Source organism: Oryctolagus cuniculus, chromosome 10 (assembly GCF_051225735.1).
Source record: "Oryctolagus cuniculus isolate XC-2025 breed Fujian yellow rabbit chromosome 10, ASM5122573v1, whole genome shotgun sequence".
NCBI classification, from domain to species: Eukaryota; Metazoa; Chordata; class Mammalia; order Lagomorpha; family Leporidae; genus Oryctolagus; species Oryctolagus cuniculus.
Window position 1 is genome coordinate 117,447,251 of NC_142876.1, and position 101,502 is coordinate 117,548,752.

The window sequence follows — 101,502 nt, forward strand, 5'->3', positions numbered from 1 at the left end:
CAATCCAGCTCCCTGAAAATGACCTGGGAATAGCAGTGGAAGATGCCCAGGTGTTTGGACCCCTGCACCCACTTGTGAGACCTGGATAAAGCTCCTGGTTTTTCCCACCCAGCTGTAGCCATATGGGAGAGTGAAACAAGGGATGAAAAATTGATCTCTCTCTCTCTGACTTTCAAATAAATAAATCTTTGCACACACACACACACACACAAACAAATGCTATGAGAAACAACAAATATCAAGGGACACAAAAGCAGTCACTGAAAGGCCACCACAAAACACACCAAACACCGGAGTTAAAGGAAAGATGTTATTGGCGGGGGTGGGGGTGAGGACCCAACAGCCTGGAGAGAGAGGGCGAGGGAGAGCCTGTGCAGAAAAACAGGTCGTGTTACAGCCTTGCAGAGGTAAGGAAGCGGAAGCAGTGACTCCCATTAGCGTAGCGGTGGAGCTGACCCTTGTGGTTGGGCCATTTGGTCAACTGACTTCTAGTAAGGCCGGCTGGACTTAGGAACTGAAACCTCTTCTGGAGATGGCGACTGGGCCACAGTCTAAAGCCTAAAATGGCACCCGAGGTTTAAGATGACACCTCAGATAAGACAGCACTGGCTTCACTGCCACTATTTTAGGTTGTTTTCCTGTAATGATGACTAAGCACATTGTATTAGCTGATGTATCCGACTTACTGTGTACCGTGCACTAAAGCAGATCCGAGTTCGGCTTCTTCTTGGAAAGATGAGAGGTTTCCCCGACTGTAGAAGGGGAGTTGCTGGGAGGCACGCGGTACCCTAGACCATGCAGCCGGGTGGGCAACAAGCCGTCTTGGGGGACAGATAGGCCTGACCTCTTAGGACTTCGCTGGCTGTTCTTGAAGGAAATCCTCATTCCTTATCAGCAAGAGTGGACAGCAGAGGCCTCAAAACAGAGGCTGAAAAGTCACAAGCACTGACTCTACCCCAGTGCCCCGGCAGCAGGTGGGGGTGGCGTTCACGCGGGGAGGAGCTGCTCGGCACAGCGCCTTACCTGTGTTGGTCAAGGTACTTCCACAATTTCCATTTTCCAGGTAAGCAAACTGGGGCGTGCAGAAAGGGTTAGGAATCTGCCTTCATTAGCAGGAAACAGTCAAATGGGAATCTTATGAAACCAATTCAAGAGCTCCGATTTCACAAGAACTTTTAAAAAAGCAGGTGATGGAACAATCAGTCTTATGGGAAATAACATGACAGATGTCTTTCATTTTCTCCTTTCTGTTTTTTTTTTAATTTCCCAAATATCCCTATATGAACATGCATTGCTTTTTAATCAGAAAGAAATGATATTTTTTGAAAGCCAACTTGTAATATTATAATCCCATGTTAGTAAAATAAATCTGTAAAACACATAATTATGTATACATGCATATGTATTCTACATAACTGTATTAGATATAGCAAGAGTTGTTTACTCACAAGAGGAAGACCAGAAGGCTTAGCATCAAAATGCTAGTCATGATTATCTATGCATGGTAGGACTCTAAATAATGGTGCTTTTCTCCTGTTTGCTCTTCAGTGTTCTTATGTAACAGACAAGGATTACTTTTGTAAACAGAAAAAGAATTTAACTTGTTTGACTCCGATAGCAGGATTCCTTTATAGCAAATTATCAATGCTTTTTTTTTTTTTTTTTTTTTTTGCCTTAAGCCCTTTTTTCTACTTTTTCCAGTAAGTCAGCCTCGTTTCTCTGTGATACGTGTGGCCAAGCAAAACACCCAAGAAAGAATCAGCCTTCCAACAAGGGGCTTTCTCTGAAGCTGCCAGACAATATCTCTGGTTTAGATTTTGCTGCAATTATGTTGTTCTAAATAAAGACTAGAAACACAGTGTGCCTTTTGCTAGACAATAGCTGAGCTGTCACTGATTATGACATGCTTCTCTCGGAATTGCTTTCTATATGCACGTGAGAGGCGGAGTTCCCACCCCCTTCTTCAAAGATGATGGTGTCACACAGACCTGGTTTCAAACTCTGACTGCTTCCTTTTCTTGCTAACTCTACTGACCCCAGGCTGAGTCCTTTATTCCTCTGAGCTTTGGTTTCATCCTTTCGAGAATTAGAAAGGCACAGCAGTCAACCTGCTTCTTGGGGGACCAGTGCTGTAGCACAGTGGGTTAAGCTATGGCCTGCAGCTCTGGCATCCCATATGGCCGCAGGTTAGAGTCCCAGCTGCTCCGCTTCTGATCCAGCTCCCTGCTAATGTGCCTGGGAAAGCAGCGAAAGATGGCCCAAGTCCCTGGGCCCCTGAACCCATGTGAGAGACCTGGAAAAACTCCTGGCTCCTGGCTTCGGCCATGTAGGGAGTGAACCAGCTGTTGGAAGATCTTTCTGTCTCTCCTCTGTGTGTGTGTGTGTGTGCACGTAATTCTACCCTTCAAATAAATAAATAAATTTTTAATGGGGGGAGGGGTGGCGCTGTGGCTTAGTAAGTTAAGCATCCACCTGTGGTGCCTGCATCCCTTATGGGCGCTGGTTCAAGTCCCAGCTGCTCTACTTCCAATCCACCTCCCTGTTGATGGCCTGAGAAAGCAGTAGAAGATGGCCCAAGTTCTTGGGCCCCTGCACCCACATGGGAGACCTGGAAGAAGCTCCTGGCTCCTGGCTTCAGATTGGCCCAGCTCCTGCTGTTGCAGCCGTTTGGGGAGTAAATCAGCAGATGGAAGACCTTTCTGTCTGTCTCTCCCCTCTCTGTCTGTAGCTCTGCCTCTCAAGTAAATAAATAAATTATTATTTTTTAAAAAATGCTGCCTGGAACCCATTTAGGAGTGACTGAGTTTGAGTCCTGGTCCCATCCCCCAATTCCTGCTTCCCACTAATAACGGCCCTGGGAGGCAGCAAGTGATGACTCAAGTACTTAAGTCCCTGCCACCCATGTAGGGGATCCAGATGGAGTTCCTGGCTCCTTACGTTGGCCTGACCAAACCTGGATGTTAAGGGCATTTGGGGAGTGAACTGGCAGATGGGAGATAACTCTGCCTTTCAAGCAAATAAAAATCAATTAACTAAAACTTAAATCAAACTATGGCGATTTCTCCATGTGCCTGGCACACAGTTGCTGTCACCATTAGCATCTTTCTTTCTAGAAGGTTCATGGTTTGAGTCTGCTGGCAGTTACGTAGACCTTGTTTGCTTCCTTTCACCTTCATGCTGATGTGGCAAACACAGAGGAGACCTGCCTGGGTGCCCCTTCCAAAGGGACTTGTCACTGCTGTCAGCTCCTAAAGGGTCTGTTTTGGGGCAGGCCCTCACCAAAGGCTGATGTCAGCAGGGCTCTAGGATCTGCCCCATTCAGCCTACCACAGTGCATCTCTGAATGTATCAGCAGAGGCCTTGTCGTGTCTGCATCACAGTTAGGCTTCCACCCCTGTGTCTTTTTCCCTTCTTCTTCCACAGCTATTGATCCCTGACTGATAATATCCTGCAGGCCAAACTCCATCTCAGCCGCTGCTGAGAAGCCTATCTGTGACAATTGGTGTCAGGACTCAGAAAACAGGGATCAGGCAAGTGTTTGGAGCTAGACTGCTTAGCAGTGAACTGCACAGCAGGTGGGGCAGACAGCCCTGGCAGGTGGTGATGACAGTCCAGCTATGACAGCATTCGCCTGCAGTGACCTGGGATGCTGGGAGGGCAGCGCGAACTGGTGGGATGCATCAGGCATCTGAGAAGTACAGGCAAGTAGCGGCTGTAGGGACCATGGCGTTGGATGGAGTACTTGTTTCCTAGGGCTGCTGTAACAAATTACCACACACTTGACCGCTGAAAACAAGAGAAACGGGGCAGGCATCCAGCCCAGCTTGGGAAACCTGCGTCCTGTGTGAGAGTGCATGGTTCAAGCTGCAGCTGCTCTGCTTCCGATTCCAGATTCCTGCTGATGCACAGCCTGGGAGGCAGCGAGTGATGCTCAAGTACGTAGGTCCGTGCCCCCGACGTGGGAGACCTGGATGGAGTTCCTGGCCCCTGGTCAGCCTGGCCCAGCCTTGGCTGTTCCAAGCATCTGGGGAGTGAACTGGCAGATGGGATATTTCTCTGTCTCTCTCTCTTTCTCTCTCCCCTTTTCAAATTAAATGAAAATGAAAGTAAATACATAAATTTCATAGAAAAGAACACAAAGTTCGATGTAGCAGAGCTTACTGACTGCTGAGCACACTCCCAAGATACAGGAATGGACACCCTGACAAAGAACACCAGGAGATGATGGACCTCTGCCTCAGGACGGTTCCTCCAGGAATGGGGGACGTGATGGCCCATACGAAGTGCAGCTGGTGACTGGCGTGGACAACTACGCATAAAGGGTTACAAAGCTCGAGGGAGTGGGACTGTATAGCTTCCCCGAGAGAACAGGACTGGCAGGATGTCCGTATGTAGTCTCTTGATTATAGGGAATCGGCTGATGTGATTACGGAGGCTCACCAGGCCTGCGATCTGCGGTCAGCAAGCTAGAGATGCCGGAGACCCCCGCAGAGCCAGCCCGACGGCCTGCGGCTCAGGAAGAGCAGATGTTTTGGGCTCCAAGGTGGGGGGCGGGGGGCACCAGAAGCTTATGCTCCACAAGAAGGCCCAGAGGAGCCACCATCACCCAAGGCCATAAGGATACATGTTTGTGTCCCTGGTGAGAAGGACGCAGGCCTCACTAAAACTTTGGTGCCAGTGCTGCTCTGCAGCCAGACTGACAGCAGGAGAGGCTGGTGAGGCTCGCGGACGGCAGTGGAGATGACTGGACCCCAAATCATAGGCCAGATGGCTGAACGCCATTGCCAGAGGCCAGGCAGACACGATTATCCTTCGAGCAGCAGGGTTAGAGTGACAGCCAAGGGGACCTGACCCACAGAGCCAGTTAATAGTGCGTAACGTTTGTCCTAAGCCAGTAAGCTCAGGGATGGGTTGCTTGCATTATCAGAGAAATTAAGGAGGGTTGATTGGGATTTGGAGGCGTGGGATGCTTGTCCCAGTGAAAAGCAGTGTCTGCTGTTGGATTCCAGACCCCAGCCAGTATTTGAACCTAGAATTTGATTGAAAAGGAGGCTGGGTCCCCAAGATGAAGGGCACTTGCAACACTGCGGCCAGCTTACACAATAATTCTCTTACAGGTGTCGCTCCCCGTCTTCGTGGAGGAGCGACACTGAACCCTGCCTAGGCTTCATATCCGAGTCACGGCACCATTATGTCGCTCCCCCTCTTCGTGGAGGAACGACACAGGACCCTGCGCTGTTCTTTCATCTGCTCGGCCCTCCCCGGGTTTGCTGCTGGTTCTTCCCGGGTTGGCTACCGTCCCTTCCACCTCCGTGGAAGGGCGGTTCCCCCTGCCACATTCCCCACTTCCGCGGGGGAGCGGCACACCGCCGCTGCACAGGTGTTCCTTCAGATAGATGTTCGGGGGCTGCACAGGTGTTCCTTCAGATAGATGTTCCTCTTAGATGTTCCTCGTGCATGTTGTCTCTCTCCTCCTTTATAGTCCTCTTCCACCAATCCCAACTCTGCTACCCACACGCCGAGTACGCTGCTCTCCTCCAATCAGGAGCAGGTCCTGCAGCTTGTCATGTTGGTGAAAGGCAGCTGTGTAGAAGCTGTTTCCCTTCTCAGCGCCATATTGTGGGAGAGCAGATGCATAGAATAAGTCTTAATTCCAGTAACTTAGTCTAGTCCGAGTTGCTCCCCACAAAAAGGAGGCTGGGTCCCCAAGATGAAGGGCACTTGCAACACTGCGGCCAGCTTACACAATAATTCTCTTAAAGGGATCTACAGCCATTAATTCTGATAACAGTTCTCTCGAGAGATGAATGCATGATTTTTTCTATTGCTGTTGCACACTGGGTTTGGGGCTAGTAATTGGAAGTCAGTATTTAGTGGGTAGAAATTGCAGTTTGAACAGATGAAACGTTCTGGAGGTGGTGCTGACTGGCGCACAACAGTGCAAAGGCATTTGTCAGCGCTCAGTTGTATACTTAAAGTGGGTAGATGGCAGCTCCCATCCGCTGCTGAACTACCCGGATGCCTGAATCAGCTGAGGTTGGGCCACGGCAGGAGCCAAGAGCCGGGAACACAATCCACATCTTCCACATGGTTCACAGAAACCAAATTACTTGAACTATCACTCTACCTCCCGTGGCCTGCACTAGCAGGAAGCTGGAGTCAGGGTCTAGGGGTAGACATGAAGCCCAGGCTCTCTGATGTAGGATGTAGGTGTCAACAATCAGCACAAATCCCTGCCCTGATGTGGTATGATCTATGTAGCATTTTGGTACTCTAATGAGTAAAACGATGTTCATAGTTGCCTAATCTTACCCTGTCATTTTAAAAAACTATTACATTGATCAATAAAGATACACAGGAAAGTATAAGGAAAGTCCCTCATACTAAATTAGAGGCCTACACACTTCCTTGCAGTCAAGAGCCTCGTGAGGGAGAGGGCAGTGAGACTGAATCAAGTCCTACTCCCAGTCTGCAGTCTCAGGAGCGCTATGGAATGGACACCAAACATATTTTTATTAAAAAAAAAAACCCTCTAATTAGTTTCAATATTTCCAAATGAAACCTAATAACATCATTCTCTTACCTCCCAGAGCAATCAAAACCATCAGGCTTATCTCCTGCAGACTGGAATTATAGGACATTAGGGAGGTTGCAAAGGTGATTAGCTATAATTTTTGTAGAGGAGGGAGCTTATGTAACAGCTGCCTCGGGTGGCCAGAGGTAGGGAAGTTATCTCAGAGGCAGCAAAGGGAAGGGTGCTTCGAGCATAGCCCGCAGCAGTGACAACTGGACACGAAGGAAATGGTGCCACATCTGAACAGGCATGTGTGACTGTGGGGGAAAAAAACAGCATCACAGCTGAAAACGGAGTGCCTTCAGGCTCTGCACCAACCACAGCTGGGCTCAGCAACTGGGAAGAGGAGGAACACGGCACTGCCCACACGCAACTGAGAAGACCACAGAGCTATTCCTGATGCTGCCCATCCCCGACAGTGGTTCTCAGACTTCAGGGTGTGTCCGAATCACGTGGAGGCCTGGGGAAGGCACTGAGTGGTGTTCCCATCCCAGAGAGTCTGGTCCAGTCGGCAGGGGATTCTATCCGACAAGAGAATTCTATCCGACAAGGTCCCAGGCAATGCCTGATGCTACTGGTTTGAGGACCACCTTTTGAAAACCAGTTGCTATACTGTACGGATCAGATAGACTGTGCTGTGCTACAGGAATAAACCCCAGATCTCAGTGGTTAACGCCACTTATCTTGTTCACATCTCTGTCCAATGCAGGTTGGAGAATCCTCTCCAAAGTGCACGATGCCAACTTAACTGTGGAAGAGCAAGAAAGCACTGGGAAGTACATGCGATGGTTTGAAAGGGCAATGCTTAGGCGGGTTTACACCAATTCTTCCAGCCTTCCACTGGCCAGATCTCAACCATAGGTCCCCAGCCTACCTGGGAAATGTAGTCTTCCTGAGTGCCCAGAAAGAAGGAAGCAGAACGGTAAACACACAGCATGAGCTCTGTCACACCAGCCCACTACCCATTCGCTTGTTTCTGTCCTAGGGACTTACAGACACAACAACAATAACAACACACACACACACACAGCCACACCCACACCCACACCCACACACACACACACACACACTCAGGCAGGGAGATGCTGACACCACCCTCAGCTCTGGGAGATTTCCTATTAGACTAAGACAGTTCACATGGCTCTGATTGGCTCAGGCACCCAGATTCAGGCCAATCAGAACACATTATTCTCTTGGCAGCCATTATTGGTCCAGGAGTGAACATGTGACCCAACCACGCTGGAGGCAAACAGGATGGTGAGAGGGTTTTGATCTGTCCTGCTGAACTGCAGTGAGGAAGCACGCTGCTTCAGTTGCCAGCAGCAACCATCTCTGGCCAAGCCAGAGGAGGGTAAAGCTAGAAAAGAACAGAGATGGAGCCAGCGCCCTATTCCCCAGGTGAAGCCTACTTTGTCTGAATTTATTTTAAGCTCCTTTGAGCCCAACTCTATCATACATAGCATAAAGTAGCCAAATGGATATGCCTCTCAAAGCATAAGACAGGGCTCTCCGCGGCTTCTATGGATAAGGAAACGAGGTCACATTTAATAGATGGAACCAGAGTTGTTCTAAGACTACAGCCACATAACATTTAAAGTGCTCAGAAAAAGAGCCATTCACCCAGAATTCTTTCAAAAATGCACCTCAGGAATGAAGATGAAACAGACATTGTCCACAAAACGAGCTCCGAGAGAAGTCATCACCGGCAGACTTCATCCGAAAGAACGGCTTAGCGCGTTTCTTCAGACACGAGAGAAGGCTACTTGAGACATCAGAAACAGGGAGAGACCACATAATCACATCAATTTATGCAGAAGAAGAATCTGACAAACTGCAGTGTTCACTCATGTCTATGTTTCTCCAACTTGATGAAGTCCATCTATAAAAAAGCCCACAGCTGGCCTCACTCTTAACAGTGAAAGACAGAACGCTTTCTCCCTAAGATCTGGAATAAAACAAGGAGGCCCACTCCCACTACTCCTACTCACCCTTGTACTGGAAGTCCTAGTCAGTGCAATAAGGCATTGAAAAGGTGGCGGTCAAATGGTCCCAAAACACAGATAACATGAATTTCTGTGCAGCAAAATCACAAGAAATTTACAAAATAAATGTTTTGCAAGATTACAGAAGATCAACATACAAAACCCAAATGTGCTTCTTCCTACTAGCAGTGACTATTAGAAAATGAAACTTATTTTTTTAAAATATTTACTTATTTTATTTGAAAGGCAGCGTTACAGAGAGACTGAGAGAGAGAGAGAGAGAGAGAGACGGAGAGAGAGAGGTCTTCCATCCACTGGTTTACTTCCCAATTGCCTGCAATCGTCGCAGCTGTGCTGATCTAAAGCCAGGAGCCAGGAGCTTCTTCTGGGTCTCCACACAAGTGCAGGGGCCCAAGGACTTGGGCCATCTTCTACTGCTTTCCCAGGCCGTAGCAGAGAGCTGGATCGGAAGTAGAGTAGCCGGGTCTCGAACCGACATCCATTTGGGAGGCCGTCACTGCAGGTGGTAGCTATGCCACAATGCTGGCCCCTGAAACTTTATTTTTTAAAAAGATTTATTTGTTTGAAAGGCAGAACGACAACATAGGGGGAGAGATTTATCTATAGATTCGCTTCTGAAAAGGCAGCAGTGGCGGGGGTTGGACCAAAGCCAGGATCCAGGAACTCCGTCTCAGTCTCCCACATGGGTGGCAGGGGTCCAGTACTTGGGCCATCTTCCACTGCCTTCCCAGGCACATTAGCAGGGAGATGCGTTGGAAGCAGGGCACTCTGACATGGAATGCCAGCATGTCAGACAGCAGCTTAACCAGCTGGCCCCAAAAAATGACATTTTGAAAGCAATACCAAGTAGAAGAACTCAGCAGCAGCAGCAACAGCAGCAACAAAACACTCTGGGGAATAAATCTAACCCAACACCTTCGGGGTCTGTATGCTGGAAACTGCAGACAAGAGCTCCAGCCATAGCTTCAGCCACAGCTTCAGTGTGTATACAGCCTGGAGGCACCACTCCTGTCTAGACAGCAAGAAAAAAGCAGTAGAAACTGAAATCAATGACTTTTCTTGAATTCATTAAAGAATTGAAGTCTCAAACTTCCCCTACTCCGGGAATCTGGCGAGAGAAATGAATACAGGGAGTCACACCTGAGATTCACGTAATTGAATAGAAATTGCTGGATACATGCAATTAAAGATTGCTTAAAGAGAATTTTAATGAATCGCTGAAGGTTGAGTGTGGACTAGCAAAGGAACCAGAAATTCCTGGGGCCCACAGTCTTGGAGCAGATTGTACCTCCTTGGACCCCATCCAGCTGAAGAACTGGGAAAGATCCCCTCCTGGCTTGGGAGGGAAGGGCAAGAGTGACCACTGACATAGCCCAGAGCTTTCTGTGCAACTAAGGGCTACTCTCCAGGGGTCTCCCACAACCGTATTCCACTCGGGGGAGGGTATTTCTGTGACTCCAGCCCCCCAGCCTTCTTGTGTCACTGAAAGTGGTAGAGAATCCATTGTGAAAGTCACAGCCCAGGGATTCAGGCCCAATAAAAGACTATAAAGTTAAAAGATTTAATCACAAGGTTATAGAATACATCCTTTCTTCACCCCTTAAGACAAACCAGTGGGGCTCCCATGTAATGACAGTGGATTACAGCTGCAAGGTGCATGCAGACTTGGTCTGATGCGGGATCTCTAGGGAAGTCCAGAGACAACGGGAAAGACAGAAGCAAGAACACACAAGAGTGTGAAGCCGCGGGTACTGCTCACTACAGTAAACAATGCGAAACTAATGCAAAATCCTGACTCCAAAAGCCTGTGTACCTCAGTTCCCGTTTCCAGATACATTGTTTCTGACTTTCAATAAAATATTACAAGACATGCTGAGAGGTAAGAGTTGAACTGGGGCCGGCGCTGTGGCGCAGCGGGTTAACGTCCTGGCCTGAAGTGCCGACATCCTATATGGGCGCTGGTTCAAGACCTGCCTGCTCCACTTACTATCCAGCTCTCTGCTGAGGTCTGGGAAAGCAGTAGAAGATGGCCCAAGTTCCTGGGACCCTGCACCCACATGGGAGACACGGAAGAGGCTCCTGCCTCCTGGCTTCAGATCAGCACAGCGGTGTGGCCAATTGGGGAGTGAACCATCGGATGGAAGACCTCTCTCTCTCTCTCTGCCTCTCCTCTCTTTGTGTAACTCTGCCTTTCAAATATATAATATTAAAAAAAAAGACATGCTGAAGGGCAAGGGGAGAAAAACAGTCTTAAGGACCAGAACCAAATATCAGAGATGTGGGAATTATCAAACAGGGAATTTAATAGGTTGGGAGCAGGTGTTTGGCACAGCAGTTAAGGCATCTGAAGGCTTCTCTTCCCATCCAGCTTCCTGCCAGTGCACACCCTGGGAGGCAGTAGATGGAGGCTCAAGTACTTGGGCCCAGCTACCTCCATGGGAAACCAGATGGATTTCTGAACTCCTGGCTTTGTCCTGGTCCGGCTCTGGCTGTTGTTCGCATTTGGGGAGTGAACCAACAGATAAAAGGGATCTCGCTCTATCTCCCTCCCTCTCTCCCTTTGTCCTACTGCCTTTCAAATAAAATGAAAAACAAAAGTCTTTGAAATGCAGACTGAATATCCATAATATGAAAATTCAAAATCCGAAATGTTCCAAAATCTGAAACTTTTGAAGCACCAAAATGGTGCCACAAGGGGAAAATTCCATGTCACGAAACTTTGTTTCCTGCACAAAGTTACTAACAATATTGGACAAAATTGCCAGAGCTATGCATATAAGGAGTCTATGAAACATAAGTGTTCAGACTTGAGTCCCATTTCTGAAACATCTTATTATGTGTATGCAAATAGTCCAAAATCCAAAAGAATCTGAATAGGAAGCAATTCTGGTCCAAAGCATTTCAAATAAGGAATAGTCAACAAAATTTGAAAAAAAATATTTCTATGGTGACCCAAGTTTGGGAAATTCTGGATTAAATAGAAACAAATTGGACGAGCACTTGGTACAGGGCTTAGGACATTGCTTGAAACACATTCATTCCCTGTCAGAGTGAATGGGTTTGAGTTCTGCCCCACTTCTGATTCCAGCTTCCTGCTGATGCACCCTGAGAGGCAGCAGTCATGGTTCAAGTGGTTGGGTTCTTGCTATCCATGTAGAAACCCTGGAGTGAGTTCCTGGCACCTAGCTCAGCCCTGGCGTCACTTGGACTGGTCTCAGCACCTGGGGAATGAAGGAGGAGGTGGGAGATCTCCCTCTCTCTGTCTGTCTCTGTTGCTCTCTGCCTTTGAAATAAGATAAAACAAAGTTTAAAATTTTTTCCTAAGAAAATGAAGACGTACAAATGGATTTTTCAGAGTACTAATCTATTAATAATCATTGTGAATGTCCAAAAAAAGAAAAAGAACATATAGCATTTTCAATTTCCCAGACTGGTTTCTCCATCGATCTTCCCTTTACGATCCACCCCTTTCACTCTTAACATCTGTGGTTACCGTTCCGCGGCATCATCTTAAGAGCTGTTGGCACCAAGCACTCCTGTGCTGTCACAGCATCATCTCAGTGTCCCAGACCGACCAGGACTAACTGGCATAGACCTCTTTCCTCTTCTGCCTGAAGGCACCAGACGGTCTAACAACCTAAGAAGATTTCGGAGCTTCCTGATACATGAGTTACCATTATAATTGGTGGCTGTAAAACCCCAAAGATTTCTCTTTTTTTCTTTTTGCTTTTATTATTTTTTCCCCAAAGATTTCTATGCTTTTGATTCTGAAGATGTTTTGTTCAGACCCAGAACTGACAAAATTCTAGGCAGAGTCTTCTTGTTTAGATCGACAGTGTCCTGGGGTGGGCATTTGGTATAGCAGTTAAGACCGTGCTTGGGCTGTCTGCGTCCCATGCCTGACTGCTCAAGCTCAAGTCCTGGCTGCGCTTCCAGTCCAGCCTCCTGCTGCTGGCACCTTGGGGAGCAGCAGATGATGGCTCAGGTACTTGGGTCCCTGACGTCCACATAGGAGACCCGGACGGGGTTCCAGGCTCTTGGCTTTGGCCTGGCGCAGCCCCAGCTGTTAGAAGCATTTGAAGAGTGAATTAGCAGATGGAAGGTCTCTCCCCACTCCCTTCTCCCTGCCTTTGAAACAGCAAGTGAAAATAAGTAACTTTTTAAAATGTCGATTCTGTAACCAATTAGAAAAATTAGAACGAGGCTCCCTAAGCAGCCAGGGTCTCAGAATGTGACGCTGTCAGCTGACATATGCCTCCTCTGGGGATCGTCTGGACCTCTTACGGTGGCATGATTGACAAGGACAACAGCTGGTGCACAAACACCGTGATGTATGATCAGAAATGTGTCCTTCATCCGGTTCCCGGCACAGAGCTCCTGAAGCCCTTGGGATCTCCTGCGTGATAGGAGGGACCACCCCTGAGTCGAAGCTAATGAGGTGACTTAGCTTGGAGTCCCTGGATAACCTCAGGATGAGACCGGTTTCCAGGAAGACCGAGTGATCCGAGGAGAGCTGGGAGCCGGCGACTAAGCTGCATCACAGCTCCTCAGGGAGCCTGATGGGCTTCCAGGCAGGTGCTGGGAGGGTCCTGGCCCAGAGAGGACGCGGCAGCTCGTGCTGTTCCCTCCTGCTTCTCCCCTCGGCCCTCTACATCTGGCAAGTCAGTCTGTTCTCTGTCACATCCTGTGTAACACACGGAGAGGCAGAAGGAAAGTGTTCCCCTGCGTTCTGCGAGTCATTGCCCAAACTGTTAAACCACGAGAGAGGGCTTGTTGGAGCACCCCCTCCCTGTACAGCCAAGTCAGGCAGAAGGGTGGGTGGGCTGGAGAGCCCCTCCCCGTGACCGCCAGGTGAAGAGAGCTCTCACTGACTCCACGTAGGCAGGAACTGAACCCATCGTGAGACATCCCTCTGGTATCGGGGAATTGGTAGCTGGTGTTGGCAAACACCCCAGACACCCCTGTTTTAGCAGCTTCCTTTATGAAACGCCAACATCCTGGGAGCAAAGTTCTACTCTGAAAGCTGGAGTTGCTGACCCACGAGAGACCCTGAACCTCGGAAACTGCGCAGGACGGCCGGCTGCTTCTCAGGATGAGGACAGAGAGCTGCAAGTGAAGCACTTAGGTAGAGAATGGAACAAGTTGGTATCTGAGTTGGGACTAAGGGAGGAGGAAGCTTTTAATGGGAGAATGAAGAAATAAATGAGTGGATGCCCTGGTGTAAGAAGAGGATCGGACTTGGGGACTGTACTGGCAGCAACTGTCTTTCGCTGTGTGGCTTCAGGCAAATGCCTTCATTTGTCTGAGCTCATTGTATGCATCTGTGAAACTGGAAAAAAGCCACTCACTTCCCAGCGTTTGTTTTAAGAAGTAAAACCCTGTCTGGAAAAGTGTTTCTGTTGGTGCCAAATGCAATGACGATTCTCGATGTCATGACGCTCCTTAATTCCGTCTGTGCATTGTCCCTTAAGAATTCAGATGGAGAACGTTGACTGAGGGCTCATTCACTGGCAGGCTCCATGTATGCATTTTCTAGAACTGCAGTTGGTGTCACCACAGTCCTATAAGGCAGGTATTATTATTCTTCCCACTTCACAAGTGAGAGACAAAATGAGGCAAAGAGGGGCCAGCCTTGTGTCACAGTGGTTTCAGTTGCTACCTGGGATAGGGGCTTCCCATACCAGCACAGGTTCAAGTCCCGGCTGCTCCACTTCCAATCCAGCTCCCTGTTAGTGCTCCTGGGAAAGCAGCAGAAGATGGCCCAAGTCCTTGGGCCCCCGGAACCCACGTGGGACACCCAGAGATTTCAGGCTCCTGACTTTGGCCTCGTTCAACCCTGGCTTTTGCAGCCATTTGGGGAATGAACCAGTGAATGGACGATGTCTCTTGCTGTCTTTCTCTTTCTATTTGTCACTCTGTTTTGAGAGTGTATTTATTGGGGTCAGCACTGTGGCTTAGTGGGTTAAGCTGCCGCCTGCAGTGCCAACATCCCATCTGGATGCTGGTTTGAATCCTGGCTACTCCACTTCTGATCCACCTCCATGCTAATGCACTTGGGAAAGCAGTAGAAGATGGCCCAAATGCTTAGGCCCCTGACATCCAGACCTGGCTCCTGGCTCCTGGCTTCAGCCGGCCCAGCCCTAGCTATTTCGGCCATTTGGAGAGTAAGCCAGCTGATGGAAGATTCTCTCTCTCTCTCTCTCTCCCTCCCTCCCTCTCTGTCTCTGCTTCTCTTTCTCTATAGCTCTGACTTTCAAATAAATAAATCAATCTTTTTATAAAAGAGTGCATGCATTTATTTTCAAATAAATAAAATAATCTTTTAAATGAGGAAAAGAAGGCACAGAGAGGTTAAGTTGTCCGAGGGAACACAGCTGTGAAATCCTGGCACCTGGTTTCAAACCCATCATTAAGGTGTTCTCGGGGCCAGTGCCATGGCCCACTTGGTTAATCCTCCACCTGCAGAGCCGGCATCTCATATGGGTGCCGGGTTCTAGTCCCAGTTGCCCCTCTTCCAGTCCAGCTCTCTGCTGTGGCCCGGGAAGGCAGTGGAGGATGGCCCAAGTGCTTGGCCCTGCACCCGCAAGGGAGACCAGGAAGAAGCACCTGGCTCCTGGCTTCGGATTGGCGTAGTTCTGGCCATAGTAGCCATTGTGGGGGGGGGGGGGTGAACCAACAAAAGGAAGACCTTTCTCTCTCTCTCTCACTATCTATAACTCTACCTGTCAAATAAATAAATTTTAAAAAATTAAAAAAAAAAGATGTTCTCAATCTGTGCCAGTTGTGACACGTCAATCATCGGAGGACAGACTTGCGTGACAGGGTGACCCTCCTCTAACAAGACGGAGATCAGAGCCCTTCTCCGTCAGCAGATACATCGAACCTAAGAAGCACAACAGCCGAACTGCTTCTCACTTCTCTGTTGTTATTTAAACACGGATGAGAAGAGGAGCCAGGGCCTCACAGTTACAGATCCTTCACGCAGGAGCTTGTCCCAAAACGGACGAGGGTGCACCTTCTGCTAGTGAAACCCGCCAGCAAGGTCATTGCTAACCCGAGATGACTGATAGAGAAGCCAGAAGAATGAGGCCCAACCCGCACACAGACCGGGTGCCGTTATCTGTATTTACAAGTGGTGTGCTGACATTTTGATTCCCTTGGTCTGAGCTTTCTAGCTGAACTCTCGGGCGAGCCTGTGGAACACTGGGGCTCTTTGATAGCTTCTGACTTAGTAGCTGCATACTGTCACAGAGAGCGGATGAATGGAGAGGGGCCTGGAGGGGTCTGCTGAGGAATGCAAATGCCTTCCCCACAGCACTGCTTCTGCCTCTCCCTGGGGACAGGCAGAACGCACACAGGAGCGCGATGGAGCCTCCCAGCTGCGGCTCTGCACTGTCAGAGGGAAATGCTGGCGAAAAAGAAAATTACTGATAATCAGCCATGAAAGCCAGAAGGGAGACAAACGGAGAAACGTCGCAGACTCCTCATTTATATCAAGGGCTCAGCCCGGTGAGTGGGTGTGTGGATGGCTACAATCTTTTGGAAGGGAATTTAGCAAAGTGCTGACACTTTGACACAAACATTCCACTCTACCAATCAGTCGGTTTTTGTTTTTTTTTTTTAAGATTTATTTTATTTATTTGAAGGGCAGAGTTACAGAGAGAGGGAGAGACCATCCATTGGTTCATTCCTGAAATGGCTGCAATGGCTAGGGCTGGGTCAGGTTGAAGCCTGCAGCCAGAAGCTTCATCCCAGTCTCCCACGTGAGTGCAGGAGCCTAAATACTTGGGCCATCTTCTTCTGCTCTCCCAGGCGTATTAGCAGGGAGCTGGATTGGAAGTGGAGCAGACGGGACTCGAACCGGTGCCCATGTGGGATGCTGACACTGCAGACAGAGGCTTAATCAGCTAAGCCCCAGCCCCAGCCTCTCTAGCAATCAATCTTACAGCAATACTTGCACGCGTGTGAAAAGGTATATGCACTCAGATGTTCTGTAGCCTGTCTGCACATGTGGAAAATAGAAAAATCCACACTTTCACAGATGAAAGCATTTAAACAAATTAGGACACATGCATATTTGGAATCGTTTGCTGTTTACAAATAGGATAAGACTGGGGATGGCACTGTGGCATAGCAGGACTATAGATTAAGGTAGATCTACCTACTGACACAGAACAATGTCAGCTCACCTAGACATTCTAATATGTCAAGTGGGGGAAAGGCAAGGAGCCAGACAGGAGCTATTACGTGGCTCCATTTCAAAATGTTTAATAGTCATAGAAAAATACCAGCAGGCAGATTCTGTCCCGGTTGCCCCTCTTCCAGTCCAGCTCTCTGCTGTGGCCAGGGAAGGCAGTGGAGGATGGCCCAAGTGCTTGGGCCCTGCACCCCATGGGAGACCAGGATAAGTACCTGGCTCCTGCCATCAGATCAGCGCGGTGCGCTGGCCGCGGCGGCCATTGGAGGGTGAACCAATGGCAAAGGAAGACCTTTCTCTCTGTCTCTCTCTCTCACTGTCCACTCTGCCTGTCAAAAAATAAAATAAAATAAATAAAAATTTAAAAAAAAGGTTCTTGTTAAAAAAAAGAAAGAAAGAAAAATACCAGCAGGAATAGGTATCAAAGGGTGCCAGTAGCTGTCTCTGCGGGGCGATATTACATTTTGAGAGCATGAGTTACTTTTACAAACAGGAAATAAAACCAGCAGAGTTGGATGACTTCCTCAAGGGAAGAAAGACGATAAAAAAGAAACGGCAGCAGATGGGGTTTATGCACGTTTTGGGGTGAAAGGCCGGAGTGGGTTCCATGGTGAGAGAACTCTGGGTTCCAGCCTTCTGAACCAGGGTGGCATTCCGTGAGCACGAACCCAAGCGGCCCACTCACACCGGCCGGCTGCGCCCCACGGTATCTGTCTTCTGCTCCCTCTCCAGTCATCTTTGGTATCCTTGGCTATCGCTTCCCTTAATCTTGGCTGGTGAGTCAGCTCCAGTCTATTCCCCATTTCCCTCTCTCACCTCTTAAACTTGGTGGCCATGACCTTGTTCTCTGGAGTCAGCCAGCCCTGAGTACAGTCCCGTTCCAACACTCTCCTAACCACGCGACTTCTGGCCAACTGCTTTTCCTCTTAAGGCCTCTGGTTCCTTGTGTGAAAAATGATGGTCCTCTTAGAGAAACTGCCTCACAGGGCCTTTGGGAGAGAGCTAAGTATAAAAGGTGTGTGGGCATTTAATAAACGACCCCACAAGGGAACTTCAAAAAGTTTGTGGAAATGGGATTAAAAGATAAACTTATTTTTGGTGCAAGATTTAAATTATTTATTCTAATTTTTTATTTGCAAGACACTAAGAGAAAGAGAGAGAGAGATCTTTCATCTGCTGGTTCTCCCCCTAAAGGCCTGCAACAGTCAAGGCTGGGCCTGGAGCCAGGGGCTCAGCCCGGGTCTCCCACGTGGGTACAAGGTTTCAGTAGCTTCATCCATCACTACCTGCCTCTCAACATGTGCATTAGCAAGAAGCCGGAGCCTGAACTGCAGCTGAATCTGAAACCCAGACACTGATGTGGGATGTGGGCATCCCAAGCAGCATGCTGCCCGCTGTGCCCAATGCCCACTCACTTGTCGAGGTACCTCATATGATTATTGTTGTCACTGAGTACCACCAGCTCGTTTTTGGAAGAATTTCTCCCATGCATCATCTGCCTGACAACTCGCTCCCACCTTCCAGGGATGGCTGAAATGGCCACCCTTGTGACTCCACTTCTGGTCTCTCCTCTGCACCCCCGGGACTGAGTAATGCTCTCTCCTGGAGGGGCCGGGTGCCCTGCTTCACCACTGCACCTTGTATTCTTATTTGCTTGCGTGTCTCAACCACAGACTGACTCCGCGCTTCTGCAAGGCAGCAAGCAACTCTGAGTTCCTTCACCTGAAAATTCTCGGCACCTACGTGAGTGCTGGACCCCGAGTGTGGATTCAAACAACACTTTCGCCAGCTGAATTGGTTTCACCCTTGCCTGGCTGTTTTCTGTTCACGGTGGAACAGTGTAGCTTCCTAAACGGTCTCCCAGCCTCTTTCCTCCCCACACCAATCCAAGTCCACTCTGACCCCAGCAGGTCCCTGCTCAGCACCCTCGAAGCACAGAGAGCTGTAGCAGGAACTCTAGAGGGGGGGCCAGACCTGGGTTTTAACTCCAGTCTTGCCACAGGCTGACGTGGCCTCCGCTGCTGCTTCTGCAGAATGGTAGCATGACCTCCTTGCACAGGGCCCAGCAGGGACTCCAGTGTCCACAGCGGTCCCTCGGTGCGGATTTCACTCCTCCTGTTGTTTTCACGAGGCTGAGCGCCTCCATCCTAGACGTCAGACTGCGCCGTGAGTGGCCTCGTGATCTCAAGCAAGATTCTCTAGCCACAGGTGAGCCGCAGCGTGCTTGGATTTTCCTCTATGCTCAGGTTCTGTTTCCTCCAATCCCACGGCAAAGGGACAAAGCCTCTTCCTCACCCTAAAAGCAGACACAAACAACTCCCGGGGGGGTGGGGGGTGCACTCTTTCTTTACCACTGAACAGGCACCTTGAAGTCCATCTCGGGATTTGAAAAGGGCTTTAATGGGGAAAAATGACAGCCAGTCTGACAGTGGTGATTCCAGAGGGAGGAGCTGAGAAGGCTGTTGGTTTTGTCTGTGTTGCTCTGAACTTTTTAAATCTTCTGCAGTTCCGAAACCAGATAGAGTCGATGAATGCACTAAATGCTGCTGAAATGTACACTTTATTAGGGTGGATTCTACGTGGTGTGAGCTGCACTTCGTTAATAAAAGTTTTACGCGGTACACACGCATGACATTATGGATTTTCTAAACTGATTTGAGGAGAAAATGACAAAGGATTCTCAAGGGGTAAAGGCAGTCCGGTTTGGGTGGACTCTCCCGTCCGTCCAGGGCGCCGTCCAGGGCGCCGTCCCGGGCTCAGCCGACAGCGCGCTCCTCCGACCACCAGGAGGCGCTGCAAAGCACTCGCGTCTCCGCGAGCCGGCGAGCGCCGTCTCTGGCGTCTTGGAGACGCGGGTGCGCACGAGGGGCGGGGCGAGGGGCGGAGGCTGCGCAGGCGGCGACCGTGCCGCTCACCGAGCCTGGCGCGCCTGCACCTGCTGGGCGGTGCTCCTGAAGCCTGCGCGGCCGTGTGGTCCCGGGCGGTCCCCTCCCCGGCGTCCCCCTGCTCAGCCTTGCTCCCACTCGGGCGTCCACTTCCCGGTGCCTCGCCCGCTGCCCCGGCCTCCGCCCTGCAGCCTTGGGCCTCCCGCCTGCGAGCCTGGCTCCCATGGCGCTGCAGGCGCTGCGGAGCTCGGGGGTGGCCTTCCGAAAGATCCTGTCTCACTTCCCCGACGAGCTGAGCCTGGCTTTTGCCTACGGCTCCGGGGTGTTCCGCCAGGCGGGGCCCAATTCAGACCAGAAGGTGAGCGCTGCGGGGAGAGCGGAGCCTCCCGGTGCAGCCCCGCCCGCTGCCCTGCGGCCCCTCGGAGCCCGCCTGGTGTCCGCTAGCTGCGTGCACACCGAGTGCAGGCGTGAGCTGCGGTGCGAGGGAGCGAGATCAGCGAGGCGGAGGGAAGCGCGAGAGAGCTGCGAGGTTCCAGTTCAGTGGCCCCGCACTGGAATTTGTGTGTGTGTGGCGGGGGGGGAGTGGGGTGGGGGTTGAGGCAATAGCGATGCGTGGATTGCAGTTCCGGAGGCTGATTTATGTCCTAGGCCTCAGGAATTGAAACAGCCTCCCCTGGCATTCTCGGGGGCAGCCCGCTTTGAGGACCACGTTTTAGCAGTAGGAGAAAACGCTAAAGGACCTTTGGACTTGAGGAAGCTGCTGGACTCGGGCTGGAGGTCACTAGCAGCAGAAGTGAGTGGGTGACCTGTAGGGTCCCCAGGCTCGCACTGCTAACAAGGGACTGCTTGGGCCGAGCCTGGTTACTGGGCACAGCAGCCTGAGGGTAAGGTCTCCCTTGTGGCGGCCGAGTTTCCTGTGCAGGTTGCGTAGGACAGCCCGGCTCTGCACACCTGGCTGTGATGGGCCTTCGTAAACGTGTGCTCACTTCCGGGTGAGGCTGCCTGTACTGTTGCATGGAATTCCTCCTTCCCATCCATACTGCTGTTCAGTACTTCCCTTTAAATTGTCAGGATATGCAAAATTACAAGTTACCGTTGACAAGATACATGAGAGGTGCTTATGACCAGTTTTTGCTAATATGCATTAACATAGTTACTGTTTTGTTTAAAGATTTATTTTATTTATTTTTAGAGGCAGAGTTACAGAGAGGAAGGGAGAGATCTTCCATCTGCTGGTTCACTACTCAAATGACTGCAATGGCAGAGGCTGGACCTAAGCACGTGGGCCATCCTCTGCTGCTTTCCCAGGCACATTAGCAAGGAGCTGGATCTGAAGTGGAGCAGCCAGGGCACGAACCGGCACCTGTACGGATTCCGAAACTGCAGGTGGCTGCCCCCATAGTCACACATTTTTAAAACATGTTTATCCATGCTCCCTGCACGGGTCACACTGTGGGACTCTCGTCGCAGGCTGGTAGCCACCTCTTTGTTTTTCCATGAAGGTTTTGCTTTGAGCAGACCTGGAATTCTCTCCAATAAAAGATCCTTTCTCCCCTCCCCATCTCTCTGACTTGCTCCATGAAAGTTAACAAGTCTTGTAGATTCTAACATCCACGTCTGTCTCAAAATCAACTAAAACCCTTTCCTTTCCTAACTGGAAGCTTGCAGAGGCTTCCTGTCGCGGTTTGCGCAGCCTCAGTGTCTCCTTCCACCCATCAGCACCTCACCTGCAGGAAGGCGTGCCAGCATGGCCCACAGCCTCCCTCTCTGGCCTCATCTCCCAGCACAGGAGCCGTGTTCTGTTCCCGCTGTGGGAAATGGCACGTCCTGGAACAGGCCGGGCTCTTCCACCCACCTCTGATGTGGTTCTCTCCTCCCTGCTGCCCCCGGTACTCCCAGCTCGCCTGCTTAGCTCTCACATGTTCTTTAAGATTCCTGTTGTGGGGCCTGGCGTTATGGCACAGCAGGTTAATGTCCTGGCCTGAAGCACTGGCATCCCGTATGGGCGCCGGTTCTAGTCCTGGCTGCTCCACTTCCGATCCAGCTCTCTGCAATGGCCTGGGAAAGCAGTAGAGGACGGTCCAAGTCCTTGGGCCCCTGCACCAGTGTGGGAGACCTGGAAGAAGCTCCTGGCTCCTGACTTTGGATCGGCCCAGCTCTGGCCATTACAGCCGTTTGGGGAGTGAACCAGTGGATGGAAAATTGATCTCTCTCCCTCCCTCTCTCTCTCTCTTTTTGTGTGTGTAACTGTGCCTCTCAAATAAATAAATAACCTTGTTAAAAAAAGATTCATGTTTGTCATCTCTAGGCTGATTTCTCCTGCTCACCCCACCATCTTGGATGAAGTTAGTCCATTCTGTGTTCCTCTGTCAAGTCCACTTAGCGACAGTTTATTCTCCCGGTAGCCTTTGAGCACTTTGCCTCCGTTCTGGGGGTGTCGGAGCTCATTAAGGGTCCGCGGTGAGTGGAGAGCGGATGGGAGAGTTCAAGGAACGTTTCGCTTTGTGTTGTGCTTGAGAGGGTTTTGTCCATAGGCTGCTAATCTGATCTGGAAGGAGAGTGGAGCACATTCAGCCATGGGACAGTGCAGCCGGTGCTTCGGCAGCCATACCGCCTAGTTCTGCTGCTCGCCGACTGCCCTTGGGCAGAGAGCTTGCCCTGGGCCCTGGATGCTTTCTGGTAAACTGGATGAAGTCATTCCTGTCTTGTGGGGTTGCTTTGAGGATCCAGCTGCTGGCTGTGCTACATGTAAAGTGTGTTCACAAGCCTGCTGGTACAGCAATGCCAGTTATTATTTGTGTTTATGATAACAGAGCTCGGATCCATGCCAGAGGCTTGCTTACGTTTCGGATGACAACCCCAGGCGTATTAATCACAGGGATACAGTGTTCCGGAACTTTCTGGCCGGTCCGACTTCCTTTGCAGGAGTCGGTACTGAAACCTTGCTCCTCTTCACCTCGCAGAACGCCATGCTGGACTTTGTGTTTACAGTGGATGACCCTGTGGCATGGCATTCGAAGAACCTGAAGAAAAACAGGAGCCACTACTCCTTCCTGAAGGTGCTGGGGCCCCGGATCATCTCCTCGATCCAGACTAACTACGGAGCTGGGGTTTACTACAACCCCCTCATCACGTGTGACGGTAGGGTACGTGACTGCAGGCCTGTGTCTTCGCTGGAGTGGTTGCCACCCTTTGTTCTTGGAGTACCGGTTCGCACTCGTGCCTGTGTCCTTGCAATCAGACAATGTCCTTGACTCTGATTGCAGGGTGAGAACGTGGTCAGATGTGACTGATATTTTTTTTTGCCTTTGGTCAGGTGGTTGCCTAGTTTTGCTGTGGCATTACGGTCCTGTTGGGGGTGCAGTTGCAGTTGTTCGGCATAGTGGTTGAGGTACCCCCTGGAACACTGACGCCCCAGACTCGAAATGCCTGGTTGAATCTCAGCTGCTCTCCCAGCTCCGACTCCCTGCTGCTATGCACCCTGGGAGGCAGCAGGTGGTAATGTGTGGGTGGTTGGATCCCTGCCACCCATGTGGGAGATGTGGATGGGAGATCTAGCTCCTGGCTTTGCAGGCATGTGGTGGAGGGAATGAAACGGCAGCTGAGAGTTATCCTCATCTCCAGAAATATGGTGCAGTGCAGGGGATTTGATGCTGAGTGATGGGGGAGGACCTCTGACTGCCAGTTGGCTGGGACTTGACGGGGAGGGATACTGGCGAGCAGCTGAGACACTCGGGTTTTCTTACAGCGGGAGCCCTGCCGAGCTGTCGTTCACAGGAAGCACCCCAGGCCCCAAGAGGGATGCCAAGAACGAGCCAGGGTCCCTGTGGGGACCACTGCCGGTGTCGATCAGATGCGTCCTGGGGATGAGCCCGGCCAGGGCTGACAGTGGGTTTCGTCTGCTGAGTGTTTAGGGCCGTCAGACTGACCAGCATACGGGTCACCTGGGGGTCTGGTGGGGCTGCAGATGGTGACTCAGCTGGCCCGAGATGGAACCTGAGGTTCTGCAGTTTTGAACAGGCTCCCTCTGCTGCCAGTCAGAGGGCCACACCTTGAAGGGCAGGAGTTTGGACTTCTGACCAGAGAGGGAGCTGAAGACCTGTCTGAACCTGGCTGGGCAGTGAGCGCTGTGGTGGGCGATGTCCACAGGCCCTTAGGGCCACGGATTTGCTTTTCGGCTTTGAGGCCCTTGCCTGCTGCCAGCTACGTTCTGCAAATGAGGAAACTGAAGTTGAGGGAGAGTAAAGGATTTCTCCAAGGTTGAGGCTGCTTGGTGCCGCTCCCCTCCGCTTCCAGGCCCGTGGGGTCTCCTTTCCCTCCCCGCAGCAGAAGAGCATTGTGCGGTGCTGAGGCCGGGGGCAGCTGCTGGGCACAGCAGTGCACTCCCTGTAGTCACGCAGGGCACCCCGCTGTGTTCTGCCTTCCTCCGTCATTCGTATTAGGCTGAGCCTATCTCTAATTAATAGTTTTCAGACAATATTACAAGCTCCAGTAACCAAATGTTTGGGCATAATTATATATCAAAGGGACTGTGCTTTTTCATGGAAATTCTTTGGCTGCTTTTTAGGTATTTGCAGCCTGGGAAGGTGTTTGGATCCTGGAGCTTGGCAGAGCGGGTCTGAAGAGATCTGTTGACACAGACGGGGCTTTGTAACCTGAGAGTCCTGCGCTCAGGGTTTACCCCCAATTCCATGTGGTTAGTGCTGATAAAGAGGTTTTGTTTTTGGATCTTGCTTTGTAGTTATAAAAGCTTTTGAAATGTCAGTAGCAGGAGAGACGTTTACTATAGAAAGGATGTCAGTAGGAACTTTTTTTTAAAAAAAGATTTATTTATTGTTTTGAGAGGTAGAGTTACAGGCAGAGAGAGGGAGAGACAGAGAGATGTTCCATCCGCTGGTTCACTCCCCAAATGGCCACAAGGGCCAGAGCTGGGCTGATCTGAAGCCGGGAGCCAGGAGCTTCTTCAGGGTCTCCAGCGTGGGTGCAGGGGCCCAAGCACTTGGGCCGTCTTCCACTGCTATCCCAAGCCATAAGCAGAGAGCTGGATCAGAAGAGGAGCAGCCAGGACACGAACCAGCACCCATGTGGGATGCCGGCACCATAGGAAGAGGCTTAACGTGCTGTGCCACAGCGCCGGCCCTCAGTAGGAACTTGTAATTCCGGAACATGTCTTGTCCTTGGTGATGAAACAGGCATCGGGAGAAGGACGGGAATTCTGGAACGTGGTTGTGATTCTTAGGGATTCTCTGTGGGCCTTGGGTCGCCTACTTCTCATACAAGGAGCGTGAGCTCAATTCTCACTTCTCAGGCTGGGATGGACCTGGTGTTTGGTTTCTGATCCATCAAAGACCAGACCTAGATGGTGTCTAAGGGCCATGCTGCCAGGACTGTTTCGTAGACCTCAGTCAGATTAGTCGTCAGCTCACGCACCGAAGGACGGGTGAGTCTTGGACACCGAACCTGAAAGGTTCTGGTGGAGATGCACATGCGGCAGGCGAACATTTTGGTCACGCATCTCCCCTGTTTCCTTGGGTTTCATCCTTGCGTAAGCTTCAGCCTGCTGTGTTGCTCTCTTTCATGCCGTTCCTTTCCTCTTCCAGCTTATCAAATACGGCGTTATCAGCACAAGCGTCCTGGTCGAGGACCTCCTCAACTGGAATAACTTGTACGTCGCTGGACGGCTCCAGAAACCTGTGAGTGCTGTTGGGGCTCCACAGTTAGGGATGCCTCGGGTCTCCGAGCCTTGGGCTTGCAATGAGATAGGACGCCCCCCCGACCTCACCCCCAGCAAGTGGAAATGACTCTCAGTTTCCTCTTACTCCCTGTGAAATTCATTGCCAAACAATATCGAGATATTCCCCTGCGGTGCTGTTACAGTAAGGAAGTTGTGTTTGCTGTTCATCCCTGCGTCCTGGCCCAGAGCTGCTGAAACCCCTGGGCATTTCCTAGCGAATGGGGTCATGAGTCCCTTTCAGCCTCCCCTGAGCTTGTGCTGTTGAGTGACATTTGATGAGCCCCTGTGTGGCTTCAGGACAGGTCAGAGCAGTAACCGAATGATGAGAGCCCTGGAGCTTCCGTCTTCAGCTGTCCCCACCCCACCTCCGGGTAGTGGGGAGAGGCTGGGGATTGAGTCTGATCGGTTGTGCCCAGGCAGTGCCACCATGAAAACCCTGAACAGCAGGGTTGGGAGAGCTGCCGTGACGACCACATGGAGGCGCCAGCGGGTTTGTCTCCCAGCTGAGGGCACCGAAGCTCCGTCCCTCCCCTTTGGTGCCTTGCCCTGTGTGTCTTTAATCCATCTCTCCCTGAGTCATATCCTTTATAATAAGCTGGTAATAGGCAACAAAGTGCCTTTATTCTAGCAAATTCTCAAACCAGAGGAGGGAGTGGTGGGAGACTCCGACATTCAGCTGTGTGGTCAAGTGGGGCAGTCCTGGGGCATCCGACTCTAGCACCCAGTGGACAGCGTCACAGGCAGATTGCATTGTAGGACTCCTGGCTGGTGTGTGCAGAGTCGGGATTTGGGCTGGGATGAAGGGATGAAGCCCCGCAGGTGTGGAGTCCACTGTGCTGCGAGTGGAAGAGCCGCCCTAGGGACGCCCACACTGCTGCTGCTGCTCGCTGAGGATGTGCCAGGTGCCGGCTTAGGATCCATCGTTGAGGACGAGAAGGGAGGCTCCCAGGGCTGCAGCGGAGCCTCTCGGCACTGCTGAGATCACCTGTGCTTTTTTTTTTTTTTTTTTTTTGGGAGGACAGACAGAGAGAAAGGTCTTCCTTTACCGTTGGTTCACCCTCCAATGGCGGCTGCGGCCGGCGCACCGCGCTGATCCGATGGCAGGAGCCAGGAGCCAGGTGCTTCTCCTGGTCTCCCATGGGGTGCAGGGCCCAAGCACTTGGGCCATCCTCCACTGCACTCCCTGGCCACAGCAGAGAGCTGGCCTGGAAGAGGGGCAACCGGGACAGAATCTGGTGCCCCGACCGGGACTAGAACCTGGGGTGCCAGCGCTGCAGGAGGAGGATTAGCCTAGTGAGCCACGGCGCCGGCCCACCTGAGTGCCATGGAGGCTGTGCTTGGCGAGGTGTAGCCCACAGGTGCCAGGGCAGTGCCTGGCACATCACATGCATTTGGGAACTGTGGGTTGAATTCCCTGGGGACGTGTTCTGATTGCTGCCACTGTCCTCCTCGGGCTCGGGGTGATGCCTTGTCCTTACTTCCTCCTCGCCTGGGACTGCCTCAGTCTGTCTGTGTTACTGTAACAAAGCATTCACAGGGAGAGGGAGATTTGTCCAGCTCCTGATTCTGGGGCCTGGGAAGTCCAGATGGTGCAGCATTGGCCCTCGCAAGGACTCCCTGTCTGCGTCACGACCTGGCGGGGGGAACCAAGGGAAGCAGGAGGGGCACTTGTGCAAGTGAGAACCCTCTTTTTCAGGGGACGAGGAGGGGCTCTTTTATGCCTTTAACCTCACGCACATCCCACAGTGAAGGAAGTTTTTGTTGTGCAGGCCGAGGGCCGAGGGCCCCCAAGGGAAGGCGTGGATTGACCGTGAGGGGCTCCTGGCACCGAGACGTGCCGCTGCTGCTCTAGACAGCTGTGGAGGAGGCGGAGCAAGGACTGCACAGTCGTGGCTCACTTGTGTCATGAAAACCTCTTTGGAGAAATATGTGATGTCAGGATTCCCCTGCCTTGTACCTGGGCTTCCTATTAATAGTGTAGCTTATTTATTTACTTATTTATTTATTGACAGGCAGAGTTAGGCAGTGAGGGAGACAGACAGACAGAGAGAGAGCAAGGTCTTCCTTTTTCCGTTGGTTCACCCCCCAAGTGGCCCCTACGGCCAGCGCATTGTGGCCGGTGCGCTGCGCTGATCCGAAGCCAGGAGCCAGGTGCTTCCTCCTGGTCTCCCATGTGGGTGCAGGGCCCAAGCACCTGTGCCATCCTCCACTGCCTTCCCGGGCCACAGCAGAGAGCTGGACTGGAAGAGGGGCAACCGGGACAGAATCCAGTGCCCAAACGGGACTAGAACCCAGGGTGCCGGCACCTCAGGCAAAGGATTAGCCTATTGAGCCATGGTGCCAGCCTATTTATTTTTAAAGGTGTATTTATTTGAAAGTCAGAGTTACACAGAGAGGAAAGGAGAGGCAGAGAGAGTGGTCTTCCATCTGCTGGTTCACTCCCCAAGTGTCCACAACAGCTGGAGCTGCGCTGATCTGAAACCAGGAGCCAGGAGCTTCTTCCAGGTCTCTCATGTGGGTTCAGGGGCCTAAGGACTTGGGCCATCTTCTACTGCTTTCCCAGGCCACAGCAGAGAGCTGGATAGGAAGAGGAGCAGCCAGGACTAGAACCAGCACCCATATGGGATGCCAGTGCTTCAGGCCAGGGCTTTAACCCACTGCGCCACAGCACCGGCCCCAGTCACTATTTAATAACAACATTAGAACTCAAGAGAACCTCTGGAAGACTGTTTTGCAGAAAGCCTTTTCATGCTGAAAGTGGGAAAGGTGAACCTAAAGATCAGAAGTGGAACAGCCAGGATGCGAACTAGCGCCCACCTAGTATGCCAGCACTGCAGGCAGTGGCTTTACCCACTACGCCACAGCTCCGGCCCCAAGTGTAGCTTATTAAAATGCCCATGGGGCCAGCACTATGGCGCAGTGGGTTAAAGCCCCGGCCTGAAGCGCCGGCATCCCAAATGGGCACCCGTTCAAGTCCTGGCTGCTCCGCTTCCAATTTAGCTCCCTGCTAATGCACCTGGGAAAGCAGCGGAAGATGGCCCAACTCCTTGGGCCCCTGCACCCATGTGGGAGACCTGGAAGATGCTCCTGGCTCCTGATTTTGGATCAGCTCAGCTCTGGCCATTGTAGCCATTTGGGGAGTGAACCAGCAGATGGAAGACCTCTCTCTCTCTCTCCCTCTCCCTCTCTTTCTCTCTCTACCTTTCTCTGTCTTTCAAATAAATAAATCTTTAAAAAAAAGTCCACAAACACTTGATCTGGGCAGTGGTTGTGTGGGTATATGCATATGCAAAAATGCATCAGGCTATGCCCTTAAGATGTGTGTACTTCACCACATGTAATCTTCACTTCAGAGAAAGCCTTTTTTTTTTTTTTGACAGGCAGAGTGGACAGTGAGAGAGAGAGACAGAGAGAGAAAGGTTTCCTTTGCGTTGGTTCACCCTCCAATGGCTGCTGCGGCTGGCGCGCTGCAGCCGGCGCACCGCGCTGATCCAAAGGCAGGAGTCAGGTGCTTCTCCTGGTCTCCCATGGGGTGCAGGGCCCAAGCACTTGGGCCATCCTCCACTGCCTTCCCGGCCCACAGCAGAGAGCTGGACTGGAAGAGGGGCAACCAGGACAGAATCCGGCGCCCCGACCGGGACTAGAACCCGGTGTGCTGGTGCCGCAAGGCGGAGGATTAGCCTAGTGAGCCACGGTGCCGGCCAGAAAAAGCCTTTTTTAAGCTCATGATTTCTTCTTCTTTTATTTATTTTCATTTTATTTGAAAGGCAAAGACAGAGAAAGCATCCTAATGACAGGATTCTTTTTCTCTTTATTGATTAATTGATTTTATTTATTTGAAAAGCAGAGAGAGAGAGGGCCTGCTTGCTTCCATCCACTGGTTTACTCCCCCAGTGCCTCAACAGCCAGGCCTGAGCAGGCCAAAGCCAGGCGTCTAGAACTCAGTCCAGGTTTTCCAAGTGAGTCGCAAGGACCCAAGGACCTCATCAGCAGGATGCACATCGCAGAAAGCTGGGCCTGGAGTGAGGGGGCCAGGACGTGAGCCAGGCGCTCCGGTCGGCGATGCAGAGATCCCAGGTGGCATCTGTACCGTGTGCCGGCCGCCTGCCCCAGGAGAAACATTTTTCCAAAAATTCATTCATTTGAAAAGCAGAGAGGCTGAGATCTTCCCTCTGCTGGTTCACTCCCCAAATGCCTGTCCGGACTGACGCCAGGAACCAGGAATGCCATCCATTTCTCCCACATGGATGGCAGGAGTCCACGTGCTTGGGCCATCGTCTGCTACCTCCCAGGTGCACTGGCAGGAAGCTGGATCAGAAGCAGCGTGTCACCAGGATTCACACCAGGCATTCTGATACGCGATGATGGTGTCCCAAGCCACAGCTTAACTGACTGCACCCCAGAACCTGTCTCAGGAAAAACGTGTTTTGCAAGTCCAGAAACAATAGACTTACTGAAATAATTTAGTATTGAATTACTAAGTTCTAAGCTAAACAGCTCCTGAGCAAATAAATGCAATTGAAATTGCAAATAGTCATTTTTTTCCAGGTTTTTTTTTTTTTTTAATTCAAAAACTAGATAGATTGATGGGAAGCAAAGTGAATGTGGAATTGCAAGCCTTGGACCATATTCATTTTGGCAGCTTAGTAGCTGTTTAACTTGGACAACTTGTTTTATCTTTCAGAACCTCACTCCATCTGTAGAATGGGGGTGACAGCACTTACCCTGCCTACCAGACAGGTGCTGGAAATTGGAAGGAGAATGGTGAGACTAGAAAAAAACACAGGTGTTCTTGAATCTGGCGGACCAGGGCTAGGGTCGCTGTGTGGCCCAGCACCACCAGCAGTCTCCCCAGTACTGAAATTGTCTGATCTGTGCTGGATCTGATGACACTGACCTTGGTTCTGAAGTGGCTGGCACTTCCCACACACTCAGAAGGGGGTCTTTCCCTTCTCTCTGGCCTTTTCTGTCTCTGTTGTTTTGAGACAAAATGAGATGGAATGTTAAAATGTAGTGTTATTCTCTGTACCACAGTCTTGAAATAGTTCAGGTTTTTTTTTTTTTTTTTTAAGATTTTATTTATTTATTTGACAGGTAGAGTTACAGATAGTGGGAGAGAGAGAGAGAGAAAGGTCTTCCTTCCGTTGGTTCACTCCCCAAATTGCCACAATAGCCGGAGCTGCGCTGATCCGAAGCCAGGAGTCAGGAGCTTCTTCCTGGTCTCCCATGCAGGTGCAGGGACCCAAGGACTTGGGCCATCTTCCACTGCTTTCCCAGGCCATAGCAGAGGGCTGGACTGGAAGGGGAGCATCCGGGATTAGAACTGGTGCCTATATGGGATGCTGGCGCCGCAGGCAGAGGATTAACCCAATGCACCACGTCGCCAGCCCCAAGTTTGTTGTTGTTGTTGTTGTTGTTGTTTTTTAATAAAGTTTCAGAAACTGGAAATGCCATGGAATCTCAGAATGTAAGCATTGGAAATGACCTCAGATTTGACCTAAGTGTCAGCTCTCGGAAGAACAGGTCAAGGCAAGGAGTAGCAGCCACACTCATACTGCACAAAAACTGCAATTCCCATCCTAATCAGAGACGAAGATGTTATTGTTAATGAGTGTCCCTCAGGCTTATTAAGCTTCCAGCACAAGAAAATTAAGCTATCTTAAAAATAATTATAAAGTGTTGACTATAGAAATGGTTAAAAGAAGAAAAATGAGCTAAATGAGCAAATTAACTCTCCCTCCCATTCTAACGCCCATAGCCTCAGCAAGCTTTACATAAACCACTTTTGCCTCTAGGTGGCAGCAAAGATCAAACTTGATGAACAAACCTGAAAAGAGCGTGTGGTAGCAATTCGGACAAGAAACGAGAGAGGAGTGGGTATTTGGCACGGCTGTCAAGTCCCCACTTGGGACTCCCACGCCCCACATGGGAGCACCTGAGTTTGAGTCCTGACTCTGCTCCCAGTTCCAGCTTCTTGCTAGTGCACATCCTGGGAGGCAGAGGTGGTAGATCAAGTCTTTGGATTCCAGGCACCATCCCCCGCCCACACACACACACACACAAGAGGGGGAGCAGATTCAATTCTGGGATCCTGGCTTCAGCAGGCACTTGGGGAGTGAACCACCAATGGGAGATCTCTCTGTCTCTGCCTTTCAAATAAAATGAAGAATAATAGAAATAGGAGTGAATGTCTTAACAAAGAATTTTAAGAATATGAGTAAGGCGTCTGTTTCTGTGTTTTTAAAAGATTTATTTTCTTTATTTGAAAGGCAGAGTTACACAGAGAGAGATCTTCCATCCACAGGTTCACTCCCCAAATGGCCACAATGGCCAGGGCTGGGCCAGGCCAAAGCCAGGAGTCAAGAGCTTCATCTGGGTCTTCCACATAGTTGCAGGGGCCCAAACACTTGGGCCATCTTCCCCTGCTTTCTCAGGCACATTAATAGGGAGGCAGATAGGAAGTCAGTAGGCGGAACTAGCACCAGTGCCTTTATGGGATGCTGGCATTGCAGGTGGTGGCTTTACCAGCTGTGCCGCACTTCTGGCCTCTCTGTTTTATGTGTTTTAAAGGGAGTTACATTGTCTTAAGTTTCATAATTATCTTAAAATTTTGCAAATTTTTTAAAAAATTTATTTATTTATTTGAAAGTCAGAGTTACAGAGAGAGAAAGACAGAGACAGAGAGATCTTCCAAGTACTGGTTCGCTCCCCAGATAGCCATAACAGCCAGTCCTGAACCAAATGGAAGCCAGGAGCCCGGAGTTTCTTCCAGTACTCAGTGCATGGCAGAGGCCCAAGCACACGGGCCATCCTCTGCTGCTTTTCCCAGGGTGTTAGCAGGGAGCTGGATTGGAAGCAGGGCAGCTGGGACTGGAACCAGCACTCATGTGGAATACTGGTTTCACAGGTGGCAGCTTAATGTGCTGTGCCACAACACCAGCCCCACTGTTTTCTTCTTAAAAACATTCTTTACTTTTTATAAGTTTTGTGCATGTGTGTTGGATCCTTCTGTCATGTTATTCTAAAGGTATGCAGAGTCTTTGAAAAGCTCGTGGAAATACATGTTATCAAAAAGGTGAATGGATTTCCAAAATGTTTGCACCAAAATAAACTTCTCTTTTAATTCAGTTTTCCACGAAACTTCTCTTTGGAAGATCCCTCACATTGATAATTTTGCTTGAATTTTTAAAGCGTTAACAGAGTTGGTATCTACCATCGTATTGAGAGGATTTTAATTTATTTGCATCTTTGAAGTACAATTCATACATCACAGCTCAGCCATTTGAAGTGCACAGTTCAGTGGCTTTGAGCGAATTCATGGGGTTGTACAGCCATCACCTTCCCATAGCTTCATTGACTGTGAATGGAAAAGTCCCTGAAGTGGGAATCGGAGAGCCAGTCTTGGCTGTGAGCCGCTGTGAGCAAGTGCTGGGGCCTTTGGCCTTTGAGATGAGAAGATTGAGTCATCCGTTTTGCCGTTCAGAGAACAGCCATCTCCTTCTCTGGTGTGCCGAAGGAATGGCAAAGTCCTAAGAGAGGCTAAACTGGGGGTCTCCCAGGCTAAATCGAGGGTCCTCTGGCTCTCAGGGGTCCCCCGGCTCTGATGTCCATTGTTTCTTCTTCGACCTCAAGCAGCGACTGTGAGAACAAGTCGCCGTCCTGGTGGTTGAGGATGAGAGCCGCTGGGTCGGGCTGCACTCCCCGCAGCTCGAGCAGTGTCCCTGTGACCACCTGTGACCCTCTGTACTCACAGATCTCCCCTGTGAACCTCCTCCCAGCCCCGCCTCCCTGCAGCACAGAGCTCGTCGCCTGTGGCCAGGGACTCTGTGCAGCGTTGCCGATGCAGTTCAGGTCAGGCCACTCCCGGTCACACACAAACGGCTGCTCCCAAGTCTGAGGACTCTCCTTTTCCCAGGCCTCTCTGGCAGTGCCCCAAGAGCTCTCTGGCTTCTCCCTCTGCACAACAAATAGTGGTGCCGCTGAGACCAGTTCCTGGTTCACCTATCACTGAAGACCCAGATCAGCACAGTGCCAGGACCTTCTGAATTGACATTTTTCCTTTCAGTAAGGATGCTTTTATGTTCACTCTCTTAACCTTAAACTGGCAAGCAGACGGCTTTCTTACAAAGCAACTAGGACAGCTTTCTCGGACAACGAGTGGTGTTTTGTTAACCAGGAAAATGTCCCCAAACTTAACCCTTTCCATCTCTGAGTTAGTAGCATCCCCAAATAGCTTGTCATTGCAGTGAGTTTCTATAAAACCACCCAAGAAACAAAGGGTGAAGAACCACTGAGAAGCAGATATGTGGGCGTCGCAGGGCTGTGGAGCCCTGGACAGATCAGGGACCTGGGTCCTGGGCCGGTGGGTGACCGCTTGTCTTGGGGAAATCTTTGTACGCCTCTGAGCCTCAGTAAATGACGAGGTCACCCTCTTAGATCCGTGGTTCGATATGGAATACAAGGTTTGGGAAAATTATTCAAGGAATAAACACAGGAATTACAGTACCTTAAAATCTGCTCTAATCATCTTTCAAGATAAATCAAACAGAATACATCCTTAGCTGAATGCATGAGAACAGTTTAAAACATTGAGAGCTTGATTGACAGAGTCTGAGGTGTTACCCTGATTCCTGCCATCAACTTGGGCATCCTTAGGAAACGCATCTCCCTGCACTGTCCCTTGGTTCTGCTCTCTGCGGATGATTGCAGTAACACTAAACTCACCCCAAGTGCTGAATGTTTTTTAAAGTTTTCATTTCTTTTTTTTCCTTTTTTTTTAAGATTTATTTATTTATTTTAGAGGTAGCGTTACAGGCAGAGAGAGGGAGAAACAGAAAAGGAGGTCTTCCATCTTCTGGTTTACTCCCCAAATGGCCACAATGGCCAGAACTGGGCTGATCCAAAACCAAGAGCCAGGAGCTGCCTCCAGGTCGCTCATGTGGGTGCAGGGGTCCAAGCAGTTGGGTCATCTACCACTGCTTTCCCAGACCATAGCAGAGAGCTGGATCAGAAGAGGAGCAGCCGGGACACAAACCAGCACTCATATGGGATGCTGGCACTGCAGGTGGAGGCTTAACCTCCTACACCAGGCTCCAGCCCTAAAGGTTTAGTTAAGGTCTGTGGAGTCCTCATCATCACACCTGCGGAGAAAATCCACACTTGATCAATCAAGTGACGTGAGGTTTGCCTGTTAGAAATATCCCCCTAAAAAAGTGTCAGAAAAAGTAAAAGGTAGAATTTAGATTCTTAAGCCTGATATATAAAATAGTTCTCAATTTTATAATCCTGTTTTCCATAGTTATTTAAAAAACAAGAGGGAGAAGAATAGCTGGGGAATACACATTGTTCTCTTTTCTAATCACGCTTGATTTTACAGTTTCTTGTAGAGTGTCTTTTATGTGCCTTCTTACTTTGTCATCAGTCATCCATGTTTGACAAATAAGCGAGTTTTGCCCTGTCTCCTACAGTAGAAGATTCACTGGCGGTGCCGTATAGTATAGATGGTGGACACATTTGTGAGACATGGGAAACCCTGCTAGTAGTCGGCACCCCTTTCCTGTGTATAGGGCAGTCAAAGCAACCCGATATTTTTTTTTAATTTATTATTTTATTTTATTTATTTTTTGACAGGCAGAGTTAGACAGTGAGAGAGAGAGAGACAGAGAGAAAGGTCTTCCTTTTTCCGTTGGTTCACCCCCCAAGTGGCCACTACAGCTGGCACACTGCGCCGATCCAAAGGCAGGAGCCAGGTGCCTCCTCCTGGTCTCCCATGCAGGTGCAGGGCCCAAGCACTTGGAAAGCAACCCGATATTTTAAACTATTATGGTGTGAGTGTACGGACAACGCCACTCTGAAGAGCAGCTTAGCACCCGTGCCTCCGCGCGTGCGTCTTACAGCAGTCACTCTCAGAAACAGTCCCTGGGCAGCAGAGTCAGCGACGTGGGCCGCTTGTTAGGTGTGCACACTCTGGGGCCTGGGCCAGTCCGTGTGAAGGTTAAGGTGAGAACCCCTGGCCCAGAGAAGCCCTGGCATGGTTTGTCCTCAGCATCGCCCCTCTTCTTTCCAGCTGCCTTGGGGGCTTGGTCCAGTTATTAACTCCATCTTAGAGATAAAGGATTGTGCCGCAGCCACGGAGCTCATAGGAGATGGAGCTGGGACTTGCGCTCTCCTAATTACAGTGTGGTCTTTAAGACAGAGAACCTCGGGGCACATCTTAATGGGGTTTTCGGAGAGTCCCAGCGGGAGCTTTTGCTGTGTGTTGAGGAGAAAGGTCCTTTTTTTTTTTTTTTTTCAGCGAGGTGGCCATAGGCACTTTACATTTATTACTGCATTCTATCTTTGTGACAGTTCTTTGATCCGAATTTATTATCCCATAGATAAGGACTCGAGTTCTGAGAAGTTACATAATTTGCCAAGACTCACACAGGCCATGGGTGAGCCCAGGCCTATCTCCAAGATACGTGCCTTTTCTGTTGTAGCTATTTTCCTTTGCTTTTTGCTTAGTCGAGTTTAAAACCTGTGTATCCAGGAATCATGAATTAGAACGTGAACTTCCTAGGTTATATATGAGCAAGAAGACAGGTGAGTACAGGAGTAAAACGCCTTAAGGTCCCCTAGAATATTACATGAAGGACAGTGAGATGATAAAATTTTAAAATAAGGGCTGACGCTGTGGTGTCGTGGGGTAAGCCTCTGCCTGCAGCATTGGCATCCCATACGGGCACCGGTTCGTGTCCCGACTGCTCCTCTTTCGATCCATCTCTGCTATGGCCTGGGAAAGCAGTGGAGGATGCCCAAGTGCTTGTCCCCTGGACCCATGTGGAAGACCCAGAGGAAGCTCCTGGCACCCAGCTTCTGATCAGCTCAGCTCTGGCCATTGTGGCTATCTGGGGAGTGAACCAGTGGATGGAAGACCTCTCTCTGTCTTTCCCTCTGTCTGTAATTCTACCTCTCATATAAATAAATAAAATATTTTTTTAAAAAAAGTAAGCCTCTTTTGTTTTTTCTTCCCTGATGTGTAACACGGTTTTTCAAACTGTGAAATATGACTGATTAGCGATCACAAAATCATTCTAACGAGTCACGACCGACTTTCTTAAAAAATAACACCAGGGGGCCGGCACTGTGGTGTAGTGGGCTAAGCCTCCTCCTGCAGAGCGTGCATCCCACATGAGCGCCAGTTCTAGTCCCAGCTGCTCCTCTTTCGATCCAGCTCTCTGCTGTGGCCTGGGGTTGAAGATGGCCCAAGTGCTTGGCCCCCATACCCGTGTCGGGGACCCAGAGGAAGCTCCTAGCTCATGGCTTCAGATCGGCCCATTTGGCCATTTGAGGAGTGAACCAGCAGATGGAAAACCTTTCTCTCTGTCTCTTCTTCTCTTTGTCTGTAACTCTGCCTTTCAAATAAAGAAATAAAATCTTTTAAAAAATTTTAAAAATATTAAATTTCCAAAAGGATATTTGTTCTTTCTCAATTAAAGAGGAACATTTGTTTTGCTTTCTTTGGCATTCTGAACGTTTCTGGCATCACAGTTTCTCTGGATTTGGCAAAGAACAGGAGATCCTGGGACTGCTTATTGGAACAATAATAATTTTGTGTCCTCTGGACTAATGCTGCAAGATCTCCAGTGGTAAGAGTTTAGGACGGTTCCAGTGCACACATGAAGCCATGGCTTGAGCAGTGACCCAATTCTGGAATCTTTGTAACGGAGCCTCTCGCTCTTTCAGGTGAAAATCGTGGCGATGAGCGAGAACGTCATCCTCAGATCAGCCCTCGATAAAAACCTGCGGAGTGCGGCGACGGCGGCCTTCCTCATGCTGCCCGAAAGCTTTTCCGAAGAAGACCTCTTCGTCGAGATCGCCGGGCTCTCCTACTCAGGTCAGTGCCGCCGACGGCCACCCCCTGCAGGAAGGAGACCGCCGCCCCCCACTGCCCGCTCTGCCTCGGAGTGGCAGCGAGGTCGGCTCCCAGGCCGGATCTGCCTTCGTGACCCGCCTCCTGCCTCCAGGCTCTCCCCTCCACATCACGCACTGTCTCCAGTCATTTCACTGTTGTTATTCCTCCTTTTTTATTTCAAAATAATTTCAAACCCAGAGAAGGGTTTCAGGAATCATATAGGAAATTTGCCAGACTGACCAGTTGTAACCTTTCACCTCGGTTGTTTTCTCACTCCCTTTACGTTGAGAGTCTTCACACCACCACCTGCATCTCAGTGACCCGGAGGGTTGGTTAAAACTTAGCCTGCTAGGCCCTGCGTCCAGACAGCCGGCTGAGTAGGTTAGGGAGAGGCCCAAAGCTCTGGATTTTTATGAGTTCCAGGGTGATGCGGGTACACCTCCAGGATCCTAATTTGAGAACTGCTGCTCTCTGTCCCTGTGAGCACACTGAATCTGCTCGTTTGTTTCTGAGAAGTGTGAGAGTGGGTCACCTGTGTCATGCGCCCTGTAAGCAAGCCACCTGCTTCAGCTGTGTCTCCCGAGAGGAACATTGTGTAACAGAATCGCAGTGCGGTCACCAAGTTCAGGGAGATGGACCTGACCCGGTGTGGGTACGGCACTGACAATCCGTAGGCCAAATGTCAGGCATCCCAATGATGTCCGTTACGGCATTGTTTCCCCTCAGGTACCTGACACAGTCAGGGATCGTATATTAGCTTTAGTTGCTATGTCTGTTGTCTATTTTCTGATTTTATTTTTTATTCGTTTGAGAGGCATAAAGACAGACAGAGAGCTTCTGTTTGCTGGTTCACTTTCCACATGCCTTCAAGAGCTGGGGCCGGAGCCAGGAATCAGCTACCCAGTCTCTTATTTTTTTTAATTTTTTTAAAAGGCAGAGTTGGGGCCGGCGCTGCAGCTCACTAGGCTAATCCTCCGCCTGTGGCGCCGGCACACCGGGTTCTAGTCCCGGTCGGGGCGCCGGATTCTGTCCCGGTTGCCCCTCTTCCAGTCCAGCTCTCTGCTGTGGCCAGGGAGTGCAGTGGAGGATGGCCCAGGTGCTTGGGCCCTGCACCCCATGGGAGACCAGGAAAAGCACCTGGCTCCTGGCTCCTGCCATCGGATCAGCGCGGTGCGCCGGCCACAGCGTGCCGGCCGCGGTGGCCATTGGAGGGTGAACCAACGGCAAAGGAAGACCTTTCTCTCTGTCTCTCTCTCTCTCACTGTCCACTCTGCCTGTCAAAAAAAAATTTAATTAAAAAAAAAAAAGATTTATTTATTTGAAAGAGAGAGAGAGAGAGAGATTGATTGATTGATCTTCCATGTGATGGTTCACTTCCCAAATGGCCACAATGGTCAGGGTTGGGCCAGGCAGAAGCCAGGGGCTTCTTCCAGGTCTCTCATGTGGATGGCAGGAGCCAGACACCTGGGTCATCTTCCACTGTTTCCCAGGCCATTAACAGTGAGCTGGATTAGAAGTGGAGCAGGCAGGACACAAGGCAGTGACCATGTGAGATGCCAGCATCACAGACAGTGGCTTTACCCACCACACCAAAACACCGGCCCCTACACCCTGTTTCATATCAGGCATGTGTTTATGTTGGCATGTATTGTTGATTCCCGCTCTAACCAGTCTTCACCACGATGGTTCCACAGTGATTTTCCAGCTCTACTTCTGTATTGAGAAACAGTTTTTCCTTCATCCCCATTCATTACCTCGTTTGTTTATTTGTCTGAATGTTCACGACCTCTCCCTTTCAACCAGAGATGTTCGGGGCTCCTTAAAGGGAGAGGCAGTGGCTGAGAGCATGAAGCCTGTGTCCCCCAACCCACGCTCTGACCAGAGAAGTCACATTTATCTCTTTACCATAGTGAAGTTCCCTGTAAGATTTCCTTTACCAAAAAAAAAAGCCAGTCCACTTGTTTTTATAAAGTTTGAAAACCTTTGTCTTAAGTACGTAACCTCTTTCCCAATTTCTAAGCATGAGTCAAAGAACCCTGTGCTGAAAACATTACAAAAGCAGTTAACAGATTCTCTGAATCCCAGGACAGACAAGGTTTCGTGGAAACTCAGTGCCGTAAGGGACCGAAGCAAGCTCCCTCCCAGTCTCCTTCCCAAAACGCGTGCAGCGCTGGAGAGGAAGAAGCAAATGCAGTAGCCTTTCCGACTTCCCTGGCTCTCCAAAGAGGGCGCGGGGCAAGGGGGCATTGCCACGTACTGGAACGGGTGGGCCCGTGCGCACTGGGGAGGGTGACTGCCTCCCCACTCCCCTGGACAGAGATGAATCTGAGGAAGCCTTGGGGGGGGTCTGGTGTCGGGTGGACCCTGAGCGTTTTCTGTAAGGTGCGAGCTCTGAAGCCGTGTCCAGTGGGGTGACACCACGGCTCTCCCCTCTCGGCGCGTTGGCGCAGAGCGTGCTGCCCGTCTTTAGCTGGTTTTGCAAGAAGTAAAGAATGGAGGATGGGAGGGCCTGGGCCCCGCAGGTCAATCCCCATCTCACACTGTCTGTCTGTCTCCTCTTCCTTCTCTCATCCGAGTCTTGCCCCAGGCCATGTGTCGAAAGGCAGGTTTTCTTCCTGCTTTCCTAGGCTTCTGAGAAACCCGTATCTTTGACTCGATCAGATTCCGTCCTTCCAGTAAGCCGCTCACGTGTCCCCAGCCCTCAGTTCTCCACAGTTGCAGTCACCTGCCAGTCTTCGCAGTTGACATTTTCTGTCCCTGTCCGCTGACGAGAGCCTCTGTGGTCCCTGACAAGGGAAGCTGGGCATTTCTCCCCGAGAGGAACAGGGGTGGGAACGTGCTGGGGAAGGAACTTGCTCGTGTTCCCCAGGCAGGTTCTGCCGTTGCTGCGGAGGGCAGGACTCAGGGTGTTCCCACAGTGCTAATAACCCCTTGCACCTAATATAGTTTTACGGGGTCGCTTTGACTGCCCTGGGGCCCGTGTGCATGGCCGCGTCATGGTCAATGAAGGGTGAGAAAGGAGTAGGTGGAGGGTGAGAGCCTGCAGAGCTGGGGAGGAGAAAGCTCTCTGATCCCTCAGTCGCTCTTAGAAGTCAGCATTTACATAAACTGGAAAGAAGCACCAGATGAATTTTTTAAGAGTCACCTTGAACTTTCTTGTTTAAGTACCAGCTATTAAAATGCCTAATTTTAGGTACCGATCCTGATTAAACATTGATCAGATGAGTCAGCAGCCCATACCCTCAGAACTGAAGAGAGAATCTGTTCTAAAGAACTCCCGTTAATAACCGTAAGTGGTCACGGTGAGTCAGTGGCAGACGTCAAGAAGCGACACGTGGGAAAAGGCCAGGGGGCGTGTCTGGTAAAGGAGCACTGGACGGGACGAGGCCCGTGGCTTCCTGGGTGTCCACAGCTACTCCCAGTACTTTTTTTTTTTTTTTTTGATGTATTTATTTTACTTGAAAATCAGAGTTATTGAGAGGCAGAGAGAGGGAAAGAGAGAGAGAAGGCTTCCACCCACTGGTTCACTCCCCAATTGGCTGCAACAGCCAGAGCCGGGCTGATCCGAAGCCAGGAGCCAGGAGCTTCTTCCAGGTCTCCCACGCAGCTGCTTTCCCAGGCCATAGCAGAGAGCTGGATTGGAAGTGGAGTAGCCGGGGCTAGAACTGGCACCCGTATGGAATGCTGGCCCTGCAAGCAGTGGCTTTACCCACCACGCCACGGTGCTGGCCCGCTCTCAGTACTTTTTGTGTGATAACCAGTTTAAGCCCCACGATACCTTTTTGGTTTGGGTGCTGTATTCTCCACTTCACAGATAAGAAAACTGATCGTGTTCAGAAAATGATTGCTGGTTTTTTGTTTTTAATGTTGTTGTTGTTGGTTTCATGGGATTTCCTCAGGTCAGCCCCTGAGGGATTTTCCTTGATCCTTCAGTGGTTGATGGGCACCTAGGTTGGCTCCATTTGGTCACTGTTTTTGGATGACTCCACTGTGAATCACTTTGTACAGATTATTTTGTTAGGGGAAGAGGGCAAAGGGGCACCAGCTTTCTTGGGTATGTTCTCCAAATTGGGTTTTCAGCTGTAAGAATCACAAAACAAGGGGCTGTGACACCAGCATTCCGTGGCGGAGCGCCGGTTCCAGTCCCAGCTGCGCTGCTTCCCCTCCAGCTCCCTGCTGGGAGACCTAGGACAGCAGGGGAGGACGGCCCTGCCACCCGCATGGGAGACCCAAATGGAGTTCCCGCCTCTCGGCTTTGGCCTGGCCCAGCCCTGGTGCTCCACTTCTACTCCAGCTCCCTGCTAATGCACCTGAGAAAGCAGCAGAGGATGGCCCAAAAGCTTGGGCTCCTGCGCCCATGTGGGAGACCCTGTTGAGGCTCCTGGCTTTGGTCTGGCCCAGCCCCAGCCATTGCAGCCATTTAGGAAGTGAGCTAATGGATGGAAGATTTCTTTCTCTGTCTTTCCTTCCCTGTAACTCTGCCTTTTAAATAAATAAAAATAAATCTTTTTTCAAAACAATACTTAATAAAACGTGGACAAATCATGCCTGTCAAAATTAGCAAAGTCCCAGGCCAGCACTGTGGCATAGCAGGTAGAGCCGCCTGCAGTGCCGGCATCCCATATGGATGCCAGTTGGAGTCCCGGCTACTACACTTCGCATCCAGCTCTCTGCTATGGCCTGGGAAAGCAGTGGAAGATGGCCCAAGTCCTTGGGCCCCTCCCTGCACCCGTGTGAGAGATCTGGAAGAAGTTCCTGGCTCCTGGCTTTGGATCGGGGCTGCTCCGGCTGTTGCAGTCTTCTGGGGGAGTGAACTGGCCGATGGAGGACCTCTCTTTCTCTCTCTCTCTCTCTCTCTCTGCCTCTGCCTCTGCCTCTCTGTAACTCTGCCTTTCAAATGAATAAATAAATATTTAAAAAAAAAAAATGAGCAGAGTCCCTGGCTCAGGTGGACTTAAACTTGACACCTCCAGTTCGCCTAGCCCTTTAAGGTCCTTATAGAGTGAGACACACCTTGGAGCAGTGTGGCATGAGAGAGAAAGGGCTGCATTCGGGGCCAAGCTGTCGGAGCACTGGCTCAGCTACTTCTAGGAATAAGACAAAGCAGGGAGGAAGTCGGCAGTCCAGTGATTCTTGGAGGAAAAAAAAAAAACCACGCAGGGGGTGCCAGCACTTTTAAAGTGTGAGTAAACATCCCCACGTCTGGATTCAAGTAGAACCAGCGCAGAAGCGTGTTCCGCAGAGCGAGCGGTGTGCAGAGCTGTGCAGTGGCTGGGCCCCCGCGGGCCGAATCGGGGCTGAGCTGCGGGGTAGGGCTGCCAGTGTCCGTGATCGGGAAGCCGCGTGCTCTACTTGGCCAGTCCACCCCTAGCTGGAGCCCGGGCCGGGACTCCGTGTACTCAGCAGTCACTTGCCCGTCTCTGAGAACGTCACACTCCCGAGGGGACGTTGATGGTTAACAGTACCTGCCATTCTTGGCTTGCCTGCTACGTGTTAACTCACTGAATGCCCAAAGCTTTCGGAGAAGCTCATCAGCGTGATGGTGCCCATTTGCTTTTTAGGGTCCTGAAGTCCAGAGAAGCCACAGTGGCCTGGTGTCGTGTAGTCCGTGATGCTGCAGTCCTGGAGCCCTTGATCTCAGCCTTTCCCTGTCCTCTGAGGGCCTGTGGTGCTGGCACCACCCCCTGTCGTCTTCACACTCGGGTGCTCCCCATTGCCGTCTGCAGTCCAGCATAGCGTGGCTTTGGTTTGTTCATGGCTCTGTCTCTGGTCTTTATTCGACCACTTGAATCAGGTAGGGGGAGTTTTTGTCTTGTTCTGCTCCCACACTCACCCGGTGCCCACGCATGCAGGGGGAGTGGATACCTGGCTGCAAAGTCCATTCCTTCGGGAACCACTGTGGTGCCCCCGATTCCACCCTGTGCCCCTCCACAATCGTCCACTGTGTGCTCTCTGCAGTGTAGGAGAGGAAAAATAAGGCGGAGCTTCCAATATTGCATGAAAAATGTGTATTACAAAAGAACTGTGTGTGGGTCTTACCGAAACAAACTTACCTTTTAGCTCCATTGCCCACACGCTTTCCGCAGTTCCGGCGGGGTTTGTGCCACCAGTTGTTTAGCCCCATGCTCGTCCAGGTGTGAGTTAGTGCACTTGAGTGTCTTCCGCAGCTGTGGAGACACTTCTGAGAGTACATTTTGAAGGGCACATTGTGTTGTCTCCTAGATATGCCGCCCTAGTCATTTTTATCAAAATAATTATTATTTTGTCCACTTGCAAAAGAATTAAGTTGGACCCCAACTCCCAGCATATGCAGAACTAACTCAGAATGGATCACAATGTAAGACTTAAATGTAAGAGCTACAGCTGTAAGACTCTTTAAAGACTGCCTTTGGGTTAGAGAATAGTTTCATAGGGGCCAGCACCTGCAATGCCAGCATCCCATATGAGTGCCAGTTTAAGTCCTGGCTGCTCCACTTCTAATCTTGCTCCTTGTGAATGGCCTGGGAGAAGTAGCAGAGGATGGCCCGCGTGCTTGGGCCCTTTTCATCCACGTGGGAGACCCAAATAAAGCTCTTGGCTTTGGTTTATCCACTCCGGACTGTTGCTGCCATCTGGGGAGTGAACCAGTAAATGGGAGAGCTCTCTCTCTGTCTCTCCCTATCTGTAACTTTGCCTTTCAAATAAATAAATGTAAAAAAAACAAAAATAGTTTCACAGATACACACCAAAAGCAAAAGCAACAGAAAAAGAATAGATAAATGGGACTGTATAAAAATTTAAAACTTGGGGCCGGCGCCGTGGTGCAGTAGGTTAATCTTCTGGCTGCGGCACCGGCATCCCATATGGGCACCGGTTCTAGTCCCGGCTGCTTCTCTTCCAATCCAGCTCTCTGCTGTGGCCTGGGGAAGCAGTAAAGGATGGCCCAAGTCTTTGGGCCCCTGCACCCACATGGGAGACCAGGAAGAAGCACCTGGCTCCTGGCTTTGGATCAGCACAGCTCCTGTGGTCATTGGAGTAGTGAACCAACGGACAGAGGACCTTTCTCTTTGTCTCTCCATCTCACTGTCTGTAACTCTACCTCGCAAATGAATAAAAATAAAATTTAAAAAAAAAATTTAAAACCTTTGTGCTACGAAGTATAACAGGTTAATTCTCTGCCTGTAACGCTGGCATCCCATATGGGCGCTGGTTCTAGTCCCATCTGGTCCTTTCCCAATCCAGCTCCCTGCTAATCACCTGGGAAAGCAGTAGAGGATAGCCTAAATACTTGGGCCCCTGCACCTACGTGGGAGACCTGGAAGATGCTACTGGCTCCTCGCTTTGGATCAGCCTAGCTCCGGCTGTTGCAGCCATTTGGGGAGTGAACCAACAGATGGAAGACTTTTCTCTCTGTCTTTCCCTCTCACTGTCTGTAATTCTACCTCTCAAATAAATAATAAATAAAATCTTTTTTTAAAAAAAAAAGTATACCATCAGCCGGCACCGTGGCTCACTTGGTTAATCCTCCGCCTGCAGCACAGGCATCCCATATGGGCACCAGGTTCTAGTCCCGGTTGCTCCTCTTCCAGTCCAGCTCTCTGCTGTGGCCTGGGAAGGCAATGGAGGATGGCCCAAGTACTTGGGCGCCTGCGCCCACGTGGGAGACCAGAAAGAAGCACCTGGCTCCTGGCTTCGGATTGGCATGGCTCCGGCCATAGTGGCCATTTGGGTGGTGAACTAACGGAAGGAACACCTTTCTCTCTGTCTCTCTTTCTCATTGTCTAACTCTATCTGTCAAATTAAAAAAAAAAAAAGAAGAAGAAGTATACCATCAAGAAAGTGAAAGAGTGGGTGTTCACTGGGTTAAGCAGCAGCTTGGCACGGCCACATCCCAGATTGGAATACCGGTTTGAGTCTCAGTTCTCGCTGCTTCACTCCTGACCCAGCTTTCTGTTAATGCTCTCTGGCTTCTGGCTTCCGCCTGACCCAGTCGTGGCTGTTGTCAGCATTCGGGGAGCGAACTAGCAGATGGAAGGTCTCTCCTTCCCTGTCACTCTGCCTTTCAGATAAATAAATCTTTTTTATTTATTTATTTATTTATTTATTTATTTATTTTATTTCTTTGACAGGCAGAGTGGACAGTGAGAGAGAGAGAGACAGAGAGAAAGGTCTTCCTTTGCCGTTGGTTCACCCTCCAATGGCCGCCGCGGCCGGTGCACTGCGGCCGGCGCACCGCGCTGATCCGATGGCAGGAGCCAGGAGCCAGGTGCTTTTCCTGGTCTCCCATGGGGTGCAGGGCCCAAGCACCTGGGCCATCCTCCACTGCACTCCCTGGCCACAGCAGAGAGCTGGCCTGGAAGAGGGGCAACCGGGACAGAATCCGGCGCCCCAACCGGGACTAGAACCCGGTGTGCCGGCGCCGCTAGGCGGAGGATTAGCCTAGTGAGCCGCGGCGCCAGCCGAATAAATCTTTTTTAAATTGGCACAGCGGATTAAAGTAAAAAGGCACTAACAAAATAAGATGAAATGTTCATGTTATATAACTGATAAGGGCCTAGTATCCACAATTTATAAAGAATTCTTAGGCTGGCGCCGCGGCTCAATAGGCTAATCCTCTGCCTGCGGCACCAGCACACCAGGTTCTAGTCCCAGTCGGGGCGCTGGATTCTGTCCTGGTTGCTCCTCTTCCAGTCCAGCTCTCTGCTGTGGCCCAGGAAGGCAGTGGAGGATGGCCCAAGTGCTTGGGCCCTGCACCGGCCTGGGAGACCAGGAGAAGTACCTGGCTCCTGGCTTCGGATCAGCACGGTGCACTGGCCACAGTGGCCATTTTAGGGGGTGAACCAATGGAAAAAGGAAGACCTTTCTCTATGTCTCTCTCACTGTCCACTCTGCCTGTCAAAAAAAAAAAAAAAAGAATTATTAGAATACAGCGAAAATACAGATAACCCAAGTTGAAAACATATGAAGGATTTGAAGAGGCATTTCTTCAAAGAAGGAATATGGGTGGACAATAAACCATGAAAAACGTCCAACATGGGCCGGCACTGTGGCATAGCAGGTTAAGCCAGTACCTGCAGCGCCAGCATCCTGTATGGGTGCCGGTTCAATCCTGGCTGCTCCACTTCCTGTCCAGCTCCCACTGATGCATCTGAAAGATAGCAGAAGATGGCTCGAGTGCTTGGGCCCCTGCACCCACATGGGAGACCCGGATGAAGCTCCTGGCTTCTGGCTTCAGCCTGGCTTAGCCCTGGCTCTTGTGGCCATTTGGGCAGTAAGCCAGTAGATGGAAGATCGATCTTTCTCTCTTTCTCTCTCTCTGTCTCTCTCTCTAACACAGCCTTTCAAATAAATTAATTAATTGTAAAAAAAAAAAAAAAAAGATGCTCAATATCTTTTGGAACCAATCAGAACCATAGACCCCTCGTTCTGCCCTCTTCAGTGGGTGTAATAAACATTCAGGAGAATGTGGAAAAACTGGACTCTTCATTCACTGGTAGTGAGAACATAAAATGGTCCAGGTATTTGGAAAACCAGCTGGTCAGTGTCTCCAAATATGAAACTGAGTTACCATGTGGCCAGCACTTCTGTTCTTAGTTACAGATCCCAGAGAACTGAAAACACGTCCACCCAAAAACTCACACGTGTCTGTTCACAGCAGCGTTATTTATAGTGAATCGTCAGGAGGTGGCCACAGCGCACAGGTGCATCGCCTGAGGAACAGGTAAATAAACGTGGGCCATCTACACCATGGAGTGTTCCTCGGCCATCAACAGGAAGTGCTGTGTGCTGTGTGCACCACGGTGAGCCTCGGAGATGTTTTGCTAAGGCCATGGAGGACCCCGTACTGTACGATACTATGCATGTAAAGTGTCCAGACGAGGAACACCTGTGAAGGTAGCGAGAGGCAGAGGGAGTGCTCACGGGTACTGCCTCCGCCAAGGGCGCACAGTGCAGATCGGAATCATCGCTGCACAGTTCTGTAAATGAAGTAAGACAAAAACAAAAATCATGGAATCGTACACTTTAAATGGGTGAATCAGACCTCAAGAAAAGCTATTGTGAAAGTTATAAAGTGCTTACCATATCAGCATCTTGTTTGGGCTGCTGTCCTTAACCGTGACCCCACAGGAGCCTGTACAGAACCGCTTTATCCATGTCACTCGCTGCCTGGGGCGGGCCTTGTCTCTGTGTCTCTGCTGTCTAGCGCAGCTCTCAGTACTCAGTCACTACCCAGACAGTCACTGAACTGAAAAGAAAGCAGTGCTGAGGGAGTTTATTCTCATCCAAGGCTTGGGGATTCCTGCCCCGTCTCCTCTGTGTACCTATCACAGCATCAGTCGTAACCGCTGTGCTGCTAACAAAGCTTAGCACTTCAGTCTGAAGGCACCATTTTCCAGAGAATGGAGATGGCCTCGGGAAGATGAGGTAGCTTTACTCAGATCACCCTGGGACGTTACCAGGCCTGAGAGCCAGGCCCCTGTGCTGGGGGAGCCCCTGCGTCCCCACGTTCACGGTCGGGTCCCTGACTGCTGGAGGCATGCCTGGACCCAGCCTCCGAGTTGGTCTCGTTTCAGAGTCAAAGAGAAATCCTCCTTCTGTGTGCCCGTCCGTCGTATTTCACTGGCAGCTCTCAGAGTAGAGCAGTCAAGGGTTAAAACCATCAGTAGAGGCATAAATCAAAGTCAGCAGTCAGTCTTTCCCAATCCCTGTGTTTTATGGCAAACACGTCTCTGAAGGCAAGAAAAACCGACTCTAGGGAACAGATGGCGGTTCGTGCTGTGCACACGGTTTTATTCCTCCGGTCCTGAAGAAACAGGCAATCAGCCCGGACGCTCACCCTCCCCGTGGCCAGGCGCCTTCCTCCACGTGGCAGCTGGAGAAATCCAGTTCAGCAGCCGATTGTTGCGTGCCTCCGTGAGCTCATCGGTGCCCAGGGAGCTGGGATACAGAGCGGGATTCGGCCACCCCAGCCCTCGTTCTCAGGGAGGCCCGAGTGTCCTCCAGGGCTGGGGTCACAGTGTGCAATTGTTCTTTTAGGGGGGCTCCGGATGTGTTTGCTTTCTCTGCTCTCAGAGAGTTGCTAAGACAGAACGTCTTTTTTGCAGAATGCTCCGAGAGAGAAGGACTAGCACAAATGTGCAGAACTCAGGTGATGCAGAGTGGTCTTTCGCTTCAGGATCGGCCCCATCAAAGGCGTTTCATCCCTTCAGAGATGGATAGGATCCATTCATAGGCCCTGAGTGAAGGCGTAAGGGCTGACACGACCGGGAGTTAACCCAGCCAACTTATAATTTACCATTTTGGAAATTTGAAAATGTCTGTTTAAAGATTTATTTTATTTATTTGAAAGGTAAAGTTACAGAGTGGGGGCAGGGAGAGACAGACATAGATCTTCCATCCACTGATTCACTCCCCAAGTGGCCTTAGCAGCTGGGGCTGGGCCAGGCCAGGCCACAGCCAGGAGCTTCATCTGGGTCTCCCAGGTGGGTGCAGGGGAACAAGCACTTGGGCCATCCTCTGCTGCCTTCCCAGGCGCATTAGCAGGGAGCCGGATTGGGAGTGGAACAGCCGGGACTGGAACCTGCACCCATATGGGATACCAGCATTGCAAGTGGTGGCTTAACCCACTACACCGCATCACCAGCTCCGCCATTTGTAGTTTTTAGGAAGTATTTTCTTTTTCTTTTTCTTTTTCTTTTTTTTTTTTTTTTTGAAATGCAAAGAGATAGAGACAGAGAACTTCATCTACTGGTTTACTCCTAAAAAGCCCACAGCAGCCAGACTGGGCTAGGCTGAGCCAGGAGCACATAACTCAATCTCAGTTTCCCAAGTACTTGAGCCATCACCTGCTGCCTCCCGGTGTGTGTATTAACAGGAAGCTGAGGGCTGGTGTTGTGGCACAGGGGGTGAAGCCACCACCTGGAGCACCAGCATCCCATGTGAGCTCCAGTTTGAGTCCTGGCTGCTTCTCTTCCCATCCAGTTCCCTGCTAATGCACCTGAGAAAACCACGGAGGATGACCCAAGTGCTGGGGCCCCTGCATCCACATGGGAGACCCAGATGAAGCTCCTGGCTTTGGCCTGGCCTAGCCCTGGCTGTTGCAGCCATTTGGGGAGTGAATTAGTGGACAGAAGATCGATCTCTGTCTCTTTCTGTCTTTCCTTCTCTTTCTGTCACTTTGCCTTTCAAATAAAAAACCTTAAAATAGCAATAAAGGAATAAACAAACAGGAAGCAGCCTGCAGTATGAGATGCAGGCCTCCCAAGTGGTGTCTGAACCACTGAGCCAAACACCCACCCCACTATGATTTTATTTTAAAATATGTCAGGGTTCTGCAAGAGGAGGAAACTTCCAAAGTAAAGTAAAATAGCCCTCCAAAGTGTCGTCACTCTGACGGGGAAGCCCTGCCCTTCAGTCTCCTCCGCTGGGAAACTGGAGCTAACAGCAGTCCTGCTGTGCAGGGCTCTGCCAGGGCTGAGTAAGCTTGCTCACGTGAAGCACGCCCACCGAAAATCTATAGTAAATGTGTATTTTATTAAACCAAAAATAGAGTCCTTTTTTTTTTCCAGGTTGTGTTTCACTGCTTTTGTATCCTTGTTTCTTGCTGCTCAGCACTGCCTGATTGTCTTCCATCCTGCTGTGTGTACCGTGAGGTCTAATGGCAGCATGTGTCCCCTGATAGGTGTGGGTGTCCCGTCATAGCTTATCCATTCCCCTATTGTTGGGCATCTGGGTTGCCTCCATGATGTCAGTATTCTAAGTGGTGCTTCAGTGAACAGCTTTTCATATGTAATGTATTCCCTTTCTGGGAAACTGTAGGCAGGTAACTGAATCTGTGCGTCTTTGTTGCCTTCTGTGCTACACGGGGATAGAACACTGTGTACCTGAGAGGGTAGCCATGAGGATTAAATGAGGCGGGACAACAGAGCGCTGGGAACAGTGCCTGGCAGCTACTAAGTCAGCACTACCTCTCAGTCTCACGTTTCCTGTGAACGTCTGCTCCTGGTTTCTTTGTTCAGGGGTCTCTCGGCTCACTGCTTTCCGGCAGGGTTTTATCAATACTGGCGGTATTACGTGAAAGGACCGATTTTCGACACCCTCGTTAGCAGTGATGTAAGTTTCAGCCTTGTAATTCTCCTTGCCTTTAAAATAATGGTGACAAAGCACATTCGCCCACAGGCGAGCACCTGCTGTGACTGGGGCTCACCTGTGCCACCCGCGCCCAGGCCAGGTTCCAGAGGCGGTCTGAAGCCTGTCTCCCTGAAACTCACAGTCCCCAGCTGTGTTCCACCAAATCACAGTGTGAGTTAGAAGTTGGAATCTTAAAGACCCAGCACATTTTACCCCTGACTGAAGTGTATCCTCTTAGGCATCTTCGTATCTCTGTTGTTGTTGTACAAGTCAACAGTTGGGTCTAAGAAAATACATTGTGCAGGTCGTGACCTCCACGATCCCTTCCCCCCTCCAGAGGAAAGACAACAGCCAGGGCAATGCTAGGTCCTCGCTTTCCCCGTTTAAACCTGTTTCCTGGCGTAATTATCTATGGCGCTCTGTTCACCCTTGAAAGGGACCTGGTTCAGGTGACAGATGACGTCACCATGCAGGGCTCCCCTGCGCAGCCGGGGTGTCTGCCTGCCTGCACCTGCCACGCCCTGCCCCCCGGGTGGCTGTCGCCTGTCCAGCAGAGGTTTCAGGCGACAGGTTCTCAGGGCGGTTGTCCGCCCTCTTCTGCACTCCCCTTACTGCAGCAGCCATGCACTCGGGTGTCCCAGGGGATGCCGCCCCTCCCTCCACGTCTGACTGGTGACTGTCAGCCACATAGTTGCTTGTTGTTCCTTCAGAAGTTTTGATCTTGCAGCTCAGTTCATCCATCGCACAGGCAAGTGGAGCGTTCTTCATTTGTCACCGCTTGACAGTTTCTAAAGTTATATCTGCTTTCAACTTCGTCTCATGTGTCAACTGCAGCTCATGAGGGCTTTTAACGCTCACTGCTGCTGCCCTTAACCAGGTGTCATAGGTTCACTGTGTGCACCAGGCGCCTCAGAATCCTGCATGGAAACACAGCCAGCAGGTCAAGGTTGAGGAAGCAATGGCAAGGACACTCTAGGATGATGGCGTGCCACTCCGGTCTCCGGGATGGACCACAGCAGGCTCGTGTTCAGAAGACGGACGTTTCTAAGTGTAGAAGCTTCTAGCTGGGAAAACAAAAGTGAAGTAAGCTTCTCGCTGATGGCTGCCTGTGGACTGAGGTCTCCGTGTCTCTACCGGCGTCCAGGACTTTGCTGCCTGGTCTCCTACCTAAGCGAGGTTCCGTATGCCTGAGCCACGTGTTCGGGGATTTAAGGAGGAACAGCCAGTCTTCTCATGAGGGCTCCTGCCAGGTCGAATCTGTTCAGTGTCAATTTCAAGCTGTAGCTCGTGAAACAGAGTGGGAGTTGCTTTTTGTTTTTGCTTTTTAAGATTGGTTTATAGGAAAAGAGATCTTCCATCCGCTGGCTCACTCCCACAAATGACTGGGCAGCCACGGCAGGGCCAGGTCGAAGCCAGGAGCCTGGAACTCCATCCAGGTCTCTGAGCAGTCACCGGCTGCACCTCAGGTTCCTTATCAGGAAGCAAGGTCACAAGCGGAGCAGCCAGGATTTGAAGCAGCACGCCAGTGTGGGATGCTGGTGTCGCAGCCGGTGGCTTAGCCCACTGCACCGGCCCCCAGAGGGTGAATTCTTAACAGAGTGTTGGCTTTTCTGTTTAGGTGACTTTCGGATGGTGATTGGAGAGGAAAAGTCAAAAGTGTTGAATATTGTGAAGCCCAACATAGCCCACTTCCGGGAGCTGTACAGCAGCATTCTGCAGGAGAGTCCCCAAGTGGTGTATAAAAGCCAGCAAGGCAGACTGGAGGTAACCTGTGCGGGGAGGTCACCGAGGCTGTTTCTAGGGCAAGAGCGTTGGCAGGGGAGAAGCGATGGGCAGAGCAGTGTGGCTAGTGTGCTAGCACTCGCGTGTGTGAAATTAAACACCGTCCGCGAAGGTCCGCTTTAGCGTGCGAGGGCTGCACTAAGCTAACTTGGAAACTAGCGGTGAGGGGCCGTCTTTGGAGAAGCTGGGGAGAGGCGGAGCTGGGAGAAGCACTCGTGCGTGGTGTGTGGTGTTTCTGCCATTTGCAATGCTTACCCTGTGCTCAGCTACCAGCGGAAACGAGCGAAACACACTCGGAGCCCTCCTGTCCCTCGGCCTCCCCCGAGGTGACCGTAGTGAGAGCGTGGTATGTGTTCTTCAGAGCTTTCTGGGTGCGTTTTTGTGCAAACACGTTTGAAGAGGTTTGGTCCTCTTTGGTTGCGTAAGACACTTTTATTTATCTGCGAGACAGGCAGGCGGGAGAAGGAAGGTTCCACCTGCTGATTCACTCTGCAGAGCCTCAGAGCAGCCAGGGTCAGGGCTGCCACTCCAGGCCTGCATTAGCGGGAAGCTGGAACTGGGAGCCCGAGGTGGGCACTGAGCCCTGGTACTCTGACTTGAAATGCGAGCATCTTAACTGCTAGGCTGAATGCCAGTCTTTCTGTGTGGTTTTACAAGTAGTCTTACTGAGTGTTTGCGAACAGAAACCAGAAGACTCTTCTCTCAGAGAAAAGCAGTTCAGATTTAAGATTTTTTAGGGACCGGCATTGTGGCATAGCAGATACAGCCATCGCCTGCAACAACAGCACGCCTGCCGTCTGGCACTGGTGTAAGTCCCTGCTACTCCACCTCTGATCCAGCTCCCTGCTGTGGCCTGGGAACGCAGCAGAAGAGGGCTCGAGTGCTTGGGACACTGCCACCCGTGTGGGAGACCTGGGAGAAGCTCCTGGCTCCTGGCTGTGGCCTGGCCCTGCCCCGGCAGGTGTGGCTATCTGTAGAAAGAACCAGCTCATGCAAAATCTCTCTCCCTCTCTCTGTAACTCTCACTTTTAAATAAATAAATAAATAAATCTTAAGTACAATTTTGTTTTTCTCCCTAAAGAACACTAATTTTTACTTATTTTATAGTAGGGGCAACTAACATTGTATTGAATTGGTAAGTGGAATTTTGGACTGAAAAGGGAACTTTTTTTAAGTTTGTTTTTATTTATTTATTTATTTGAGAGGTAAATTTACAGACAGAGAGAGGGAGACACAGAGACAGGTTTTCCATCCACTGGTTCACTTCCCAAATGGCTGCAACAGCTGGAGCTAGGCCAATCCAAAGCCAGGAGCCAGGAGCTTCTTGCAGATCGCCCATGTGGGTGCAGGGGCCCAAGTACTTGGGCCATCTTCTACTGCTTCCTCAGGCCCTAGCAGAGAGCTGGATTGGAAGAGGACCAGCTGGAACTAGAATGGGCGTCCACATGGGATGCCGGTACTGCAGGCGGCAGCTTGGCCCACTGTCCCACAGCGCCGGCCCCCAAAAGGGAACTTCACAAAAAAGGAATTGTTGGAGTGAGTATTGTTGGGCAGCAGGTTAGGGTGCCACTTGGGATGCCTGCAGTCCCAAACTGGTGTCCCCGGGATTGAGTCCCGCCTCTGCTCCTGATCCAGCTGTCTGCCAGTGCGCCTGGGAGGCAGCAGATGACAGCTCAAGTGCTGAGTGCCTGTCACCCATGTGGGAGACCTGGGAGAACTTCCAGTTCACACTTCCTGTGAACTTTCCCAGCCCTGACCACTGAGGGCATTTGGGGAGTGGACCAGCAGATGGAAGACTGATATCTGTACTCTCCCCCGCTTCAAATAAAATTAAAATAAATAAGTAATATAATGTATACATTATTTTTGCATCCTTCTATGAAGAGGTAGGGTTTTTTTTTTAATTCTTACATGACCCCCATCAGCTCTGGCTGGCTCCCTCCCTCTCCCTCTCACTTTCTCCCTCCTACCTTTCCCCTTCAAGCTGCACATACAGTTACCTCATCATTTTTGGTTAAGTTAGTGTTTCCTGTACTAGAACAGCTGTTTCCTTATTGCCGAGACAAATGAGATTTCATTTCCTGTCCCACTTTCTTCCCCTGGAGTCTCGGTTTTTTCACCTGCTTCGTTTTCTAATTCATCCTTGGACTCTGACGAATGTGAGGCAGCAGGGTCTTTCTGTTCCCTGTTCTCTTCCAGCCCCCTGAGGACCTTACGGCTCTGCACCCTCAGAATTTCTCCCTGGCTGGTCTTTGGTTTTTTGGATCTCGCATCTTCCTCTTCCATGGTTTCTACTTTAATTTTGGTGAAGTGAGTCCTTTAGTACCTTGCTTACTTAGATTGTGCAGGGGGTAAACTTTTGAGAACAGGTACTCCTGAAGATTCTACCTTGTCTTGATGGACAGTTTCACTAGATACCAAATTCTAGGATGGAAATCAGTTTTCTTTAGAATTTTTAAGTCATAGCATCATTTCTTCTGGTTTCCATTGTTGCGTAGAAGTGCCCAGTGACATTCAGATTCCCTACTCTTTGGATGTGGCACTTTTATTTATTTGTGTGTGTGTGTGTATATATATATATATATTATTTTTTGACAGGCAGAGTGGACAGTGAGAGAGAGAGAGAGAGAGAGAGAGAGAGAAAGGTCTTCCTTTGCTGTTGGTTCACCCTCCAATGGCCGCCGTGGCTGGCACATTGCGGCCAGCGCACCGCGCTGATCCAATGGCAGAAGCCAGGTGCTTCTCCTGGTCTCCCATGTGGGTGCAGGGCCCAAGGACTTGGGCCATCCTCCACTGCACTCCCTGGCCACAGCAGAGAGCTGGCCTGGAAGGGGGGGAACCGGGACAGAATCCGGCGCCCTGACCGGGACTAGAACCCGGTGTGCCGGCGCCGCAAGGCGGAGGATTAGCCTATTGAGCCACGGCGCCGGCTCTATTTGTATAAATTTTTTGAGAAGCAGAGAGACAGCTCCCATCTGCTGGTTCACTCCCCCGAAATGCCTGCAACAGCTGGGGCTGGACCAGGGCAAAGACAGGGACGAGAAACTCAGTCTGGGTCTCACCCAAGGTGGCAAGGACCCAGCTCCTTGAGCCATCACCACTGCCTCCCAGCATCTGCATCGGCAGGAAGCTGGAGTCAGGCCGGAGCCAGGAACTGAACGCAGGCACTCCGATGTCTGAACCGCTAGGCTACATGCCTGCTACCGAGAAACAGCTTTACTCCCTGGCTGGATGACAGAGAAGAGTCGCGGGCGTGGCTGCCAGCTTTCTAGAAACAGGACAAAGGAAAAGGACTGAGAGAGTCCTTTCACTCTGAAGGTAAACTTAGACAGACTCTGCCCTGTCGCCTCCAAAAGCCTGCGCGATCTAGTTTTAGTTGCTTGTTTTTCCCAGGGAAGCTTACTAGAGTGAGTGAGGGGCCTGAGCTGAGCTCCTCCTGCTGTACTCATCTTCAGACTACAGCTGATCTTCCTCTTCTCTCTCCTCCTCTGCCCATTCCAGACGCCCTTTGAGCTCGCGTGCAGTTCCTGTGTCCTGGAGGGTCTGAAACCCTGGTCCCCGTGCCTGTCTCAGACAGTGGCTGCCACCCTGGTCCTCCTCCCATCACAGCTGGGCAAGAGGTCCTGAGAGAGGCGTGTCAGCCACCCTGCCTGATGGTCAGGGTCTCTTGCTCCAGCTAGTGCGGTGCCACTCATTTCCTTGACTGCTGGACTTTGGGCTGGGATCCTAAAATGGCTGGGTAGCAGCCATGGTGCACAGTCAAAGGGAGAAGCCTTCTTCCCCAGGGCTCTGGGACCTAAGACCCCAAGACCTAGAGAAGCGCCGATGCGCAGGTGGGCCCCTGGGAATGGTGGTCAGCAAGGCCTCGTCTCCTTCCACCCTTTGATTCCTGGACCCATTCCGGGAACTGACTCCTATGAATCAGTCGTTAAGCTAGAATATTCTACGCTCACTGTCACAGGGTCACTTGGCCAGGCCGGTGTGTCGGCTGTTCCTTGACCACTCTGTCAGGGTTTTGCAGCAGTGGCACACTGACGTGTTAGGCCAGAGGGTTGCTTGCTGCAGGGGCAGTATCACCCACTGCTCTTGCAGGCTGGCAGCTTTGGGGCAGCGTGGTAGGGACAGAGGAGCCTACTGTGGACCCTCTGAGGCCCACCTGTGCCTGAGCTGCACCTCTTCTGCTCCAGGGAGAGACCCGTAAGTGATGCTTCGTGGCACACCATGTCGGTGAGCAAACATTCTGCTGAGTCCCGTGCTGTGTCTGTTGTGGGCTGGCCCGGCAAACCCAGACTCAGAATGTGAGTCACGTCCAGCCCAGATAAACGGATGCCCTGGCCACATGGAAGGCATCCAGCGTAGCTGACTTGGGACTGGTGCACTCAGCTGATCAGGCTCAGCTCTCAGGAGTGGTCTTGTGTGTGTTGGGATCTCAGCGTTGGCCACTGTTGCTGTCAAGCGAGACTTTCAGCAGGGACAGTAGCAGCTGTGTGGACTTCCAGGAGGCGCAGCCTGTGTTCCTGCCACCATGGCTACTGCTTCTCTGAGCCCACTGTGCCAGCGCCAGGATAAAAGGCTCCGAGTCAGCGGGGCTGAGTCATTCTTTGGGTTGGTACGGCCTCTTCCGCAGTGGATGCTTGCCGGTCGGCACTAACTTAGAGCCCAAAGATCACCACACTTAGTCCCCATTCCCACAGGTCTAGCTCTGACCTTCTTCCCCTAAATTCATGCCCTCCACCCCGTCTTCCAGTCTTTCAGGCCCTGGGCCAACCACTGCACCATCATCCACTCCCATGAGTCTCTGTGTGGTCCTAGATGGAGCCACCTAAGGGAAGGGAATGACCAGATGCCGCAGCCGAAACAAGCACATTGGAAGGTTTCCCTCAGTGAGACTGCGTGCACGTGCCATCCAGCTCCTGCATACCCAGCCAGACCAACTGCGAAGCAAGTTCATTCTTTTTTTTTTTTTTTTTTTTTTGACAGGCAGAGTGGACAGTGAGAGAGAGAGACAGAGAGAAAGGTCTTCCTTTGCCGTTGGTTCACCCTCCAATGGCCGCTGCAGCTGGCGCACTGTGGCCGGCGCAGCGCGCTGATCCGATGGCAGGAGCCAGGAGCCAGGTGCTTCTCCTGGTCTCCCATGGGGTGCAGGGCCCAAGCACCTGGGCCATCCTCCACTGCACTCCCTGGCCACAGCAGAGAGCTGGCCTGGTAGAGGGGGAACCGGGACAGAATCCAGCGCCCTGACCAGGACTAGAACCCGGTGTGCCGGCGCCGCAAGGTGGAAGATTAGCCTAGTGAGCCGCAGCGCCGGCCGCAAGTTCATTCTTTATCTTCCTCCAAAAGCCAGTCACAAGGGAGCATCCAGTGTAGCCGTATGCAGCAGCCCGCAGAGACATGCTGGTTGAATGTTACAGGATTCCCAGTTTCCTGCTTGTGCAGCTCGCTGTGCCCTCCAGCCTGCTCGTGCCCAGTGCTGGTCACCCTCTTCCATCTAACAGTGGGTTACTCTGGAGCCTGCCTGACTTGTGACTCAATGAACCTGACCCATCACAGCCCATGTCGGACGAGTCTTGATACAAGATCATTTCTTTTTTTTAAGATTTATTTATTTGTTTGAAAGAATTTCAGGGAGAGACAGAGAAAGAAGAGAAATCTCCCATTTGCTGATTCACCCCCCAAATGGTTGCAACAACCAGGGCTGGGCCAGGCCAAAGCCAGGACCCAGGAGCTTCATCCAGGTCTCCCACGTGGGTGCCGGGGCCCAAACAGTGGGGCCATCTTCTGCAGCTTTCCCAGGCACGTTAGCCAGGAGCTGGATTGGAAGTAGAGCAGCTGGGACTCAAACCGGTGGCCGTGTGGGATGCTGGTGCTGCGGACAGTAGGTTAACACAGCACTGGCCCCATGCGTGATCATTTCCTACGGCGAGTCAGAAGCTCCGTCTCCACCGGGGCCCAGTGTCCTGGGGCTGATTTTCAGCTTTGTATGGTTCTTCACTGCAGATGGCACGATCTTGCTCCAGAACCCTAGAGGTCTACACTGCGATTCCCCTGCTGGTTCACTTTCTGCATGTTCACAACAGCCAGCACTGGGCCGGGCCAAAGCCGGGAGCCGGGGACTTCCCACACGGAGGGCAGGAACCCAGTCACTTGCGCCAGTCCTGCTGCCTTTCAGGGTCTGTGTTGGCAGCTCATTCCCAGAGCTGGAAATCAACACGTGGTTTCTCTACACCGCAGCCGCTGCAGAGCCAAGGAGGCCAGCGCCGTGTAGCCCCAGAGGCGGGCCCACTGCTCTGCTCCTTGGCTGGCTTGCAGAGCTGTTTCTGCTCTGGGCCCCTCACAGAGCTGTCCCCCTCTGGTGTCGCCTGATCAATGGTCTCAGCATTTTCCCAAGCATGGAACATGCTGCAGGGGCCCACGGGTGTGCTGCCTTCCCGGTGAGGAGAGGCACCAGAAGTAATAAACAGACTGCTTGGGAGGGGCTGTCCCAGCGTCCCCCAGAAACCTCACTGAGGTGGTTGGATCCTCCCGTTGCAGAGGGCTTATTTGTTTTTTAAAGATTTATTTATTTATTTATTTTTTGAAAGCCGGCAACAGAGAGAGATTTTCCATCTGCTGGTTCACTCTCCAAATGGCCACATGGTGGGGGCTGGGCGGGATCCAGGAGCCTGGAACTCCATCCCCATCTCCGGTGTGGGTGTCAGGGTCGCAGGCGATTAGCAGGGAGCTGGTTTGATAGTGGAGCTGCCGGGGCTCCAGCCAGCACTCCTGTATGGGATGCCTGCATTGCAGACAGTGGTCTAAGCCGCTGTGTTATGGCGCTGCCCCACTTCACGGGGTTTCTCATAGCCGTCTCCCACCTGGGAATAGCGAGGCCTCCACCGCACTCGCCCCTTATGGCCCACAGGGGACAGTAACAGGGCTTCATTGGTAGAGTGGACCAGCATGACGCTGTGCAGAACGTTCCCCCGCTTCCTTTGAATGTCTTCTGGCAAAGGATGGGAGAGTTAACAGCCGTGACATAAGACATGCCGTGCCTGCTCCGTGTGGTGGAGCTGCTTCCCGTCCCCCCTCCTAATGGGGATGGGGAAGAACACACCCAGGTCTGTGGCCCCGTGGGAATGCTGTGGCTCTAGGTCTGCTCTAGCAGGTTCACAGGGCAGCTGGAGCTCGAGAGCCTGCTGTAGGCTGCCAGGATCCATCTGGTGGATCCCAAGCTCCTGGGTTGAGCAGACTGTCGCAGGCATTTGGGGAGTGATCCAGCAGTTGGCAGACGTCTCTGTCTGTATCTTTTTTTTCTTTGGTGCTTTGCCCTTCAAATATATAAAAATACCTAAAACAAGTTTATGGAGAAATGGAATTTAAAGAAACCTATTTTAGTGCAAAATTTTTGAAATTCATTTATAGTTTTTTAGATTTTCATGAACTTTCTGAAGACCGTGTGTGTGTGTGTGTGTGTGTGTGTGTGTGTAGAAGAGTGGGAGGGAGACTTAGGAATTGGCTGACTTCGTTTGGTTTCAATGATGTGAGAGCTGATGCAGCAGTCCTGGGTGGGAGAACTATCTAGAGGCAGACTCCTGGGAGCCGTGGTCTTTCCTCTTTAAGGGCTTGGATGGACGCCACACTACAGAAGGGAACAGCTCTACTCAGAGTCTACTGATCTGAGTGTTATTATAGCTAAGAAACTACCTTCACTGCAGTTTGACCAAGCAGCTGAGCACTGTGGCCAAGCCAAGTGGACACGTGAGCTGAGCCACCACGCAGTCCACCAGTGGTCCATCCCTGCCATCCCCTCTGGGGTGTGCGTTCATTTTTCCTTCCTCTGTTGGCTAGGGTGAGAGAGTGGCCTCCTCAGAGGGCTGCACGTGTTGGGGCGCACTGACCGCTCTCTGATGGCATCTGGGAGTCTGCCGTCCAAAGTGCTCCTGGTACCAGCTGTATAAGACCAGGACTGGGCATATCTGAAACAGGCCTCCCCTGGCCCAGTGGTAGTAGCTCTGAGGAGCCAGATGGCCCTGCTGGGCCAAGAGGCGGGGCCTCCGCACTCCTGCATTTTCCAGTTGTTGGATGCAGGACGTTTGTGGGGAGCACTCAGAGAGAGGAAGTCATTGAGCTGTCCCAGCAGCGTGGAGGGTGAGTACCTCGGTCCTGAAGCCCAGATGTGGGCTTTGCTGGCGTGTGGTTCACACACTGTAAAACTGAACATTAACACCAGTCCACAAAGAGACCTAGTGCCTCTGAGCACTCCTCCGGGCTCTGCACTGCCCCAGGCCACCGCTGTTCCACTGCTGGCTCCATGGGTTTGCCCACTCTGGACACTTCATGTGAATGCAGTCCTATCATCTGGGTTCTTCTCCAGATCTGCTTTAAAATGCAGTGTGAGAGCAGATCCAGCTGCCACTTGCAACGCCAGCCTCCTGTGTATGGGAGGGTCCCAGCTGCTCAGCTTCCAGTCCAGCTCCCGGTGATGAGCCTGGGGAGGCGGTGGATAGTGGCCCAGGTGCTTGGGTTCCTGCCACCCATGTGGAAAACCCACGTGGAGCCCCTGGCTCCCGGCTTCGGCCTGGCCCAGCCCTGACTGTTGTAGCCATTTGGGAAGTGAACCAGCAAATAGAAGATCTCCCTGCCTCTCTGATACTCTTTCAAATAAATCAGTCAGTAACATTTTAAAATGCCATTTGACTTTCATGATTTAACTGAGTTCTTTTGGCTTGTATGCTTTAATGAGAATAAAAGAAGGAAAACCAGACAGAACTTAGTGATTTGTTTGAATATGTCACCTAATATTTTGTTTTTAAATACATGCTGTCAAGTAAAAATTCCCAGTGCATTTTTTGTGTTGTCAAGAGAAAGCAGTGGCGAAGACTCCTAATTCCTCACGTTGCTCAAGGCATTTTTGGCATCTTTGAAATTCCTGAACGTCTCGTAGGTAAAGCATAACTGAAATACAGAATCTTGTTGGCCAGTCTCGATACGTGGCCCTGAAACCAGTCCTTGAGTGTCATTTCTAGGATATTTTATAGGAATACCCACATCATTTGTCATTTATGTAGCCAAAGCCAGGAACCGAAATAGCTGATGCTTACGTAAAATCACTCTACCTCTACTGGAGTCACTAAGTATCAGCATTTTATGCTTTGCATAGACTTTTCTAGACAAAACCCAGGCATTGGATTCTTTAATAAGTATTTGTTGAATGAAAAAGAATCACATGAGTAAACGCTAATTATTAAGAAAATTGGTAGTATGTTGACAGTCTGAAGCGTAATACATTAATTTCTCTAATTTTTTCTTTTGTCTTAGTTGAAGCTAAAATTTAAACATTTGTTAAAAAAATCTAAGACAGATTCTTGGAAAATAATATGATGGTGTTTCAAGGGAAGTGCTACTGCTTCTACACTTGGCAGGCAGTCTGTGTTTATAGAATTTTTAAAAACTTTAATTCCGTGAAACAAAGTACGTTCGACTGGGCGTTAAGGAAGCTGGTCTGGCCTCAGCTCTGTGAGTGAGGGAACTCTCCCGTGTTTCACCCCTCAGCTGCCTGCGATAGCCAGGACTGGGCTAGGCTGAACCCGGGACCAAAGAACCCAGTCCGGGTCTTCCGTGTGGGTGGCAGGGACCGTCACTTGAGCCTTTACCTGCTACCTCGCAGGGGCTGGAGCCAGGTATTGAACCAGGTACTCTGAAAGGCGACACGGGATCTTTTTATTTATTTATTTTTAAATGTTTTGAGTCGATTCTAAGTGTGTGTGTGTGTGTGTGTGTGTGTGTGTTTAAAATTTATATATTTATTTGAAAGGCAGAGTTATGGAGAGGCAGAGAGAGAGAGGTCTTCCATCAGCTGGTTCACTCCCCAAATGGGCCAATCTGAAGCCAAGAGCTTCTTCTGGCTCCCCATGCTGGTGCAGGAGCCCAAGGACTTGGCCATCTTCCACTGCCTTCCCAGGCCATAGATGAGAGCTGGATTGGAAGTGGAGGAGCCAGGACTCGAACCAGCACCCATTTGGGAAGCTGGCACTGTAGGCAGCAGCTCTACCTGCTACACCACCACGCCAGCCCCGGTACATAGGATCGTAATCGCTAGACTGAACACCCATGTGGCTGACTTTTGATTCATTGCCTTCTAGGTAAAGTCTGATGCTCGGTTTTACATAGGTTTCATTTCTGTATTTTCAGCAACAGTGTATTTTAGAATACAGTGGAAACTTTGAAATCCACCCATGCAAGGGGCCTCCAGAACATTGATGGAAGTATGTAGGGAGGGAAAGCCACGCAAGGATTTCAAAGTTTTCTTGCACCAAATTAGCTCATCTTTTAGTCCCATGTGTCCTCAGGCCTTCCCAGGTCTGCTACGCTCGGTTTCAGAAAGGATGGAGTCTCCTTAGCCTCGTGCGTCCTCCCGGGTGTGGGTGCTCATATGTTTGTGTGATCTTGAATAGAATCCGTGTGTCTCTGCATATTTACAGCATTGAAAGCACCGCCAAAGATAGCACCTTCTTTTTTATTCTTTCCTCCTCAGATAGATAAAAGCCCCGAAGGACAGTTCACCCAGCTCATGGCATTGCCCAAGACCTTACAGCAGCAGATAAATCGTATCATGGACCCGCCTGGCAAAAACAGGGACGTGGAAGAAACGCTGCTGCAAGTCGCCCACGACCCCGACTGCGGCGACGTCGTTCGGCTGGGTACGTGTAGAGCTCGATGCCGACTGCGGTCGGAGCAGACTTCGCTCCTGGCTGCCATGGTCTGTTTCCTTGTTGCCCCTGGGAGGAGTAGCACTAACAGTCTGGGGTCGTCCCACATCTGAATGTCCCCTTGTTGGAAGTAAGATGGGGGGAGCACTTCTGTTCCCAGATGCCTAGACCCCAAGTTCCTGTCACAGGGGGAAACAGTTTCCTCTGCTCCCGAGGGCGTGACTCCCGGGAGTTAGGGAGGCCCGGCCTGAGACACACTGTTGGGTTAGTGGCTGTCCTTTTCAGTGTCATCCTGGTTAACAGTGTGATCTCTGCCGTGTGTCTGTGGAGGTGACAGGTGTACCCGAATGCTCCTCGCGGGGCACCCTGTGTGCTGGGGCATTCATAGAGTTCACAGGAAAATGAATGAAAAGAGACGTGTATGGGGCCAGCGCTGTGACGTCGTAGACTAAGCCTCTGCCTGCAGTGCCAGAATCCCACATGGGCACCAGTTCATGTCCCAGCTGCTCTTCGTCTGATCCAGTTCTCTGCTGATAGCCTGGGAAGGCAGTGGAAGGTGGCCCAGGTGCTTGGGCCCCTGCACCAGCATGGGAGACCAAAGGAAGCTCCTTTCTCCTGGCTTCAGACCGGCCCAGCTCCCACTGTTGCGGCCATTTGGGGAATGAAGCAGTGGATGGAAGGCCTTTCTCTCTGTCTCTCCCTCTCTCTGTTTGTAACTCTACCTTTCAAATAAAAAAAGGAAGAAGATTATTTAGATCTGAAAAATTTGGCAATCCATAGCACATGAACTGTCTTCAGAAAGTTTGTGCAAGACACATATTATGAAAAAAGTATGCATTGATTTCTGAAAGTTTTTGCACAAAACGAAATTTTTCACTCAAAGTTTCATTCCAAGTTTCCTCAGAACTTTCGGGTGCACCCTCATCTGTGGTTTCAGAATGGAAGTTTTTCTCCTAGATTAAAACATTTGGGCCGGCGCCGCGGCTCACTAGGCTAATCCTCCGCCTAGCGGCGCCAGCACACCGGGTTCTAGTCCCAGTCGGGGCGCCGGATTCTGTCTTGGTTGCCCCTCTTCCAGGCCAGCCCTCTGCTGTGGCCGGGGAGTGCAGTGGAGGATGGCCCAGGTGCTTGGGCCCTGCACCCCATGGGAGACCAGGAGAAGCACCTGGCTCCTGGCTCCTGCCATCGGATCAGCGCGGTGCGCCGGCCGCAGTGCGCCGGTCGTGGCGGCCATTGGAGGGTGAACCAACGGCAAAGGAAGACCTTTCTCTCTGTCTCTCTCTCTCACTGTCCACTCTGCCTGTCAAAAAAAAAAAAAAAAAAAATTTGTTTTCACCTTTCGGATTGGAGAACCCGAAGCCGGAAGCACATCTGATGTCCTAACGTGGCCTACGAGGTTGCTGAAGCCGGGCCATGCCTGGGCCCAGCGCCGTCCAGTCGTCTGGCTGTGCTCACGGCTGGCCAGCCACACAGCCTGCTGGCCCTCGGTCCTAACTCCCCATTCATGCCACTCTGCGACCCTGGGCCGGAGGTCAGGTTGCTGGTTGTGTTAGTTCCCCGTGTCCGTGCTGCTGCAGTGACTGACGCCTGTGTGTGGGTTCTTCCTCTCAGGCCTCTCAGCCATCGTGAGAGCTTCCAGTGTAAGACAGAGCGCCAAAGGCATCTTCACTGCCGGTAAGATCCCTGGGGACCGTGGGCTTCCTGTAACAGTGGGGCTGGGGGGTGTTGGGGCTCTGGATTAAAACGCAAAGCTCTGCCCTCATCTTTAGGCACTGGTGAAACACTGGACTGTGAGGGGCACACGCGAGGATGTTGGCAGTGCCACCCAGACAGGCCTCCCAGCAGTGCACCCTTGTCGTCTAGGAAGGTCAGACCCTGCAAGACGCTGCAGGAACTCGGCTTCTGTCTGGCTTCTGTCCTGGCACAGTTTTCTGCTGGTTTACCTGAGTCCATGCTCAGAGCTTGGCACGGTGATGGGCACATCATAGGCTGCTCCTCCCTGGTGGGGGCCGTGCCCCGCCTCCCGGGCCTGCCGCTTTCTCCATGCCAATCATTTCAGTGGAACACGTCCAGTGACTTCCTGAGAACGGGTGCCTAGGAAGGAAATTGAGATACCATGTACGTCGGAAATTCTCTTTGGTCTGCCCTCGCGTGTACTTGATACTCAGGCTGGGCATCCGTGAGAAATCATTTCCCTTACAATTCTGAAGTCATTGCTGCAACTGTCTCCTCCCTTCCGGGAGCGCGGCTGAGGTTCAAAGTCATCCTGCCTCTGAGTCCTTGTGTGTGTTCCCTCTGGCCCGCTCGTTGGGTCCTGCGCTTCCCCAGGACTCTGAAATCTTGGTGGTGTGCGTCTGTTCTTACCTGAGTTAGCCTTCCAGCTTGGAAACTCAAGAAGCTAAGTAGGGGCTGGGCACTGTGGCACCGCAGGCTAAGCTGCCGCGGGGGGTGGCCGCGTCCCGTCTCACGGCACCTGGGATGGAGTTTCACTGGTGCTTCCAGTCCAGCTTCCTGCTACTGCTCCTGGGAGGCAGCCACCCACATGGAGACCCAGATGGAGTTCCCGGCTCCTGGCTCTGGACTACAGACAGGTGTTTGGGGACTGAAGCAGCAGAGGGCAGATGATCTCTCTCTCTCTCCCTCTTTGTCACTCTGCCTTTCAAATACACATATAAGGAAAACTTTAAAAATAATAGGAGTAAACTTTCTCCCATTCTCATTTGTCTCCTGGTTTCTGTCTCTCTTCTTGTGCTCTGCTTCTGGTGAGAAATTTCTCAACTTCAGCTTCCAGCCCTTCTGCTGGTTTTAATTTCTGGCGCTCTTTGTCGTTGTTCCCCGAATGCTCCTCTTTGTTTAAGCATCCTGCTCTTGTTCCGTGGACAGTCCCCTCGGGGTTGCCAGTGGAGGAGAACTCTGCGTTCTCCCCAGTCTCCCCAGCTCTTGGTGTCGCCCTGATTGCCTTTTCCTTCTTCACGCAGCCGGCGTCCACGGAGCCCCTCTCAAGTGCCAAGCCACTCAGGATACACAAGGGGGCTCATTGCCGTCCTGCCTTGCTGGCGCTCAAAATCGCGCTAGCAGAAATTTGCTATTTAAGCTGGACAGATGGCACCAAGGATGCCCGAAAAGGAACGTGCAGTTCCAGAGCGAATCTGCACCCGCGGTTTGCCCGCGCCGGAGCTTGGTGTGGTCGCCCTTCTGTGTGCCCCGCACGGCTTGGATGCCCATCCGAGCATCTGGCTCCCAGGACACAGTGTTGTCCTCATACATCGTAGGAACGATTCAGTAGAGATTCAGGGGGACTCGTGCCAGAGCTGCTGAACTGAAGACTGTCCTGCTGCGCAGGCTGCATAGCTGTGCATTTCCAGTTAAGAGACTCATTTCATCTGTGCTCCTGCTGGTTCTCCTGGCCAGACTGAAGGTGAAGTACGTGCCTTTGAGTGCTTGGGTGAGTCCAGCTGTGGTTAATCCGTGGTTTTGCACAAGTGCCGCTCCCTTGCCACAGCCTCCGAGGGTGAGGCTTGGTGATCTGATTGTTCCTGCGCTATAAGGGATTGTTAAGAGTTATCGTGAGTTGGTTCTTTGAGTTGTGTTGATGGTCTTTGTTCATATGAGGATGTCTTAGATGATTCTGCCTGGTTCTCGATGTTTAAATTTTTCCTCTTAAGGTTTTTTTTTGACAGGCAGAGTGGACAGTGAGAGAGAGAGAGAGAGAGAAAGGTCTTCCTTTGCCGTTGGTTCACCCTCCAATGGCCGCTGTGGCCAGCGCGCCACGCTGATCCGAAGCCAGGAGCCAGGTGCTTCCTCCCATGGGGTGCAGGGCCCAAGCACTTGGGCCATCCTCCACTGCCTTCCGGGGCCACAGCAGAGAGCTGGACTGGAAAAGGGGCAACTGGGACAGAATCCGATGCCCCGACCGGGACTAGAACCCGGTGTGCCAGCGCTGCAGGTGGAGGATTAGCCTAGTGAGCCGCGGCGCCGGCCTCTCTTAAGATTTTTTTTTTTTTTTAAATCCATCATCTTCATCTCCTCACACCTCCAAGCTGAAGTCGGCCTTGTTTTCTTAGCACGCATTCTTTCTGTTCGCCAGCAGGGGGCAGTGAATCACACAAGCGGCCCCCTGGTGTCTGGGACTGCCTGTGCTCCCTCCCCTCCACTTGGGCGGTGGAAGCGCAGAGCAATGTGGCCACGCCTCCCTTGGGCAGCCTTGCACTCACAAAGATCCCACCTTCATGCACCCTTTATGCTGACACTCAGTTAAATTCAGGGACGTGGCAGGAGCTAAGCTCAGGGTCCCAGAGGGTGGACCCTACGTTCTAGTCATTGGTTGTCCCTCTGTTACCTTACCGTGTTAACTGGCCTCTTTTCCCTGCCGCAGAGGGGATACTAATACCCAACCCCCAAGGTATTCCGCGGCTTACCCAGGCGTCCAGTGTGTTGGTACCTTGTCCCTGATGGGTGTTTTGTACATGTGGACGAGGCTGTCGGTCTCTAGAAAACCTGGAAGCCAGGCCTCCCTGTGCAGCTCGGAGGGCTGCCCTTCCTGGTGGCCAGTGTGTTCTGCGGCCTGACCCTGGGGGCCAGTGTGTTCTGCGGCCTGACCCTGGGGGCCAGTGTGTTCTGCGGCCTGACCCTGGGGGCCAGTGTGTTCTGCGGCCTGACCCTGGTGGGCAGTGTGTTCTGCGGCCTGACCCTCAGTCTGTAGCAGTAGCCCTGGAGTGCCCTGACTCAGGTGCACCTGTCGTGGGCCGATGTGGGTACCGAAAGGCCGCTTGCAAAGCCGAGTGCTGTTTTTCTTTTCCTCTTCCCAGGGAGTTTCTTATTTAGAAAATCGTGTTGACATCTCCGGCTGTGCTATTCGTATGACAGCGTAATCCCCATCTGGGCACCCGGGCAGACCCGGGGTCACAGGACCCAAGAAAGTCACCTCCCGTTCCGGCCCACGCCTCCTGTGGTGGCAGCGGCGGATGGTGTCCCGTCTCAAACCAGCGCCGAGTGGCCAGCTGGGCGAGTTGTCCTGTTCTGAGCAGCCAGCCTGTGTGCGGGGTCTCGCCTGACTGGAGAGAAGGGGTGGCGGCTCTCTGGGCTCTGATGTGGCAGCAGGGAGGTGAGAGGGGCTGAATCTGGTGATCCGACCGAGCCGTGGGCAGGAGCCAGGCGCACGGAGGGCCTTCAAGCTGCATTGAGGGACCCGGAGCTTTTCTCAAGGGCGGAGGGAAGCCTCTGATGGGTTGTGGAGGCGCATGGCAGCCAGGGAGCCGAGAGGGGCGGAGGGAGCTACGGCTGCCACCGCACGGGCAGCCAGGTCTGCCTGCCAGCAGCCCGAGCCCAGGTGGTTGTGGTGCCCACCGAGAGGAGAGACCGCAGCAGCAGTGAGGCGGCAGCGGGCAGGAGTTGGGGAAGGAAGGCATGGGGGTGAGGGAGGCCCCGAGGTGTGAGGGAGGTCCGCGGAGGGGGAGGGATTAGATGTGTGAAGTCTCGCTCTCCCCCCGCCCCGCCCACCTGACTTTCTGGTCAATCAGAAGTAATTGTGGGGGCAGAGGCCTGTTTACCTCTGGGGTTTCAAAAGATTCGCCTGAATTAAGAAGACAGGTCTAGTCTTGTTCCTTAAGAGCTGCTGGCCTGCCTCGGTTGATCCTTAGGAGCACTTGCCTGAAACGTGGGAGGATAGGTCGGTGTTCGCCCTTCTCTGCTCTCTTGTGACTAAAGCATGTCTTCCGTCTGGGGGAACCTACACACTTAAATAAAAAGAATGCAAAGTAATATCACACAGTTTTCTGATGATATGTAACACTTACACCTGGAACGCTGTTTCCTCCCTTGAATTTATTTATTTATTTGAAAGAGTTGCAGAGAGAGGAGGAGAGAGAGATACAGAGAGAGATCTTTCATCCACTGGTCACTCCCCAAATGGCCACAATGGCTGGGGCTGGGCCAGGTGGAAGCCAGGAGCCAGGAGCTTTATCCAGGTCTCCCACGTAGGTGCAGAGGCCCAAGGACTTGGGTCACCTTCTGCTGCTTTCCCAGGTGCATCAGCACCCATATGGGATGCTGGCATCGCAGGCGGCAAGTTAACCTGTTACGCTACAACACTAGCCCCACATTCATTTATTTGAGAAGCATAGAAACAGAGCGAGAGTCTGATGGTAAGAGAAACTGCCCATCTACCGGCTTACAGTGCCAATGCCCACAGAGCCAGGGCTGGGTGAGGCTGAAGCCAGAGCTGAGAACTCCATCCAGGTCTCCCACGAGAGGCGTCACTGCTGCCTCCCGGGGGTGCATCAGCAGGCAGCCAGAGCCAGAACCTGAGCCCAGGCACTGGGTGTGGACGCGGCCCTCTAAACCAGCAGACGGAATGCCCACCCGAGCCTGCAGGTCCTTCAAGTGGCTGTACTCTGGCCCCGGAGGAGACCTGCTCTGCAGCTGTGCCCACGGCTGGAAGCTCGTTGGGAGAATGTTGGAGGCTTGCTCGCTTTCTCCCAGAGGGCTGAAGCACAGACCACGCCCTGCCTGGACACAGCGCTGCCTCACGGTGTTTCCCGGCGAATCCTGTCCGTCATGGACCCATCCTTCAAGGTCGCACACTCCCTTACTTGCTGGAAATCAGCAAGAGCTGTCTGTCGAAGCTTCCGAAACAAAAGCCTGGCTTCAGACACAGCACTCGTAACAGCTTGCCTGGGTAATAGCAGTCTCTGAAGAGCTGTTGCATCTCCGTCCCCTGGGGAGGGAGCGGCGATGCGGCTGATAGTGAGACTCAGGGAGTGAGGCCTCTCTCTGAGCAGCAGTCTTCCCTCAAAGACACAGTCTGGGCGGTTCTGGAATGTGCAGACTCTCTAACCCCCCACCCTTTTCTCCAGAAAGGAAGCAGGCACCGAGAGTAGGCTTCCTGTAGGACCGCATGCATTGCAAACTGATGCTGTTCTCCGTGGATTCCCAGCAGCTAGCCAGTGTCTCGCGTGGGTCAGTGCTCCGCACACACTTGTTCAGGGCAGGCGTTTAACACGGAGGTTAAGACCACCCCTGGCACATGCACATCCCACATCAGAGCGCCCGGTTCAAGTCCCAGCTCTGCTTCTGATCCAGCACACTGGGGAGCAGCAGACGATGGCTGACGTCCTTGGGCCCCTGCCACCCCAGTGGGAGACCCAGATGGAGGTCCTGGCTCCTGCCTTTGGCCTGGCCTGGCCTTAGCTGCTGTGGGCATTTGGGGAGGGAACCAGCAGATGGAAAGATCACTCTCTCTGTCTCTTCTTTTTTAATTTTAAATATTTATTTATGTATTTAAAAGGCAGTGTTACAGAGAGACAGAGGCAGAGGTAGGGAGAGAGACAGAAAAAAAAAAGAGAGAAAGAGATGTCCTTCTCTCTCAGGTCTCTCTCACAGCCTCAGGTCCGGCTGTGATGGCCAGAGCTGAGCCGTTCCAAAGCCAGGAGCCAGGAGCTTCTACTCGCGGGTACGCAGGGGCCCAAATGCTTGGGCCATCCTCTGCTGCTTTTCCAGACCATAGTAGAGAGCTGGATCAGAAGTGCAGCAGCCGAGACTCGAACTGCCACCCATATGGACAGATGGTGGCTTTACCCACTACACCACAGTGCAAGCCCCTTCTTGTTCTCTGCCTCTCTCCCTCTCTCCCCCTCTCTCCCTCTCTCTCCTTTTCTTCCTTCCCTCTCTCTCTCTTCCTTTTCAGGTAAAAACAAAAGCAGATCTTCAAAGAGCAAATACGTGTTCAGTTGTGACTGAGTAAATGAAAGGTCCTGAATGTGGTGGAAGGAAGTGGCTCCACTATGCAGAGAGGAACCGGGGTCGTAAATCTGGCTGATCCGATGGCAGGAGCCAGATGCTTCTCCTGGTCTCCCATGCGGGTGCAGGGCCCAAGAACTTGGGCCATCCTCCACTGCTCTCCACAACGCCAATGCCTGCTGGGCCTGGAGTCCCTGGGGAAGGAGAGCAGGCCCAGGCCCCCGCTGCCCTCCAGCGGGAAGCGCTAGCCGACTTGCGGTGCCACCCTCGTTCTCTCGGCCTGGTTTTGAGCTGGGGGATTCACCTGTCTTCCGTGTCTGCCGGCCTCAGAGCATCCTCAGCACTTGGCGCGAGGCCGCTCACATGGCCGGGAGTAACACCGCTTCCTTCTCGTTCGGTTGTAGGAATCGACCACTCTTGGCCCGTTCCGTTACCGGCTGGTGCGGGTTGTTTTCCAGCTTGGGGGTGTCACCAGCAGTCCGCCCTGTCAGGTGTAGACCTGGGGTGACAGGCCCGGATTGGCAGGTGGGGCGTTCAGCTTTAGGAAATGCTAACACTCGGCCCATCTGCGCCTGCGTGGCACAGCTCCTGTGGCAGCGGCTGCTCAGCCAGCGCCTGATTCTCTGTCTTGCCTCCTAGGCACTTTGACAGGGGCCGCGGTGTTACACCAGCATTGCGATTCGTGTGTTCCCAGCGTCTAAGGAAGTTGAACATTTGGGAGGTTTATTTGGATATCCACTTTTTAAATTTTGTATTTCTATGTTGAGAAGCAGATGAACGGAGACAGAAATCTCCCATCCGCTGATTCGCTCCTCAAATGCCAACAGCCAGCCCAGGCCGGGCAGGGTCAAAGCCAGGAGCCAGGCACTCAGTCCAGGTCTCCCATGTGGGTGACAAGAACCCAATTACTGGAGCCATCACCGCTGCCTCCTGGAGTCTGCACTAACAGGAAACTGGAGTCCAGTTCAGAGCCAAGACTCGAACCTGCGCACTACGTGGCATTCAGATGTCTACACTGGTTTTCCAGGCTAGGCCGGACGCCCGTCCCTGGAGATCCTCTTTGTGGTGCGTCTGTTCCAGTCTTCTGCTCCTCTTGCCATGGCATTGTCTGCCTTTGTCTTGCTGAGCGGTCTGCCGGGTCCGGACACGCGTCCCGTGTGGGACATGTGTAATGCAGAGGTCTCCCGCTCTGGGAATGGTCATCTTACTCTCTTAATGGTGACTTTTTGCAAAACAGAGGTCTTGATTTTGCATGTCCAGTCTGTCCATTTTGTTTTTTAGGGTTAGCAGGGTTTCGTGTTCTGTTTAGGAAACTCTTGCCCACTGCACCTTCATAGGACTTACATCTTCCACCCTTTGTTGAAATCAGAATATTGAGGCAGAAAGCACACTTCGTTCTTTACCTTTGCTCCTTTTTTTTTTTTTTTTTTTTAAGATTTATTTATTTGGAAGGCAGAGTTACAGAGAGGCAGAAGCAAAGAGAGAGAGAGAGAGAGAGAGAGGGGTCTTACTTCCGCTGGTTCATTCCCCAGATGGCCGCAATGGCCAGAGCTGGGCTGATCCGAAGCCAGGAGCAGCTTCCCAGTCTCCCACACAGGTGCAGGGGCCCAAGGACTTGGGCCATCTTCTGCTTTCCCAAACCGCAGCAGAGAGCTGGATCAGAATGGCAGCAGCCGGGACTCCAACCGTGTGCTACAGGCAGCAGGTTACCTGCTACGCCACACTGCCAGCCCCTACGTTTGCTTCTTAACCTTTTACAAACCAGGGTCTCTGTGAGAGTCCGCTGGCACCCTGGACCCGCGCCCAGGAGTGTGCACGCCTAATAATGCACACAGCAGGTTGTTCCGCGAGGGAGGGCGTTCTCGGGCTCCGTCAGGCCCTCCTGTGGGTCCTGGGTAGAGAGACCCTGAGAGCACAGCCTGGGCTGTGGGCGGATCAGGACGCTGAGACCCAGAGAGAGGAGCCACGTCGCAGTTCGAGGCGCCGCTGGGCGTGGAACCTGGGTCTTCTGACTGCTGATCCAGGGCCCTTCCTGACGGAGTTCCCTGCCGCAGTGGCCGGAGACCGCGTCGCGGGCGGGGGCTGTGCCGTCGCTCGCCTCCCCTGTGTGTTTACCATCAGTGTCTGCACCATGGAGACCCTAGCTGAGTATTGTGAGGGGAGCTGGGCCTCGTCACCAGCGTGTGCATCCGCCTCTGGCCCCGGTCACGTGCAGCTCCCTGTGCTTTACCTGCTCTCTGGGTCGGTTCTGGCTGGGTTTAGAAGGCACCTCTTAGGCAATCGGTTTCCACACTCAGCGCTGAAGCGGGCGAGGTTCACCAGAGGGCTGCTCCGGGGAGAGCATTACAAGGGGTGAGGCCGGGGAGGAGCCCTGGGTGTTTCTGACAGGCTGTGTCGGTTTGCAGCTAGTCCGCAGGTAGGCGGGCTGGGCCGGAGGATCTGGTGTTCGTTAATGATTTTGCTGGTAATCTGCCTCTCTCCTGCCACTGCCTGCAGTAATCTCTGCAGGTTCCACGCCGGCTGGTTTACGGGTAATGGCCAGATTTCCCAGAAATCACTCAAAGCCCAGTGCCGGGTCCGCGGACCGAGTCCTGTGCTCTGGTTGGTGTGCGGCCCACAGCGCTGCCAGGACAGGGCGCTGCAGGCTCGGGGCACAGCCATTCGCTTCTCATGGGGAAAAGACTGTTGGGATCATAGGGCCACACCCTGCAGCACAAATGTGATGACCTCACCCTCACACAAAGGAAGCCGAGTCCGTAACAGCATGCGCGAGCAGGAGCTGTGAGGTCTGACGGGCAGAGAGCAGCCCGTCTCCTTCACCCCTCCACCTGTTTCCCAAAGGCCCCCACCCGAGAGCCCCTCGGCTGCGTGATTAAGCTGGCGGGGATCCTGTGTGCGGGGGGCAGCTGTCTGAGAGACACGTTTTGTTCGGACGTGTCACAAGCACCTGCTGGTGTGCTGGGTTCCGATGGGGGCAGAGACGAGCAGGATGCGGTCCCTGTCCTCCAGGAGCTCACAGGCAGGCGGAACAGAGCAGCGAGGCCGTGGGCTCAGCTGCTGTGGGCCCAGCCTCCGCGTCCAGGAAGGCACTTGCTGGAGAAGGATCTTAAAGGACAATCAGGAAGGAGTCTGCTGGGCAGGAAGGAGTGGGGACGGCCTGTGTTCCAGGCAGGAGCTGCTGGGGATGCAGGCTTGGGGGCCAGGATGCCCCAATGCACACAAGTCTCATCTTTGTCCTGCCATCGGATCAGCGCGGTGCGCCGGCCGCGGCGGCCATTGGAGGGTGAACCAACGGCAAAGGAAGACCTTTCTCTCTGTCTCTCTCTCTCACTGTCCACTCTGTCAAAAAAAAAAAAAAAGGCTGGGAGTAACAGAGGAGCTGCAGAGGTGTGGAGTCCCTCAACGAGGCAGACGGCCTCACTCCACTAAAGAAAACATTAGTGTCAGGTACCTCCTGTTCACGTCCGCTTCTCCTTCTAGGCGTGAAGAAGTCGCTGGTTTACGGTTCACTGAAGCTGCACAAGATGTGGAAAGGATGGCTGAGGAAAGCGTCCTGACTCCGCCGGCTTCCGCGGCGCGCGCAGACGAATAAAGCGCGGCGTTTGTTACTCTGACCTGGTGCTTGCATTTGAAGATACTCTGGTTTGTGTAATAATCGGTGTTGTGAAAATGTTAGCACAGACACTTAGCCAAGTGGGACCTGAATACGTTAGCATCAGAAGAGAGTCCCCTCTGTGGACAGAACCACGAGGGCCCGTGGAGTGGGCTGTCCCCAGGCCTGCATCGTGCGTGGTGTGGGGGCAGCCGGGACCCAGGTGTGCGTCCTTGTGAACATGCCGCCAGGAGGGCTGCAGGCCGGCCGGGCGTGGTGCTGCCTGCCTGTCTTGTTAGGTCCCTGGTCTCTGTCCTGTCTGCTTGTTTTTTTTCCCAGTGAGATCTTGCAGTGAGGGTGCCCTGAACAGTAGAGGACAGGTTAGCCTTCCATCCCCAGGCCCCCTGCCCTTGGCAGTGTGGGCGTCGCCTCCTACTCCTGAGACCACGGGAGCAGTTTCCAGGGCTGTGCACTTCCCCGTCCTCATTTGGAGAGATGGAGAGAAGGCTTTCCAGAAGCCCCCTTAAAAACACGGGAGAACTTTGCAGAGGCTCCTAGCAAGCCTGTGTTTCCTGGGGACTCACTGGGTGACAGGCCCATCCCAGGCCACAGCATGGCCATGAGACAGAACTAAGCTGTCTGGCTTAGGTTTGAGCCACGTGCCCTGCCCCTCCCACCCCAAGCTCCAGGGTGCAGTGCAGGGGTGGGGGTGGGGGATTCACGAATGGAAATCGAGGATGGGGGCTGTCGGGACGGACGCAGCGCCTCTCCCACATCTTCCGTTATCTCAAGCCGCAGGGTCTGTTGCCTCAGATTGTCTCTGTTCACCTCACACGGTCTCCATGGGCCCAGAACTCTGATGCAAACCCTTAAGATCCCTTGTCTATTGGAACAATATCTTCCTGCTTATTTTCTGTGCCTTTGGAATCCACTCATTCCAACCCAAATTAGAAGCCTCTTAATACAGTGAAAAGAACACAGACTTCGGAAGTAACCAAAGTTGGTTTTGTCTCAGTTCCAGGGCTGGCCAGCTGTGGACTTTAGGCAGGTGATTTAGCCTCACTGAACAATGTGGCCACCTGTGAAATGGGGGCAACGTTATAGAGCCCCTTGAGTTCCCACGATCTCGCAGGGCAGTGCCTGGTACCCAGCGTTTAGTCAGTGACACCATCACTCTTTCGTATTGTTTTTAATTTGTTTTTTAAAGATTTGTTTATTCATTTGAAAGACAGAGTTAGAGAGAGAGAGAGAGAGATCTTCTGCTGGCTGGTTTACTCCCCAAATGGCTGCAACAGCTAGAGCTGGGCTGATCTGAAGCCAGGAGCCAGAAACTTCTTCCAGGTCTCCCACGTGGGTGCAGGGGCCCAAGGACTTGGGTCATCTTCTGCTGCTTTCCCTGCGCATTAGCAGGGAGCTGGATTTGAAGTGGAGCAGCCGGGACTTGAACTGGTGCCATATGTGATGCCATTGTCACAGGCAGTGGCTTAACCCACTACACCATAACACCAGTCCCTGGTTTTGTTACTATTCTCTTCCTCAAGAAGCTAAAATAATTCCCTGCTGCTTATTGGGTAAAATAAGAATTTCTTATCAGATCATTCAAGGCCCTCTAGAATTGCGTTTACTTCCCTTATTCTGCTCTAACCTCTGTCCCCAGTATCTGATACAACTTTTCCCAAAGGAGATATTTAGTTGAGTCCAGAAGGTCAGATTGTTTCTGGACAGAACCGAGGCCTGCAGAGCTGAAGTGACTGCCTGGGGCCATAACAGATGTGAGTAACATAAGTGGGCCTTGTCCCCAGGCCTCCAGTCCCACACACCCTGCAGCTCTCACAGCCCAGAACACTTGAGTCTGTGTGCCCTCCCCCTAAGTGTATCCTTATCTTCCTTTGCCTCTCTCTGTTGTGAAAGGTAGACCATTATCTAAGTTGAGACTCCTCAGATAGGTGTCTCAGGATGTAAAGTGAGGCTTCCCCTGAGCAGAAGTGTACCTTGTTGGCAGGAAGTAGCTCTTCTCATCCCACAAGACCCGACACAGGTGTACCTTGGGGTCAGACCTGGAGTTGGATTCCAGCTCTGCCTGCGTCCATCTGGTCCTTGGGCGTCTGGTCAGCCCTTCGGAGGCTCGGTTTCTGTGTCCCTGGCGTGGGCCTGCTCACACACAGGTCAGGGTCGGTGTTGGAATCAATTGCGGTAACGTGTGGAAAGCACCAAGCCTGGTTCTTGGCACATAGTTCCTGTTTCCACAGATACGTGCTGGACGTCCCATGAAGAGTTTGCCTGTAGTCCACACGCGCAGGTCGGCCTCGTCAGGGGAGCAGAAGCCGCTTTAGGTTTATCAAACAGAAGGAATTTAATACAGGGAATTGGTCACAGACACTCCGAGGGCGGCCGGCTGAGGGCGTGCGGAGGGGGAAGCAGCTGAGCCAGGTGCTCTCCGGTGACTGCTTGTCAGCTGTCGCTGGATACGCGGCCATGGCTGGAGTAGTTTTTGTTTTTCCCTGTTCCTTCTAAGATCGAGCAGAGCACAAAAATGCCTCCATAAAAGGAGCCTGACAGTGATACATGATGTCATGATGTGTCCGAATCCGTGAGGAGCTTACATGGTTCATACACTCCCTCACTTCAGCGGGGAGACCGGTCAGAATCGTGAGGAGCTCACACCATTCATACACTCCCTCACTTCAGCGGGGAGACGGGTCAGAGTCCGTGAGGAGCTCACGCCGTTCATACACGGTTCATACACTCCCTCACTTCAGCGGGGAGACCGCGGGGGCCCAGGCAGCTTGTGACTTCCACGGTCACATCTGCTCGTTGACAGCCTGGGCTAAAAGCCGGGGCTCTTCCTATCTAATGCTGCTCCTGCTGCAGCCCACTCTTCTACCCACCCAGCATGCAGGAGCATTCGCACAGGGACTGGTACCTCAGTTGCGTTTACAAGATGAGGGAGAACAAAACCTCCGGGCTCACTGTTCTTTCAGAAATTACAGGACTTCCCGTCTAAATGTAACTCCCATCTTTAACTTGAATGTCCTCATCCTCAAAGCCTTCGTGTGTGTGTGTGTGTGTGTGTGTGTGTATAACTAACAGCTGAGCTACAGATAAACCGAAGTCCTGTCCTGGAATTCAGGCTGCAGTGGGTTCACGTACGCCTTTAGTCATGTAACTAATGTTGAACAGATGTTTACCGTGTGCCAGGAATGGGAGCCCTGGAAAGTTGTCCCAGCTCCAAGGACCTTGTGGTCCAAAAGAGTAAGTCGAGTCAGTGAGTTCCAAATTACAGTTCTGCGGGGGCCCGCTGACAGGGTTGATTGCAGTGCGCTGTGAGCCCCATCAGATGAACAGCGAACGCTGACTGCGCCTGGAGTGCGCCAGGTGCTGCCCCAAGCGCTCCCAGCCCTCACCTCAGCCTTAGGTAACAGGGACTCCTGCTGTCCCTGCTTCATGCATGAGGAAATGGGCACAGAGAAGGGATACACCTGGTGTCACGAGTAACACACAGTTCAAAACTGGACCGTCCACTTCCAAAGCCCTTTGTCTCAACCTCTAGGCTAAACCGTCTCTCATTCACTTAGCGTTCTTCTAGTCTGGAGACAGTGGGCCAGTGATGTCCAGCCTGTTGCTTTAGGAACAGGAAGTGGCCTGGGTGTTTGGCCTGGGGATTAGGCTGCCCATGTCCCAGATCGGGGTACCTGGGTTTGATACCTAATTTAGACCATGGGAGGCGGCTGTGACTGCTCAGGTAACTGGGTTCCTGCCACCCCTGTGGGAGACCTGAATTGAGTCCCTGGCTCCTGGTTTTGACCCTGAGCCTGGCCTGGGGCCATTGTGGGTGGTTGAAGAGTGAACCAGCAGTTGCATATTCAGTCTTTTTCTCTCCCCCTCCCTCCCTTCCTAAAATTTAAAAAAAAAAAAAAAAGGAGAAAGAAGGGTTCCAAGGAAGAAACGGGAGAATATCCCAGGCGTAGGCAGTGGCTATTCAGAAGCCCCGGGTGAAGAGATTGCGGTGCATTTAGGGAACTAACAGCGAAGCTGAATCGAGTGCCTGATGGCTAGCACACGGGGCGAACCCCGCGCGGTGACCGAGGCCGGGCCACAGGAGGTCTGACAGAGCTGCCGTGCTGTTCCTCATCCTCCTCAGAGCCATGGAGGACAAGCGCAGGGTTTGAGTGGACAGGGACAAGGCAGGATTTACAATTTCATTAAAATAAGTGGCTACAACCTGGAGAATGCATTAGAAGGAGCAAAACTGTGGTCTGCGGAGAGAACGGTGGTGTCGGGCAGAGTCATTGAGAATGGACTGAAAGGCTCAGACTGGAGTCGGGTTTTGGAGCAGACTCAGTATAGCCTGATGGCTGAGCGGAGAAGGCGGTGCCCCAGGCTCTCACCGGGCAGCTCGGGGAGAGGTGAGACTGCATCCCACACTGGGCGTCTGGGAGGAGGAGCAGACTGGGCAGCGCCAGGAAGACAATGGTGACCCCAGGTCAGGGCCTGCTGAGTTTGGGGTGTCTGTGGGCAGTGTTCAGGAGACCGCTGGCTGCCCAGGTCTAGGGCTGGAAGTGCACCTGTGACAGTCGGCGGCTAATAGTGATTAAAGAGAACATGAGGCCGGCGCCACGGCTCACTAGGCTAATCCTCCGCCTAGCGGCGCCGGCACACCAGGTTCTAGTCCCGGTCGGGGCGCCGGATTCTGTCCCGGTTGCCCCTCTTCCAGGCCAGCCCTCTGCTGTGGCCAGGGAATGCAGTGGAGGATGGCCCAGGTGCTTGGGCCCTGCACCCCATGGGAGACCAGGAAAAGCACCTGGCTCCTGGCTCCTGCCATCGGATCAGTGCGGTGCGCCGGCCGCAGCGCGCTGGCCGCGGTGGCCATTGGAGGGTGAACCAACGGCAAAAGGAAGACCTTTCTCTCTTTCTCTCTGTCTCTCTCTCTCACTGTCCACTCTGCCTGTCAAAAAAAAAAAAAAAAAAAAAAAAAGAACATGAGCATGGATGTCCCAGGAAAGTCTGAGTACAAAGAGAGAGCCAAGAGCATTCCACCAGCAAACACCCACAGGAAGGGAACAGGCAAAGATACTGCAGACACTGGACAGCTAGCTAGAGGTCAAAAGAGCACCCGGGACAAAGGGAGTCAAAGTCCTAGGCGGAGCGGTGGGTTTTAGGTGCGGCCGGTTAAGCTGCTGCCTGGGACCCCTGAGTGCCCTGCTGGTGGAGTGCCTGGGATCCAGCCCCGCCCCTGCTCCCAGTTCAGCTTCCTGGGAGGCAGCCGGCGATGGCTCACATGTGCGTCCCTGCCACCCATGTGGGAGATCTGGGTTGAGGACCTGGCCCCTGGCTCTGGACAGGCCCAGTCCTGACTGTTGTGCTCATTTGGGGAGTGGATGAGTAGATGGAAAATCACCCTCTATTATTCTGCCTTTCAAATTAATAAAGCTGAACAAACATTTAATCTTCAAAAAATCGCACGGCAGTGGATAGTAAGGATGTGTCCAATTGAATTACCGTTCCCCTAAGAGCCCCATTTTCCCTCTCTGGAATACCCTCCCCAACTGACATGAACTTTGGCCTTGAGACTTGTTTGGGCCAATGAAGTGGGACTAGGTCACTTCTGAGTAGAACGTTTTAGCAGCCTGTCCAGATGTCGTGTCTCATTGTCCCCTCTGCTGCAGGCCGGGCAGCAGTTCAGGTAGAGGCTGGTCAGCGTGGGTCCTGCATGAAGACCGTGCCGAGCAGCGCCCCCGCTGACCCACCCTGCGCACTTTGCACGCGTGAGAAGCAGACGTTTGCTGAGACTTAGGAACCCCTGGTTCTGCAGTGCAGTCAAGCCTGTCCCGGTTCACCAAGGAAGGGAAGTCAGAGTTGAGGGGTTACAAGAGGTTTCATGCCGTCAACTGGTTTATTGATTTTTTTTATTTTTTTATTTTTTATTTTTTTGAAAAAGAGTGCTGGAGAATAATTAGGTGGAAAGAAAAGTCCAACTAATGATGTTGGCCCAACATGCGAGAGAATCCACATGCACCCCCCACCATAGACAAAATAAACTCCAGTGGATCAGAGACTTAAATGTAGCAGATTAAATATGAAATCCTTGGAAGAAAATAAATGATTAGATCTATGTGACCTCAGGTGAGGTGAGGCCATGGCTTCTTAGAATACACCAGCAACAAATAAACAAACTGGACATCATTAAAACGTAGAACTTGTTTACAAAAGCAAAACTTTTGTATTTCAAAGGACACCATCTAGAAAATGAAAAGAATCCCATGGAAGAAAAGCATATATCTGATAATATACATATTCAAAACATAATCCAAAAACTGTGAGAATCTACATTAAAAGTAGACAATATACCTGACTATGTATTTCTCCAAAAAAGATAAACAGAGACCAACGATCTCATAGAAAATGTCCACGTCACCAACCATCAGGCAAAAGCAAATCCAGCCACAGTGAGATCCACTTCACACACCCTAGAAAGGCTAACGAGACAAAAAATAACAAGAATTGGGGCCAGCGATACGGTGTAAGGGGTGAGCCTGTGGTGCCGACACCCCATATGGGCACTGGTTCAAAACCCGGTTGCTCCACTTCCAATCTGCCTCTCTGCTACGGCATACAAAAGCAGTGGAAGATGACCCAAGTGTTGGGGCCCCTGCACCCATGAAGAAGCTGCTGGATCCTGGTTTTGGATCGGCCCAGCTCTGGCTGTTGCGACCATTTGGGGAATGAACCAGCAGATGGAAGATCTCTCTTCTCTACCTCTGCCTCAGCCTTCCCGTAACTCTGCCCTTCAGATAAATGAATAAATCTTAAAAAAAAAAAAAAATATTGGTTAACGTGGAGAAACTGGAATTTTTAAAGATTTATTTATTTTTATTTGAAAGGCACAGTGACATGGGAGAAGAACAGAGAGAGAGAGATCTTCCATCTGCTGGTTCTCTCCAAACACTGCAGCAGCCAGGTCTGGTCCAGGATGAAGCCAGGAGCCTGGAACTCCCTGGTCTCCTTGGTCTCCCACATGGGTGGCAGGGGCTGAAGCACTTAGGCCATCTTCCACTGCCTTCCCCGGGCACACTAGCAGGGAGCTGGGTTGGAAGTAGAACAACCGGGACTCCAGCTGGTGCTCACAGGGGTGCTTCGCACACTGCTGGCGGGACTTTAAAGTGGTGCATATTTGTGGAAAACAGTCTGTGGGTCCTCACGTGGTTACACCTGGAGGCACCATGACTCAGCAGTTCCACCCCCAGGTGTATGCCCATGATAAAAGAAACCACGGAGTTGCGGACACGGATGTTATCCACAGTAGCTGAAGACTGGGAACGGCCTGCTGTTTATTAACTGACAAGTGAATTGTGGTGTGTGCCAGACAGCGGAGAACCAATCACCAAGTGAAAGAGAAGGGGACACTGAAGCTGCTCCAGCATGGGGCAGCTGTGAAGGCTCTGTGCCTGCTGAAAGACTGAAGACCACACATCGTCTGACAAATCGTTTAACGCCCACAGCAGACTCGTGGACAGAGGCACAAAGAACACTGCTGGTTGCCCAGAGCTGGAGGCAGGTTTGAGGAGCGTTAGAGGGTGGCTCGCGGAAATGTTGTAAAGCTGATGGTGGCGATGGTCGCACAACCCTGAACATCCTAAGAATTACATTGTAGGTTTTAAATGGGTAAATTGTATGGTACATGAATTCTGTCCCAGGAAAGCTGTTAAACACACAGAAGGAAGGTTCCGTGGGAGAGAAGTCACTTGAGATGGTCTTGGAAGAGTGGTAGGCATTGAGAAAGGGCATACGGTCTGGAGCCATGCAGAGCTGATGGAAAATGAAGGTTAGGGTTTTTTGTTGTTTTGTTTTGTTTTGTTTTGTTTTGTTTTTTTTAAGGTTTTCAGCATCCCAGTCAGAGCTGCTTATCACTAAGCTGAGCTAGATTTTGAGACACAGCCACAAATAAAAAAACGTACTTGTCTTTGTTCCCTGCCTGATGCTGTGCCAAGAATACCTGGGTATTAGTACCACCACTTCCGGCCCTCTGCCCCAGGACAGGTGCTCAGAGAGGGGGTGTCGCCCCTGGAGGTGCAGGTGCAAGGAGACTGAGAGGTGGCAGGGACCTTAGTATTGAAAATCTACAGACCTCACCCTGTGGGCCAGAGAGCTGGGCAGGCAGGGTGGGCCTACCTTACCTCATTTGCATACTGAGGGGCAAATTCCTCACCATTTTATAGAGACTGTAGAAGCCACTGTGATCTCTAACACTGGAGAGGCTTTTATTTATTTATTTATTTATTTATTAGGACTTATTTATTTGAAAGAGTTACTGAGAGAGAGGCAGAGACAGAGAAAGATCTATCCACTGGTTCACTCAGATGGCCACAACAGCTGGTGCTGGGCCAGGTCAAAGCCAGGAGACTGGAACTCCATCAGGGTCTCCCAGGTGGGTGCAGGAGCCCAGGCACTTGGGCCATCCTCTGCTGCCTTCCCAGGCGCATTAGCAGGGACCTGGATTGGAAGTGGAGCAGCCGGGACTCAGCCATATGGACCCAGCACCCGTATGGGACGATGGCATCAGGCTGTGTCTTAACTCACTACGGTACAACGCTGGCCCTTGGAGAGGCTTTCAAGGTAAAATCTGCCATGATCTCGTTTTTCCTTCCTTGCTGTAGATACGTAGCCAGTACCCCCGCCAGGGTCCCACAGTCCTGAGTCCTGTGCAGGTGGGACTGACAAAGCTCGGTGCCCTGGAGGAGGACTGTGTACCCCAAGCGGTGCATGTGTTGGCACTCGTCTTTGGTGGGGGCCTGGGAAACAGACCCCGGGAAGGAGATCTCCCTGCAGGAGGCTTCCTGGGGGAGCCCTTAGCAGCCACACCTGGAAGAAAGGGCAGGGACCAGGCAGAGGGAGAGGCGCGGCTGTGAGGCAGCTGCAGTGGGGCCTCGCGGGGCCCTCAGAGATGCCTGAGAGTAGGGCTGGCCTTTCCGAAGGGTCCCACGTGGTGGCCTTTGAACCACCGTGACAACCCCTTACTTGATACGAGGGCCCTCCTGCAGCTGCCGGCAACTCCCACAAAGGGCCTGAGCCGTGAGCCCTGAGCCGTCAGTCCTGGCACCGGGCAGAATGTCTGCCCTACATCTAGGGGCAAGCCTGGGTGGTGTGGGTCTGCTAGCTGTAAAGCCCCAGAGGAGACACTCCAGCGTCACACACTTACGCGTCAGCACCTTTCTCTGAAGGTCTCCTGGACCTTATGGACAGGCAGGATGGCCCTGGGCACGTGTGGTCATGGCACCCTTGGAGTGTGATTGCCCCAGACTGAAATGCGATGTGCACCAGATTTCCGTTAATCCAGAATATCTCGGTTATTCCAAATACTGATTACATTTTGAGCAGAAACTATCTGAGCTACATTGGCTGAGTATGTTAATACTAATATTAATCCAAATTTCACCTCCTCCTTTTTTTTAAATGTGCTACTAGAAAATTTTAAATTTCAGGTACAGGGTAGGTGTTTGGCACAATGGTTAAGACGTCACTTGGGATGCCCCCATCCCATCTGGAGTGCCTGAGTGCGGGTTCCAACTTCACTTTCACCCTAGCTCCCTGCTCATGCACACCTGGGAGGCGGCAGGTGATGGCGCAGTGCTGGGTTCCCGCCTCCTGTGGGACACCCAGATTTGAGTTCCTGGCTTCAGGCTTCAACCTGGCCCAGACCTGGCTGTGCAGGCATTTGGGGAGTGAACCAGTGGATGGGTGAATCTTTGTCTCTCTGCCTCTCAAAAGAAAGGAAAATAAATTTAAAAATAATGAAAGAATTACATGGGGACTCGCGCTATCCCTGTTATGTAAGATGACGCTACCGTGGCCGGCTCAGACGCCTGCATGGTGGTTCTTTCTGAAAGAAGGCATTTTCTCTTCCTGTGGTGGCAAGGAAGCTCTAGAAATCCATGCCTCGCCCACAGAGAGACTTTCACAACCACTTGTTGTGGAAAACGAAGCAAGAAAACCCCATTGGGTCTTAGTTCCCTCTTGCAGCTGATGCTATACCAATTGTTTACCATGTCGTCACAGACCGGGAAGAAAGGCTGTGGGCGTGTCCAGGTGTGCGAAAGGAAGTCACTTACTCCAGGGTGACATTCAGAGGAAGCAGCCAGCTGAGGCTTACCCGGTAACACTGGCTGCCACTTGGGCAGCCTTAACAGCTGTGACAACGTCTCTCTGAAGGCTTTTCCATGGGCATTGTATCATTTAATCCCCATTGCCGTCCCACGAGGCGTGATTTTTAATGCCCTCGTTGCCTAGGCGAGGCAACATTCATCTCTTCAAAGTCTGTTTGCGTTACCTGCTGGCCATGTGGGGTGTGAGCTTCTGACCCCAGCCCCTTGGCGGGTGACAGCTTTTTTTTTAACATTAAAAAAACTGATTGAAACCAAATGAGTAGGGCTCTAGTCTAAGTCTTAATTCAAAGACCTTGATGGAGCTTGTGAATCCCATGCGTCTACACTGTGACTTCAGTATTGGTTTAGACCTCAGTTGAGTCTGTAAATGTATTCTAGTCGTTTCACGTAAGCTCACTATACAGCCTTCTTAACTCAAAGGTGCCTGTGACATTTCCTTTTTGGGAGGACCAGATGCTGGAACACCAGATGTGTTTCTCAACCATTTCAAAACCTGACGCTAACAGGCATACCTGTGAATTCACTGTGAGGTGACCCATTTCCAGCTGAGCTGGTCGAGGGGAGGCCGGGGTGAGATCCTCACGGCTTCTACTAGTGCAGTCACAGCTCACACACATGCAGAGATGCCAGGGACTTCATTTTTTAAAGATGTATGTATTTATTTGGAAGAGTTACACAGAGAGAGGAGAGGCAGAGAGAGACAGGGATCCAAGGACTTGGGCCATCTTGTACTGCTTTCCCAGGCCATAGCAGAGAGAGCTGGATTGGAAGTGGAACAGCCAGGTCTCGAACCAGTACCCATATGGGATGCCGGTGCTTCAAGCCAGGGTGTTAACCTGCTGCACCACAGCGCCGGCCCCTAATGATTTCATTTAACAGTGACAAACAGATGTCTTCCAGATATTTTTATTCAAGACAAAAAAAAAAAAACTTGCTTTTTTTCCAGTAAAAGAATGAGAATTTTTTAAATACTTGACTCATTTGTAAATGTAAAATGCATTTATTTTTGAAATCCAGTCGCCCCTCCCTTGGCATCCGTGAGGGATTCTTTCCAGGAAGTCCAGGATAACAAAATCTGCCGCTGCGCGAGTCCCTTCTGTGCAACAGCACAGTGGGCGCAGAGAGCCACGCTCGCCCACCTGTCCCTCTCATCGTCTAGGGATGACGTCTCGCGGCTGAGACAACGTGAATGCTATGAAAATACTGTGGTGCTGTGTTCTTTAGGGATTGACGACAAGAACGAGTCTGAGTAGTCAGTGCACATACAGCTGTAGCAGGCCTGATGGTGCACCATCCGCAGTTGATTGAATCTGTTGTGTACAACCTGGGGATGTACAACCGCTGCAACGTGGAGACCGCCTGCAGGCACTGGCCTGCGAACCCCAAATTACTTTATGCATCATTACGTGTGGACGTGTGGTCTTGTAGCCAACACCCTGCCCACTCTCCTTTTTACTTGCAGGCCAGAGGAGAAAGCGCCCGCACCTCCAGCACCCAGATGGCATCTCCACATGCTATCACTTGTCCCCAGGAAACTGTCACTGCTGATAGGAGGGAGCTTCAGTATCAGCTCAGCCAAGTCATTGTCTGGATTCATGGGAAAGCTGTGGCCTCTGGTGGTAGTCAGACCCAGGTTCAAATCCCAGCCCTGCTGCTCATCAGCCTGGTGGCCCTGGAGATCCCTTGTCCTTTGAGAAGTTGCCTTTCCTGTCATACAGGGGCTGGCATGAAGCTTCAGTTGAATCCACACTGGAGCTAGAGTGTCACATCCTCGTTGATGAGTTCCAGGGATTAAGAGGCAGTGTGGGCCGGTGCCGCGGCTCACTAGGCTAATCCTCCGCCTTGCGGTGCCGGCACACCGGGTTCTAGTCCCGGTTGGGGCGCCGGATTCTGTCCTGGTTGCCCCTCTTCCAGGCCAGCCCTCTGCTGTGGCCAGGGAGTGCAGTGGAGGATGGCCCAGGTGCTTGGGCCCTGCACCCGCATGGGAGACCAGGAGAAGTACCTGGCTCCTGCCATCGGATCAGCGCGGTGCGCCGGCCACAGTGCGCCAGCCGTGGCGGCCATTGGAGGGTGAACCAACGGCAAAGGAAGACCTTTCTTTCTGTTTCTCTCTCTCTCACTGTCCACTCTGCCTGTCAAAAAAAAAAAAAAAAAAAAAAAAAAAAAGAGGCAGTGTGGGGCCATAGAAGGTGCTCTCAGACTCATGGGTTTGAAGTCTGGAGATGAGAGAAGTGAACACAGGTTAAGTACCTACTGTATACTGGGTGCTTCACATCAGTTGTGAACAACTCCGGTTATAACCACCCTGCCAGGTAGGTGTTGATAACCTCACAACCTCTTAGACTTAGTTGGAATTCCTATAAGCCACTTGCTGCGTGGCCTCGGAGACGTCGTTTACTCTAAGGTTCGGTCTTCTTACCTGTAAAACTGTAGTGGTGGTAGTCCTGACATCACTTCCCTGCACCTTACCACTTACCAGAAATGCTCACCACTCCCCCCCCCTTTTAAAACATGATTTTCAATGAGGATTGAACTTTTTTTCATTTAAAACTTAGTTGAGAGGCAGAGAGAGAGAGAGAGAGAGCAAGCGAGCGAGCACGCACTCACCTGCAGGTCCACTCCCAAATGCCTGCAACAGCTGGGGCTGAGGAGCCAGGAATTCAGTCCGGGTCTCCTCTGTGGGTTGAAGGGATCCAAGCACCCGAGCCAACCGCAGCCTCCCAGGATGTGTGTTAGCAGGAAGCTGGAATCAGGAGAAGAGCTGGGACTTGAACCCAGACACTGCAGTATGGGATGTGGACAGCTTAACCGCTGGGCCGCATGCCTGCCCTTCAGAAACGTTTAAGATCTAAATTTGATCAAAAAAGGAAAAGCTGAAATGATTATCCTTTATTTTCTCGAGGTATAATTGACAAGTAAAAATGCTGCGCAAAGTGTATAATTTGATAAATTATACACTGTGAAAGGATTACTACAACTGAGTTACATATCTGCCACTTCACACGGTTAGCACATGTTTGTGTGTGTGTACAGTGAATACGTTAGAGCCACTCTTTAAGCTTACATTTCAGGTACACAATACATGTGCAGTATTTTCGGCCACAGTCACCACACTTGTCCACTAGATCCCCAAGCTGAAGTTCTTCTACCCAGCATCTCCCCTTTCCACCTTCACCCAGGCAGCTTCCACTCCACTCTGTGCTGTGACCTGAATTTTTCAGATTCCATACGTGAGTGAGGTCACGGGTCTTTGTCTTTCTGTGAATTACATATTTACTGTGTTTCATCCATGTGATCACAAATAGCAGAAATATTTTTAAAGAACTAAATCTGTCTTTAAAAAAAGATTTTATTTATTTGAGAGAGTTACAAAGAGAGGGAGAGACAGAGAGAGAGGTCTTCCATCTGCTGCTTCACTCTCCAAATGGCTGCAAGGGCCACAGCTGGGCTAATCCAAAGCTAAGGAGCCAGGAGAGTCTCCTGGGTCTCCCACGCGGGTGCAGGGGCCCCAGGACTTGGGCCATCTTCTACTGCTTTCCCAGGCCACAGTAGAGAACTGGATCAGAAGAGGAGCAGCCAGGACTAAAACCACTGCCCATATGGGATGCCAGCGACACAGGCAGAGGCTTAGCTCACTACACTACAATGGCAGTCCCAGAATATTTTTTTTAATTATTTATTTAAAAGGAAGAGAGACGGGAGGGGGCAGTTAAAGAGAAGCAAAGATCCTCCATCAACTGAATGACTCCCCGAACGCTCACAACACCTGGAGCTGGGCCAGGGCAGAGCCAGCAGGCCAGGACTCAGTCTGTGTCTCCCACATGACTGGCAGGAGCCTAAGCACTTAAGTATCAGCAGGAGGCTGGACTCAAACCCAGACATTCCAGTGTGGGATGCAGGAGTCCCTAGTGGCATATTAATTGCTACGCCAAACATCCACCCCTATTTGTTTCTTTTTTATGCCTAAGGAATATTGCACAGACACGCACACACGTGCTTCAAAAAGTTCGTGGAAAGTTCACATTATCGGGGCCGGCGCCGTGGCTCACTTGGCTAATCCTCCGCCTGTGGCACCAGCATCCCATATGGGCACCAGGTTCTGATCCCGGTTGCTCCTCTTCCAGTCCAGCTCTCTGCTGTGGCCTGGGAAGGCAGTGGAGGACGGCACAGGTGCTTGGGCCCTGCACCCACATGGGAGACCAGGAAGAAGTACCTGGCTCCTGGCTTCGGATTGGCGCAGTGCCGGCCGTAGTGGCCATTTGGGCAGTAAACCAACGGAAGGAAGACCTTTCTCTCTCACACTGTATATAACTCTACCTGTCAAATAAAAAAGTTCACATTATCTTGATTCCATTTTTTCATGAACTTTTTCAAAGCCCCCACCAACCCCATATTTTCTTTATCTGTTAACCCGCAAAAGGCTCTTGGCAAATCACCACGACGGTAGCAGGGAATGCGGCTGAAAGGAGTGGTGACAGGGGAGGGACCAGAGCCCTTCTGGCTCATGGCTTGAACCTTAATGTGGTGGGGATGTTTGTGTCCCCCCAGACCCACATGCAGAAACTCTAATGCTCAGGGGGCTGTTGGGGGGTGGGGAGCGAGACCCCATCTCCCTTCCCCCACGTGAGGTCACAGTGACAACACCGCCTCCTCTGAGGGCGCAGGGCTCTTGGTGGACGCCCAGCCTGCCGGCACCTCACCTTGGACTTCTCGGCCTCCAGGAGGCTGAGACGTGATGTCTGTTCTTCAGAGCCACCCACCCATGGCACCTGATCATGGCTCCCTAGGTGGACTAAGGCAAACTTCCGAGGGAGAGGGGTGAGGGCGGATGCCAGCCCAGGGCCTGTGGCATGGCTGCTTTACGGGACGTGCCCCTCTTCTGCCCCAGCGGACGTGGGGCCTGCCTGCCCCCTGGCTAGCAGCCGCTTTCCTCTCCGTGCCGGCTTGGCTGGATGGAGAGCGCTCCGGGGGAGAAGAAAACTGCCAGAGTTGGGTTCTGAGCTGGAGAGCCCTCCCCTGCTCTGCTTCCTCCAGGAAGTTTGCCTGTGCACGCATCCTGCCTGTCAGGCAGCCAAGGCGAGCAAACCTGTTTTCCATGGCAAAGCGCGTGAAGTCACTGCTTCCTAATCATGCGATGATGAAACACTGACATTTCTGTTTGTCTAAGAGATTTGCTTTATTTGTTTGTAAGGCAAAGTTACACAGAGAGGGAGAGAACGCTTCCATCCACTGGTTCACTCCCCAAACAAGGGCCTTGGCCGGACCAGGTTGAAGCGAAGAGCCTGGAACTCCACCTGAGTCTTCTGTGTGGGTGGCTGGGACCAAAGCACTTGGGCCATCTGCTGCTGCTCTCCCAGGCACATTAACAGGGAGCTGGATCAGAAGTGGAGCAGCCAGGACTCAAACCCGTGCTCATATGGAATGCCACCATCACAGGTGGCAGCTCGACTGGCTGCACCATGACACAGGCCCTGCTTCTGTTTCTCTTTATCCAACCATGGTTTAGCTCAGAACATAGGGATTTAGTGCCTGGGCTGGGCTACGAGCGATCTGCTTAATTAAATGTGCATATTGTTACAAAATCACAGCCATAAGCAACAGGCTCGGGAGGAAAGCAAGCTGTTGGGCTACTCCATCAAGTTGCCAAGTGGCCCCAATACTAGTGACTTGGCAATAGGTTTGTAGTCAGCAAAGGAAACTTACAACTGACAAGGCGGGGCATTGGGCCCCGCAGGTGGGCAGTGCTTGGACACCGGGGCCTGTGTAGGGAGTGTCTGGGCCTGCGCCTGGCTTAGCTCCCGTTTCCTCCAGGTGCACACTCCAGGGGGCTGCGGGTGGTGGCTCAGGTGGTTGGAGCCCTTCGGCCTGCATGGGAGACCCTGATCAGGTTCTGCATTCCAGGCCCCTTTTAGCTTTTGGCTTGACCCTCCCTGACCAGCTCTTGTGGACTATTATCTGGCTCTGGGCTTTGGATCAGCACAGCTCTGGCCGTTGCAGCCAACGGGGGAGTGAACCACCAGATAGAGGACCTCTTTCTCTCTGCCTCTCCTTCTCTGTGTAACTCCGAATTTCACCCACGCAGGTGCAGGGGCCCAAGGACTTGGGCCATCTTCTACTGCTTTTCCAGGCCACAGCAGAGAGCTGGATCGGAAGAGGAGCAGCCGGGACTAGAACCAGCGCTCATATGGGATGCCGGCGCTTCAGGCCAGGGCTTTAACCCGCTGCACCACAGCACGGGCCCCTAAATAAGTAAATCTTTTTTAAATAAAGAGTACTAATAGTTTTTCAGTTTTATTAGCAAAACCAAAGAGGAAATAGTGTATTGACGCGCCTTGTAGACAGAAAGGCCGGCACCCATAGGTAGCAGAGTCCCAGCCCCCGGCCCTTGGGGCGGCGGCTGCATACAGCGCCCTGTTCGCGCTGACGTCACAGTTCCTGATGGCAGCTCAGGGAACACCAGGCGCTGCACTAGGAGGCACGGACTGAGCTAAGAAAGCGCCTGAACGCAGCCCCCTGGGAACAGATTCGGCTCAGGGGGCCGAGGGAGCGGGCCCGGAACCGGCCTCCGGACCGCGACCGCGTCGTGCAGTCCGGCCCCCAGAGGCCACAAGCCCCCGCCGGCCGTGCTGTGGGGTCCCTCCGTGCCCCGACCGGCCCCCGGAGGCCACAAGCCCCCAACGGCCTTGTGTGGGGTGCGTCCGCGCACCGACCGGCCCCCGGAGGCCACAAGCCCCCAACGGCCGTGCTGTGGGGTCCGTCTGCACCCCGACCGGCCCCCAGAGGCCACGGGCCCCCGCCGCGTCCGCTCTCCGCCGCGTCCAGCGCAGGAGCGGCGACAGCACGCCCCCACCCCGCCCCAGCGGCGGCGGCCAGCCCGTGTCCCCGGGCGGCCCGCAGGTTCGTGTTCCTTGTTTGTGTTCCCCGGGCCGCGGCCTCACTCTGTGTGGAGGCCGCGTCGGGGCCGAGGGAGCAGGCCCGGGCGGAGGGGCGGGCACCGGCGGCGCGCGGGACGTGTCCGCGCTCGCCCGCCGCCTCAGCCCGGCGCCCCGCGCAGAGGGCCCGGGACACGTCGGGGAGACGCGGACTCTCGAAGTGTCTGGAAGGTTCTCGGCCCGGCTGCCTCCTCACACAGAGCTGTCGGTTGAGTCGCTCGACCCCGCCCCCTTCCCAAGGCCCGCCCCGTTCGCGCCCGCGCTTTCCTGGCGTGCGGCGCGCTCGGCCGCGGGCCAATCGTGTTCCTGGGCTTCCCGTTACGTCACCAACAGCCAATCAGAGCGTCCGGCGCGCTTGGCCCGCTGGTGTCGCAGCCCTGGGCTGACAGGAACTGAGACACCGAGCGCTTTCGTCAGCGGGCAGAGCCTTTGAAGTGGTTCGTGGAAAGCCTGCACAGAGGCGCGGGTTGACCTCGTTGCTGCCGTGGGCGAGCCCCACGTGGGAACCGGGGACCTGACTCAGCCCGCGCTGGCCCGGCTAGGGGGAAGGGGCACGGCCGCGGAGGGGCGCGGGAGTGAGCAGAGGGCAGAACAGGAGCCCTGCAGTGCCGGTTTCGTTTTTGCTATTTTTGCTTTTTAATGGGGCCACGCCTGCTCCCGAGCCTGCACCCTGAACGCCTGCCGCAGGCCGAGGAGCTCGCTGGTGTGCAGAGAGGCGGGGCGCCCCCGCTCCTGCAGGCCTGGGCTGGTTGTGCGCGCCCCGCTGGGTGCCATGAGATTCCCTGAACAAGTTCATCTTCGCTTAGATTAACCGAATCAGGCCTCCCTGTGTTTCAAGCGAGGTGATGTTTTTCCAAGACTTTCTACCTAGCATTCTTTAAAAAAAAAAAAAAAAAGTTTTAAATTTATTTTCTGTGTTTGGAAGACAGATCTTCCAGCCCGTGATTGAGTCCCCCAAATGCCTGCAAAGGCAGAGGCTGCTGGGCCAGGTTGGAGCCAGAGCCGGGAACAATCGCGGTGTCCCACGGGAGTGGCAGGACCCAGGTGCCTGAGCCGCCCCCTGCGGCCTCCCAGGGTGCGCGTTCCCGGAAGCTGGCACTCAGGCGCTCCCATGTGGGATGTGGTCCTGACGGCTGCACCAGCTGGCTGTCCTCGCCCGGGCTGTGAGCTCCTGGCGGGCGCGGTAGTCACAGATGCTCTGCGGCTCCCACCTGGCTGCGGGGGCCCCAGATGAGTGACGCTCTGCCTCCCAGCCCTGCGTCTGCTGAGGACGCCTCCCCCGGAGGCCTGAAGGTGGCCTCTGCTGTGGGTCACGCTTCCTTTGTCCCCTTGTGGTCTTCGTCGCTAACGAGAGCTTCCCCGTGGCCTGTGGTCCGCTGGCTTTCATCCCGTCCTCAGTCCCCTCCAGGAGCCAGGGAACCCTGGCCCTCAGGACAAAGCCAGCCAGCCTGCCTGGCCGGGGCCCACTGTCTGGGGCGGCTTTCCCCCGCAGCAGCAGAGGTGAGAGGCCGCGAAGGCCCTGTGGCCCTAAGGGCCCCGCCGAGTCAGGCCCTTCTGGTGAAGCTCTTGTCCACGGCGTCCTCCTGCCAGCAGGAAGATCTCAACATGGCCGTGCAGACGGAGCCTCCCCGGTAAGGGCTGTGTGAGCAGGCCCCTCACCTCCACCCTGGACTCTGCGCAGCCTCGGCTCTGATGGCACAGCCTCGCCTTTCACCGTCTCTCAAACTTCTGAGCGTCCTTTGGGATCCGATTCGGATGTCACCTCCCCTATGCACCCCACCCAGAAGACCGGCTGCCTCCCCTGTGCTCCCAGAGCAGTGTGGAGTGACGACCACTGTGGTACAGCCAGGGTGTGGCAGGGTCATCTCCCTGCCATGCAGTCAGCTCCTGGAGGCCAGGGCCTTTGTCTCAGGGCCTGTTCTGTCCCTGCTGGGAACAGCGAGGAACCCTCCGGAGAGTACGGCAGAAGCGGGCTTCTGTGGAAGCGCCAGGCCCAACCGTAGCATCCTGCCCATGCCACCACCTCTGGTGACCAGCTCTCTGGATTTCCTCCTGATAGACAGAATGGCTCAGGTGCTTAGAACAACGTGTGAATGAGTGAGTGGACACACAGGAAACACATGGTCACAGTGACTTTATTGCTTCAGATCAGCACAGCTCCGGCCATTGTAACCAGAGGACAAAAGACCTTTCTCTGTCTCTCCTTCTCACTGTCTGTAACTCTACCTCTCAAATAAATAAATAAAATCTTTAAAAAGTGTGATAGGTGAAAGAAACCAGATACTGGGGTGGTTGTTGGCTCAGTGGTTAAACCCCACTTTTTAAAAAGATTTATTTATTTATTTGAAAGAGTTACAGAGAGGCAGAGGCAGAGAGAGAGAGAGAGATCTTCCATCCACCTGTTCACTCCCCAAATGGCCTCAACAGCTGGAGCTGGGTCTATTCAAAGCCGGGATCCTGGAGCTTCTTCCAGGTCTCCCACGCAGGTGCAGGGGCCCAAGGACTTGGGCCATCTTCTGCTGCTTTCCCAGGCCCTAGCAGAGAGCTGGATTGGAAGTGGAGCAGCTGGGACTCGAACCGGTGCCCATATGGGATGCCGTTACTGCAGGTGGCAGCTTTACCCACTGTGCCACAGCGTCGGCCCGTAAACCCCACTTTTGACACCCACATCCCCTGTTGGAGTGTCCTGGCTTGGGTCTGGCTCCGCTCTGCATCCCAGCTTTGTGCTGGTGCACACTCCGGGAAGCCAGCAGGTAGCGACTCAAGGAACTGAGCCGCTGCCACCCATGTTGGAGACCTGGGTTGAGTGTAAGCTTCTGGCTTCCTTCCTGGCCTGGTCCTGGCTGTTTCAGGCATTTGGGGAGTGAACCAGTAGATGGAAGATCGCTTTCTCTCTGCTTTTCAAATAAAATGGAAAGAAAATACTTTCCTTGAAAAGAGTAAGCGGCACATGGGAGATCTGTCTAAAGAGAGTAAAGCAGCACATGGGAGATCTGTCTCTCTTCCTCTCTCTCTCTCTCTGTCTGTCTCTCTCTGTCTCTCTACCTTTCAAATAAATAAATAAATTTTTGGTAGAACCAAACAGAAAGCATACTCTATTCCCATTTTTCTCCACAAACCATATGCCAAGAGCCTCATGTGAATAGTCTTTATCTATTTTAAGATTTAACCTCCATCTGCTGGGTCACTCCCCAAATGCCACAAACAGATGGGGCAGTGCCCAGTCACAGCCAGGAGCCAGGAATTCCAAGTGGGACCCAAGTACTTGTGCCGTTTTCTGCTGTCTTCCAAGTTTGTTAGCAGGAAGTTGAATGGGAAACAGAGGCGGGACTTGATCCCAAGCACTGTGCTAGGAGATTTGGGCAGCCCAAATGGCGGCCCGACTCGCTGCCCCCAGTCCCTAGCTGCTTGTGTGTATTAAGTGAAGTTGCTATTTGAGGGCACCTTGTACTCATTAGGAACCACAGGCCAACCTCACAGATACTATGAATTTTTTAAGAGCTGACCAAAGTGTTGGATGCACGAAAAACTACTAATTGACTCCAGAAAGTGACAATAAAACCATAAAATCATTAACAAATGTTTAAATGTCTATAAAACATGATTTTTTTTAAAAGATGACTTACTTAAGAGGCAGAATTACAGACAGAAGAAAGGAGAGCCTGGGAGAAAGGTCCTCCATCCACTGGTTCACTGCCCAAATGGCCACAACGGCCAGAGCTTGGCCGATCCGGAGCCAGGAGCCAGGAGCTTCTTCTGGGTCTCCCACGCAGGTGCAGGGGCCCAAGGACTTGGGCCATCTTCCACTACTTTCCCAGGCCACAGCAGAGAGCTGGACCGGAAGTGGAGCACTCTCTGGCTGGAGGTCTCTGACCTAGATAAATCTTGCTTTTAAATACAAAAAAAGAGAGAAGCAACCAGGACATGAACCCACAGCACCAGCCCGTAAACTTGATCTTCTATCAGGTGGCTACCATTCCATTCGCACATTTTCCAGTGTTCACGTGTGTGTGTGTGATACTTGCACATGTTTAACGGGTGAGTCCTGAGGGCTCAGTACCAGAAGTGAGCCGCCTTTGAGTCCTGTCTACCTCTGGGAGCTCTGCATCTTTGAATTCCTTAAGCGCTTTGAGTCTTAGCTTCATTGTGAAGAAGTGTAGTGATTGCTCCATGGGGTTGTTTTGATCATTAAAGGTACACAAAATCCTGTGTACATGCACTACATACTTACCCGCCAGGAAGGACTCAACAAATGGTGGCTATTACGGTGACAGTAGTACTGAGTGTGGTCATGTACACTCTGTTGTCCCCGATGTCTGTCTGTGGGTGACTGGGGCGGTGGTGGGAGCTCAGAGCGCAGTCCGTCCTCGGTCTGATTGGATAACGGGTTCGCGCTTAACCAGAGCCAGAGAACAGCCTTGCTGTGTTGGTTGTGCTTGCGGAGCAGTGGGAGGAGGGGGGCAAAAGCGTGGCGCCAGCCGACAGCGTTTTAAATGAAAGCTGCCACCGCCGCCGCCCTGTGGAAGACCACGGGCGGGCCAGGCCAGCTGAAGCTTGCCTCGCCTCGGGAGGCTGGCTGGGCGGTGGCTGAGTCACAAAGCATTTTATGCAAATAGCAAGCTGCCAGTGACTGCGTTGTCCTCGCCGCAGCTCAGGATAAGTGAATTTTTAAAACTTGTCTTTAATGGCGTGCGTGACTTGCGGTGGTTTGTGTGAGAAGAGAGTTTCGTACAACTTGAAGTTGGCTTCGCGCTGACCCCCTGTCATCTTCACTGGGAGGCGCGAGACGCTGTGACGTGGGAACGTTGCTGGTAAGCCGGAGCCCAGAGCTTGTGAGGCCGTGGACATGTGTGTTTGGAGGCTGCGCTGATGTGGACCAGGCCCTGGCTGTCAGCTGCGACTGAGGGCGCAAAGCCATCTGCCCTTGGGTGCATGGGCTTCACCTATGAAACCAAGCACAAAAACCTCCAGGCAAGACCCCCGTAGACCTCAGCGGTCCCGGGAATGTTTGATCTGTGACTGGAAAGGGACAGTGAGACGCAAACGAGAAGGTTGAAGTAGTGCTTGAGCAAGACCAGCATGGCGTAGAAACAGCGTGGGTGCTGTGGGCAGCACGGAGATCAGAAATGCAGCGCTCTGGGTGCAGGAGCAGGTCCTGTCCCACGTCCCCTGTGTGACTTCAGCCCAGTCGCTTAGCCTCTCTGTGCTAGTTTCTGTGTCTGTGAACAATGAGTGGTGATACCACTGCATTGGTTTGAAAATAGATGAACTGAATGTTTCTCAAGTGCAAAGCAGTGGCATAGGGAGTTCTTGTGAGTTTTCTGAGTTGGGGGCTGTTTATGGATAACTCGGGATCACAGAATTACAGTGTCTCCCGCTGTGTTTAGGCCAACACTAGAGTGGGGAGTGAACATTCTAGAACAGTAGAAGGAGACCGCTGCGTGCTTGTCTGTGGTCTGCACAGCTTTAGGAGCGCCTCCTGGCAGAAGGGAATTTCTGTCTGTGTTGGAAGGGGCTGTGCTTATCGCTCAGGGGTTGCAAGGCCAGAGCCTGAGGGAGAGGCCCCTGCGGCTTAGCCGTGGGCACTGAGAGGTGGGGCAGGCCTGAGGACTCAGTGTTCCCTCCCCTGCATTTCCAAAGGGAAGCAGAGCAGGGCGTGAGGAAGCTGGGGGACCGTGATGGGCAGCCTGAGGTTAAGTCACTCAGCAGCCAGTAACGGGCACCTGTTAGGTGAGGCCCTGGGCGTGCAGGGCTGTCTGGGGCTATATTCCTTGATGCTCTCTACACAAGAGGCCCTGGTGTCACGGACTGAAGTTTAAATCCTGACCCACGATTTGGGCAAGTGGTGGTGTCAGGTGTGGAAGCTGTTACGGAAATACCATGTGACAGAGGTGTCAGGTCAAGATGGTGTCTTCGGCTTGTGCCTTGAGAATTTCCTCCTGCTCCAGATATGTGAAATGACAGATAAAACATGAAAAGAGAGAGAGGGGTAATAACATAGCCCCTCTGAGAAAATAACACATAGCTCTAGAGAGAAGAAACAGACACACAGCAGTAAACGGGCCCCAGAGCTCTGGGCGGAGCAGCGGACGGAAGACAGGAGTCAGGCCTTCGTGCAGGGATCCAAGGGAGGAGCAAGACCGGACGCAGGCCCCTGCTTCAGATGAGGTCCCGGGGAAGGGGCTTCCCTCTTCACACATCTGCACACGCTCCCCTGCATGCTCATATATACACTTGCACACTCACACATGTGCACACACACAAGTGCACACTTGCCTATATGTGCACATATACTTGCACATGTGTACACATTTGTGCACACAGAGGCGTGTGTGTACACTTGCACACTCACACACGTGCACACACACACATGTGCACACTTGCACACATGTGCACATATACTTGCACACATGTACACATTTGTTCACACAGGCATGTGTGTACACTTGCACATTCACACATGTGTACATGGCCTACATGTGCACATATACTTGCACACATGTACACATTTGCACACACAGGCACGTGTACACTTGCACACTCACACATGTGCACACACAAGTGCACACTTGCCTATACGTGCACATATACTTGCACATGTGTACACATTTGCACACACAGAGGTGTGTGTGTACACTTGCACACTCACATGTGCACACACAAGTGCACAGTTGCCTATATGTGCACATATACTCGCACACATGTACACATTTGCACACACAGAGGCGTGTGTGTACACTTGCACACTCACACACGTGCACATGCACATGTGCACACTTGCCTGCATGTGCACATATACTTGCATACACACACATTTGCACACAGAGCCATGTGTGTGGGTGTGTACTTACACACATACTCGCACACTCACACATGCATGTGTGCATGCACATAACTTCCATCCGTGAAAGGCTCCCAAGCACTGCGCACCTGGCACGTGTCTGGACCTGTGGCTCGTGCGGCCGTGTCCCTGAGCAGACGGAGAGGCCGCGACCTGGGCCAGTCTTTCCAGCAACTCAGTGCTGACTGCGTTTCCCCTCTGTGGGTGGAGGGCTGAGTGCTGGACAGGAGCCCAGGGGCCAACGTGAGACCCAGTTCTGGGGGCAGAGCTGGAGCAGGACGGAGCAGCCAGGAAGTGCCCGACAGCAGAGCGGTGGGAGTGAACCAGAGGATGGAAAACATCTCTCTCTTTCTGCCTCTGCCTCTCTCTAACTCTGCTTTTCAAATAAATAAGTAAATCTTTAAAAAAAAAAAAAAAAAAAAAGCTTCCTGGGCCACACCCACTGCATTCTGGGAACATTGCTCTGAGGCCATAGCAATGGCTTCTGCGCAGAAACCCGGCCGGAGAATCTGGCTGCAGCTGGATAGTTACACGCTCCGTACAGCTGACACCTTGCAGGGAGGGGGCGGGGAGGGGCGAGGAGCCCACTCTGCACCCAGTACTCTCCATGGGAGCTGAATGCATGCACCGCCCTGGAGTAGGCTCTGTCCTGTGTTTGTTACCGATGGGGAAGTCGAGGCTCGAGGGGTGAAGGGGCTCCTCCCCATCTGGCCAGGAGGGCTGAAGTGGGCCCTGGAGCCCCCGCCTGCCCGTGGCAGCGCCCTTTCTCACGCCACGCTCTGTGCACAGTGGGCGAGGCTCGATAGCTGGGAGCTCTGCAGGAGACCCTGGGCGCAGACGAGCTGCCCGCATGAGTGACGGTCCCCCTGCGCTTCAGAGGTGACACGGCCAGTGATTGAGGGGAAGTGATACGGAATCACTTCTAAGTCACAGCGTCAGGGCGAAGATAAAGCACTCCAGGACTGTCACTGGGAGTGACGGAGGCGGCAGCCACGGGTGGTCTGGGAACAAGTGGCAAGGCCTTGTCATTTTGCTGTCTGGGGCCCGAGGTTTCAGCCAGCCCCAGGGGGGCCTGGTTCCCACATGGGGAATAAACAAGGTGACATCATGGTGACACACTCCCGTGGGACTGTGCTAGTTTGCTGGCTCTGTTTGCTGCTCGTCTGTGGTCTCTCAGGCTGCTAATCATCTCTGCGGCAGGCGTACGATTCTGCAGCTCTCTGGGGTGGATGACAAATGGCAGTCTCCTGGTTCCTTTGCCCTCCAACGTGACCCTCAGGACTCGGCCTGCCCATGTAGGGTGAGGGCCCCCTGGGCACATGCAGAGTTCCGGGGAATCAGTGCCCTTGCACGCTGGCTCCCAAACCCCGAGTGCACTCACCTCTCCCCCCTCTGCTTGCCTTTGCACGTGACCGTGGACACCTCTGTGGCAGGTCACAGCCAGGCAGATTCCCTGGCTAGTCCGTCCAATCCCTGAAGGAACACTGTGTGTGGTACCCACATCCTGAGATCCAGCTTAGTGCCCCCGGCTGGTTGTTTCAGCGCTTGATGGCTGCTCCGTTCTCTGAAGTGGGCCAACAACAGCCAGGGTGTCTTGGGGTGTCTGCAGCGTTGAATTTAGGGACCACCTGTGCCAAGCGATGATACGGCCCCCAGCCCACACACAGTCACTACCGTCAGCGAGCTCATGATCACAGAAGCACGCAGCCTGGTCTGTTGATTCAGGGTCAAGCCGGACATCGCAGCTCGGTGGTGTCCAGGGCGTCGGTGAACGCTTTCCCAGCTCCTTACCTACAACACTGCCCGCTCGGTCACGTCTCTCACTTGGACTTGACCTTCTCTTCCTTCTTCCTCCAGCAGGAGCTCCTCCCCATCCCTCACATGCCTTCCCCAAGAGCCTGGATCTGTGTGCCAGCCAATGGCTCTGGGGCCTCTGCCTCTCCCTGGCCTCTCAGTCCCCCCAGCCCTCCCCCCACCCCACCTCCCTGTGCCCATGTTATCCTAGCGTAGGCGTCTCCCAAGGCTGAGGGACTGGGTGTAGGAGGGGAAAGGTGGGTCCATCTTCCACGCGTGGGCCCCAGCTGCACCCCCAGCAGAGAGGTCCGTGAGTCACTTCCGGTACCAAGGGTGCATCCGGGGGACGGGGCTGAGGCTCTGAGAGCTCCCCAGAAAAGAGCTCTGGGAGGCAGGAGAGTGGAGGGCAGGGAGAACCGAGAAGCATTCCGGAGGCTGGAAGGAGCTGCTGGTGATGGGAGGAGCTGGTGAAGTGGGAGTGGCTCTCAGAGTAGCAGGGAGTCCTGGGGCTGGGGGTGTGGACAGGAGCAGGTTGCCTGGGGTCCTGCGCGTGTTCGAGGGGCCCGTGGGTTGTGCTGCACACTTGGACCGTCCAGTGGGTGCTTGATGCCTATGCATCAAGCCCAGATGACAGGTCTCTGTTGCCGGTGGGGACAAAGCCATACCCCAGGGGGAATGAGAAGAGCAGCGGCCCAGGGCGGAAGCTGGAGAGCAGCACAGCTGGGCAGGCCCAGGCCCAGCAGCTGGTGGGAGCAGGTGTCCTGTGGCGGGGAGAGCGAGTCGTACCTGGTCACTGCTGCCCACGAGGCCGGGAGCGCTGGCCCTGCCTGCGTCATCTCCTCGTCGCTCACCGTTCCTTGCTCAGGCCCAGCACGGGGCCTCGGCCGTCCCTTGCATGCATCCAGCGTCTTCCTGTCCCCGACTGCTCCTGCTGAAGCTCTCCCTCCCAGGGCAGGCAGGCAGGACCGTCCTCCCCAGGAGAGCTCTCGGCACCCCCCGCCCCGTCCCTTCCCCTCAGTTAGTCCCTTGTAGCTCATGGCACTATCTGAGACTTTTATTCTTATTTATTTACATTTTTATTTAAAAGAGTTAAAAAGGGACAGAGAAAGAGGGGGTGGTTTAAAATTGTATTTAAGTTAGAGAGAGAGAGAGAGAGAGAGAGATCTTCCATCTGCTAGTTCACTCCCCAGATGGCCAGAACTGAGCCAGGCTGAAGCTGGAAGCCAGGAGCCAGGAGCTTCTTCCGGGTCTCCCATGTGCGTGCAGGGCCCCAGGCACTTGGGCCATCTTCCACTGCTGTCCCAGGTTTATTAGCAGGGAACTGAATTGGAAGTGGAGCAGCCAGGACACAAACAAACACCCACATGAGAAGCCGTAAGCTGGGCTTTCAGCCTCCCAAGCTGTGAGCTAAAACCTTTTTTGAAATTGTTTTGCATAAAAATAAATTCATACTTTAACAAAAAAAAATTATTTATTTGAAAGGCAGAGTTACAGCTAGAGAGGAAAACATACACACATACACACAGAGACAGGGAGAGAGGGAGCTTCCATTCTCTGCTTCACCCGAAAGACTGCAAGGA

General features: G+C 52.4%; 1 protein-coding gene across 19 annotated transcripts; it reads left to right on the forward strand.

Moving 5' to 3' along the window:
- Positions 1-19,629: 19,629 nt before the first annotated feature.
- TAMM41 (TAM41 mitochondrial translocator assembly and maintenance homolog) lies at positions 19,630-90,624 on the forward strand. Of its 19 annotated transcripts, none has more exons than XM_089306651.1 (8): positions 19,630-20,017; positions 22,651-22,805; positions 25,260-25,352; positions 37,118-37,268; positions 52,015-52,160; positions 62,692-62,857; positions 64,478-64,540; positions 90,438-90,624. In XM_089306651.1, exons 4-8 carry the CDS (start codon positions 37,133-37,135, stop codon positions 90,524-90,526), a joined length of 600 nt encoding a protein of 199 aa, XP_089162777.1. In that variant the 5' UTR covers positions 19,630-20,017; positions 22,651-22,805; positions 25,260-25,352; positions 37,118-37,132; the 3' UTR covers positions 90,527-90,624. The 19 variants fall into 19 exon arrangements, 17 of the variants coding, with proteins under 17 accessions (XP_089162777.1, XP_089162786.1, XP_069907200.1 ...); XM_070051099.2 differs by lacking the exon at positions 90,438-90,624 and adding an exon at positions 74,084-74,217 and having other exon boundaries at positions 19,631-20,017; XM_089306648.1 differs by having other exon boundaries at positions 19,636-20,017; positions 22,623-22,805.
- The last annotated feature ends 10,878 nt before the right edge of the window (positions 90,625-101,502 follow it).

Coding starts and splice junctions, on each gene's coding strand:
- TAMM41 (XM_089306648.1), top strand. CDS start 19,883: ATGGCGCTGCAGGCGCTGCGGAGCTCGGGGGTGGCCTTCCGAAAGATC. Junction 20,018..22,622: donor GGCCCAATTCAGACCAGAAG/GTGAGCGCTGCG, acceptor TTCACCTCGCAG/AACGCCATGCTGGACTTTGT. Junction 25,353..37,117: donor CTGGACGGCTCCAGAAACCT/GTGAGTGCTGTT, acceptor TCGCTCTTTCAG/GTGAAAATCGTGGCGATGAG.